The sequence below is a fragment of the Pholcus phalangioides genome, unplaced genomic scaffold (genome assembly GCF_987345545.1).
Source record: "Pholcus phalangioides strain wild (caught in Gottingen) unplaced genomic scaffold, Ppha-v1.0 ptg000001l_1, whole genome shotgun sequence".
NCBI classification, from domain to species: domain Eukaryota; kingdom Metazoa; phylum Arthropoda; class Arachnida; order Araneae; family Pholcidae; genus Pholcus; species Pholcus phalangioides.
This window is the reverse complement of record NW_028301594.1, coordinates 10,867,466-11,010,020: the sequence shown is the minus strand read 5'-3', so window position 1 is coordinate 11,010,020 and position 142,555 is coordinate 10,867,466. Positions and strand designations below refer to the sequence as shown.

The 142,555-nt window shown below is 36.8% G+C and overlaps 7 protein-coding genes across 8 annotated transcripts; 2 read left to right on the top strand and 5 right to left on the bottom strand.

Annotated features, from left to right (window-relative positions):
• The first annotated feature begins 2,496 nt into the window (after positions 1 to 2,496).
• LOC149089861 (zinc finger protein 341-like) lies at positions 2,497 to 16,498 on the top strand. Its single transcript, XM_089252600.1, has 9 exons — positions 2,497 to 2,712; positions 5,698 to 5,790; positions 7,059 to 7,267; positions 8,506 to 9,144; positions 10,442 to 10,606; positions 10,731 to 10,859; positions 11,265 to 11,381; positions 14,658 to 14,857; positions 15,383 to 16,498. Exons 2-9 carry the CDS (start codon positions 5,718 to 5,720, stop codon positions 16,380 to 16,382), a joined length of 2,532 nt encoding a protein of 843 aa, XP_089108726.1. The 5' UTR covers positions 2,497 to 2,712; positions 5,698 to 5,717; the 3' UTR covers positions 16,383 to 16,498.
• A 4,923-nt stretch (positions 16,499 to 21,421) lies between these two features.
• LOC149089860 (protein phosphatase 1 regulatory subunit 3C-like) lies at positions 21,422 to 27,275 on the bottom strand. The gene is made up of 2 exons (XM_089252507.1): positions 26,837 to 27,275; positions 21,422 to 24,707 (listed from the first exon to the last, which is right to left on the bottom strand). Exons 1-2 carry the CDS (start codon positions 27,186 to 27,188, stop codon positions 23,983 to 23,985), a joined length of 1,077 nt encoding a protein of 358 aa, XP_089108633.1. The 5' UTR covers positions 27,189 to 27,275; the 3' UTR covers positions 21,422 to 23,982.
• A 14,545-nt stretch (positions 27,276 to 41,820) lies between these two features.
• LOC149089859 (uncharacterized) lies at positions 41,821 to 67,344 on the bottom strand. Its single transcript, XM_089252409.1, has 2 exons — positions 66,708 to 67,344; positions 41,821 to 47,502 (listed from the first exon to the last, which is right to left on the bottom strand). The coding sequence occupies exons 1-2, from the start codon at positions 67,090 to 67,092 to the stop codon at positions 46,436 to 46,438; spliced, it is 1,452 nt and encodes a 483-aa protein (XP_089108535.1). The 5' UTR covers positions 67,093 to 67,344; the 3' UTR covers positions 41,821 to 46,435.
• A 12,358-nt stretch (positions 67,345 to 79,702) lies between these two features.
• On the bottom strand, positions 79,703 to 87,026 carry bcn92 (LYR motif-containing protein bcn92). Its single transcript, XM_089252363.1, has 3 exons — positions 86,918 to 87,026; positions 85,342 to 85,462; positions 79,703 to 80,148 (listed from the first exon to the last, which is right to left on the bottom strand). The coding sequence occupies exons 1-3, from the start codon at positions 86,998 to 87,000 to the stop codon at positions 80,062 to 80,064; spliced, it is 291 nt and encodes a 96-aa protein (XP_089108489.1). The 5' UTR covers positions 87,001 to 87,026; the 3' UTR covers positions 79,703 to 80,061.
• Positions 87,027 to 96,103: 9,077 nt separating this feature from the next.
• LOC149089857 (F-box/LRR-repeat protein 6-like) lies at positions 96,104 to 99,501 on the bottom strand. The gene is made up of 2 exons (XM_089234864.1): positions 98,416 to 99,501; positions 96,104 to 96,160 (listed from the first exon to the last, which is right to left on the bottom strand). The coding sequence occupies exons 1-2, from the start codon at positions 99,499 to 99,501 to the stop codon at positions 96,104 to 96,106; spliced, it is 1,143 nt and encodes a 380-aa protein (XP_089090990.1).
• A 2,817-nt stretch (positions 99,502 to 102,318) lies between these two features.
• On the bottom strand, positions 102,319 to 116,399 carry LOC149089856 (uncharacterized). 2 transcript variants are annotated; one of them, XM_089252183.1, is made up of 3 exons: positions 116,127 to 116,398; positions 106,595 to 106,671; positions 102,319 to 104,024 (listed from the first exon to the last, which is right to left on the bottom strand). In XM_089252183.1, the coding sequence occupies exon 3, from the start codon at positions 104,017 to 104,019 to the stop codon at positions 103,360 to 103,362; it is 660 nt and encodes a 219-aa protein (XP_089108309.1). In that variant the 5' UTR covers positions 104,020 to 104,024; positions 106,595 to 106,671; positions 116,127 to 116,398; the 3' UTR covers positions 102,319 to 103,359. The 2 variants fall into 2 exon arrangements, with proteins under 2 accessions (XP_089108309.1, XP_089108381.1); XM_089252255.1 differs by lacking the exon at positions 106,595 to 106,671 and having other exon boundaries at positions 116,127 to 116,399.
• Positions 116,400 to 133,601: 17,202 nt separating this feature from the next.
• On the top strand, positions 133,602 to 137,556 carry LOC149089855 (uncharacterized). Its single transcript, XM_089235469.1, has 2 exons — positions 133,602 to 133,681; positions 135,493 to 137,556. Exon 2 carries the CDS (start codon positions 135,504 to 135,506, stop codon positions 136,401 to 136,403), a length of 900 nt encoding a protein of 299 aa, XP_089091595.1. The 5' UTR covers positions 133,602 to 133,681; positions 135,493 to 135,503; the 3' UTR covers positions 136,404 to 137,556.
• Positions 137,557 to 142,555: the final 4,999 nt, after the last annotated feature.

Below are 142,555 nucleotides of genomic sequence, written 5' to 3'. Positions count from 1 at the left end.
TCAGTAAACCCCATATCAATTCGTATTTAGAATCAATTTAATATAATAAATATGACTGTTCGTAGAATTGAAATTTTGGAAAATTGTCTGGAAACTGATGAACATAAGTTTTGGAAACCAAAGTTTCGTGATGCCTTTTTGATCACTAATTTTAAACGTGGCTCATTTTTGACTATCATGTAAAGATTTTTCGCAAAAAGTGATTTTGGAACCACAGAAGAAAATCTATAAAATATGTATTATTCTAACCTTTTAAATACTAAATTGACTTTTCAAAGAATTTTTTACATAATCTTTGTATTATCATATTTTTTATTATGTAGCTTTCAATATAAAAGTAGCACAGCGAAAAGAACAAAAATGGAAGGAACAAAAGCAGTTTAATAATTAAGAATTTCCTTGTTTCTAAAAGTATTTACTGAGATATTTGAAGTCAAATACGGAGGAAAGTTGGGGGGGGGGGAAGCAGCAAAAAAAGCTAACGGACAACGCTTCTTTCCCAAGTTTTCTGCGATTTTTGAATTCAGATATCTCTGCGAATATTACATTTGGAAACGTGGAAATTTCTTCGTTGGCATCAGAAGAGACAGGGCAACAACTTTCTGATATGGTTTTTGAGCACAGGTTGTCCGTATAAAAAGTTTTTTTTTTAAATTTTAATAACTATATACAATCCCTTGAAACATGAATGACGTAGCTGAAATTCCTGACTTCGCACATTTATATTCCGCAAGAATGACTTTAATATCTGTCACCGTTTTCTTGCTATTCCCATTTTGAAAACCGTCAGGCGATTGTGGGACACCGTATATTCAAGTAATGCAAGCACATTCAAATCACACGAGTGCACAAACCACTGGCGAGTCCCGTCTAGAATTTTAATCGATCCACGAAACAATTTTGTAAAAGTATTTCTTTATTTCAAAATAAACTTTTGGGCGTGCAGTTGAAGATAATATATATAGATCAGAGGCGGATTTAACAGTGGGAGCACTGCGTGCGCCCGTGACCCCGGCATCTAAAGGGCCCCAAACTCCACACTTTTTTCTAATTTCAGGAGCCCAATATTTTCTTTTGCGAACGGGGCCTAGACCAACTTTAATCCGCCACTGGTATAGATGTTATGTAATGCATTATATTTATTTTGTTGCTAGACTATGACCAAGTACGCACTTTCATATTGGAATGTATGCACCATACATTCGAATTAAATTTATCAGCGTTTTTCATCGATGTGTAGACGCCTACAGGCCGGATGTTGAGCAACCCTCCCGTTATATGGCAATCATTATAGATCGGAATAGCATAAGAGTTCAGGACAGAAAAGTAAAATTCATGCGCAACTATATACGGTACCACTTTTTTGTTTTTTGTTTGTTTATGATTTATTAGTAATGACATAGAAGGGGGAGGGAGAAGTTGGACTGAAACGGGAGGGGATGGCAAAAACATAAATACGGCTCTGCCCGAGGCTGAGATCTTTTTCTGGATCCCAGACCAAACTTTCATGGGGCCCCCCCTTTATGATGCATTTATAGCGTGAAAAACTAGAAATGATGAAAATCATGCCAGAGCCCTGTCAGCTCCACCCTTGTGAGGGGGATCATGACTATATATATACCATCGACGCAATAAACTATCCCCAAAAAAACTGCGCCGATTTTTTTCCACACAACCAAGTACAAAATAATCTATTGACATCTCAATTACTGATGTGAATATATTCGCCCTTGACTTACTGTAGTTTCGCGCGAGAGATGTACGGCTTTGATTCATATAATTTCATAGTGTGAAATATATTTCCTCGATGACGGGCTTACTGCTATCTAGTTTTCAAGGATGATGCTAGACGAGGATGATGACTGTATTTTTTAAAAGATAAACATTAAATTCCAGCAGCTGTTCCATGATCGGTTTCATTTTTGATAGATGGCAGCAAAGGGAACAGTGTTTAGATGTTAATTTAATATTGAAGAACTGACTGAAAAGGAATTGATGTGCTGAGCTTTAATAATGCTGTCACTTCAAATTTCAGCAGCATGAGCTCAATGGTCACTAAAGCCAGGTTTTCCTATGAGCAGGTTTTCTGTGCCTCGAGCAACGTGAATTGCCTAACGCGACGCGCTGTCCACTCACCAACAAGAAAAGCAGCATGACTGTTTTCCGACAGAGCGCGATACGACTCACACGACAGCGCTTTACGTCGGGCGTGATTGACCGACCGCTCCTGGAGGAGTCAAATGCGTAGTGCGTTGCGCGTTTGAAAACACAAACGCGTATCGTCATTATGTAAAACGTTTCTGTCTACGCGAAATGATCCAGTTTGGTTCACGCGGCGCAAAAAACCTATTCCTAGGAAAACCTGGCTTAACCAAACATCCTGAACTCCCATGGCGATGTTTTAGACAACCAGCCTATGAAAAATATCAGCATTAAGATCTAGATGGCGCTACTAACTGTTTTGCTTTTGTTATTGTGGTCATAGCCGTACAGTTTGAAATGTTTACTGGTCAAGATTATTGGGATGTATGAAAAAAAACCTTAATTGATATTATATATATTTTGTGGCGTATCCAGCGAATGTTGAGCAATTAATATTGTAATTAATTGATATTATAAAGTGATTACATATATGTTTTATTTTGAGTATTTTTGCCGAGAATTCTTGCCGTAGCATGTGAATTTCTATAGATTTTTTTATTTTTGGGTTTGGTAAGTTTCAAAGGTCTTTTCAATTGAAATGCTCACTTTTAATGCTATTTGACTTTATTTCGTATTTATATTTTTCTTTCTTTGATTTAAAAAACAATATTTATTAATAATATTTGTACTTGATAAAAAAATAAAAGTTTATTTTTATGACAAGTTACATTTCTTTTCTACTTTTCAATTTTGTAAATGAATACATTCCACTGTTGTGTGTGATAACATGCCCCCGACCCCTCCACAAGCATGGGACTGCCAGGGGCCCCAGCCCAAGACATCAGCATTTTTTTGTCTTTCCATGCTAATAATTCACCATACTATTACGAGACTTGATTTATTATGTACGAATAAATACATATAGAACCTGTTTATTTTATGTTACCCATTGAAGTAACTACCCTTTGCAATCACACATTTTTTGTAATCGTACAGAGGTATAAATGAGGATTGCAAGCCTTATTTTGTCACACTCTCCAGTGCCTTTGACAATGCTCGCTGCACATCTTTGGAACCTGAGAATCATTGCCCTTTGAGCAAATTATTTTTCTGAGGGAAAAACTCACAGGGAGGGGGAGATCAAGGTGGGGGAATAAGCTGGATGTAAAAATATTGAATGCAATGTTTGAAGTAATCTGACACCAGCTGGGACCCATGAGTCCTTAAACGTCTGCATGATTCGTTGAGACGTAAGCGACCAGAGATCTTTGGAAAGCCAAGTCGTGGGTACTCCATCACAACAATGCACCTGCTCACTGGTCCTTCGTGGTGTCATATTACCTAGCAAAATATCACATTCCAATGCTTCTACAACCAGTTTATTCCCCTGATCTTGCTCCCCATGTGACTTTTTCTCAGATAAACAATTTGCTCAAAGCGCAAAGATTATCAGGTTCCAAAGTAGTGCAGCGACGAAGGCACTGAAGGGTGTGACAAAAAAACTTGCAATCTGCATTTACATCTTTGTATGAACAATCGTTCAAAATGCATAATTGCACAGGGTAGTTACTTCGAAAGAAACACCAAATAAACAGGTTCTATCAGTACTTCTTCCATAATAAAATAAGTTTTGGAACCTTTTGAATGTAGTAGTAGAAGGGCCTAGTGAAAAGTCTGGCTTGGGAGGGCCCCCGCCAAAGATCCCAGTTTCTCTCTCCCCAGGAAGTAGGGGTCCTGGATGATAAGTATGTAAAAAGATTACTTGGTTTAAATAAAGCTTTTGTGGGGTTCTTCCCACTGAGTTTAGTGCTCTTCTGCAGTAAAAAATGAAATAATTTCCTTCCCTTGGTTAGAAAAATATGATTATCCCCTTCCCCCATCGTGGAAAATGTCTTGGGTATGCCTATGTATGTAAGAGTGAGAGTGAAAACTCTGAAGGAGAGGAAAAAAACAGTCAACACTCAAACTGAAGCACATCTCCCGGTTAAAATGTGGTCTGTGGTTTTTGAACTTCAAGGCGTCAATGTGAGCCGATCTTGTATTGGAAAAAAATGTGTTTTGCAGAGAGCAGGCAGATATTCTACACCACTGCTTCTCAAAGTATGAGTTGCATCTCCTAGGGTGTTGTGGCAAGCTAGAGATATTGACTCGTAATTTGTATTTATGCTTTGAAGTGGTTCTTTTATTAGTGAAATTTCTTTCTAAACCATTCGGGGGGGGGGGGGGGGTGATGAAACCATGAATTGGGTAAGGAAGCCGTGGGCGACAAAAGTTTGAGAAACACTTCTACACGCAGGGGCATTGAAGTATTTCAAATCTGTGGGTGCTCGTCTTGAGCTTTATGTAGGAGATTTTGATTTTCCAATCAGTTCTGGGGTTGCTTGGGCTTGTGCTACAAATTACAGTAGGTGCTCAAGCACTTACAGCACCACGGCTTTGATGCCACTGTCTACACCAGCAATTTTCAATCTGTTGCTAGTGAGCACCAGGGTGTTCCCTGAAGCACCAAGAATGCTCATGCCCGATTTCATTCTTGTGAGCACTTTACCAACATTTTGATTAAACATCCTGTAAAAATTATATTCAAGGATTACAATTATGCAAATTTTAGTTATACTTATGGCATGGGGGGGGGGGGGGGGAGCAGTCTTTGTGTTTAATTAAATGAACTTTGGCAGTGCTCTCACAACTCAAGAAAGGTTGAAAACCCCCCTAGATATGTATATTGCAGGAAAATTCAAGCATTTGTCATTTTTATTTCAAAAGTATGGAAGACAAATCGCAAAAACCGTATATTATGGAGAATTGCTAGTGACGCAGAAAGTAAGAAGCTTGTCTACCATCATGTCTGCTGGTTCAACCCCGATAGGACATGAATAAGTGTTTTCCCTACCAGACCTGAGGCATCCACTGATAGATGGCGTCTTTTCTACATTCCCTCCATGCTCAAGACAAGTACGAAAGTATACCGTGACTTTCTCTGAGGAGGAAGATTTCAGACTTAACTTGATTAATAATTAATTGCTATATGGCAATATGATCAGAGTTGGTGTGCGGCAAAATAGTATTATAACATGAGCCAAGCATAACTCTTCAACATAAATATGTTAGGGCCACGCATATCCACACATACCCAGCATGTCTCTGCATATAGCAATTCATTAGAAATTTTGCAACGGAATGTGTACGCAAGGTGCATGTACGGTGAAGTAGTAGTAGTAAGGGTTAAAATGGGGTCAATCCGCCTTTTGTAGCAATTTCAAATAAGTCTAAGTTTGATTTAATTGAGTTTGAGGTTTATTAATTTATTCAACTAATCAATCACACATTGATTGTATAAGAGATCCACAATTATAATCAATATAAGAGGGGGGGGGAGGTGAATCGTAGAGGGTATACATATAGTGAATGGGGGGGGGGGTGGGGGTTGATAGTTGACCTATGCTACCAGTTACAAACCTTTTCACTGTATTATTCAAGTTATTAGGAGATCTTCAATTTTTCTATTGCATTATATACAAACTTATTTTTCAATTTTTTTTATTTCTTTCTCAGATGCATTATCTGTTAATGCAATGGATGATCATACCGTTCTTGCAGTTCACCCTTTGCTGGATTCTCAAATGTTTGCTCAAGTTGATTCTGCAGGTAAAGTTATTGCCCTTATTTTTTTCCAAGCATCAATTCGTTAAGATAAATCTACTAGTTATCAAACGCTAAAGTACAAAATCATCTCACTAAAAGTAGAGTACATTAGTACTTCTATTGCTAAAAATACTTCTTGGGTACAAGGATTCCCCATCTTCAATGAAGGGAGTATAATCTTTATTGTGGCTAAAATTCCATAATTGAGGTCTGGGCCACAACTAGGGGAGAACAGGCGGGTCTGGTGCCCTGCATGCTGGACTAGAGGGGGCATCAAATTCATCTTTCAACTGCTCCTCCTTTCTTATGTGGGGGACAAAGTGCATTCTGGCCCTGAGCAAAGTTATCACTAAATTATTCTGATTGCACCAAGGTTCTGACCATTCAGTGATCCAAATTTTCCACCCAACATCTTCAACATTATATAAATAGATGACCACCAAAAAATGTTTAATAACATTCAAATACCCCAAAATATCAAAAAAAGGTAACACTGAAAATCAATCAACTCCAACCAAATTCTTTGTGTCGATCACTATTGAAAACTGTTGATTGATTGTCAATCACTATTTTAGCAGTACATTTTCAGCTGGTACGAGACCTATTTCTATTTAAAACTGCAGTGTTTTTCCATCAGACCAGAGGAGGGGCCCTCTCTATAGTGAATTTATAGAGTGACAAAAAAAAACGATATCAGTTGTCCCTGGCCCCAGGACTGGAGTTTTGTCATCCTAAACCCTTTGTGGGGGAAGCATGGATTAGAGATTATTCATCTATGAAAAAAATTCATAAAATTAACGAGCCAAGGATGCATATTTAAGTAATAAGAATGATAATGCTAGAGGGATAAGATGCTGAAGCAAAAAAAAAGGAAATGAAAATCCCACTAAAAACATAAGGGTAGTATGTCGGCTTGACATTCCAATCGGCAATAAAAAATTTTGAAAGGGTCAAAGTGTTGAAGTAAACTTTTGGCTACAAAAGAAAACACACCATTTCAGCTTCAACCTTGCTGACGGAAGCATAGCCATTGTTACAATTCATGATAGGAGAGAACAAAATGAAACACAGAGTGCTTTGCTGTAGCATTGCCATTTTTCAATATTTTGAATCATCTTGAATGTCCAATTAGCAATGTACTGAGAATTACATTAGTTTGAATTCTCCTTCCTTATTTTAGGAGCAAAATAGTTCTGAATTGGTCTTACTCTTAATTTTTTTTTAAATCGAGTAATTAATATTTGATATGTAAATATCGAATATTTTTTCAGTTGCGAGTATGGATCCAACAGATGAAGATGATTTGTTTCAGTGTGGACGATGCAAGAAACAGTTCACATCGATTATTTCTTTCATCAGCCATAAGAAAGAGATTTGCAGACCAGTGAAATGCACAAATCAAAATGATGGCTCGATACCAGTTTCTTCTCTTCAATCACCTGTTATTCAACATAACACAGTTCTTGTTGGCAAAATCCAGGTAATATATGGAATCCTAAAGTTTTCTAACTTGCAATAATTTTAAAAAGGAACAAAGCAAATGCTTTATGAAGTTCTATCATTTTTTTTTATTTTATTTAATAATTCTAAACAGCACACATAAATACATGAATACAAATATACAAAATAAAATAAAGACAACAGAACAAAAGACAAAACATACACTATGCAGCTCTTAGGGACCCATTTGGTCCGTCCTAGAGCAATTTTTTACATTGTTTCGATAGAAGAAAGCTCAAATTCGATGGCTAATCTTTTAGAGATGCTTCCTGAAATATATTTCAGATTTGATTATACAGTGAAAATCCTATATAATATGATATCCTCTATAACAATAATTACCTGTATAAGAATATTATTTTCTGGTCCTTATGCACTTTTCATAATGTTAATATATTCCATTATCTAATGATAATTCTTTTATAATGATAAATTTTTCTGGTCCCTTGAGTTCCTTATATAAATTATAAATGTTTCATTGTATTTTTCCTTAACATAGATAGACCTCATACATATTCTTACATTATAATGGATGCCATTTATAATGTACATTAAAAAACATTGTAATAATAATAAAGAGGTGTTTTTTTATTGGAACAGCATTTCCAAGCAAGCAATTAAACATCAATCGTTGTGTTGTTTTGCATAAACAAGATGCACTGCAATACTCATACTGCTCGTCAGCCAGAAAAATTAAGATTAATGTAATATATACATACATATCTTTTTCAATTCAATCTATGTTAAAGGCTAGTTTTATTTGGTAGCTATAAAAAATGTGTTTATTATATAGCTACTCTACTTTCATTAATGTAAACTTTGTTGTATGACACCCTTATAAGAATTATTTGTCATGAACCGGACTTTCATTAAAATGAACAACCATTAGCCCTATTAGTCCATTATAATGAGGTTCTACTGTATTATTGAATTACTGTATTCTTAATTTTGCAAAAAAAAAAAAATTCTGATGAGTTGGCAAACTGTATTTGCTTAGTTGCTGCATATATGTTGTATTAGCATTGCGAATAATCACATGTAGACTTTGAATAGCAAACAGTTGCTGCTATTTTATTTTCAGTTCTTAAGAGAAAGAATGAAACCCTGTAGAACACAGGGTTTCATTCTTCCCATATCTAGCTCTAAGTTTCTTCACATTTAAATGCCACCGTTAGCAAAAATCACACTAATTTTACAATACAATATGCTTTTTCTTAGGTTCCGTCATCAAGCTTGTCAACTGCAGCATCATATGGTCAGAATGTCATTCTAACAGAGAATGATCTCCTTCCGATCACAGAGGATAAGCAGCAGAAGTCTTTCATGGATGCATCTGAAAATAAAAATGTTGAAGATACAGAACTTTCTGACAGTCTCCAAGTGCAAACATTGAATGCTGTGATGCCAGAAAATCTGGTTTCGGAGCAAAATATATCAGTTCTCCACCAAGCATATTCTGAAGTGTCTGTATCTAAAGAACTTGAACCATTGAATGGCACCATCTCTGTTCCCTTGCTTGGTAATAAATTGATATCTGGTCCATTGATTCTCGTGAGCCAGTCAGATAACATTACAAACTTTTCTAGTGTTGTCCTTAACATTGAAAGTCCCTCCGTGGTTGCTCCAGCAGCAGTTGGAGAAAGTTCAGAGCAGGTCATTGATAATTCAGTTTCACATGAAATGGTCGAGGAGGCAGAAAAAAACAAAGTTGATAGCTTTCCAGAGCAAGAACAAAATGGGAATCCAGACTTGACAGATCTAAGTACTGCTAATGTTATTGCTGAATTCCACACGAGTATGGTGAAAACAAAGAAACGTGGAAGTCAGAATGAAAATGAAGAAGAGTCAAGTCGGAAGGCAAGAATTTGTTTTTCATAAACCTAATTACAGTAGGACCAGAACCTCCCCTAATGGACACCTCCCATTCAGGGACACTTTTCTGATCCCCAGCCCCTTGGGATAGGGCTTTAATGTATTTCACTCTCCGTTAATAGACAGTAAAATCAGGCAAACCATAATTTTTTTGGAAACTTTAATTTATTAATTTTTGGTCATAAACAGAAAATTTATCATATTCAACTATGATGGTAAATATGATAAAGCGTCAGTTAGTTACTCAACTAAACATGACTATGGTTCAGGATAATGAATTCAAATGGTAATGTTGGTTTGGTTTGTTGGTACGTGTGAAGAAAGCTAGCATTACAAGACTGATAATGTTGTTATGAATATTTTTATCATCTTCACACTGATTTTAATTGCAAAATATGTGTAGTGCACGTATCATGTGTATGGGTAAAAATATTTAGTTGGTTTTATGAAAAGAATAAAGGCTATAAATTTTTCCATATTTATCAAACTTTCCAACTTTATTTGTGAAATTTAATCAAACTGTCTTTATCGAGACAATTGGTGATTGTGCATAACCAATGGTGCATCACTTTTGCAGTAATATATACATTTAAACATTAAAATGTAGAGGAACCAATTGTGATCAAAGCCAAATATTGTATAGATGTGAAAGTCGTATAAACAGGGTTACACTGTATATCGTACATTCCCATTAGCAGACAAAAAAATTTTGTTCCCACAGATGTCCATTATCAAGAAGTTCTACTGTAATGGTTTATGCAAATTTTTTTATTCATTCTGAAAAGGAAAAAAAATTTCCCTATTGTGACATAATTTGTTGTTATAGAGTCAAACATTAATAAACTATCGTCATAGTTATTTAAAGTATTTTTAAATCAAACCACATATCCTAATAATAAATATCATCTTTAGCAGTAATTTCATTTCTGTAGTGTATATAATCCTGGAATTCTATTGGAAAAATGTTATATTGTGTGTGTGTGTTTAAAAAACATGATATTACATTTTATCTTTTTTCAGCATGATATGAGGAAAAAATTTTATTAAATTGAACAAAAACTAATGGATAAAAGTTACGTTTGAAATTTTCATGTATACACTGATGGTGAAAACAGTTATTGCTTGCTTTGCTACTTATTAATCACTTGTAACTGTCTATGAAGACATTTATTTGATAGGTGAGATCTATTGGAACACAAAATCTTTTTTCTTGAAATGATTCCTATATATAGCAATGCATATAATATATATTTTTATTTCTCTCTCTCCCTTTTTTTCTCAGGGGACAAAATTGACATGCGCTTATTGCAGCAAATCATTTACAAAGAATTTCGATCTGCAGCAGCATATTCGTAGTCATACTGGCGAGAAACCTTTCCAATGTATTGTGTGTGGACGAGCTTTTGCACAAAAGTCTAATGTAAAGAAACACATGCATACTCACAAGGTAATCCACAGTTTTACTCCCATTCTCAATTGAGTGTGTGTAATGCTTTTTTCAAACAGTCAAAAGTAAATTTATTACATATGCATTTATTTTTTTAAAGAAATAAAGTATTTCCTTATTGAAGGTGTGGCCGGATGGATTATCCAATACATTACCTAAAGTGAACAGCATTATTTCAAGCAGCAATATCAGCAGAGAGCCAGATAGTGAAGGAAATGAATTATCGTCTGATGTCCCTGATAATGATAAAGAAGTGAGTACAGAAGAAAACTGTGTTGTCTCTGAAGTTCATGAATTGATTTTAAATTAATAATTAAATTTTTAAAAATTTGTAGATAAACTGATTAATTACATTATTTATGGAATAATGTTTTTGTTTCTCTTGTAAAGTTTGTTAAAAATGATTTATCTGGTTTTAAAACTAGACAGTTCACGTGTTCATTACTTATTTATTCATCTCTATGTCTGGTATATCCAGTTTCTCTGTGTAAAATTATTCATATATCATTTTTTTAATTTTTGTATAAGTTTGTTATCATAAATTAGTCCTTTAAATTTCTTACCAGCTATCATTATTTTTTAGAGAAATGTCTCATTCACTATGTATTTTATTTCTCTATTGCATTTTTGAGGGTATGAAATTTTCTTACTTACATAGGATATTAGTCAGGATGGGAAAAATTTTGACAACTCATATGCCTGCCCATATTGTTCTTATATTGGCAAGACTTACTATAATCTCAAGAGTCACATGAAGAAGCATGAGACAAAAAAAGTGATTATTTTATTTTACCAATATGCACATAGATATACGTATTTGTAATATTTTTTCTTTTCACAACGTGCTGTATTTTCAGTAAGTTTTGGGAATGTATAAAATATATATAGATATATAGACAATCTTTAATATCCTATATTGAAAAAAAAAGATTTTTAGGTATTATGTTTTCTATCAAATTTTCTATTGAAAATGTTGTTGTTTCAACTTATCTACGTGATAAACTTCACCTAGATGAACTTCTTTGAAACTTTGTTTTCTTTTTATTCTGCATATACTTTGATGATGTCTACCTCAGTGCAGATCTAGCTGTATTCTAAAAAAGTCTTCCCATAGAGAAAATGGAACAACAGCCAAAATTACCTGCTGAGTTGTTCACTTATGAATTCGGAAGACAGATGGCAGCATTTCTTTAAAAGCACATAACAAGCATTTCTCAGAAACAAACTTCATGTAGGTACAGAACACATACACGGCACATGTACTAGTTCAATTAAAGTTCCGTAGAGTAATATTTATGAGGTGCATGCTAGTACAGTGATACCTCAGCTAGCAAAGATTATTTGTTCTGGAATCATGTTCGTTAGCAGAAACGTGATTTCCTATATAGGTTTCTATGTAAAATCATTTGATTCATTCCAGAAACAAACAGCTTCAAAATAGGATAAAAGGGAATTTACAGGAAGTTTAGATTCTGAAGAGAGATCTTTTTATTTTACACTATGTACACAACCAATACTAGCTTAAGTCTACTGAAGCTGGTGTTGATACAACTCAGTCGAGTTTATAGGTGCTCTTCCCCCATCCGTTTGTGATTTGATCAGCTCATTTCTGTGACTGATACATGCAGATGGAAAAGATAAGCTCCTAGTATGTCCAGACTGTTTAGTTTGATGCTAAGAGTCTTGCACTGAAAGAATGAGGGCTCTGTAAACATTATGCTCTTTTTTTTTTCAATGCATTTTCCATTAGCGGAATCTTTCATTTTAAATGAAATTGTTCAAAATTTTTCAGAAAGAGAAGTTTAGATACACCCGGAAAAATATACTAAGGTGGACAGCTCCAGTGACAGTAATTATGATGTGCGTGATGATTGGTGCAAAAATTCATTTCATGGTGCGAGTGTTTTATGTTAGCGTATGCATCCATATCAAAGCAAATCATTACCAGAATCTGTTAGCCAAGGCAAAAAAAATCATGAAAAAAAACTTGGTTGGCCAAAAGATTTGTAAGCCAGCCTTCGGTAGCTTAGGTATCACTGTAATAGAAGTTGTTTTTTTTGCTTATTTTATACTAGCTGATACCCGGCGACGTTGCCCGCCCTGTAAAAAATTTACATATATATAGCTTATTAATTATTTCTTAATCAAAATATTTCTGCATTAAGTAAAAAAAATTACTTTCATTTTTAAATATTTTAATTAAAAACTTCAGGCAATCGCTTGTGGATACACAATATCTTTGGTTTTTCCATCTGGTGTGTAGATGTACAAATTTTTGGGATTTCCAACACGCGAACAGGCGACGAAAAGTTGTCCGTGAGAAATACAGGGCTCAAGTAGGTTGATATCTGCCACTGCTAACGACTGGCCTCGCGCTTTGTTGATTGCCATAGCAAAAGCTAAAAGAATCGGGAACTAATCGCTTGAAAATGAATGGCATTTCTTCAGTGATAATTGGGATGCGTGGAATGAAGACGTCTTCTCCTTTGGCACATAATTTCTTGAAAGCATTATAGGTACTCCGACTTTGAGGGTCAAGTTATGAGGTGGCACACCCGGTATATCCAAAGAGTTCAGAAATTCTGCAGGATACAGAACTGCCTGTGCTGAGTCTGTGACAGTGTCAACCGATTTGTAAGATGTGGAGTCTCCTGGAATAATTTTTAGAATTTTTTCGTTGATCTTGTTCACACTGTCATTTTCCGGTGCCAGAATTACTCTCTCACAGTCACTCATGGTTTTGGTGATTTTGTTGAATGTTTGGGAAGACTTTGTCTCCAAGTTCTTGAACTGAGTTTAAAAACTGGTAAAATCCATTTGGGAACGTAATCCTGGTCTACGGGAATTCTTCCATTGCCAAGTTTGATCAACTGATGTGAAAATGATAGCAGTGCCGAGTCATTTTGCAGTTGAACTCGCATGTTGGTGGATAATGATAATTTTTTAGCTTCGTGCCAGAGTGTTGATGTCCTAACGAACTCGAGGCGACCACCGATAGACAGCACCTTCACTTCAAACCCATCTCACTAATGGCAGTAAATTGCAATGTAGCGATATGGCCAGAGTTGGTGTTTGTTGAAGTAGAGTGCTGATGATTTGAGGCAAGCATTGAGTTCATCAGCTGGTGTTGAACATTTTTATTCCCTGTTTTATCGTTGTAGTTGTTGTTCTCTGTTGTTAGTGACGTCATATGTCCAGCTTCTGCAGCGAATATTATTCAAACGCCTTTTAAGCATTTTTTAAATTGAAACTATATCTCTACGATGGGCGGTTGATGAGATAAAGGCTGCATTAGCACTTACAGGACACCCTGTATACAGGCAAGCAAAAATACCCGGCGCTCTTCCCGGGGTTTCTTCAATTACTGGGAGGATTGCAAAAGTGACAAACCGTTATAAAGGAATAAACTGTTATGATGGCAGCGTTAAAGATGTGACAAACCATTGTAAAGGCATATATACACGTCTGAAACGCATTGTTGGAAACCACGGTAACCAAAGCAAACGTTCCGAAAGTGATTGTTGAGGCCCCAAAACCATTGTTGCCCGACAGTTTTTCGCCCATTTCAGGCATTTGCCCAGCTCTGACGAACTTTTAAAGTAGCCTACGGTTCAATCCCGGTCGTGTTTGGTATATATGCAAAATCTGGCGACGATCGGTCTAAAACTGTAGATTTGTATAAAGAGCATACATACATACATACTTTCACATTTATATATAAGATGTAAGGAGAAGGCCACCAATTATATTCTCTATTCTTATATTAGGGAAGACAATGAAGCTATTATTTTTTTTTATAGGATATTATAAGAATTTAAATTGCATGCTTAGAATGAAAGACTTCTATTGATAAAAAACTCATTACATGTTGTAAAGTATGAATTCAAGTGGTTCATAAAGTAAATGATAATTATCAAATTCAATGCTTTGAGTTATTGTCATTTCTTTTAATTGACTTGTAAACATAATTTTTTCCCTTCAAAATGCAAGCTTTAGTTTGTTAGTTCAGTTTAAACTATATTAATTTTTTCAATATTTTACATATCTACAGGTTTATAAATGTGTTGTCAGCACATGTAGCTGTACATTTGAAGAATTAGAACTCTTTCTTGAGCATACCAGGTCTCATGAGAGGGAAATGACGTACAGGTGTCATGAATGCAACAAAAACTTTTCATCTCTGTTTGAGCTTGGCTCTCATCAGTACACTCATAGTATATATTCAAGCAAGCTCTCTCGATCAGCAAAAAGGTAAGGATGTTATTTAGACATATATTTCAAACTCCATGTCTGAAATTAATTCCATTCTATGAATTAAGAATTATTTTATAAATAGGGGAAAGCATTTGAGTCTGAAATTTAAATGTAATGCACCATTTATTCTTATATTCACATCTATATGTGTGTGTGTGCACTGTGTCCTTTTTGTTATGGCTCTTATGACTATTTGCATAATGATTTTTTTTTCTTGGAAACAAATAAGCTCTGTTCATCACACTAGTTTTGGGCATTGTAGGTTGTTGTTCTACTATCATACATATATAAATTGATAGCATTTTCTTTGATATCGATTCAAATTCAGGCACTTTTTATTGAAATCTCAAGATTGTTTTGATGCAAATGGAAAATGTAATTTTTTTTGCATTGAATTACTTTGTAGTTCAGAAATGTAAATGGTTAAAAATTAGATTCTTTTAAAAGCTATTATAAATAATATCCATGCTGCCATTCAGAAAGACTTTCAAATTTGTGATACTTTGGTTTTTCATCTAACAGGATATTCCGATGCATGTTGTGTTTGAATAAGTATGCTACTCCAGCCGCTTTGAATCATCACATGTCAACTACGTCACACACATATTCATGTAATCATTGTGATAAGGTGTTTCCCAGTGAAAGATACTTGAGGCGGCATCTGCGCATACATTCTGATGTAGATTCATTTGTGTGTAAGTTGTGCAACAAAGGATTTCGAACTGAAAGTTATCTAAAGGTTCATATGTTGACTCACAGCACCAATAAACCTTATGCTTGCTCCATGTGTGTTGCTGCATTCAATCGTAAAGACAAACTGAAAAGACATCTTTTGATACATGAACCAGTAAAAAGGTACAAGTGCCCATTTAATAATCACAGTGGTTGCGATAGAGAATTCAATCGTCCAGATAAGCTTAAAGCTCACATTTTAACCCATTCATCAGCAAAGCCTTTCATTTGTCATAAATGTGGCCAGGTTTTCTGCCGCGTCGCCCAATTTCGAAAACATCTCAGCACTTCAGAAGAATGCAGTGAAAACTCTGAAGAATGCAATTGGTGTGGCATAAAATTTTCTAGCAATAAAGATTCTGCAAGGCACAGATGTAAGGATATGCTAGCCTTACAGAAAGTGGCTAAAAACAGTTTAAAACAGAAGTCTCGGTTACCATTTGGTACAGGAAGGCATAGTCGGAGCTTGCGCAGACATTACCAATTGAAAAAAAGTAAAAAATCAAAAGGAAAACCGATCGAGAATGACCTGGATGCTTCTGAATTAGTTGATGATATTCCTACAGCTCACATCGAAATTATATCAGCAAATACTGATCTAGTTCCTGTCAGTAGCATTAGCCATTTTTCCCTTCCCCCAAATTTCGAGACAGACAGTGCACAAAGTCAATTTGATGAAGTTTTAACCAACGTTGTGAATACACATTCAGATAGTTGCGAGGTTTCAAATTTTTGTTCCATTCCTTTAGACGAATGTACCACTCTTCAGGAAACGGTAGATGCCACATAGCTTGACACATTATGCTATGTTTAGTGATTTTTTAAATTGCTTTTTAGATTACTTTAGGTAAACCACAATTTAATCGCTGATACAACTGTATCCTTTTTTTTTTATGAATGATTAGTATGGGCTGTAAACAATGAACTGTGATAAGTATGGTTCTTTTTCATTTTAAATTAGAAACATTTTTAATACTGTAAATATTGTCTAAAGTTTGGAATTCATTCTAAATGACTAGAAAAATATATTGTAGTCTATGTACATAAACCTAGACTTATATGCCAATAGGTTTATGCTCTGATTACACAACTGCACAGAATGGCTTCTTTTTTTAATTAGTAATTACAGAACTGTAAGGAATGCTGTCAATGCATGGTAATGTTCTAGTGGCAATGATGCTTTTGGCAGGAAGGTGGACAACTGGGTAATTTGTTTGGTCCCTTATATATCTTACAATGCTACTTTTAACAAATGAGAGATATCACTGCTCAGCAAAAAAAATTTTCATGTTAAGAAAATTTTAATGGTTTTTTTTCGGGGCTACTGATACTGAATCTGCCTTTGGTTTTTTCAGATTGGCTCTAGTTTTTGAGATAAAGTGAAAATTAAATTTCAATGGTAATACCATAAGCAGTATACAAATCACATTGAAACTATGCATTATAAATAAATACAGTAAATCATTGGCAAAGATATTTTAGTGGTTTTAGAGTCATTTTGTGGTGCTGATTCCGAACCTGGCATTGGTTTTGTCAGATTAGCTCTAGTTTTTAAGATAAAGTGAAAATTAAATTTTGATGGTAATGTCTAAGTAGCATACAAATCACATTGTTCAGGGTATGCATTATCTCAAAAACTAGAGCTAATTCGGAATCAGTGCCCAAAATGATTGTAAAATCATTGAAATATCTTTCCCAATGATTAACTGTATTTATTTATACAAGATATACAGAAGACTGGATGTTGTGAAGATATTTATTATTTGAGATGTTAATTTTTTGAGGAAGGAAAAACTCATCTCTGCCTCTACCGGGAGTCGAACCCGGGTCCCTCGATTGCCGGACGAGTGCTCTGACCACTAAGCTACAGAGGAGATAGAGATTTTCCTTCGCTAGAGCGTAAATATATGCCAAACGGAACCGTGCAATGGACGGTGAAATCGATCAGCTAATAGCTCATGGTTCCGTTCGGCATATATTACGCTCTAGCGAAGGAAAATCTCTATCTCCTCTGTAGCTTAGTGGTCAGAGCACTCGTCCGGCAATCGAGGGACCCAAGTTCGACTCCCGGTAGAGGCAGAGATGAGTTTTTTCCCTTCCTTAAAAAATTAACATCTCAAATAATAAACATCTTCACAACATCCAGTCTTCTGTATATCTTGTATTAACAAGTGGAGAGCGACATTCATGTCATGTATTTATTTACATCACATGATTTCAATGTGATTTGTACATCGCTTATTGAAACTTAATTTTCACTTTATCTCAAAAACTAGAGCCAATCTGACAAAACTAGCGCCAGATTTGAAATCATCACTACAAAATCATCCTAAAATCACTGAAATATCTTTGAAAACAAGATCAGTGTTGAGAGCGGTGATTGTTTGTCTGAGCATAAAAGAACAAGAAGGAAATTACATTACAAGCATTTGTTCCTTCTCTCATCCTCTCACATCCTATTGTAAATTTATCTTTCTTTGCAATAGCTATCATTACTTAACTGACTTAACTGAAGAAGGAATTTCTTTGAATCAGTGAATAAGCAGCTAAAATTAATGATTGAATGCTAAAAATTTACAAGTTACTTTCACCATTAAATGTTTGATTTTTACTTTCAAATATGAAATGTCTTTTCAAAACATGTTATACACCAACTAGATGCACTAATATTAAAATATTATCATTGCTAATTACACTAATTATAATGATCGATCACATTACGTCAACTAGACTTGATATAGTAAATTAATTTGAATCGAGAAATTTGAAAAAAATAAAAACCAGATGAAGCACAGTTACTATTTTTCCACTGCCAGCATCACATATAAATTTATCATATTGACAGTTGAATGAGTAAATGAAACACAAAATATATGTTATTTTAATAATTTCTGTTGCATTTGTTTAGTAAAGATATAGTTTCATCACAAAGTTGGTGAAATCTTCTTTGTAAATGTTTTTGTTGTTCCATAAAATTTTTTACGAAGTAATTTTATCTGTGAACTTTTTGTTTTAAGAAACGTATCTTAGTGAAATGGTGTTCTACAAACATATTTATCATTCAGAAAGTTAATAAACATATTTGTTATTCAAAAACACATTGCTCAATGAATTGAAAATTTCCCCAAATTTTTTTCATTGGAATACATATTCTGTGGCATTAAAATTTATGGCCATAAATTTATGTCATATTAGTTTGAGGGGAAATTTGGTGACCTGAAGCATTATATTAGCATGCATACCTGATGGATTGCTTGTGGGTCAGCCATCTCATAAATAGCTCAGAGGAAATAAGGTAATCATGCTGTACAATGAAACGTCTATATAATGATACTCAAGGGACTGCAGAAACATACTGTTATAAAGGAGTTATAGATAGAATATACAGTAAAACCCCTCTTAACGGACACCTCTGGGATGCGGTACTCCCTCTTTTATAGCCAAATAATAATTTAGCCTTGCATAAATTTTGTATGCATTTCAAACGCCTGATTAATGGTCACCCTTGTTTTATGGTCAATTTTTTGTCCTGTCTGTGTCCGCAAAAGAGAGATTTTAATGTATTAACACTATGAAAAGTGCATCAGGCTGAGATAGTAAGTTAAAAACATTGTTGTATAAATAATTATTGCTGTAGAGGGGTATTGTTATGCAGGCTGTCCCAAATTGTTTGCACAGCAGATATCTCTGCAACCGTTTAACTTTAGTAACATACTTTTAATTACAAAAAGTCAAAAAATAACGTGCAGTTACTTGAAATCTTAAAATGTGACTGAAAGGTCGTAGTGTAAATATAAATTTTTAAATTAGTTTTTATACAGTCCATGTGTGCTGAAAGCTCCAATTAACAAAGTGCAGATCCCACTCTCAAAAGTCATTTGCAGAAAAAAAAAAGAATTAATATTTTTGAATGCAATATTTATTGAGATATTAAATATATAAAAGCACTGTGTTGGCAAGTTTTTATTGGCTCAAAAGTTGCCACAGGGACTATACATGAATAGAATGAACTCAACCAATTTTTATTTTTTTATTCATAATAAATACCTATTCAATTTTTTGACAATCACAAAATTTTTACAACATTGAATTTACTTTACGCTTCACAATTTGTGAACCCCACTCTCAATTATTTGTGAAAAATGCTGAAAACTTCAAAGTCAAATATTTTTATGAATATTGCATTTAGAAATACACAATTTTTTGTAAATGACTTCTCTCAGAGCAGGATTTACTTTTCACTAATTGGAAGTTTTAGCACTTAGAGTCTACATAAAAAGCTGATTTTTCTATTTTTTATGTATATAAATAAATTTGCAAAATTTATAACACTTTAGAGTAATCGCACATAATTTAAAAACTTTTTGCAAATGTTCTGAAGTCAATGGTTGCAGAGATATCTGATGTGCAAACAATTTGGGACAGCCTGTTTGAGGATTTAAGCTGTATATTCCAGAATCAGGAATTTTGCTTCAAATTTTTAAAAAAGCATCATGTTCTTCTTCGGAGCCATTCAACTGTGCCGATTGCAGAGTGGGAATTAAATTATTTCATGTATTTTTTTACAGGTCTACCTGAAATTTTTACAATATTTTACTCTGCTTGTTTACAATATAATAAACAAGGTTCTGCTCAAATTTTTATTTTGAGCAGTTACTTAATAGTTAACCTCTAACTCATCCTGTTTCTAATGCCATATGGTCCCAGAAATCTGTGTCAAGGGCGATCTTTATTGATGAGGCGTTACATAGGATATAAGGTACAAAATTTGCTCTTTAATTTAATCTTAGTACAGTTGAATCTCGTTTTAATGAACTCCAAGAGACCGGAGAAATCACTTCATTATAATGAAATTTCTTTATAAAGGAATTCCAGGTTTTAGCATTGTTTCTACGTAAACTTATCTATGGGGGATTAGAAAAATTTTCATTAAAACAATATTTTTGTTATAACTGTATTCGTTAAAATGGGATTCGACTAGTTTGTTATTGAAAAAATTTACTAAACCTAAATGAATGTGATGGAAATTCATATATGTAAATAAACTTTCTAACGTCGATATATTTGTCAGATTAATTTCACTGTCGCCAATGATTCTTATTTCATGTGAAATGATTGTAGGAACTGAAAAGCATTGAATGTAGATCATAGGTGAATAAAACGGAGATGAAGTGAAGGTGGGGGGGGGGGTGATTGCCAGTCAGTCAGCATACACATCCACTGTGATCTTCCTTTCTACCATTCAAAGAGCCTATATCCTCTTATGATTCAGATCAGTTCTGTTGGTCATACATTTTGTGAATGGCAAATATGATTATAAAATAAATTATGGAATTGGTTAAATGATCCACCATCACATTAATATGTATGGCTTTCTGCAGAGTATTGAGACTAATTTACCGCACACTAACTCCGGTCATATATCACCATACGGCAATTTCCAGCCAGGGGAGTTCAGTGGGAAATGAAGACTCCATCAGTGGTCACCCCAGGTTCTGTAGGTTAAGAACTGGCTTCTCTGACATTCTATGCCTGGATTCAAACCCATGGACCTTGATGGTAACCTTCATAGTGGAAGACGAGCATCTCACCACCAGAGTATTGAAACTGGAACAAATGTGACATCATGACTAGACAGCATTTTATTTGGATTCAACTTATTTTTCCTTCTACTTCTATACACTAACATGCACGTCTTTTTTTCTTCATATACTACCCTGGGCAGCTCTCAAGCTATCATACAACCTCCTCAGGATAGGTAACGATGTAAAAGTTTAGTTAAGTCAGTCACTCACCAGAAATAACAAGAAATCAACAAAGAATAATTTTAAATGACATAAGTAACCTGCTATATTTATTCAGTAGACTACAATAAATGACATAAAAACAAATGTTATAGGACAGGCACATGAGTACAAATTGACTAGTGTTACTTTATTTGGATAAGGCAACATTAAGGGTTTGAGCATCATGGAATATAACCCCTTGCAGAAACTCGTGAAAATTTATTGCAGATTAGTCACAAGTGACAATGCTTAAATTCAAATGTAATTCATGTAAATTTTCAAATCGCCACTGCTCACAGGTGGTGATATTTTACTTGAATCATTCAATCACACATCAGCTGTAAAAGTTATCAGATCTTATTTCTGCCAAAACTGTATTGGACCTGAACACTGGGGGCCCACAACTGGGGGGGGGGGTCCTGGTGCTCCAGGCACTGGTCCAGAGGTGATGCCAAATTTAACTTTCAACTACTCTTAACTTTCTACATTACACAGGGCGCCAAAATACATGCTTGTCCCGGCCGACGAAGTATCTAGTTGGGTACTGCCTGTACATGGTCTTTATCTGTCTTTTTTTTGCAGGCAATCTCATTCATTTAATAAAGCTCATGGCCCCATCAAAAGTAGGCAGATATGACTTGTATAATATAAATATTAAAAACAGGCTTTCTATCTGTTTCATGTATACAAATAGAGTGTCATAACAATAAATGCACGTCATTCAGTTTATTCATCAAAAAGTTTCTCAGAATCAAACGCATATTTTTGTCTACAATATTTTTGTATATAAATCGTATCCATTGATTTTAAAATGACTAGGAAAAGTAGTGTTTTTTCCGGACTGAACAAACATAGAATATGAAAGCATGTAAAAATTTTAACACTTTGTGTGGGAAATTCCGCAATCTTTTCTATAACTTAAAGCAAAATCTAATAGCAAAAGGGGAGGACTAATGGGATAACATTTATAAAATGTCGCAAAAAATGTCTTGATAAATTTGTATTCATATAGATTCAAAAGAGCAAACATTTGTTCTTCAAGCTTAATCTCATAATTTATTTAAGATAAGCCAATATAGAATTATATCTCCAAATTAATACTATATCAGCTTATCTCCTTTAAAACTAAACAAATACTGGTCAGGTCAGTGGCATAACATTACAAGTTTTTTTAGTAAAAAGAAAAATCCAGATCAGCATAAACATGAATGAAGTGAAATTCTAAACATAAATACCTTTGGGCATGATTATTAGCCTGATTGGTTTTTTAAGGATGTTACTTCTTCCATGATGGAAAAGATTTGATATTAGAGAATGTTGCGAGTTGAGTTGATCTGTTTCATAGAAATTAGACAGATAATCTCCTAATGTATGAACAATCCATAAAAAACTGTGGAAGCAATTATTTTTCTTCATTCACAAATTGTTGAAACAAAATTGTTTTGGCCTATGCAATGCACTTCTCCCCTCTTGCAAGAACAAACACCACAATCATGAATGAAATAGAGTACAAATGAATTAATATGTCATTCTCAAGAACATGATATCTAAACCTAAAGGTAATGAGTAAACTCTTGCTGATTTAATGCGAACTAGTTTGAAATCACTGCACAAGAAATGTTCAGTGAAGAAATCTTTCATGTGCCATATTTCTCCACATTAGCCAGAAAACAGCAAGAGACCAGCATGCTGGAAAATTTGTCACAGATTCCAGATAATTCTTAGATATCTGAAAACTCTAATAGATTATATTGGTAGATTTAAATTTTGGCTGCTCTCTACATTTTAGTCTAATTTTTGTTTTACTAACTAGTGAGTTCAGATAGTAATTTATGTTTGCTTTTGCTATCAGAAATTTAGATTTATTAAGAGAATGTTGGATATTATGCATATTTTTCTAGTGTAGATTAATGATAACTAAATAGTAGGTCGATGATAACTAAAGTGAAAATTAGTAAATGCTTAATTTTCATTATCAAATTCCTGAACCACTCGTTTGCTACACAGGGAAAAGCTATTTTATTCTTATTCCCTTATTTTTTCAGTATTTAACGTAAATTGATATAGGTTTTTAAATGTGCCCTGTGATTTTAATTAGACCTTGCTCTTCCCAGCATGCTGGGAATGGACCAGACTCCAACATTCAAAAATCTGGTGTCCCCCAAGCTATAACGCAGGGGAATACGGTATAGTGATTTAAGTGGGTTCAACTGTAATTTATTATAATGACAGAATTTAGCATTAAATCGGGTTCGACTGTATATAAATATGTTCTTCCTAGATTTACAAGTGCCTTGCTGTTGTTGTGGGACAATTTACCCACGAAGGAACAAAATGTGAATTAATAAATATCTAGGTATAAAAATGTGTCCATAAAGATGTGTGTATTGTTGATACTCTGGGGTTTAGAGATTTTGAATATTATCATGCAAAACGACATCTATATAAATGTATAACAATAATAACATCTACCATGAAACACTTCAATGAAGTTTGCTCTGATGATGAAGCAATCTTAAAAGTCTAAAATTTTGAATAGCTGTCGTTTTTGTGTATAAACCGCAGTGTGTAAAAAAGATATTCAGCTCATTGTTATTCGAATAATCACAGGAAATGTACCCAGCTATGACTCCCCACAGCCGGAAGCTCTTTCACTTCACATTTTATACAGTAGTTTTTGCCATCGTTATTGTCCCAAAATATATCGCCTTCAGCTGTCTTGTAACAAACAGCAAATAGTAATGAATGGCCTTTGGTGCATAAGTCTGAGGGATTACAAAAAAGTGTAAATGAAAATTTATCTGTGTCATGATCACTAGATCCTTCAAGATAGATCGCAAGTTCATCGTGATGACTAGCCCAAGCATTAGCTGTATATCTTACGAACACCGTCTTATGAAATGTCAGATTCACCACGCTCACTATACCATAAACCGTACTATCTGCAGTGCTCACACTGTGGAGGCTGACTTTGAGTTTTCTGAGACGCTCCATAAATCGAGCGCTCAAAGATGGTGCCAGAAAAGCTGGAAACAGTTGGATCTTCTTTCCTCCAGAACGGACAATTGCACCTTCAGAAATATTTTGGTAAGATGGCATGGGTATGACCTCTTGTAGATCTTTTTTCACTAAATAACGTATAGATTCCAGCTCAAGACCTAAAGCATCTGCAAATCGCACAACTTTTTTACCTTCTCGTTTAGGGGCTGGGAAGGAGATGGCCCTTTTCTTCTTCAGGATTGGATGTGCCTTCGAGGATGTAGGACTGCAAATGTTGCTTGGAACGGGGCTTTTTGCCCAAAGTCCGCCAACATTATCATAGTTTTCATCTGTTGGTAAGGAAGAATACAGAAATAAGTATTGATTAGGAAGGAAAGAAAGATATTAATAGCTAAATATTCATGAGCATATATTTTTCGAAACTTCAAATGATTCTACAAGAAGATAAGCATTTCGAACGAAGTCTTTTAAATTTATTTGTCCTACCAGCCCTCTCATGAGAAAAAAAATTTCTTAGCTCTTATTTTCTAAGCCAACACATAGGATTTTAGATTGTATCCATCTATGGCACAAACCTAAAAAACGGCCATAACTCCTTTCCCATATTAGTGATACATGTAATTTGATAACAGCTGTGATTTGACAAGCAATATAATTTTTACTGACCATAATAACTATTTTGTTCTGTATCCTGGCAATGACTGTTTTAATGCAATGAGCCCATAGGGCTGAAGTCAGATAATTCTTACCATTTTTGTTTTTGTATCTCAGCCTTAAGGCCCTGCTTGGAGGATGTGGGGGGCAGGGACCATGAGGCTCCAAATATACAGAGGCAGATTTGCAATTTTGCCGCCTGTGGGCTACACAAATTTTGCTGCCTTTCATTCTAGTCTAATTTTTTTGACCATTTATTTCTCAAACCTACTGCCCTACTACATGCACACATGCTTGCGTACTATTTTGGTTACTCCCATGCTTGCACTCTCACTAGGTCACTCTTTATGCCATTCACATGGTTGCTCACAAATCTAGGTCATTCTTTTGGTTATTCACATGTTCGCATATACTCTAGGTCACTCTTTTGGTCAGTCCCATGCTCACACACTCTCTAGGTCACTCTTTTGGCCACTAATTGACCTGGTCCCTTGCTCGATTTCTAAGTCACTCTTTATCATTCACATGCTTGCATATGTTCTGGGTTGCATTTTTGATCATTCATTAAACTGGTTCCCCTTGCTCTCTATGTCACTATTTTGATCCTTCACATGCTTGAAAATTCTCTAGGTGACTTGTTTGTTCACTCACTGACCTAGTCCCTTGCTCTCTGAACAGAGGCGGATCTATGGTTGGCTATGCAAATTTTGCCACCCTTCTCCCATTCTACTAATTTTCTCTGCCACTCATTAGTCAAATTTTCTGCCCCCCCCTAAATTTGCTGCCCTGGGCTAAAGTCCAGTGATGAGTGACCAATTAATGAAATGGGAGAAAGCGGAAAAAGCTATAAATCTGCCTCTGTCTAGAGAGCAAGGGAATCAGTGAATAACCAATTGGTCTGCAAGCACATGTACCCCATAAGAGGGTCTGCAAGCACATGTACCCCAAAGAGTGACCCACAGGGTTTGCAAGCATATGAGTGACCTAGAGAGTGCATAGGCATGAGAATGACCAAAAGTAAGAATGTTAAAGCATAAGAGTGACCAAGAAAGTGTTAAAGCATAAGAGTGACCAAGAAAGTTAAAGCATAAGAGTGACCAAGAAAGTGTTAAAGCATGAGTAACCAAGAAAGTGTTAAAGCATGAGTAACCAAGAAAGTGTTAAAGCATAATAGTGATCTAGAGTGTATGCAAGTATGTGGATGACAAAAGAGTATGCAAGCATGTGGATGACTAAAAGAGTGACCTATAGAGAGCAATGGACAAAGTCATTGGCAACCAAAAGCGTAATCTAAAGAGTGTGAAAGCATGGGAATGACCAAAAGAATAACCTGGAGGGAGTGGGAGACCAAAAGAATGACCTAGAAAATGTGTAAGCATAGGAATGACCGAAAAAACAGGCAACCACAACTAGATACTTGGTCATCCTCGGCAAGTACACATTTTGGCGCCCTTTAAGTAAGGTTGAAATTTGCGCTCCCTCTGGTTTGGCGCCCGGGGCACCAGACCCGCCTGCTCCCCCCCCCCCTAGTTGCGGCCGTGACCAAAAGAATAACCTAGACGGGGAGGGACTAAGTCAGGGAATGATCAAAAGAGTGATTCTGATACAGGAGCGTGTTTACAGAGCCCTGTTCCGGCAAATTTGAGGAGTCCAGAGAAGTGCACTAGAATAGAAAAAGGGCGGCAAGATTTGTGCATCCCCCAGGCGAAAAAATAATAAATCTCGCAAGGAGTACAAAACACTCATGAATCTAGTCATTGGAAATTACTTTGCAAAAAAAAAAAAGTAGTTAATTTGATGTTACCGAATTCGCAGGGGAACTGTCCATCGATCGGAGTCGGAGGAACGTCATCGAACTGACAGAGCCGATTGCTGAGGAGCCTGACTTTCTTCTGGACGTGGTCCCTGATGACATCCGAACAGACTTCGCAATAAGAGAGATTTCGAGGCAAATACAAGAAGAATCTGTCCTCTTCCCTGTTCCTCAAGGGGGTCGATTCGAAGATATCGGCCAGATCTTTGACCAAGTCGGCATCGTACAGGTTTTTCGGCACATCCAGGGAGAAACTGTGCTGCTTGCGGCTGCTTTGCTGCCAGCACCTTCTCTTTAGGATCGATCCTTTGAAATTTAAGGCATTGGGAGTCTTTAAGGCCATTTTCTCCGGCGCTAGGACGTCTAGCGGTCGTCCGAGCTCTTTTTGTTTATACCGCCGTGTGGTGTTGTTGTTGTCATCGACCTTTAAACTGACATTGCAATTTTGTTGCCAGAACCGTTAGCAACCTCAGTTCGCCTTCTTCGAGATGAATTCTCCTGTAGAGGGCGATAGAAACGACAAATCCTATTAATGAGATTAATTAATGGATACATACATTAATGATTAGAAGTGTTTGAAAAAAAAATCCTTCTTTTTGAAAAATCAATATCAATCATCTGCATGCAAACATTCTTTTATGAAAATATAATAGAGACAATGGGTGACCATATTTTATCGGATAAAATTGGAGCGCGAAAACGGGACATTGGTAATTTTCACCAAAATTGTCAATAGCCACTGAAAAATTTGCTAAGGGGCCATTCAATTATTATGTCAGCAAATCTTTAGCCATTTTTGACCCCCTCCCCCCGTCAGTAAAAGTCAGCAAAACTGACCTATCCCTCCCTGTCAGCAATTTTCGTCAGCACTGCCCCCTACTTCCTAACGCATATTGCTGGGATCAGAAACGTACGCGGGAGGGGGGCAAAGGGCGCTCGTGCACCTCGCCCCTCAGAAGAAGATTTTTTTTTTAAAACGGTTCCAATTTAATCAGTTTTTTAACACGGTTCCAATTAAAATTTCGAAAGAAAATACCTTTATTATAAACAATTTCTGTTAATTTCAATGCTATTTGAAGGTAAAGAACTTCAAAATTTCTCTAAGAAATTCATTACGCCTCACCCTTTAAGCCATATATGGTACACCCTCGACCCGCAGACCAAATGTGGCCCTGAAGGATGTGGCCCGCCACCTCAAACCTAATTTTGTGAAAATGAACTAAGCGGCACAATTCCAGAGTATTTAAGTGGCCCGTGGCACATTTTCAGATCACTGGAGTAGGTCTCAAAGATCCCTTTCACATTCAAAAATCACTTAAATGACCCGGGACACGGTTCCAGAACACTTAAATGACCCGGGACACGGTTCCAGAACACTTAAACGATCCGTGGCACATTTAGAGATCCCTTTAATGACATGTGGCACAGTTTTAAGAGCACTTAAGCGTCCCTCAGTGCTGTTCTACATCACTCAAATACCCCGGAACATTCTCAGATTACTAATGATCAAGTGATCCGTGACATAATTAAGGATCACTTGAGATACGTGGCACAGTTCCAGAGCACCTAAGCGGCCCGGGCACATTTCTTGAGCACTTAAAGGATCCATGAAACATTTGGAGATAACTAAAGTGGCTCTATAGGGGACTTATCAATAGGGAGAATGTTAGTTCAGGTGCCCAATAACTATCGAAAGTTTTTTTTCCGTTTTTGGGGCCCCGAATAAGATACCATTAAGAATATTTCATATCCTCATAAAGGGTGGTTGATGACGTAAGCATCATCCAAAACCCTCCCCCCTTGTCATCAAAAGTCAGCAAATCGGAAACCCCATCGACGTTGACGTAATACTCGAATGATCTCTAATTGTCTTCGAAGAAACCAATTACAGTCAACCCTCGGTTTACAAACGGCTTGGTTTGAGAAAACTTCGATTTACGAACAAGCAAGCCAAAGGTGCATACACTGATGGGGGGGGGGGGCGCATGGGAGCGATTGCTCCTCACCGTTCAGTGAAAGAATGTTGTATGATTATATTGGGGGGGGGGGGTGTTGACAGACCTCCAGCTCGGGGCCGCGTGGAAAACACACACACACACACTCATCTCACTCCCCCTTTTTCTCCCCACGATATAAAAAATTCACTCTGGTGGGGGGAGCTTGAGAAATCTGGCCTGTGGAGCCCACCAAACATGCCAATTGTGGGCCTTGTTACAGGATGTGGGGGACCATGGTGGTCCCCCACCCAGGGCCGCAACTAAATTTAGTTGCACTTGGGGGGGGGCGGACAAGAGGAGGCGCAAATTCTATTCTAAAATCGCAAATATTCGGTGATTCACACCCAGGGCCGAAACTAAATTTAGTTGCACTTGTGGGGGGGGGGGGGAGGGCGGACAAGAGGCGGCGCAAATTTTATTCTTAAACCTTCCCTTCCACATTAAAAGGGGGCATTAAAATGCAGCTCTGTTCACACACCACCTTCCCGTTCGAGGAGCCAGTATCCGCTTATGACGGAAGCCGACGAAAAGCATCTCCAGCACGCAAATCGAGGGAATTATACTTCAGAAGTCTGCGGTCGCAAAGCGATTCATTTCCCCGAAGTGTTTTACAGTTCGGAAATTAGATTTTTCACCAGAGTAAAGTTTTCGCTCCCGAATTCAGCTCCTTTTTATCCAGGTCATGGATCAGCAGGTCATTTCAAAAACTTTATAAAGATCTGAAGCAAAGAATTTTATCCCCCCCAAAAAAAAGGAAAGAAAAAAAATTTGGACACATAGAGCTCTAGCACAAAATAGTCGTCTACAGCCTTAGGACATGGTTATGAGCGAGATGTTTTAATTTTCCCTGCCATGAGGTACGAGCAGTTTGGTCGCATGTTTCGAACGATTAGCATGTTTACCATAATTTGAGAAATTTAGAAAAAATAAAAATAATAAATTTTATTTTTGGAAAGAAAATCTAAAATTTAATAACTGAAATTTTGCATACGGTTTCTTCTTCACCAAGTTACATTTGCATATCATAGAGTTCGTTTTCTCCCGATAAATTTCAACAGGAATGCCGTTTTACCGTTTGCGGAGCGGCCGTTTAGAAACGCGCTAACGCGATTGCGTTTCATGTTAGGCCATGCATTTTTTGGGTTATGAGGTTGCGTGATTTGGATAAAATGATGGATCAGGATAATTGATTAATTTCTTAAAATAATTATTTATTTACAACACGAAACATAAGACGAAATAAAAAATCTACGGAGCGACATGTTAAGCTCTTGATGGTTCGATCGCTTCTCTTGCGATTTCCCGCGCGACAATCCAATGGCGTCGGCTTTACAAGTGCCGCCATCTGTGAGATAAAATACAAATCGAATCTCACCACATGAGTTTCCCCCCAGTGAAGGAACATGGTGAGAGAACGATAAATGAGATACAAAATGAAAATGTGATACAAAAAATTATTCATAAGATGCAGAATAATAGATGTGCAAGACATAATACAATGATGCAGGAAATCATGTGCAATAAGTATACACTTAAAAAAAATATGATGCAAAATGTACAATTAAATGCAGAAAATTCAATAAGCTGTACAAAATATATATCGGATGCATAATATAAATGAGATGCATGAAATACAAGATGCAAAAAAATATTATGATGCACAATTCGAAACAAAATTAATTTCGGTTATCAGCCTAGGACTGAATTTGACTTTTCTGCCAGACCTAGTGACATATGGTTGTACTGGCACAGTGTCATTTTTCTTTTCTTCGAGCTTGTTTTTGTCAAGTTCCACACAGACATCGTTAAAGATAAATGCGGGTTTCACTCTGTCAAGTGAAACACAGGTCTTTCTCCCATTTACATTTAAAGTGATATTTTTTTCATTACGAGAAATCACTTCATGGGGTCCAGTATATGGTTGTGTCAAAGGTGGTGTGATCTTGTCAATTCGAAGAAACACATGTGAGCAAGTTTGCAGTTGAGGATGCACATAAATTTTGGATTGACCATGAGGTGATGTTTTGCATGGTTTGATACTATTCATACGCTCTCTGAGCTGTTGTACGTATGTGTATGTTGATGAGAGCTGACCGGGTGTATCCGTGCAGAGATCTGCAGGTAATCTCAAAGATGTACCAAAAACTAACTCGGCACTAGAGGCTTTGATATCTGGCTTGACGGCTGCCCTGAGACCAAGTAAGATGGCTGGCAATGTGACGGTCCACTTTGGATTCTCATGTGCCTTCAATGAGCTTTTTAAGACACGGTGGAACCGTTCGACCATGCCATTGGCCTGTGGATGGTAAGCAGTGGTACGAATCCTGCTAGTGCCAAGCAGGTTGATCAGTTCTCTGAAGAGTGATGATTCGAACTGCCGTCCTTGATCGGTTGTTATGGTTGATGGGCATCCATAACGGCAAATCCAACCATTCGAACAAGGCACGACAAACTGTGTCTGCTGTGATGTCTGCTACAGGTATGACTTCCGGCCATCTGGTGTAGCGATCAATTACTGTTAAGCAGTACGTCTTTCCTTCTGAAGGAGGCAGAGGTCCAACCAGATCGATATGAATATGAGAAAATCTTGCATCGGGTGTTGCAAAGGTGCCTAAAGGTGTTTTGGTATGCTTATGAACCTTTGAGCGTTGGCACTCATTGCAACACTTTACCCAATCTTTGATGTTCCTTCTCATGTTAGGCCAAACGTATCTTGCAGATATTAGCTGAGTAGATGATGTTACACCTGCATGAGCAAGATTGTGGAAATGATGAAAAATAGTCTTGCGGAAGCTCGCTGGAACAAATGGTCTTGGTGAGCCTGTAGACACATCACACACCAGTTCTGTTGCGGTAAATGGACTTGGCATTGACTTGAAAGTCAGTGAATTAGAGTTGTCTTGCTGTAACTGTTTTAATTCAGGATCCTCTCGTTGAGCAGTTGCAAAAAGGTCAAAATCCAGGAATGGTGATTTGGAAATCGAGTTGATTTCTATTCTTGAAAGAGCGTCAGCTACCACATTATCTGCACCTTTAGTATGACGAACATCAGTGCTGAATTGCGAGATGAAGTCGAGGTGTCGCCATTGACGTGGGCTGCATTTATCAGGATTTTGCTTGAAGGCGAAGACGAGAGGTTTCTGATCGGTGAAAATTATGAACTCACGGCCGTCTAGCATGTGCCGGAATCTTTTGACAGCAGTGTACATTGCTAACAGTTCTCGGTCGTAAGTGGAGAACTTCTGTTGACTCTTTGTCAGTTTCATGGACAGGAATGCAATGGGTTCCCATCCTTTTCCATTTGATTGCATTAGCGAACCACCGACTGCTAAATCACTGGCGTCAACCCATAGACTTAGCTTGGCACCAGGAATTGGATGGTGAAGTAATGTTGCACCCGCTAAAGCTTGCTTCGCATCGATGAATGCTTGCTCGGCTGGATCAGTCCACTGAAGGATATCAGCTGGCTTGGTTTGAGTAGCTCTTTTGGATTTCTTTTTGTTTTTTATTCCCTCCAAAAACTTGTGTAGAGGTGTTAAGATGTGTGCAGCTCTGGGCACAAAACGACGATAAAAGTTGAAGAGACCAAGAAAACGTCGTAATTGAGTGATGGTGTTTGGCTTAGGAAAGTTCAGGATGCAATCAACACGATCTGTTAAAGGCTCGATGCCAGATCCAGAAACTTGGTAACCCAAAAATTCAATTGATGAAACACCAAATACACATTTAGAGGGCTTGATGCTGAGGCCATATATTTGCAGACGTTCGAATAACAACCTTAGATGTTCGATGTGCTCTTCTGGTGATTTCGAGGCTACCAGTATGTCATCAACAAAGGCATATACAAATGGAAGTCCACGAGTGACCTCGTCAATAAACCTTTGGAATGTGGCTGCAGCGTTGCAAAGGCCAAATTGCATTCGAGTGCTCTCGAATAACCCAAACGGTGTGATAATAGCACTTTTATGGACATCTTCCGGATGTATAGGAATCTGATGATAGGCCCTAATGAGATCTATATGGGAAAAGATTTTACTACCATGCAATTCAGATGTAAAGTCCAGAACAATTGGAACACTGTACCGGTCTTTCACAGTCTGTGCATTTAAAGCTCGGTAATCACCAACTGGACGCCATTCATCACTGTCCTTTTTCGGGACCAAGTGCAGAGGTGATGCATAGCAGCTGTTAGATGGTCGTAAATGGCCGAGGTCAAGCATCTGCTGAAATTCTTGCTTCACGATTTTCAATCGATCAGGAGCTAGACGTCTTGGTTTGGCATGCACAGGTGGACCAACAGTCTCAATATGATGCACGACAGAGTGTTTCACAGGTTGTCCTGGTTGTGGTGGTTTGATGATGTCGGGAAACTTGCTGAGAAGGCTGTGGTAGATGGTGTCACCTTCGATGAGTTTGATTGAGTGAACTTCTGCAATGTGAAGATCACAGTCAGTATTGAGTTTTGTTGTCCTATCCAGCAAACATCGTCGTCGGAGATCCGGAACAAGATCAAAGTTGAACAGAAAGTCTGCCCCAATGATGGGTGTGGAAACATTAGCCAGTAGGAAAGTCCAAGTGAAATTACGACGGAGATTGAAATCTAATGTCACCCTCTTTTGACCATAAACACTAATGGATGAAGCATTAGCAGCAGAGAGCTTCATAGTGGCGTCGTTGTGATGGTGATGCCGGAAGGATAGAAACATCGGATCCAGTGTCAATCAGGAATCGAATTTTGGAATTTCTGTCCATGGTAAAAAGGCGACGAGATGCCTGTGGCAAGGAGCATGTCGCGATTACTCCTCGCCCGCCCCGTTTTTTTGAAACTTGCACTCGCACTTTTTGGCGTTGTTGCCGAATTTGTTGTGATACCAGCAGTTTTCCGATCGTGGATGCGGACTGCGCGCACGTGAGGTACGTTGGCGAGAGTTGCTACGCGAACGCAGGACGTTTTTCAACTCGCGGCGTAACTGAGCCACTTCGTCCCGAAGTTGCGCGACGGAATCCGGCTGTTGCGGTTTCTCAACTGCGTCAACATGATGAGGGTTCACTTCATGAATTTTGTCGGCGAGTTGAGCAGCTTTCTCGAGAACGAGTGGAGTGACAGCAGCGAGAATGGACTGAGTTGATGCCGGTAGGTGTTGGAGAAAAAGCTCCATCAGCAATTCGTCGGAGACAGAATGCGATTCCGCTCGTCGTCGCAATTCGCGGAGAATGTCGGATGGTTTCCGATCTCCCAATGACCCGCATGTTAAGAGCTTTCGAAGTTGAGTGGACGACGACTCGCTCGACCGTTTAATCAGTTCCGATTTCAGCCTTTCATACGGATCCGTGGCGGGCGGATTAACGAGAATGTCCCGGACAAGAGCCGCACTTTCCGGAGGCAGATTCGCGACAACATAGTTGTACTTTGTGACAGATTCGGTTATCGGTTTCGGAACAGCGAGAGCGAAAGTGCTTTCACACATGATAAACCACAGCGCTGGATCATGGTGGTTAAAAAGTGGTACCTGAACGGCACTTACTTCCATGATAAAAATCCAGGAAAAGTGATGTCAAGTTCCGGAAAGCGAAAGTTCACTCACGGGAAACGCCAGTAGATTGCCTCGTGCTGCAGTGAAGAAACTGGAACTTGTTTGAAGTCCGCTGTCACCATGCTTTTGGGTTATGAGGTTGCGTGATTTGGATAAAATGATGGATCAGGATAATTGATTAATTTCTTAAAATAATTATTTATTTACAACACGAAACATAAGACGAAATAAAAAATCTACGGAGCGACATGTTAAGCTCTTGATGGTTCGATCGCTTCTCTTGCGATTTCCCGCGCGACAATCCAATGGCGTCGGCTTTACAAGTGCCGCCATCTGTGAGATAAAATACAAATCGAATCTCACCACACATTCCTTGATGAAAATTGTGTGTACCACTACCTCTTAAAGTTCCCCCCCCCACCCTTTCTGAATCACCCTGTATAGCTCAGAACACGCTAACTTTATAAGTAATAGACAACCCCTGTCAATGGGACCTTAAAAAATCATCGGATTAAACCAGTGGTTTTCAAAGCGTGCGTTGCAGTGCCCGGTGCTTTGAAGCGGTTTTTGGTTAAGGTGCGTCTACACGTGCGTGCTATGCGTTGTCTGAGTTTTTTGCTGGGATTTCTCATCCATGTTTGCGGCTGTCATGAAATATTTCATCGCCACCCAAGCAATGTGCATTAGATGTACGCCAAACTTGGGTAACTTGGGAGAACCCGCCAACGATACATTCAACAAAGGGACTCGCGTTGCCTCTGATTTTGTATAGCCAAGGATGCGGTCGGAACTGGCTTGTGCGTGTATAACTAACAAATATAGAATTAATTAGTACTAAGGGGAGGGAGAGAGTAGAAAAAAAAGATGGAAGGCAAGAGCACGGCGAATTTGCAAAACAAAACTGCGGTGAATAAGGGTCAGAGGGAGCTGAGCTGATGTAAACGCACCCGTTTAAGGCCCGTCTACATATTCTATTTTTTCTCATTAACCGTGGGGTATTTAATAAAAATACATACTCTTCTTTTCTTCCTCCGCCCACGCACAAAACGGTTTGCGCAATCGCAGCGCCAGAAATCTGATGAACCAATCGTCGACGAGTAGTTCCAAGTTTGACGTTCGTCTAGTGCGTGTTGCTTTTCTCGCAATGAAATAGTTCGTGACAGCCGTACGAACTGATGAAAATATCAGCAAGGACAACAAATAGCACGCCTATGTGGACACGACTTAGCCTGGCGCGTTGCTTGCTATCAATATTCGCACGCTCAACAAGTTACACGAGCAGTGTGCACATGCATACATAACAAGCATTACACAGAAACAAACTTCACGTCAGGTTCACTACAGTATACATATACCAATTCGTTAGAAGCTCCGCAGAGGAATGTGGACGAGGTGCATGTGTGGTTTAGTAGTAGTAGTATGCACGCGCTCTTAGACTATTCTGCGAAGCCACGAATATGAGTCGACTACGGCAAGGGAGCGAAGGACGATAAAAGTTTGAGAATGACTGGAAAATTATTGGTTCTCACAATATATCAAACTTTATTTTAAAAGTGACATTAAAACTCAATATAGCATTCCGACCAAACCACGGAGGGTATTATAAATTACTACATAATACCTCCATGGATCAAACAGATCAAGTTTAATGAGTGTATTCAATGATTGGAGGAAGACATTGATTTCAGAGATCACAAGCACAAAGAAAACACCAGTATATGAAACGAAACATTTATTTTTTCAAAAAAGTGTACACATACAACTTTTAATCGTTCATATACATATGTATACATATATTTTCCGTATAGTTTCCATATATACTGTATATACGCATACAATATTATTTTAAACTTTGATAAGCATTAACATATCATAGATTTCGACGAATAAATTCATACCGAGAGAAGAAAAATAATTATTTCACTCGAAAAAAAAAATATCCGATTCATTTTCACATTCAATGACTAACATAGTGTTTTGGTTATCTATATAATTTACACGATATCATTACCGTATCAATGACTATGTATAAAATTAATACACACCGTTATGGGAAGGAATACAATGTATGTGCTGTTGGAGCACCACTATATTTCAGTGTTTTATGTAAAACAGATTACATTACAACCATCTTTCAGGCACGATATTTGACTAGAAAGGCGAATATAATAACATTTAGAATAAATTATAAGTTTCAATCAATATATATATAAAAGAAAATAAAACATATATATATATATTTACATGTGATATAATCATACCTTTATATTTCAGGTACGGTATTTTGGTCTTGAAGCTTTAGTGATAAAATCCATAGTAATATATTTCGTAGTTTAATAAATTCGATAAATCATTGAGAAACATCGGTTTCATGCGTCTCGTATGCGATAAGGTTTTCTGTCGTTCACCTCGATCCATTATTTAATTAAAAAAATATATAAAATGTTAATTTTTCTTTTTCTTACAGAAGACATTAAAATTTTCATTTGAAAAATCGTTGGAATTTTGTATATAAAAACATTTCTTGGAATTTATTTTTGAATAAGTTACAGGACAAATGTCAAAATGATTGTTCCGATTGCAAATGACGTTTTTGTGAAGATTAATGTGCTCAAAAATTAAGAAAGAAATTTCACAAAAAAAGTGAAGAGATGACAAATATTTGAGATGAATATTTAGATTTAAAATAGTAACTATGATAATTCTAAATAATCTATTATCACAATCGAATTTTTAAATTACTAAATATTTTTAAATTAATTTTAAAATAATGCGCATCTTTGATTTCAGTAAAGAATAAAAATTCAAGTTTGATTTAATGAGAAAACTGGAAAAGTCGGGACGGAAAAAATTACATGAAAATACGGAGAATGTGGACACCCTGACTAAATCCCCAATAAAGCAATCGTTTCTGGATACAGTACTTCGTCTCACGCCTTTAGAACCCCTGTAGGAGATAATGAAAAAAAAGTCAGTGTGGAAAATATCAATGGAAAAACGGCTTTTAATCTGACACATTCCTAATCGTTAGATCGGTTGTTATATTATACTTGACAAGGTGGTGTTCTGTACAAGTGGTTAACCCAAAATTTTCAGATATTTGACATTTCTTTGAGAAAGAAGTCACAAGACCGTGTGTTTGTGTCTTTCATGCTTCCACCAGTGATTTCGATAGTCGTCGAGAAGTTTCTAAATGGTCCGTGGGGGGTCTGTGTTTTAGAATAATGAAAAATTCGAACAATGGAGTGACTATGGGTGCAGCGCTGACTCCTCGAGTGTAGTGGTAAATGACGCACCTTGGATGGAGTACAAGAACCGAGGATGCGTATTAACCATTTAGGTAGCATTGACGAGATATCTAGTCTCTTCGAGACTTTTATTTTAGCTTTGACAAGCCCAGATGTTTTGTAAAGCTAGTTTTTCTCAATGGAACACTTTTCCTTATACCCTTAGTTTTCACCTGCTGAAAATCGGAAGAAATCCTACTTTATTAAAAAAAAAAAGATGTGGCATATTGAAGGGGTTAATGATTTCTGCTGCACCAATTAAAGGGTTAAGAACGCTCAGAAATCAGGCCAAGGACATTTTTTAAAATGTCTCCAATGGGAGAAGACATTTATAAAGTATGTGAATAAAACTTTGAAGTTCCTTCTGTATTACGATTTCTTTTCTTTATGTTAATGTTTGCAATGAAGTTATAGCCATTTGTAATTGGGGGTAATCATTTTGACTTGCGCCCTGTATTAATATATTTTTCTAAAACACTTGACAGTATTTTGTTCCAGAACACTATCAACATTTTAAAATTATTTTTTGAAATACATTTGAACTTTCTTCACCCATGAAAGACTTAATTATTTTGGACTCGATGATTTTCCGAAAATAGTTAATTTGCTAAAAATTTCAACATTTTAATAATTTTTCTCTCTCATCTCATATTTACAATTTCTCGATACAAAAGAACGATGCTAACGGAAGCATTTCGAAAGTTAAACAAAACCACCCTTCCAAATTATACTGCGATTGAGCAAGTAATATATATCGAATGTAAAGCACAGACAGGGTGTATAAGATGGACTATGTGTCACCACAAGGTTACGCATAATCTCAGAATGCGAATGCAAAAGAATGGAATAGGTAGGCAAGCGCCAGGAGAAAATTCGCGTCACATATTTTGGCAAACGATCGAAGGTTGGCAACTAAAGTTGGATGACATTTCTTTCGTGGTCGGTAATCTATAAATTTTTTTTTTTTTGACGCTCAGCCAATGAAAGGAAAAAAAAACGGCGGCAACAAGTCTTAAGACAGTAATACAATCAAAATAAAAAACAGATTTAATATGCGGCTACTTCTAAATATTTTCAATTAACATACTGCATATGCATTTTTTTTTTTTTACCAGGGTCGTCTTAATGAGTTCGAGCAAGGGCGGCTCGCGACAAATTTACATCCGTGCGAGGCGCAATTTCGGTACCTCTCTGGCGTATAAGCCGTAACCTTTAAAACGATATCGAAAACTTGCAACTGTGTTCTCAGCTATATGAAATGCATAAAAAATTAGTTTTTTCTCTCCGAATCATTCCACCTAACACGTTGTAAACCATTCATAATTTGAACTTTACGGACGAAACTTTTTTCTAAATTTTTCCCCTTCACCTCTGATTTGGAACAACCTCCTAAATCGGCGCCCCGTGCGGTCGCACAACCTTAAAGCCACCCTCAACTTTGAGGACCCAAAAATAGTTTTTTTTTTGGGACTCATCGAAACAATTCATAACCCAAAAAATCTCGAGTATACTTTCGATGCTCATCATAAGAACCATGTATTATTGCGACCATTCCATTAAGACGACCGATAAGGTAATTTCCAAATGTTTTTCCTTCGCATTCCATGTTATTTTTCGAGATCCGGAAATTTCGCACCCGTCATTTCACCTGCCCTGAACGTAAGAGTGCCCAAGTGAGTAATTGTTTGAGTAATCAAGTGATTGAGTGAGTAACCACGTGAGTGTTTGTATGATTGAGTGAATGACCATATGAATGATCAAGTTAGTCACCGTATGACTGGTTAAGTGAATGGTCTTATGGATCATACGTGTGACCGACCATATGGTCATGCACTTAGTTATTCCACTCATACGGTCACTCACATGATCAGGGCAGGCGGAATGTCAGGGGCGAAATTTCCGTAAACCGTTATTTTTCATTCAATATATAATGACCTCCAAAAGACTACTAAATCCAATACAACGTCCAAATTTCATCTCTGCTCGCCTTCGCGCCCCCTCCCCCCACCCCAAAGATTTGAACAAAAAGTGTTTAACCTTGACCTTTGATATTAAAGGATTCGATATAATCTGCTTGTAATGGCTACGATTGATAAATAGCCTACCTTAGTATGACTGACCCTCTCATTTGCTCGAGTTCGGGTTTTGTCTTCGGAATCTGAATCGAGTGGAAAGGATATGAAAAGTTGTGACGACGACGACATATCGCCTTTTATTCTACATGGCTGTCTAAAATACGCGCAACGCGACACCCGTCGAACTTAGTGTACGTAAACGCTGTAGACATGAATTTAATACATACAATTTTATTATTTCCCAACCCGATACATTTTGATTGCAATCGCTTACACTGTTTGTAAAAAATTAATATTTTATTCCGATAATATACTGAGAAATTGAATTTTCTGTGGATGTTATGCCGAAACTAATATTTGGAAAATGTGATTTGTCTCTGTTTATATATTTTTTTTTCCGTTCACAAATACGAAATTCTCTCAAGCTATTTTTTTCCTTTAAACTTTCAACATAACGTTCGTTTTCCGTGAAACGATGGTGGCGGTATAACGAGCGTAGGGTGTAATAAGAATTTTCAGTAATTTACTGTCACTTGTTTGATTCTGCGGCCCGGACCTCGATAAGACGCCCCTGGTAATGATCGCTATGGCTCATAATACGACATCACTAGTTTTTCATTCAAAGATTCGAACACAAAACATGTTTAAAGAAACGACGTAATTTCCACTTGAACGCAATTTTCACAATGGACGACGCACTTACCCTTTCACTCATTTCTTTATATAGCTAAATTTACATCTGCTAATTCACAGATCTCTCGTAATATAATCACGTTACCGTCTATACATATGTACTGTGTATTATTGCGTATACAATCGATTTCTATAGGCACTTTTGAGCTTGATCCACAGAGAACTTCTCTTTTTCCTTAAACCATCATAAATTCACATGCGGTCGTCACGCAAGGTTATAAGCAGCCACGGCTATTATCGTAATGGAACTTATCAGAAGATTGATATAAAATGTAGATATAATACTCTTCCATTATAACCACTTGGCGCCTTTTTGTCTAGCGAATTTTTCTCGAATTCATGCCACCTGTTAAATACAGTATCCGTCGCTTACAAGAATCACGTTTGGTTCAGCCATTTTGATTCTTATAAAGGGTCGATTCTCATACCCGGAAATTTTTTTGCTGTTACCACAGGAGTACATGGAGGAAAGAATAACAGGTGGTGACATCAGGAACGAAAATTGAAGCCGTTGTGGCAACCCTTTGGGCTGACAAGTAAGCCCAAACAAACCGCTCTTTTCCCTATACATAACATGTGTTTTGACGGATCGAATTCTTTTAAAATATTAATAACTAAATAAATTTAAGCACCATGACCATTTAATGCGTCTTCAGGTAATCTACATGATCCAATAAAGGGGAAAAATAAAATCTTATCCTTATATAAGGGGTTGTTATATTTTTAATTTATTTAAGGGGAAGATCATTTTTCACTCTCGACTCGTCATAAGTTTTTAGTTCAGTGCTTCAATTTATTTTAAAAATTTGATGCATCACATTAATGTCTATGGGAATATGATTAATTAAAATAATATGAAGTTGCAATAAAATGCAATTTCATAATTTTTTTCTTTTAACCGTTTATCATTATGATAGATCCGGGATATTTCGAAAGTGTTTCAGACCCGTGGGCGCTCGTCTTAATCTTTACATGAGGAATTTTGATTTCGGAATCAATTCTGAGGAGCTCGAGCACCTTCTGACAGGGCCGTAGCTAGGATTTTTGCCACCCGAGGCAAACATGATTCAGCCGTCCGGGGCAAACAGCATTTTGCCGCCCCCGTGCCTCAAAGTACTGGAAGTGTTCGAACGTCGTCCGCCACTGTGTATTTATGGTTTTGCTGCCTGTAGGCTGTACGAATTTCGCCACCCTTCTTCCGTTCCACTCTCATATTCTTGAATACGTATTACTGGAAATATATGCCGCCCATCCGAACTTTCCGCTATGTAGATGTATTGAGAAAAAAATATTAAAAAATAAACTTTTTTTACGAGCCGCGATAAGTCATCGCTTTGGCCTATAGTATTTAGAAAAATAATCTGGGCTGTTTTTTTTTCTCTTTATTTTGTACCTATTACTTTGCTTTTAAAGAGGTATGTGTACGAACGAAAATTTGACAAAAAGTTTCGAATTGAATTTGAAATCTAAAATTATGTCTGTGTTCGAGTTTTTGCCTGGAATGGAGAAATATTTTAATATAAACAGCTGAAAGGCATTATATATGCTAATGTTTTGCATATATAATGTTTTTCGCAAAAAAACAAAGTCAGATTTTTTCAAACACCGCTTGTTCAAGTGTCTTTAAACATTGTCTTTCTCTCAGCACTGAGGTGTTACTTACTTGGCATAATTTTTTTAAAATTAAAATGCCGAGAAGAAATTTTGTGGCACAAGATATGGGTAAATTTTGGTTATTTTTGTAAAAGGTTCCATGTTGTTGAAGTTAATATTCGAAAACAAAGAACAACTGAAATTATAAAAGCTCTCGTTCAATTGTATAAATATATCCAAAGAATTTGAGGGGAAAAAATCGAGTTCCTAAAGTGAATAGTAAATTTTTAAATGATTTTTAAAAACGGGGATGTTTCTAGGAAAGCATGGGATGCCACGTTTTGTTTGGGCTTACTTGGCCCCTGTAATAGAGCGATCACTGGCTTCATCTGGCAACCCAGATTCCCCCATGCTTTCTCAACGGAGGCACTGGTCGCGTCACCTCCTGTTATTCTTTCCTCTATGACAGGAGTACGCAAGGGATGGGGGAGGGGGGCTTCGGCGAGATTATGTTTTTAAGGTAAAAACCTTAATTTCTTATTGAATGTTTTTAATTTCTATTAAGTTATTCTAAGCATCTATAACCCACCGTTGTCAATGTAGACTGACTAAAATGTTCAACATCAACAATAACTGTACCAGAGATGGATGATTTTTTCTCAACTAAGATACATGAAATCAATAGACTTTCTGGATATTGTACCGAGGTGAACAGGAAAAAGTGTCATTACTCTCCACCGTCGAACCCAAGACCTCTTGCTTACCGGGCAAACGCACCGACCATTACACCATTGAGACACGATCTTTTTTTCCTTAAAAACTCTCACAGTAGCGTGACTTGCTGAGTAGAGTTGGTCCTGGGTAAAACCTTAAACTGCCTCGGTAAGCTATAACCGTTAAGCGGCACTTGACCATTAAGAATAGGGTTCAGCAGAGAACGGAGCGTCAGTCATTTGGCGTGCAAGAGGAAAGTTAGTGTGTCAGCTTTCAAGACGGTCACGGTCAGGTGTGTCACTTCAAGAACATCCAAGACCACGTCGAATTTCCCTCCACGTTTGGTTAGAGCGAAATCTCCTGCCTCATAGACTGGAATAATTTGGACAGGTACATTCATTCCCTAATAAACGTCCAGCAGGAGTTGGAGGGGCAGCTGTCACCTGTTGGCTTCAGCGGCTCGGGTTATGCACTGGCTTGGACACTTTCACTAGGAACACTTTTGGAATTCCTCCAACAATGCTGCCGATGGTTGGTTCCATACTCATACTAGAATAGCAGGTCCACGTTCTTTTCATCAACCTCAGTCTTCATAAACAAAGGGTATGGCTTCTGGGATGTCGTCTACCCGGATCGTGGGGATTGCAAGCGCTTCCATGACTGTTCTCGCTGTTGTATCGTAATCCTAGAGTTCAGTCTGATCAAGTCTACACTTCCAACCACGCACTTCAAGATCGTTAGATATTCCTGAACCTGGTGATTGTGTAGGTGCCACTAGTCTCCTGTTGCCGTGGATCCGACCTGAGTGTCGGTTGTTTCTTGGGTGTTCTGCGCCACCCATTCAGGTTGCCACTTGTCCGCTTAAACAAGCGCAATGTATCTTGTATTTTATGCAATAAAGATAAATCTTTTATAACTGTACTACTATAACTGCGCAACTGTCATGGGGCACCCCCACTCTCTCTCAAGGGTGGGGGGGGGGGGGTGGCTGATTCTTACAACCAGTGATTCTTATAAGCGGTGTGGCTACTGTATTTTCTTTAACTCTTTATTTGGCAGTATTGCTCTCAAGCACAACGAGAGTCTTATATTTTTCAAATAAGGGCATTTTACATTTTGAGCTTCTTTCGGCATTGATACGCTTCTAAGCAACTCCTAAAAAGACCCGTTTCTCAAACTTCATTTTCCATCACCCTCTTCATCAGAAATTTTTTGTCATCGTCCCCCCCCCCCCCCCCCCCTAACTCAAGTGAGCCCATAGGATCCCATGTTAAGTCTGTAGCTTCTATCATCGCCTTGGACCATTGTCCACTTTGGGAAACACTGTCCTGAACATTCGATTTTTACTTGTAAGCTGTTTATGAAGTTTCTATAATTACCAGCAGAATGACTAGAGGGTACAAGTCTCCTATTTCTTGACAAGCCAAGCAAGAACGATTTTCGCTCCTTACGTTTGGGAGGTAATACTGTGTGTAGAATGGAGACATATTGTTGTGCATTCTTCAATATTTATAGAAAAGTTGGCAAACAACAAATGATATTTGTATACTATTCAAAATCTACGTAAACTATATAGGCTAAATACAGTGTGTTCCACCGAAGTGCAACATCCCATATTTCTTTATGTATTATCCAGGATGTGGGGGCCATGACTATTGTCCGAGAGCATAAAACTTTAGAGGTTTCCAAACTTTATTACAACATCCCATATTTTTTCAAGTATCGGCAATTTTTTTTGTCATATAAAGGCATTCGGGGTACCTCATTTGCTTAATATAAGCCCTCAAAGCGTTCCCCCTCCGGATATTTCAATGCTTGCTAACTAAAAAAAGGGTTAATGCAATTTCCATAATTTGTTTTGGAACGAAACAAACCAAAATGCATCAATTTGATGTCGAAAATGCGTGCTATGGTTATAACGGAAGAATACCTATATGCGTACAAGTATTGCACATAACATTTTTTGGGTATTATCCCCTCAAAAAAAGCCTTATATATTTTCTATACAAGTACCAGCATCGGAATATTCCAGATTTGAGTATTCCATACACAAAAATACACAAATGTCAACCTAAAATACACATTATTCTTTACACTGTTAGGTGCTTGAAAAATACCAAATACAATTTATACATTTTATAATCGATACAGTAATAAATACCAGTATATGGGTTTGGCTAAAAATTTACTATCGTCAAAAAAAACCAACAAACTACCTAAAATCAGATGAGACTGAGTTAATTGACTATAATTATGGCTTCTAGAGGTATGGGTGAGCTGACAGAGCTCTAGTTTCAACCTTATATTTTTGTACTATAGATTTACTAGGGAATTAATATAAGGGATCGACTACTACTTACACGCACCTCGTAAAAATTCCTCTGGGAAATTTCTAACGAATTGGTTCAGGCAGGAATATGATGTAATAAAGCCCTAACACGAATTTATGTTGTCAGAGTTATTCTTGTTCCGTGTTATACTGGTGCCGCCATCTGTCTTCTATATTTTGAAGTTAACAGATTAACTACAAGTCCTATGTGGGGGGTTCTTAGAACTACGTATACTAAACTTATCTGCAACTATAGTATAATTAATAATAATAATATTGATCTATATCTTCAAATGTAGATAAAAATACAGAAAAATTAATGTAGCACCTAGGAGAATCTGCATAGTATCATGTTGATCTGCCTACATGGCATTCTCAATTCTTATTACACACTTCTTTTTGGATTCATTTGAATACTCAAAATTATATATCTGTATAATCTGAATATATATAATTTTTTTCGTTAAAATCTTTCTTTCGATATCGCATTAAAATAGTTTTGATAATTCATTGAATACCTAAAAATTATTATTAAAATATAAAAACATGTATAATATCAGGAATTACTTTACATCTTATCTCTGCATCAAGATTGTATTTCTTATCACACGTTTCCGGCATCCTTAATTATACTCTGATATTCAAGAGGACCTATCAACTTTATCCATACATATATACACACACAATACACATACGTTATTTTTTATGGGAATGGAAATAGGAACCCACGAAAAGGAATCACGTGACGATTGTGTGCAGGTGGTTTCTGAAATGCCACTTCAATGATGACCATCCTTTTTGAGAGATTCTGGTCGTCGACTTCAACGCAGGGCTTCGCAGAGCTTTTTTTTCTTAAAGGATGTGTCGTGGAGTCTTCGGAATACATGGGGGGGGGGGCGGGGTCTATAATACTGATGTCAACTTTTTGGGGGGGGGGAGGGGAGAAGGAAGCGCTGTCAGGGATAGAAAAGACGAGTTGTGGTGGCAAGCATTCTAGTAACATTAAAAACGTAATCAGTACCAATCTACTTCTCGGTGCTATTCGGGGGATTATATAACACATTTTTTCATCCAAATCATTGCACACGAAATAAAGCAGAACGTAAACCCCCTTCAGAATAATGATCCAAATAATCCACAGCAACAAGACTGCAAGAACAAGAAAAAAAATCAATTTCGTGTACTCAAAATTGCACATAAGCTCACTCCCTCTTTTCCCTGCTCGGATAATTGTAATATATCTCGAAGCTATTCCTAAGAATAACAGCTGTTGCACTTTCAGGAGCGAGTTTGTGCCAGGATGGTTCGAGTTTGAATTTCGTAGGTCCCGCAGCGCTGGTGAATTTATATATTTTCCCTCATTTCTGCTCACATGAAGTGGTGAAGCCATCGTTGACCCGGAACAGATGTATCTATGCTGTTGCTTTTGTTCTGAACCTTGAGGGCGTAATTGTCTCCGCCGTTGTTGTCCCAGAATTCCTGTCCATTCGCGACGTACTTCAGGGCGAAGACCAACCTCTGACCCGCGAAGAGATGAGGCAAGTGCAAAATGAACGAGAACTTATCGGAAAACCCGTCGCAAGAGTGCTGTACGTAGTCGGTCTCCAAGTCCGTGAAAACGGCCCACTCGGTCGTCGAATATCTGACAAATACTTTCTTCTCGAAACCGAGATTTAGGACTCTCACGACAGCGGTGAGTCGCAGGTCGCTCACCACGATGTTCTCGAGAGCCACCTTGTTCTGCCTCACCCGGTCCAAGAAAAACATGTCAGCCGCCGGCTGCTGGAACTGCGGCACCAATTGATAACTCGCTCCGGACTGACCAGGCAGAGTGTTCCAAGACAGCGGAGCCGGAGGCGTCACTTTGAGGTCGGCGAAAGCGGACTGAGGAACGTGGGGCATATCTTCGTCCTCGACGAAGTGTCTGACGGCCTCCAGGTCTAGTCCTAAAGCGTCTGCGAAGCGAACGATTTTCTTGCGGTTCGGGGTACCGGGAGGCGTCTTGCCCGTTTTCAAGGATGTGCTGCGAACCAACCTCGGGCATGCTTCAGGAGATAGAAGGTTCGATTCTGGTCTCGGTGCGGATTCCTCTTCCTCCTGGGGCACAACAGTCGAAGCTACGCTGGTTTCGTCGGCGGGTTCCTCCGAATAGTGAATGAAAGTCGGCAGGCCGTTCACCTGCTGAAGAGATTCGAATTGTCGGAGTCGAGAACATAGTTCGTCGGCTAGCGTTATGCCTTTCTCGATGTCGAGCAACTCGTCGGTAGGACTAGCTAATTCGGATACGGTGTCTGTGCTGTTCGAAGCGGTGCTGCTGTTGCTGCGCTCTTCGGTCTCCACTGTCAGAGCCGGCGAATCTGACGGCAATGATTCCGAGCCGAATGATTCCGAAGGAGATTCTGGCATCCATACCCTTGAGGCACCTTTGCTGTCGGCTACACCAAGATGAAAAAAAAAAAAGTTCATAAAACTAGACATTGCATAGATTCATCACATTGAAATCAGTGAATTATAAAATAATATGTAAAGAATTCAGTCACGAACTCATTAACAAATCAATATTTCCAGCTCACCGCGATGTTCCAAGCAAAAGTTAGCGACGCACACTTTGAGGAAACACTGGACTATACTAATCATAATCGAATATGCGTGTCTTACATTCAAGTATAAGCGGATACAGGCTCCACGGGGGGAATCAAGAATGTTCACCTTCACCCTACCACCTATAACACAATTTTTTCACCTCCTGTAAAGACGGACATCAAAAACTGAGTTACTTTTTGTTTCCTATAGGATTTTTCTTCTTTTGAATGGCGAAATCTGTTTCTATCAATAACGGACCTAAGCACGTTATTTCTGGCTTTAAAAAAAATCAATATCATTGATATATCATCAGCAAATAATTTAATGGAAGTTGCGCAACGAAAAGTCTTTCGTTTTTTATAAACTCACTAAAGGTTGCCCGTCTTTTTGACGTGAAGCCATTCAAATAATATTCTTTGATCTACTGTGTATTATAAGAACCTAGTATTTACTATGTGTATTATTGAACCTAGTATTTACTATGTGTATTATTGAACCTAGTATTTACTATGTGTATTATTGAACCTAGTATATAAACATTATTATAAGAACCTAGTATATAAACATTATTATAAGAACCTAGTATATAAACATTATTATAAGAACCTAGTATATTAACATTATTATAAGAACCTAGTATATAAACATTATTATAAGAACCTAGTAAAATTTTAAGAAAAAACTGATTAGAACAGATTGGAAAATGCCCCCACAGCACCAAGACCCCCCAGGTAAACCAGGTATAGGGTTAACATTCCAGCACCGGATGGCAATACGGCCCGTTCTGCAGCTAATGAATTCCTGTACAGGGTGGGCAGAAAGTCCGTAGAAACATAAAAAATTCATAAAAACCGGAAAAATAACCGAAATAAACGGTTTGTAGGGTTAGCATGGCTAAGGCACGGGAATTTTTTTAAGACGGGAAAAAAAATAACTCAGAAAATAGCCGATAGTTGGCGCTGACGTACACAAGTCCAAGAAAAGATACGCAAATAACGAACAGAATGCTTCCAAATCGTTTATTACAGCAGTATGTGTTCCACGTGACCACCACCACAGGGGAAAACACATTGCAGGCGAGTCACAAATCCAGCAACGGCAGCATGTCCACATACACGGTGAACTGATTGTGGATTAGGAGCGCAAGTTCTTATAACCGTCTCATTTGCATATTTCCACCGAAATCACTCGCACCAGCTCCACCTATAAGCTATTTGAGTTTTTACCTGTCAAAAAAATTCCCCTGACCTAGCGATGCTAACCCTGCAAACACTTTATTTCGGTTATTTTTCTGGTTTTTAGTAATTTTTAAAGTTTCCACGGACTTTTTGCCCACCCTGTATGAAATTGAAGATATAATCAAACGTGATTGTCAAACCAAATATTTTACAGCATGCAGTGTATATGAAAGTAATATCGTATTTGTCAATATACAGTGACATCTCAGCTAACAAAGATGATCCGTTCTGGAATCACGTTCGTTCCGAACGGTGAACTGATTGTGAATTAGGAGCGCAAGTTCTTAAAACCAAAACGTGGTTTCACATAGATTTATATGGAAAATCGTTTGATTCATTCTAGGGGAAATTTGAAGATATGTTCTTTTTAAGAACCGAGAAACGTTATAAAGAAACAAACGGACGGATGGCTTAAATGAACAGCTTCAAATATGAGATCATTTTGTTTTCCAATGCATTTTCTGTTAGCTAAGTCTCAATTTATATGAGAAATGGTTCAAAAACTTTCAGAAAACGAAGCGAAGGCACAACACATCAGAAGTAAGATTTCGAGGTGGACATGAAATAATCGGGCTCGAGTGGCGGTAATTGTCTGAGATGATGATTGGTGCAAAAATTCAGATCACGACGTGGCTGTTTCATTTGTGCGTGCATCCGTATTGACGAAAATGTTCGTTAGCCAAGGCAAGAAAATCACGAAAAAAAATCTTCGTTAGCCGAAAAATTCGTAGTCGAGGTATCACTGTAGCTACTTGTCAAAACAATATTGCTCGGCAGTTTTCCCTCAAACTTTTGTCACCCGCGGATTCCTTGCTTAATTTATGGTTCATCTGTGGATTTTCAGAATAGTTTAGTGCAGGGCTTCTCAAACTGTGAGCCTTGAACCTTTGTCAGAGGCACCGCGGAGCGCTTTCCTTGACAAGGGGGGGGGAAAGCCGCGAATAAGCGTTGATTAGGTAGTGGGGTACCCAGGGTGAAAAAAATTGAGAATCCCTGGTTTAGTAGATATTTTAACATATAGAAAACTACTTCAAAGCATAAATGGGCACACAAATCAATATCTTCAGCGCCACGAAGCACACTTTGAGAAACACTGTTCGACAGACGTTTGTGTGACAAAATCGATTAGTTAAGTGTCAAGAATAGATATTACAGGATTATATGTCACATCGATCACGTTTTTATGTTAACATATACTGTGGTCACGAACTAAAATATTCATAAATTCCCATACACTCTTTTTAAGATTCAATCAACAGCAATTACCGGAGATAACGGGCGCAGAGATCAACATTTATTACTGTTTTGCGGAAAAGGACCATAAATCTACAGAAGCAACATATGACTAGAGAATTTCCAGACACATACCGTGTTTCTTACTACGTATGTGCATGCATCTATGAACATAAATGGGTTACTAGCAGAGCTTTCAAAATGTCTCGCCGGCGCGACGACTGGAAAACTCTTGAAATTGCATTTCATTATTTTGAAATGGACGTCCTTTCTCGTGTAGTAGCAAATTACACAACCAATCCGTGGCTTTAGGGTCGCAAAACTAATACGACATCTTAATAGACTTTCATAGATTTAGCAGAGAGAAATATGGTGATCTATTTCCCCCGGCGTTTTCCTTGGAAGTTCAGTACACGGCTACTGATTTGTTAATTTATTCATGGATGCTGTCTACTTTTATGGTTTCAATTTCTCAATGTAGATAATTATAATATATTTTTAGCTCTTACATAGTTTTTATATGTTAGCGTGAGCGATCCGAAAACCTAACAGTAGACGAGTGAAAACCATACGTGAATTCGCGCATTATGAAAACGTGCAAACCGAATTACAGCTTACCTTGGCTATAAATGTTTCTCAACCTAACCACATGATGGACTCTAACCGAAGTCAAGAGAACGAGATTATATTCCGAAAACATTCTAAAACCTATTGCTGTTTGCTTCACTGCGTAAAAAAAAAAAAAAAAATTGTACGATCCTATCGCAATTCTAGAACTGGACTGAAGTATTTAGTAATAAATTTCGCATTATAAAACCTTTATGAAAATATCTCGTGATCAGTAACGAAATAGTGCATTTTAAACGACTCTCTGCACATATAAATTAGGAAAAAAAGTTAGTGATCATCTTCATAGTTTGAAAAATAAAGGAGAAGCACTGAAATTCGCGAACACTAAATAGGCCTATTCACCTAGACTGTTACGTGCACGTGCACACTTCCGAAAGAACTCTGTAATAGTACAAAGTACGAAAGAGCGGAGATGAAGTTCGGAAAGAAAATTCATATGCTTCTGCGGGGGAATCGAACCACCAACCTCCTCGCAGTAAGAGTAGCTTTATGGTAGAACACGCACTCGCCCAGACTGCGAGAGGTTGGTGGTTCGATTCCCCGCTGAGGCATGCTAATTCAGCACCTTTCCTGGCCTTCCGAACCGTGAGGGTGTATATGTACTTAAAAACAATTTTGAAGGCTCGCGGTGTTTGATGATAAAAAAACGTCATCTTAAAGAAATTAACTGTCAACAGTATTGTATACAATGGTGTACGAAAGGAAAGGGGGATATTCAACACTCCTTCGAGCAGATATTAGTGTTTTTTGCTGTATAAAACTAACCTCTTCCCCCCCCCCCTCCCCCACCTCCAGAAGACAAAAACCCCTAATATCCCACAGAGGAAATCTTTTATAGTAAAACATCAACTAATTAAGTACCATTACCATTATTACACATCAATTATTTTAAGGTGAAGAGGGTGGTCAACGTTCAAACAACAACAACTGGGCATTTTAAACGAGAAAAAAAACAGGAGAAAAAATAACGCTCAAGATTTTTGGCATAAAACGATCGTTTGTGACGAAATAATCATTTTACTATTTTTGTCATAAAACGATCATTTGTGACGAAATAATCATTGTCACAAACGATCATTTGACTATTTTTGTTCCCAAGAGGCACGAAGTGCATTTGCGGATTGGTAATAGTAAGTAATGAAATTGAGGATTTACGAAAACACGCAGAGTTCACCGATAGGAAAATTCACCGACAAACAGTTCGTCATCAGTGACTGATTGAGTGACAGAGAGAGTTCGTGAATGAGCTGGTGAGTGACCTTATAAATGAGCGAATAACTTTATGAATGACTGACCGTATGAGTGATCGAGTGGGTGAGTTACTGAGTGAGCAAGTAACCGTATGAGTTAGTCGGTGAGAGAGAGATTGAAACAGCCAGTGACCGTATGAGGGAGCCGGTGAATGGGTGAGTGACCGAGTAAGCGATTGAGTAAGTGACACGCTCACTCGCTCACTAACTCCCCGAGCGGACTCACTCGACCATTCACACACTAACTCACTATGCCTTTTATCGATAAATTGTTTGTCGCGGAATTTTCCTTTCGGTGAATTGTTATCGGTGAATTTTCCGCACACGAAATCGGGAGCGCTCCGTAGACGAATGACTAGAAGCATCAAGGGCAAGACACAAGAATTTGGATTAAGAACAAAAGGAGAAACTTTGCTATTAAATTACAGGAAACTGTCACTTACTAATGGTAATTTCTGTCAATCCGTCCTCTCGACATCCAATTAAAAAGTTTGCAGACGCCATAGTAATAATATTATTTACTCTCTCTCGAGAGTAATGAGTATTGCACGAGACAAACTGATGGCCGAGCGCGTGAGTCGCAAACACGGAAAAATGCATCACGAATGATTGAAGCCTGAAAACTACTCGAGAAACCACAAGTCGGAGATAACACACACACACACACACACTAAAAAAAAAAAAAAAATCACGACGGAAGAGACAAGGACGTTCTGATTTCATGAGGACTTTCTAAAATTATCGATTCTTATCGTCAAATATTTCCATATTTTTTTTTTATATTATCGACGAGTGATTTTGGAACCCTGCATCATGATCTATGCACCTGTTATCTTTGGTTAATAACTCGTAATCTAAGGTCTGTGTAATAGGTCATGTAATTTTATTCATGACATTCTCTTTCCCTTCAAATATTCTCGTGATCCAGAAAAAATATTTACATTTTATAATTATGATATTATAGTTTATATTATAATTGTTATTTTATTTATTCTTTGATATTAGACTAAAGAACCATAATCTATCTTTGCACAAATTAAGCACGATATGCAAACTTACAGGAGTGAGTGGGTCTGGTCGAGCGCTGGTGTGTAAGAACCAGTGTTGAGTTAAACGCAGCAAAGACAGTATTCACGTGGTTCACAAATAAGACTATTCTACCGTCGAATGTTTGCGTTTTGGTGCAGGGCACACCTATTTACCCTGTCGCCCACACAAAATATCTTGGTATTGTTGTGGATAAGAGGTCCAGTTTCTTCCGGCAATGTGGTGAAGCCATTCTCAAGGCAACGGTAGCCTCGGTCATGCTCAGCAAAATATGCCACAAGCATTCCAATACGTAACAGACTTGTACTTTATAAGATGATCATCAGACCAGTGTTGCTTTACGCTGCCCCTATTTGGTTATTTGCTCGACGCTACCACTTAATTTCTCTGGGGAGATTCCAAAATAAACTACTAAGACGATATACTGGACTATATTAGTTCGTCAGAAATATTAATATCAGAAAAGACTCCGGTGTGTTGAATATCACCGCGTATACTAAGTTGTTTAAAAGAATCTTTGATAAACTGTCCGAATTTCAACATATTGTAGAGATATCCTCTTATGATAAGATAGATGATTGGAACGAAGTATAGATTCTCCACACCAAAGAACATTCTGCACATGCTCAGGCCTGTAATTCCGGGCCTGTAAATATCTTACACTGAGGATATTGGAAATGGATTAGCGCTCGACCAGACCCACTCACTCCTGTAAGTTTGCATATCGTGCTTAATTTGTGCAAAGATAGATTATGGTTATTTAGTCTAATATCAAAGAATAAACAAAATAACAATTATAATATAAACTATAATATCATAATTATAAAATGTAAATATTTTTTCTGGATCACGAGAATATTTGAAGGGAAAGAGAATGTCATGAATAAAATTACATGACCTATTAAACAGTGTTTTCTAAGTCGAACTGATTTTGCATGTCAACTATATTACTCTTTGAAAAATAAAAAAAAATGTGCATAGTACTATATAATGTTATGGTGGTTTTACCACCATATTGATCCTGATTAGATTCCTTTTTCAAAAGAAAAAAAAATTAAATGCTTTATGAAAATGTGACCTGTCTTTGGCTTTCTTTTCGGTATTGATGATGCAGATGCACTTTTGATCCTGGTTAGTGTAAAATATGAGACTGTACATACATTTAATCGCATTAAATCACATTTTATTCATGTTCCCCTGATCTGTTTGATCAGTGTGATTATTATATATTTTTCTTGAAAAAGAAAGGAGCCCTTTTGGGGTGTTAGGTGAACTTAATGTCTATAATTGTCATGGCAAAGCGCACTACTGCTATGGGAATCGGTAGAGTAATGATGAGGGGGGTTTGATGGGTTAATACTACTACCCATTGGAACCCCGGTTCCCCAATTATGGTTTACGATATGAAATCTACTGACTGACACGTGGAGAAAATATCATGTTTCTCCAGCTGTACGTTTCACTTTCAGAAGTACAAAGTTTGTTTCAAAACATTAGAACGTCTCAGGAATTTACGAGCGCAGTTCATGAAATGCTCATTAGAAAGTCCAAATAATTTGGGTTGTAATTTGCACGCCCATTTTCTAAGAGGGTCTTCTCGATCATATCGGGGGCAAAAAAAAAATTGCATAAAGTAGGTTGTAAGCGCATCCTAAAATGCCAAAAATTATTACTTCCCTCTTTGTTTAAAAAAATTAGGATATCTGGATACGGATCATTAACATGAATATTTTCATACAAATGTATATTAACTTGATCGAATAAGTTTTGTCTTTCCTGGTTATGTATACAGAGTATCCTGTAAGTGCTCTAACGCATCTTTTATCTCATCAATCGTCCGTTTTAGATGTACGATTCCAATTTAAAAAATGCTCAGGCGTTCAGAAATTACCCTGTACTAGTTTTGAAAGTGAAATAGTGTGTCGCAAAATAAACCTAAATTTTTATACCGTCCCCTTGTCCTCTAACTTCCAATTTGGAAGTTGTTGACCTGTCTCTTGAGGACAACAGAAAAATTCCATGTTTCTAAGTGCAATATTCACCAAGACATTCGAATTCAAAAATGGGAGAAAATTACGGAACAGCAGCAAAAACTAATGGACAACGCTTTTTCCCTCATTTATGTTGTGCTTTTCCAACTTTTCTCCGACTTTTAAATTCGAATATCTCGGCGAATATTGCACTTATTAACTTAAAAATTTTTTTTGGCTTCAGGAGATTCAGGGAAACAACTTTCTAATTAGAAGTCAGAGGACAAGGGGACCATGAAAAAATTTAGATTTTTTTTATTTTGCTACTCTCTCAAACCCGGTGCAGAGTAATTTTTGAACGCCTTTTGAGCATTTTTTAAATTCAAACTATACCTCTACGACGGACGGTTGATGAAATAAACACTGCATTAGCACTTACAAAACACCCTGTATAAACCTACATTGTATTACACACACAATCAACTGATGGTTTTCAAATGGGATGGCAAGAAAATGGTGACAGGTATCAGAGTCATTCTTGCGGAATGTAAACGTGTGAAGACAGGAATTTAGATATGTTATTCAGATTACAAGGGGATGTTTAGTTATTAAAAAAAAACTTTTTATACGGCCACCCCGTACCCAAAAACCCAATAAGGAAGCTGTTGCACTATCTCTCCTAATCCCAACAGAAAAAAATTTCACGTTTCCAAGTGCAATATTCACTGCGATATTTGAAAACGGAGGAAATTGGGGGGAAAAACAGTGTTAAATGCAGAAAACCCGTTTCACCCGCATTTAACGCTGTTTTTTCCAAAATTTCCTCCATTTTTCGAAATCGAATATCTCGGTGAATATTGCACTTGGGAACATGGAATTTTTTTTCGTTGGAATCAGAAGAGACAGGGCAACATCTTTCTAATTAGAAGTTAGAGAACAGCAGGACCGTATAGAAAATTATATTTTGTATCTCGATACATTTAACGGCCGCTAGTAAAATAAATGACATATCTGAGATGGACATGTTATTTGGATATTTTTTCTAATTGAAAGTGTGCTTCTATAACCAACGGTTCAAAAGATAAAGGGTGTCTAAGCACTTAACTTCACACCCTACATACTGATACATGCCAATGTTCCGGGCTATCGACTAACGACTTACACTACCTTAATTGTAGTAGATTAGTTGTGCATAATTGGATCATTTGTACAGACCTGAAAATGGTTAACATCCTAATTGGCCAACAGAAAAGATTCACAAAATTTCTATGCTTTCTTTTCATGTGGGGCAGCCGAGCTCGAGACAAACACTGGGCGCAGAATAAGCCACTCATTCTGGGCAATCCAAGAGATGATCGTTTTTTCCCACTTCACCTCAAACTTGGATTGATGAAGCAGTTAAGGCATTGAATATTGATAGTGAATGTTTCCGATGTATAGTTTCTTCTTTTCTTTTAAGAACATCAAAGTAGGGTTGTTCGATGCACCTCAAATTCGTGGCCTTGTGCATGATCCTGAATTTGTCACGAAGATGAATGAAGTCAACGTGGCCGTCTTTTAAGGGTATTTATACAAAATTTTCTTGGTCACAGAGGCAGATAACTATGAGATTCTGATTACTAGAATGTTGTTGGCCTTTCGTAAGCTCGGGTGCAACACGAATAAGCCACTGCATACATTTGCATAATATTTGTAATGAGCATCTTTTTCTCAGCCACCTCGTTGGGCATTTTGCCTGTTGTGGCGTTGTATTTGTATGAACGTGAAGCTTCATTTCCTGTTTAGTCACCTTGATCAATTCTCCAAGAATCTTGGAGCTGTAAGTGATGAACACAGGGAGAGCACTTTCATCAGCTTTTCAAGACGATGGAAGAGCGCTACCAAGGCCGCTATGATAAGAATAGGATGGCGGACTACTGTTGGAGCATCCGAGATTGCCCTCATAAAGTCCACAAACGCAAGAATTATAATCGCAAATTCTTGACTGCAAAGTGACAGAAAAAATAAATTCAGAAAAAACTCAAAAAATGTTATTTTGAAAAAAACCTACAGCTTACAAGGAAAAACTAAATTCAGATTTGAAATCAGCATTACTCGAATTAGATAAGATCAAGTGCTTGTTATAAATGCAACAAAAATTTTGTTCCCCAATGTAATTAAAGGAAACAGTTATTTTTCAACAATTCTAGATAATACAGCTTTTTTAGCGAAATGATCAGACAGTAACGGATTTTCTGATTCTAGATCTCAGATCTTAATCGGGGTCCTTGGAAAAATTGGGGGTGTAGGTAAGTTTTGACGAGAGAACAATTAACTCTGTTATTATCATACATTGCCTGGCTAAAAACAAGACAAAAAAAAAACACACTTACATTTTGTTGGACCTTTTCTACTGCAAGCATTCATCATGGCTCTATGAAATTATGTACTTATTTTTAGACAGATTTGAATTAACGTCTTACTAAAATTCTTATTGGATTCAAGCAAGCGTCTAGCAAGTTCCAAGGACCCTAGATCGGATTTAAATAGACTAATCGAGATAAGACTGTTTTGAAACAGGGCACCGCAAGCCTCAAAAATTTGTTTCTAAAACGTAAGCACAGTGGCAGATACGCCTAGACATACGGTGAATGTAATGATTAGGGCTCAGATTTTTATGCCCTAAAGATGAAACGTCGTTGAATAGGTTAAAAAACCGATGAATTTACCGATCAGCAACGACGTTTCATCTTTAGGGGCCTGAAAATCCAAGCCCTAGTAATGATAAAATGAATTAAAAATGAAAAAATTATACACTTCCAACAAGTGTATCGCGGCACTGCCAGGAGGTATTTAAAATTCTAAATGGTGCAGTAAACATACAGCTGAAAAGTTTTTAATCCTTGTCTTCGATATGCCGTAATTTAACGTGTATAAGGAACCCCCGACTTTTTAGGCTTAAAATTTAGAAAAAAGTTGTAAAAGATAAATCTATAATACTATCAATGTATGAGTATTGCTAATAAATGGAATAGAGAGCTTGCCGCCGGGGGGTAGTAAATTCTGACACAATTGACACGTTTAAAAAGAAAGACGATAAACATGCTGGGGTTAATCGAGAAGCTATCCATACTAAGAATAAGCCAACCATAAATATTTTTATGGGCACTGCATTGTATAATATATCATGTAGCCTATATTTTTCTAGTAAGAAGTATGCCTATAGGATCAACGGCTCACTAGTAAAAAAGCGACAAGTTTAATTATGGAATCAATCTTTTTCTGAATTCGAAACTTCAACTTTTTTGTGTAAAATATGTAGATTTTTTTCTTTCGCATAAACATCAATCTTAGTTTTAAATAAAGTATGCAATTCAATCGTTTCATGTTGGTTTCGGTTTGATTTCTGTTATTCAGCTGTAAAAAAACTGGAATCGGGTCTATGCCCATCATGAAAAAAACAAGATAATGGAATCTAATCTAAATACTCTCGCGCCCGTATATTAATTATTTAGGTAAGTGTTTCGCGGTTTCCTTCACGCGTCGCTCGAAAAACAACGGCGGTTCTTCGAACTTGAGAAAAATACCTTCCGATTAAAGTTACTATTAATTACTACTAATTCCCAATTGCTGTTACATACGAGGGTTCCTCCCTCGAAGTGTATCTTCTTGAAACATATCTTGACCCGCCGCAGATACTTCATCTGTGCCGCTTGAAGCGAGTGCCACCATGCGCCACTATTCTCCCACTCTTGTTTTACCGTTATCAATTATTATACATCTATTAAAACTTTGTTACTTCTACGAGGGAACTGCGCCCATCATAGCATGTAATGACCAATATGAATCCGCTTTTTCCAGGATAGGGGTCTTACATAACAAACTTCTCTTAAGGAAGAATGATGAAGTAGCGAACAAACACTTTCCGATCCAGCGTCGATGGTTTGTTCCTTTTATGCATATATAAGGTCGAATCAAATTCCAACTTTTACTGTTGACGCTGATTGATGTTTTTCGCTTTGGACACTTTTGCTCTGATTTTACGTTTAGATGTGCATTGTCTTTCCATAATTCATTGGAGAAAACTATTTCCTATTGCCATTATTTTTGGATCAATTAGACCTTTTTGACTAAGCTGTTAAGAGATGCTAAGATTAGTGAATGTGCGTATGACTTGGGAGAATCCAGTTAGCGAACTGTCCAACTTCGGGGCTTCGGCAGTAACACATATACAGTACTACCCCAAAGGGAACGGGGAAAAGGTATATATTTCAAACATTGTTTCTCTCTTTGTTATCACAACATGAACAATAGCTGACTCTGCCCAGTGGCTGTAGATCCACAGACTGAAAGGATGGAAAACATGCTTGAAGATGAAACCAAAAAAAAAATTATTCGGGCACGTAACTGCAAAAATGAGGGTTTTAAGGAGGCGAAACATCTCGTATTGCCGAAACATATTTCTATAATATATAATCGTATAATATTCCCATTATATATACAGAGTGATTCCACAATTTCCCTTGCCTCTTTTACTGGCAAACCGTTCATCCTAGAGCATACATCCAATTTGAAAAGTATCCAAACAACATGGACTGAACTGTCATTCATGTTGCAAGGGGATATAGTTATTAAAATTAAAAAGTTAACTTTTTATGCGGACACCCTATTCTAAAAAAAATCCAGTTATAAAGTTGTTGCCCGGTCTCTCCCGAGTACAACAAAAAATTTCCACGTTCCTCAGTGCAATATCGGTTGAGACAATTGAATTCGAAAATCGGAGAAAAGTTGAGAAAGAACAGCATATAAACTAACGGACAACACTTTCTTTCCCCTCTCTCATTTATGCTGTTCTTTCCCAAAACGTTCCTCTAATTTTGGAATACTATATCTTAACGAATATCGCACTTGGAAACGTTAAGTTTTTTCCCGACCTCAGGAGAGACAGGACAAAAATTTTCTAATTGGGTTTTTGAGGATAGGGTATCCGTATAAAAAGTTTACATTTTTATTTCAATAACTATATGACCCCTTGCAATAGGGATGACGTATCCGAGTCCTACACATTATTTGGATAATATGACATGAATGTCGCTCTCCACTTGTTAATACAAGATATACAATATTGTATATCTTGTATTTGGATAATATTATAGTTTTATGATTTCATTTTTAATTGGGTTGCTGTATTTTAGAAATACTTATATGACATCCACATCTGTTACAGGCATCTTTTTCTCAGCCACCTAGTAGGGCATTGTGCCTGTTGTGGCAATGTATTTGTATATAAGAAACTCCCTCCTATTTTTGTGCAAAAACGGATTCTTTATACACGTTAAAATACGGTAAGTTCTATTTGATGACAATATTGATTTTATGAGGTTTGAATTTGAGGATTTATTTACCCGAATATCAAAAGGCATTGACCCTCTGATACCCTTTTTATTTGGTTTTTTTCAATAATGAAGCCTTTTTAATCGCACTTCTGCTAATCATTGTTTGATCTAGTTTTTCTGCCCCCCCCCTTTTTTTACTCTGGCGGATGTCGCTCAAAACTAACAAAACCAAAGTCCGTCCGATTCCTAGACATAACGGAAAACTCGATATAATTTCCACTCGTGAATGAGGAAGAAAATCGAAACCACTACATACATTTGAAACCTTCGTGTTTTTTGTTTTAAATTCTAAAATGTGTTTTAAAAAAAAAATAAATGTTGTTCTGAAACAAAAATTCTTCTGAATTCCACACGTGTTTTACTTTTATTTCGTTGTTTATACATGAATAATGTTTATGATATAAATGAGCGAACGATAGTTTAAGCTCTTATGGAAGAGGCGTTAAAATTCGGGGAAAGCTGTTCAGATATTACAGGAAACACAATATAAATAGTGTTTGATATACAGGGTGGACGAAAAGCCCTGGAAGCATTTTAAAAATTTATAAAAAAAATCAACTGACGTAAAAAGTGTTTGTGGGTAGGTTCTAGGCTATGATAAGTATTCCAGCTTGGCTAAGAATCGCAAGCTTGCATTAAAATACTTATCATGGCCTAAAGCAGTACCCAACCGTTATTCCCAGCAGCATTCCCCAACCATTCCGAATTCAGGGACCCCTGCGGTTGAAGTCAGTGCTCCGCGGACCCCCCCCCCCACCCCGTAATGTCAGAAGGTCAATTTTGACAAACCTCCCCATAAAATGCAAAATGTATTTTTTTATTATTATAATTTTCATGTCATAAAAATTGAATAAATTACAATTTCACTGTTCAAAATGCATTCATTCATTCATTGCAATGGTAGATAATGAAAACGATTCCACTGACCCTTTACAAAGTACTACTACTCAACCGTACATGTACCTCGTACACATTCCTCTACGGAATTTCTAACGAATCGGTACATGCCGAAATGTGCATGTACGTGTTTTGAACCCACCGTGAAGTTTGTTTCTACGTAATGCTTTTTATGTGTAGTGTTGCCATTTGCTATCAATTTTTATAACTATGAGTGGAATGTAACGATTGAATAATTGTGTGTGTGTGCCATTGTAGGTACAGTTTTATTCAGTCGTTACAGAATTAAGGAGAAAGCTCGAAAAGCCACAGAGGTCCTTTACTAAACGAATAGCTACTTTATCTCACACCCACTCGAGTCATATATATAACCATACATAGGGTGACCATACGTTCCGTATTTCCCGGGACAGTCCCGGTTTTTTCTGGCTGTACGGACATTTTTGCAAAAATGTCCCGTTTTTTTCACGTATTTTTTACGAAGACTACTTTTTATTCATTTTATAATCAAATCAATGATTAAAATTATCTTCCCAACTCAGAAATTACATTACGATAATTAGCATTGCAAATAATTTTCATCTCAGATTTTTGTCTTGTTTTTTTAATTCACTGCAATTTGAAGAGGCGCTTCATTTCCTACGATTGGCGACTGATTTCAACATGAGTTGGCAATTTCGCTCACTTCTGGCGATGATTAGCACCGTCCCGTATTTCGAAGCCTAATTTCCCGTATTTTGTCGAGTAAGTATGGTCAGCCAAGCGATACGGAAATTTCCAACCTGTGGAGTTTTAAAATGAAGGCGCTATCTATCGGTGATAGTTCCAACCTCTGTAGGTAAAGAACTTGTTTCTGATGTTCTATGACCGGATTCGAACCCGTGAACCTTAACGGTAACCTTCATATTAGAGAATCTTACTACTGCACCACTCGGGCGCACCGAATGAATAGCTGGCATGGTTTAGCTATCATCGGGAGAACCTTCCTTTGAGATCATGGACAGACGAGCTATGGAAGCATCACTTCCAAATAAGAATACCAACGGACAGAAGAGACTTTTTCAAACCGAGCACAACTCAGATCCATGCCATCTATGGGCAATTTACCGCCTAGTAAGTTGCGCCGGAAGTGTAAGAGTGTGCACTTAACAGTGAGTGGGTATCTATCGAGTGTTGTGTCTGATTTTTCAGTGCTGCCATCTCTATTTCAGAAGTGAAAAGTGTAATGTTTGAATTACAATTGTATTGTTTGTAGGCTTGTTGCTCTGTGGCGAGACTTTTTAAAGGGAAGATCTCGCATTCATGCCTTGAAGTTGGGAACCACAGAAAACCAACTTCCGCCTTCCACCACTGTGACAACAGTGGGGTTCGGCCAGAAGAGACTGCTTCTTTCCACGGGATACAGCTGCCGTGCGGTGTGAATCTGGAACAGTCTGCCATCAGAATGTGTATACACCTTTTACGTCTTTTTTAAGATTTGCTTCCGCTCTTGAAGATTTCGACCAGCCTTCATATGCAAAGTGCTTTCGAGGGTGTGAAAAAATCCTTTGTTTTTAGAAATTAAAAATATATATATTTTTCGAAATTGAAATCGGATTTTTTTGATTAAAATTAACTGACTGTTTATTAATCATAACAGATCTTGTTAATCATTACGAATGCGTATTTCCATATCACCTATAACTGCTTTTTTCTTTTCATAGCTCAAATTTAATTAATCATTAATGCATAAATTACAAACGAACTATAAGCAAAAAAATACGAACACCAAAAATCTGTGTTTATATAACATGAAAGGTCATTGAACTCAAATTAACTTCATGGATTAAGTTCCATGTAAAGTACTCATTATAAATTATTTATTTATAATGAGTTTTTATAGATAAAATTGTTTTCATTCATGACCTCTCCCCCCCCCCCCCCATTAAAGTGAATGAGTGGTGGCAACCACACATATGGTGCAGACATCTCGATTCACTCGATGCATAACCAAAGGGCCATTCAGCATCAACTAAATAAAACAAATTCTATTGACAAGCCCAATGATATTCATGTTCGTACAGCATCTAGCAATCAGGGCATAGAATTCAAGGCTTTATACAAAAAATTATTCCTAATCAATCAGGGAGCAATAGTGCCACGTTGTAATGCTTTAAAAATACTTACTGCAGTTTAGCTAAGTTCAACTCCCTAAATTTTTCTGCAATTTTTTCCATGCACAAAATCTATAAATAGAGCAGTTTTCTTTCTCTGCACTGTATCTAGGGATCAAGTTCAAGTCTATATTTATGAATGTTTCTTTGACCGTCTATTGAATTTTTTGACGTTTTTCCTGAGTCGTGTGTTCACGACTGTATAAAATCCAAGCACAAACACGCTAATAACACGATGTACCAATGTAAACAAACCACGAGATAGTTTAAGTAAATAATGATATTTTTCCTCAACCGAAATAGAAAACAAATACGATCGATAATCGAAAAATAAACTTTTACAACGCAAAATCCGTACGACGCATTTCTGCGAGAAGTCAGATGAGATGTCAAAATACCAGTATGATTCATATTTTTTTAGGAACTGAAAAATTCAATTTTTATCATTTTAATTTTCTTGAATCATCAGTCAACATGTTGTAATTTTTTTTTCATCTCGTACCCCCAAAAATGCTCTCCCGCACCACCGGTTGGGAACCACTGATTTAAATCGGCGTACCCTGGTGCTTTCCCTACAGACTATTTTTTTTATCATCATATAATTTTTATTTATTCATGCGTTGTTTCAAATAGGAAAACGAAAAGAAACGAAAGCATAAATCTACTCGTTCGAGTGTTCTACCCTTATTTGAAGAGAAGTGGTTCATTGTGAGCAGCAGTGGCGTCGGAGCCGGGGGTGCTGTGGGTGCTTAAGCACCCACGGTAATTTGTGGCATGGATCCGAGCACCCCCAGAATTGATTCAGAAATGAAGATTTCCGATATAGAACTAAAGATGAGCACCCACAGTTTCGAAACACTTCCGACGCCCTTGGTAAGCAGACATAATATAACCAAATCTTAATCTTATGTCTATGACTGTGAATGCCTATTGGACGACGTCCTTCGTGGGGGTTAATAATTTTTCCTCTCGATCAGGATTTCGAGAAACCCCACCCTCGAGAAAAGGAGGAATGTCACATACAGGTGTTTATCAGAACATCTCAATGTATTTCCGCTATCACAAGCTAATTACATCATCTTTAAACAATTGTCTCAAGCGCGGATGTAGGAGGGGAGAGGGGTACGTTAATTTATTATTGGGGGAAGCTCAGCCACCCTCACAAAATTTATTGGGCTGAAATAGCCTCAGCCCTCAGGTTCCGGCAACTACGAGACCCAATAAGTATGCAGAACTCTGCATATCGATGATTTCCATAGTTTCTGTAAAGATCAGGGGTAGCTGCACACGGTGGTTTTGTGCTACCTCCGACAAGGTGAAAGTACCGTGTATTAAATTAAATTTATGATCCTTATTTGATCTGTCGGTTCCAACAGCAGATTTCCCCAACAGAAGATCAACTGCTTAAACACTACTTATTGGTGACGAAAACAATTTAATAATAAATTCAAATAATTAAATATTGGTGCTGCTTATACGCCGGAGTGGCACCCCTGGTGCGGCAAGCGACGATGCAGCTGACCATCATGATGGCCTACGAACAGAAATAAATTAGCCACCACTGGTATAGATACCATTTCTGTGGTTTTTTATTTTTAAATGTCAAACGGATTATCATAATTTTTTATGTTGATCAAAAACAGCATCGGTGTTAAAATTGAATCTGGATTTTAACAACCGATGTAAGAGATTTGCGATTACTTCTATCGCAAATCTCTATTATCTGAGTAATTATACATATTACATCTACCGTCATCAAGATCCGTGGAATTGGCCCGGGTCCAAGATCTAAAGAAAACAATGTGATATTCTTAACGTGTGCGTGATTTTTTCCCTCACGTAAAGTTACAAATAAATATAACTTTGAACTACACACAGGAAAATATATAGGGAATATTTTTATAGTAAAACACTAACTAAACTCGACCACTTTTTTTTTTATGCGGGAAAAATGCACAGGAGGATAAAATTTATGAAAATCTCAGAATTTTCTAAGGCATCCGACTATCCCTTGCTTGGCACTTTTCTATAAAATAAGGTACTGGAGTGAACTTTTCGATAGAAAGTGTCTGAATGGTGAAAACGATAAATTTTGGATTACCTATGCCATTTTCTATGAGAAGTTATTTTTTGTCAAATTTTAAGCAAGATTCACGCATTATTCGAAACAAGATTGAAAACAATTCTACGAATAAAATGTCTTATTTTCACTGTACATTCAACTAATAGTGAAGCGGTTATCAATGGATGGTGTGCTCATAAGTTACATCCGAATCTGTTGATGTAGGTGCTAATTTTTTGAAATTTTTTTATCATATATATATATAGTGCATAAAATACTGTAATTAGACAAATACAAGTGATAGACATGAGATTTTAGTTTATAACCTTATCAATATAAAGCAGAATATCATGTTAAAATTTTGTGATGATACAATCAATAGATTTTTAGAAATCGTGGTTTAAACTCGCGTGCATTCTTCGTAAAACACGTACAAAGTTTTTCTCCACAGATTACCGTATTTTAACGTGCATGAAGAAATCCCTGGTTTTTTGTGCTCAAAATTTAGAAACAGAGTTTCATCAAATACATTTTTTATTCATCATAGAAACCATTACATTCCTCATCACTCATCTGATTAACCACAATCAACTGCACCAGTGGTTCTCAACATTTGAAAACCTGCGACTCGGTTGAACTCTTATTTTTTTTTTGAGTGGAAGAGCCGATCACATACACGAATAATGGGTAATAACTAATAAGAGAGGAAAAATGAAACGACGAATCACTAACGGCCCAGTTTGACTGATGCCAGGGACGGTACCGGGCTGCGGCCCAGGGGTTGAGAAACACCGAGCTACATCAACTAATTCATTATCATTAGTCATTCATCGTAAATTGCAAGGAATTGAGTAGTAATGTGTTCATATATACTATACTAAATGTATAAGAGGACTCCTCCTTTTTTTGAGGACTCAATTGTCGGTAAAAAGGGGTTCTTTAAACACGTTAAAATGCGGTACTTGATTGAAAACTTAACACTTAAGTGGATGTAAGTTCGATTCTAAGCGTCATATAAACAAAACAAAGCCTGTTTTGGGACCACAAATAAATGGACCTTTCATAAAAAGTAAAAAAAATAATAGGTTTTTTTCCACAATGACGTTTTAAACGTAGCCGGATACCTTAGCACTTCTTGAAAGTCCAAGATTCAGCATAATAAATTTTAAACGGTTCCCCCACATAAAATCACCAGGACTTACCGCAATGAAGTTCGCCGTTCTCACGGACACGAGACGCCTCTGAACGACTCGGCGGTGACATCTCGTCAGAAGGTGTCACGACCACGTCGATTACCCCACCGGGGTCTAACGACAACGGGTCTTCGTCATCATCGTCCAAGCTGGACATATGCAGCAGCAGCTTTTCGCCAACTCTCGGGGGTGGCCGATCGACGACGGATATGGCTGGAGAATAAAATCCCAACGACGGCGAGACACTGCGACTGCCACCGTCGGACGACGAGAAAGACGACCGGGGACTCCAGAGATTCGCCTGCCACTGCCGAGCCAGGGACTCGGCACGTTGCCGGCAGCTAGCCAGATTTAAACTGCACGAGAAGATCCAAGGATCACCAGACATTGGCATTGCTCTTCTCTCGCGGCAGTCTAATTATAGCGGGCACATCATTCACGAGATGCTGGTCCCTTCATCCAAGAAAACTTTTGTTTTTTTGGTTACTTCTCAAAAGACGGAACACCCCCGATATAAACACACGCACTTCAACACACTCGCTGGGTGATCTCTCTCTTTCGGGGATGATGGAGATTCAAAGGGATGCACGGGAGCGAGGATGAAACGGTGTTGTTGCTGCTGCCGCCGCTGCTCACTTCGGCCCATGATCGTGACCGACAAATGTCCTTGAGTGGCTGGTCGCGGACGCCATCTAGCGGCAACCTGGCTTGCGAATCGAACATTTCGCTCGCTCAAGTGGAGATGACAATAACGTGGTTATAGTAATTTAGCAAATTAAAAGAGAGCCGACTGCGTCCAAGTCTCTTGTTATTACGAGCCTCTTTGGCTGTCCACGAGTCAAGAGAGAGAGAGAGAGAGACTTTACAGCACGATTCGCTGTCACTTCCTTGACTAACGACCCATAAAAAAAAATGATATATTCTTCCCAGTTATTTTTTTTTTTACTCTATGAATGGTTAAAAAATCATCGAAAATTCCCAATCCTTTTTCTGAAAGGAAAGACAGTTGATATTTTGATGATGCAATTAAATAATGATGTGAAACTCTAATAACCGGGAATTTAATTCTTAAGGTGGTGTCATGACAGCCAAACTTCCATAATGTCGATTTGAGAAAATTACTTTAAAAAAATACTTCATTTAACCCCTTAGGGTCCGTTCAAGTATTACGTAAGCAAATTTTTAGCCATTTTTGACCCCCCCTTGTCAGCAAAATTTCGTCATCAGCTCTGCCCCTCTGAATCCAACACATATTTTCATAAAGGTTGGTTGATGACGTAAGCATTATCCAAACTCCCCTCCCCCCTTGTCATCAAAAGTCAGCAAATCGGAAATCCCCCCACCCCCCATCGATGACGAAGTAATACTTGAACGGCCCCTTAACTGTGGAATATGCTTCGGAAAAATGCATAAAAAATAGAAGTATTTTTTTCCCCCTGTTTAATTTCGTGCACTATATCAATAATAGTAATTAAAAAAAAAACCCAGTATAAATCATTGGCTTTAAAGTTGAAAAGAGAAAGCAAATTTTCTCGTCTCACACACACAAACAAATCGTCCAATCATAAACAGAACTTTTCAGCTATACAAGGAACAAACTTTGAACGTGTTTTTCTTAGATGGAATTTCTGAAATTCTTGCAGCTTATCCGTAGATTTGTGGAAAAAAAAAACCCAACTACACCAAAAAATTCCAAAATTTTGTAAAAGTGTTTATTCAACCATATGTTAGTGAAATGAACCTCGGATTTAGCAATTGACCAAAGGGAACTATTTTTAAAAAAAAATGAATGTTTTTTATTGTAATTTTTGAAATTACCTTTTTATCTGCCGAATTAAGATTTCAATTGATTTTTTTCAGCTTTTCCCTTTGTTATATATATTTCCTCTTCTCTCTCTGATCCTTTAGTATAGAAATCTTCCATAAAATTAATGAATTTTTTTTTTCTGCACGTTTTCTGGATGTGCCCATGTCTATAATAGAAGCATTAAAATTTAAAAAAAAAATTAAATTTTATTCTCTTCCTTAAAAAAAAGGGTGATTTGAAAAAAAATAATTAAATTTATGGCATTGGGAGTGCTGAAATGAATGAAAATAAGTTTGGGATCTCACACGTTCGAGAAAAAAAACAAAAACCAAGTGCTTTCATGAAAGAAAAATATTTTTTTCTAATTAATAAAACTGATGTTTCTCCAGTTGGGAACATTGGCTGTTAGAAGGTTGTTTTTAAATTTTAATAATAAATTTTAAAATTTAATTATTAAAATAAAAATTAACGGCCTGATACGAAATTTTTTGCATTTGATTTGCGTCAAAATGGAGTATTTTTCGAAGTCATTTCGTAAAAATTCACTTTAGGGGATCGTGATCTCACTGAAATTGATTGGCTTAAGCAGTGGCGTATTTACAGGGAGTGGGGGGGGGGGGTTTCTTGGTGGGCTATGGCCCAGGCCGGCAAGTTCGGAGGGCCTTCAAATTTGAAGAATGAGTGGTTGAGATAGTAAAATTGGAGGACAGCAAAATTTTTATAGCCCAGAATACATCCACCCCTGCCAAAAGAGCGAGGGACTTGGTCAGTGAATGACCTAGAACGTGTGCAAACACATGTAAAGGGCCAAAAGAGTGATCTAGAGCGTGTGAGCGCTAAAAAGTGACCCAGAAGCGGGGAGGGGGGGGGGACTAGGCCTGTTAGCGACAAAGAGACTTAGAGAGTGTGTGAGCATGGAACTGAGACCGAAAATACGACCTCGAGCGTGTGCAAGCACGTGAGTGACTACAACAGTGTGCAAGCATGCGAATGCTAAAAAGAGTACGTAGAGACTTTTTTTTTCCTTCAAACCGAGCACAACTCAGGTCTATCACCATTTATGGGCGATTTACTACCTAGTGAATTAAGCTGGAGGTGTAACTGTGTGTACCTAACAGTCTGAGTGCATATTTAGAGTTGCGTTTGGTTTTTCAGTGCTGCCATCTATATTTCAGAACGGAAGTGAGTGATGTGTTATGATTGAATTACATTTGTGCTGTTTGTAGGTCTGTTGCGAGACTTGACGTAGAGACTGTGTGAGCATGGGGAGCTAAGACGTTGAATGCCCCAAAAGAGTGACTTAGAGGAGGGGCGTACGCAGGATCGACCTTTGGAGGGGGGCACAAAAGTTGTCTTCCGCCTGCAGAGATAAAATTAAATTTTAAATGTTTTTGTAAAAGTTGAAATATTTAGGAGAAAAATGTCTTTATATGCTGTTTGAATTAATTTTAAAATGTTTCTTGAAAGCTAGTACCTAAAGATTTCTCTGGGAGATTCCGTAAAGAAACGTTATCGTGGAGAACCATGGATTTCAATCTTAAGGCGCCTATAAAGGAAGAGCGCGGACTAATCTCCCACCTTTGAGCAAAAAAGTTTCGCCACTCTAAGTTAGGGCTCCTTGAAACACTAGGCTTACTCATCCGCCATCTCTAAACACAAGTGTGACGTTAGTATTATCGTCTGGGCTGTTCCCTATCCTACTTTTTTTAACGATTATACGTAACTTGGAGCGGTAAAATAAGTATTTTGCTCTAAGATTTAGGACGACGAGTCCACCTTCTTTTCTAGGTGCCTTATTCTAAGCCTGGGGTTGCTAACTAGAGGTGCGGGAAAGCATTTTTGCGGGTGCAAGATGGGGGAAAAATTTAATTGTTCTTGACTGATTATTTGAGAAGATTACAATGGTGAGAGAAAAATCGAACTTTTTAATTCTTTAAAAAAAGGTAAAGATCATAGTTGCATCTCGACATTTCATTTTCATCACTTTCGCTCGCAGAAATGTGCCACGTGAGAAATTCAAATATTTCCAGTTTGAAGGGACTTGACCCACTTAACGATCAGGAACAAGATGTCTCGTCTAAACGCAAACGGAAAAAATCCACTTTATCTCTCCCCCCCACCCTCCTTTTCCCATCATCCCGAAACCTCATTGTAACCCTATGTGTGAACGGAAGTTTTTTCCTTTTTTCTATACTCCTGTTCCCCCCCCCCCCCCATATAAATCATTATATAATCTAAATCTTTCTACTATACAGGGAGATTATTTTCCTCGCCGCATTTTAATGGAGAACCTAGAGGCATACTTTCAAATAGAAAAAGTATCCAAATAACGTGTAGCACTCAGATACGTCATTCATGTTGCAAAGGGTTGTATAGATATCAAAATAAAAAATTAACTTTTAATGCGGACACTCTGTGCTTAAAAACGAAATTGGAAAATTGTTGCCAAAAAAACATCATGACGTAATCTGAGTACTACACGTTATTTGGATACTTTTTCTTACTAGAAGTATGCCTCGAGGATCAACGGTTCGCCAGTAAAATGCGGTGTGCGCGTTAGCTCTATTCACCCTATATAAATTATTGAAATGATGATTTGTTGTTATCTGTTTGTGTATCATGAGTAATGATAGAGGAAACAAAAATTTATAGGAGTGAAAAGTGCTCGATTCTGGTTGCTAATCTACAACGTATACGGCCGTTCTCCGACTTACGAACGTTCCGAGAGCATCGTCCGTAAGTCAAAATCATGCCGATTTAGCGTCAATTTGGCATCGTAAACAGAAAGGAGTGAGGCATTTCTGGTGAAAATGCTTTTACTTAATATCGCCAATTCATCCTATAATTCGACAAAAGTGTCAAATCTTTCGGTTAGTACCTCGGAAATTCCGGAGAGTGGCTGTATTTCTTTACTGTAACTTACTATTTTTAAAAGAAATTAATATATTTAGGCGAGGATAATTAATGAAATCAAAGCTACTCATATGGCCTGCACTATACACATTATTACAGGGATGTCATAAAATAACTTTGCCGATACACGAGCCCCTAGCGGCCACAAAAATCAACGAATGAGAATGAATTTCGAGATATAGCCTAGGTGTTTCAGAGTATGCGCTCATAATGAAGAGGAGAAACAAAATCCTAGTTCTCGTGGTTGGGAACAAATAATGACAATAAATGGTCAAACGTGGACCACGCTGTGTCAATATGTTGAAGGCACCTGGCGTGAACGCAAACACAACTGACTGTTCATTATTTAATGTTACGAAATATGTTTGAGATTTTTTAAATTTATTTATACATATTTTGTCATTTGCGCTAATAAATGAATAAGAAACTTAGCGTTTTATGGTCATCTAATTATTATATTCTGAATACTACGCTTGTTACTTGCAAGGAGTCTCGTCTGGTAATTAATTAAATTTGGCAAATGTTTGCCTAAAATTTTAAATAACGAGATAACCGAGATAGACATCCTTAGAAAAATAAAATAAGTCGAGTGGAAACGCTATACAAATTTTTGTGGAAAGGTTTTTTTTTTAATAAATACAGAGCGCGCCAAAGACAGACAGACACCCTATCAATTAAGTTCTTGCTGTAAAAAAAAAAGAAAAAAAAATAGTCACGTGAGTCAATTTCATATCTAGCAATCGAATTCGGAGAACAAAGGTTAAATATTAGAACGAAAGTAAATGTCACGACATAAAGCGATTATAATAACTCGGCTCTCTATCTCTCTCTCAACAGGCTCCATCTTTTATCTATTCCTCGAAGAAATCATCAGCGCATAAATTATTCAGACTTGAATCAGAAGTTTTTTAAACCAGGCAAGGACATTGACTTGGATTGACGATCCTTTCATATCTCACAGGTTATAATAATAGTCAGCTATATTAAAATTTATATATTTTTTATATTTTAGGAGGGCGATTTCATTTCTCTATCTTAAATCAAGAGATAATAGCGAGGAATTCTTAAAAATCGAAGGTACATTAGAGAAGTTTTCCCAAGTATGTATTAAGCTAATAACTAGTCGAATTTTTTTTTAATCTAAAATTTAGGAAAGAGTCATCAATCAAATAAAAGGATCCTTCGAAAGTATTAGGAGTATCGACCAGTGCGTTTTGGTTCGTTATTTGACCATAAGAGGATGCGAAAATGGACATCCATCAACAGCTGCTGATTCATCCTCCCCATGTTCAATATAAAAGAACATTTTTACCCCTAAAGAAAAAGCAATCGCCCTCCCTTGAGTGCTTTTTTCTTTAGCTACGAATAAAAACGACAAACGTTGGGATGGGAAAATAGATCTTTCGGCTGCGGAGGGAACAAATGTTATTCGATCGTTTCTATCCTCAATGTGAGTCACGTATTCGGGATGGATGATTCGATTCATTTTTCAAAATATCGCATTCTATCAGTGTGATCCCAAAACTTTTTCGGTTTACTACGCCCAAGTCGGGTACAACAGTTACAGTGCCGTTAGACTAGTTGAACAAACAATAAATAAAACTCACAAATAATAATAGGGAATAAGTGTATGGTATAAGCCGCTGTGGTGGTCGAGTGGTTATAGTGACGGACTCGCGATGCGAGGATCCGGGTTCGAACCCCACAGTGGTGGTCGGCTGAAGTTGGTTTTCTGTGGTTCCCAACTTCAAGGCGCAAATGCGAGCCGATCTCCCCGTTAAAAAGTCTCGCCACAGAGAGCAACAGTCCTACAACGAAAAATCATTCAATCATAACACTTCACTCATAGTTTGAAAAACTGGTGGCAGATGGCACTGGTGGCAGATGGCAGCACTACACATCACAAGCATTACAGAGAAACAAAAAAAAACTTCACGTCAGGTTTCACCACACGTACACGCACATTCCCGCATGTACCGATTAGTTGGGGGTTCCGTGGGGGGTTGTGGGCGGGGTGCATGTGTGGTGTAGCAATAGTAAGTAGGGTAAAAAAGGGCTCGGGGATCCATGATGTTCTTAAGTCAGCCACCTCGTTGGGCAATTTGCCTGTTGTGTTGTTGTATTTGTAATGTAATTTCGTCGCGATGCCCTGACGCGCAGTTTGGGAGCAACTGCTCTATCCCAATAAAGGAACTGCATGCACGGGGTACGAGAAACTTCCTCTTTTTATGGTATGAATAATTTTTTTTAATGCTTCATACAGTGAAAACGGACGTTCTCTGTTAGCGGACATCCAGGGTCAACGGCCACTTTTCTGAATCCCGCGGATAGTACTCTATAGACAGACCGTAGAATATTTAATTAGATCTAAAATTTAGCGGCTTTATGAATTGGAGGAAATTTTCAGACTGACACTAGTCCGCGGACCAGCGGTTGAAGAGCATTGATCAAATATGGAGCTTTAATATGCAGTTCAGTATTTCACTCCTCATTTGATGACGGTCCGCGATGGGAACGAAATTTTTTAGCCCTATGGGCTTAAGCTATCGAGATACCTTAACACCTAATTGTGTTACGTAGACCTTTATCGACTTTCAAAATCATTATCATGGTTGAGTGCAGGCACCTTGTTTCATTACGAAAGAAAAGAAAAAATTCATTTCGATTTCATGAGTGCAGCGCCAGCCCCCCACAAAACGCAGTGCCTGGAGCTGCAATTTATGGGGACTCCCGGTTTAAATACTGTAAATCCACTGACTAACCCGACATCATTGATCATAGATGTTGGTAGGTTCCTGATACATTAACTTTGCCTAAAACCCGCTCAATTCAAAGTAAAGCATCATATGCTTTAGACCAAAGGTGCTCAAACTTTAAGAGAGTGCGGGCCGCTGCATTAGTATGAAAACCTGTCGCGAGCCACTTCAGTGATCTAGAATAGCACCGCGGGTAACTCAAGTATTCTGCAAATATGTTGCGGGTCCTTTAAGTGATCTGGAAACGTGCCGTAGGTCACTCATGTGGTCTGTAAATATGCTGCAGGTCACTACGATCTGTAAAAAAATACGCCACGAATCCCTTAAGTGATCCGGGAATGTGCTGCGGGTCACTCGAGTAATTTAGAAATGTGCCGGAGGTTATGTATGTGACCGTAAATATGCCACTTAGTTTATTGTTAAAAAAAAAGGGTTGCCTCGGGCTACAACAGATTACTTCAAGGGCCACATGTGGCCCGTGGCCTTAGATAGTATGACGATAAATGAATTATGGGAAATACAAGTATCAAATAAATAAACATGGAGATAAAAATTAGAGATCGCTTTATTTTCTCCATAATTTTAGTGCATAATTGAGTTACTACTATTGCGATAAAGTAAAAACAGTATTTGCAACGTTCACTTGTTTTCTATCATAACTTGGGCAATTATGATCATTTTGGACAGGTGAGATCTATTGTTTGTGTGTGCATGTATTTCTCTATAGACAGTTAGTGTTATATAGACGGTCATTTTCCGCCAGAACACAACAAATACAATAATATTTATTGAAAGAATGGACACGTGCTTTACGAGTAAATATATAAGCTTCTAATGATGATTACCATTCTATCGATCGCAGGAAAGGTTTATTAGTTTTAGTAGAAGTAAAGGTCGATTCCAGCTTCCATAATGAATGCTACAAACGTAATAGTAATATACTACATTTGTCTGGCTGAAAAAAAACTGGACGTGATCAGCGAATGATTGCTAGAGGGCGCTCCTCCTGCCTACGACTTTCTACCACTTCACCTACTTTTTATCGATCCTAGAAATATATTCGGTTTTGGGATCACACTTCTTTTTTTCCTTCTAACATATTTCTATTTTGTTTATATCTCATTATTCTTGGGACCCCACATCCTGAAGAAGTGGGGCCCATAAGTTTGAACTTTCCACGGACTTCATATATTGATTTGCTAATAAATGCATAGAATAAAAAAATATCTCCGGATTCTCAGGCGATCAAATTGGATTATCCCGGCAATTCTCAAATCTTTTCACCCCTGCTAATAATACAAGTTTTTGAAGGAACGGGGGAGGTGGTCACCTATACCACCCTCCCCCTGCGTTCCATTATCCACTGTTCCTTTGCAGGGACAGTCATATATCCGAGGCTACCTTGTCCTTAGTCATATACCCACGTACCTAGCGATCATTTAATCATAACTGTGAATGTCTTACCTTAGCTTGCATTTATCCACTATTCTCTTGCCCTAATGGCCATATATCCGCGGGTCTCTTATCCTAGCCCACATTTATCACAGGCTCCCTACCTTGCTAGAATATTCATACACCTCCATTCACTTTTCCTCGCCCTCATTTAATCCGGTTGCTTTCCCGTGTCCTCATTTACCTACGGGCCTTGCCCCATGATCCCCCCATCTTGCAGCAGGGCCTCTAGGATGGGATCCTTGTAGATCCCCGGGCCCGAGTATTTATGGGGGGCTCTTCTGTAGTGAATTTATAGTGTATGAAATATACTAAGCATCCCGGGCTGAACCCGTCAGCCCCACACTTGTGGGGAGGGCATGTTTTACCCTATTGGTCATATACCCGCGACGCTCTCAAAACAGTAACAAATGTGCACGAATAGTGAAAGGGGAGTTGAATTCTAACTTGTTTCTAAACTGTCTTGAATTCTAGATTGCTTCTAAATCGTCTCGAATTCCAGCCTGCTTCTAAGTTGTCTTGAATTATAAATTCATCCTTGTGGGTGCCATGACCATCGCTCACTTCCTGAGAATGAAGACGAGGGACAAATAGTTTGAACACGATTACGAGCAACTTGGCGACTTACTCTTTTTTCCCGATATTTCTGTTCGGATTTGGCCGTAAAATACGCATAAGTGTAATAACGTCAGGAAAGAGACTGCGTATAGTTCTAGAAATATTTAGAAGCCAGAAACCATTTTCCTAAACGCAACAGCTCTTCAATTATAACAAGAAAGGAAAAAAAAAAAGATATTTTTGGAATATCACAATGTCACCGGTGGTGCTTGGCCAAGAAAAGTCGTTACTTTAAAAATAATAGTGTCTGAAGCTTTTCTTTGAAGTGCAGTGTTTATTTATAAACGTAATCGCACCACAGGAAGAAAATCACAAAGGGAGTCAGTTCCAATTCAAAACTAGTCCAAATGCTTCTCTTCAACAACTCAAAGCCCAAACAACAAACAGCAACTACAATAATTCACATCGGGCAGGAAAATTATACACACGTAAGCGAAAATATACATAATGACTATACACGGCCGCGGGATAGAATTTAAGAAGAAATGAGAGGCATCTTCTTATCTTATCGTCACGGTCCCTACATCCTGTATCAGGGTCCCTAGCCTAGACTGAAATCTTTGCCGGGTCCCCCCAAGATAGATTTCTTTTTTTGAAGGGCCTCTAATGTGAAAAAAAGAAAGAAAAATCGCTCCAGCCTAGAGCTTTGTCAGCCCCTAATAATCTTGTGGGAGGGTCATGATTACCATATTTATAATAATTCAGCTTTGTAACGATTGATTCAGGCGCGGATCCAAGGCAGTGTGTTTAGAGGGGCGGTTTATTGTGTAGGTTCGTTAGAGCACATAATTTACGAGACGGACCAATTTTTTTCATATTTTTCGTGGCTTTTTATGAAGGAGCGATCGACACACTCCACTTTGAATCCGTGCGTGATACAATACTCCTCTAAACGGGCTTTCGAAGATAGAAAATTAGCATGTGATAGCCTCTATTATCAAGCACACCCGCTTTGCTCCAATTAGGATCTTAATGAACGACTCCAGATTTTTTCCGTGGTCATTTTATGCGCTCTTGGTAGCTAATACGCCATATTTAGTTTTAGGCCGGTCGTCCACTGGAAGCTACCACGAGTGAAAACACGCGACGTAACAAGGTAAATGTAAAATGGGGCTTCAAAGATTACCATTTACTCAGGGCCCGAACTACTGAGGAACAGGCCCTGCCTGTAGCATTTTAATAGGTAGGCGGGCGAGGTCAAACCTAAATTATTGAAGACTTTCATCAATTCTGAAATTATTTCTCAATGAAATTATTTCATCAATTCCGATTTTTATTAATTCTGAAATTACTCCTTACACCAGTTCTGGATTTTGTTTAATTCTGAAACCATTCCCTCAATCGATTCTAAAATAATTTATCATAATTTCTTATTTTTATGAAGCCGAGAAACCATTGTTGCTGGACAGCTTTTTGACTATTTTAGACTTTTGTCTTGCTCTGAAAACTTTTCAAGTTGTTCGTTGTTTCAAGCCCAAACAACGTTCATGTCAAGCCCTGTTTGATGTATATATACAAACTTTATCAAATTTAGATCTAAAATTGCAGATTTTTACTTAGAACACACACACAAGGAAACCAATCTTACATACATATTTCTTTTTTAAATCAAATGTGAATGAGAGCAACATCCAAGAACATTTTAAAGAGCAATTATAAAGTAATCCACTCATAGTTTTGACTGCATTCCATGATATAATGACATATACAGTATAATAACAATCTTAAAAAAAAAAGAAGTTTAACAAATTTTCATAATGTTGGATTGTGCTTAGACAGTACTTTTTTTCAGACTGAGTTGAGAGACTCAAAGAATTTTTGTCATTCAGTTAATTTTGAAAATGTTCATTTTTTTTTTTTTTTTTGTGAGGTGGCTCTGAAAGTCTTAAAGCAAATGAATGAATGGACTGGTTTGCTTACATTTACAAGGAAATTAATAGAAGTGAGAGTCCATTACCTACAAAGTTTTTTCACGAAATGGTTATTTTTTATTAAGGAACGAATTGGATTGTCAAGAAAAACATGTGATGTTTTGAGATGACACTATTTTCAGTTTGTGTTCAACTCAATAGTTATCATGAACAGGGCCCTTACAGCTGCAACGAATAGATATCTCGTCTGACTTGACCTACTTTTTAGAGAGTTCAGCAAATCCTGAAATATCTATATATAATCCTGGGTTCTTTAAAACACCTCTCTCATTCTCATTTTAGGAATCCTAGTTGCTGCATTAAAGTTGTTTTTACAGTCAAACATGTTTTCCACACACCCCCCCCCCCCCAATCTGCCAGTACATAGAGTCAGCGTTTGTTCAAAGTCTGATAACGAAAGGAGAAATAGAGAATGGTTTGCTTTTTTCGTTCAAGGTAGCATATGATTATGAATACAACAAAGTAACAGAAAACGATGTTTTTTGTCTTCCTAGTTTTATTATAATTATTACTTCAGTGTTGGGGAAAAGCATTTATCAGCTCATGCAATAGGAAAAAAAATATTTTTCTTGAAAATATGTAGAAATTTCTAGAAGGTTTGGTGATTTTCACTGTGGCAGTTACAACACTGATCATGAGAATGTTAAAAACTGCTTAAGGGGTTAAGAGCATCATAGGCTCTCAACCTGGGTGCAGCTATCTGCCTACCAGTTCACACTCTTAATCTTGAAAATTGTCACCAAATCTCATCATCATGAGGGCCTTTGAGCCTTGCGCAGGTGGGCCCATGCATTAAGATAGCAATGATCATCTTATGATCATAATATTATTCATTATTACATATTATTATTCCCAATATATGAATGAGAGTCTACAAGACTCTTATGAAACCACAACACACTCTATTATCATCAAGCATATCTCATATGCTTTGGAACCACCCCAAAGGATATAAAATAAGTTCTCTCAATGGCCAAGATGGCTGGAACTATTTCTAACGTGATTTGAGATGAAATACCTTTTGGTAGACAAAATGAAGAGACAAAACAATTTTTATTGTATCCATAGGCTTTGCATTATACAAATGAGACGACACCAATAAGGTTTTCCTAAAACGAAGAATTCTAAATAAATATGGGTATTCTTAGAAATAAAATTTTGACTTTTATGGAAAGTTTGGCAGAAGGTGACGAGTAGGGCTTGAATTTTTATAACCTAAAAAAATCTCTAATAGAATTTCACAAATCATTTGTGAAAACAGGATGATTATTTGATCACACAATGAAAAAAAGTGTATTCATAAATATGAAGCTATGTTTTTTTTTTGAAACTCTCGCTGAAATTTTATGTTTGTGATATACATGTAAAAACTACTGCATTGATGTATGTTAGTTAGTTCTGTAATTGAGAGCTAAAACATTTTTGACTGTTACCTTCATTCATATTTAAGTTAATTGAAAAATACTCAGTGTCCCTAACAAAGAGACACCCTATATCAAAAAACAAAATTTGAAAATGACAAGCATGTATATCAATAATATGGAATGAATTTAATCAAAAAACTTTGCAAACTTGAAGAAAAAAAAAAGTTTCATGTCATCTGAACTACCAAACATCAGAGATGAGTACATAACATAATTTAAGATAGAAAGCAAACACATTTTAATTGCTGTGTGTGTGTGGGGGCTCCCAGTGGAAGACAAAGCAGTGCTCTTTGGAGCGCAGCCACATTTGTTTGTGCCCAAAAGTCCATTGTGTCGAATGGAAAAGTTGACAGGAAACTAAAATTGCACTTGCTGAAACATTGCTGCAACAATGCAACTTATAAAACGGTCATTACCTCACTATACTTAATAAGCGTTCATTACTAGTTCCACATCTCAACTTTATCCACTCTGCAGCGTTTGTTTAGCTTCTTTGTGCAACCCCTCAATCACTGTGTCTGGACTACGATACAACTGGCCTATGACAACCTGAAAAAAAATTCAAATTTCAGTTCAATAATATTGTAGATTTTTTTTAACCTTTACTTACATTGATCTAGGATTTTGCCACCTTGATTGATTTTGATATTATCTGAAATTGTGAGAGATAATTTGAAATAAGTATTGTCTTAATATATTAATGGGCAGATAAACCATTCTGACCAGTCTGTGTTTTGCTGAGCTACCATATAATGATTTACGAGACAACCAAATGAAACAGCTACTTACAAGAATCCATTTCAGGTTGCTAATGTATCAAAGAGAGTCTATCCAAGCCTCACGAATTTTGAATATTGGAAAACTGCGATGATGTGGCTGTAACCAGTTTGTGCACGAGTAGACAAAAAAAAAAGAAAGAAAGAAAGAAAGGAAAAAAGGGGCATATTCATTTATTGTTTCCCGACAAACTTGAGAATATATTGTTATACCTTCAAGAAATGTTTGGACTAGTAGATGAATGAGGGGTACACACATAATGATCAGGCTCCCGCTTCGATGATAGAGCACCAGTAGATCATCGGTCTCTGTGTAATCACGTGGGCATCGTGCTGGACTCGCATCAAGAGGTTAGACCCCTGTTGGTGGCACAGTAGTGGTCGGTTAAAATTGATTTCCCTACTTCGAGGTGTAAATGCAAGCTCAGACATGCCAACTTTTGGAATCCGGAGATTCTCCTGAGAGGGGGTAACCCCCCCCCCCACCACCACCACTCATAGACCAAATCAAAAAAAAAATTCACAAAAACTTACAAAAAAAAAAAATTCCATCTATTAAGGAAAAGTTCCAACCCCCCCCCCCCAGGCACGTTCTACATTGTCCCTGACCCAAATATAATTCAATGTCAGTCTTTTCATGTAGAACAGAGAAATCACATCTACATACCGTTCATAAAACATAAGTGTTTCCTTTACTTACATCAGTGATTGATAATCTTGGGTATACAAACTCTTAAAAGGAGTTTTATATTTTCTTTCAGACGACATATTTAATCAGAGGAAACAGTTAAAAAACCTCAAAATACAAAGCTGCTGACGAAAAAAACTTATTGTGTTTACAGCATGGCTGTTAATGGAATACAATAATGATTATACAGGAATTTCGGCAACCAAGGTTATCCCCCTGATAAATGATTGCCGATAAATGCTAAGTAAACAAAGTCATGTCTTTGCCAGTTGCTTAAATGCGATCACCAATACTTTTTTTACGGCTGCTTGACGGAAATGACCACAGCTGCCTCCTATGAGTGTTTTCCCTAACGGTGACGGTAGTAATTGACATCACAATAACGTGAAAGCTCATGGAAAATCTAATTTTCTGCCAAAATCCGCAGAGCAGGGGAAAGGGTTGAAAATTCGGAGAGTTGGCAGGTTTGCAAGCTGATCTCCCATTCCCACAGAGAGCAGGCAGACATTCAATATACTTAAGCAACATGAAAATTCCAGCATTTACCATCTCCAACTCAATGCATGGAAGACAGATGGCAGCACCATTAGAACACAAACATGCATAATTCTGACAACATAAATATGTTAGGACTATGCTCATATACACAATTCTTTCTCAACATGTATTAATTCGTTAGAAATTCTGCAGAGGAATAGGTATGAGTCGCATGTGCCCTGCAGTATGATTAACCATGAGTGAAGATAGATGGCCCTGATGGGGAGCAATGTTGCTCCAGCCCCAATGATGAGCTGGCTGATCTAGATAGTTACATATATGTGTAAATACATCATCAGCTCCACCAAGGCCATAGCAAGTGGGGGGACTTAAGGGTCTGATCCCCCGAAATGGGAGGAAAAAGATGGCAAATCCATTGTTCTCTCACTTGGTTCCTCTCCTCCAAATGAAATTTCTGGTAACGGGCCTGATCTCCGCCTATGCGATAGACTTACATCATTAGGGCAAAGGCTTGATAAATACTGGCTGGATGAAAATGGTTTTTTCACTTCAATGTATGCTTTTGAACTAATTCACATTGAGAGAGAGAAATGAGATAGTTTAACTGGAGATCAAGACCTAAAAGCCTGAAATGAGTCATAAGCATCAAGCACTCTTGGGTGCTTCAGTGAGGTGTAGTGTATGTGTACTTCAATGAACATGGAGGTGTTTATGAGCAGGTTTAAGATACTTGCTCTGCAAGGTAATACCATAACTGCCAACCTTCGAGAATAACAATTAGAGAGGTTTTTGAGTAGATACAAATCATGCACATAAAAAAGATATGAAAGGGTTCTTTAGAAAACAATATAGGGATTTTTCATTAACAAAAGTAAAACTAGGGAATTTTCCCCTTTGCAAAAACATGACATCGTGCAAGTCATTGTTGATTTTAGCATCACATCACCAATCATCGCCAACCAGTAGATTAAATTACCTGTCTCATTACTACTTTCTCACTAACTCACACCAACAAAAACATCCCTATTGGGCCCAAAACAGGACATATGGTAAAAGCATATACAAGTCATCTCACCCATTTCAAATATTGAAAAGCCGCATTGGTGCTGAGGTTTGGCAAATTTTGTCTTTTCCATAAGAAAATGCATTTTGTTTTGTGATTTCATGCAATAGCGATAATTTACGCCATTTTTGTGATGTCATTTCAGGGATTAAACACCAAGGAAAATTTTTTCCCCCCTCAAAAGCAGGGATTTTTTATAATCACATTTAAAATTCGGGAGATATAAATTTTGGGGAGTCCAGGAGATGGAGAAAAAATTTTGGAGCCTCAGAAACTCCAGGGGACTTGGCACACAGCTATGCAATAGTTCAAGTATTTGGCTTTAGGAGCTAATAATTGCATACATGATTTTCAATTAATTTTGTTCATCATGCATCTCTGCAGAGAGCAGGCACACCTTAAACACTTAAAATACTTACTTAACATGAAAATTGATGCATCTGCCACTTTAATAAATTTTATATTCACCATTGTCTTCAATATTAAAGCCTGTTGGCAGTGCCAGTATAATACAAAATAAGCACTACACTGACAACATAAATGCATTAGTGCTACACAAAAACACACATATAACATCTATAACTGCAGAAATAAAGGAACTTCGGTACACTGGAAGAGATAAAAAAAATATTTATACCTATGTAGTAGAACTTTGGTTAACGAGCAAAAGTTTGTAACAAAAACTTTGATTTGGTTAGTGAGCGATAATTCATATAATGAGCCAACAAAAAAAATAAAAATAAAATTAAAATAAATAAATAAATAAATTAGCATAATGTTTATTTAGTTCCCCTTTATCACAACTGAGTCAACGGTATTAGCTTTTGCCATTACATGTAGAATTGTACAAGTGATATTTTCTCCAACAGTATCCAGTAAACATGTCTTACGTGAAAAATGAACACGTGCCAGAGTGATCGTTCATGATACGAAACTAGATGTAACATTGTAACCAAGTGTATTTGCACTTAAATTTTTTTTTTAAATTGCGCTTGGAGAAGACTGGCGCTTGGGTATTATTGAACAAGATTTTGAACCAACTGTGTCATCGAGAAGAATCATGGAACTGGAGGTGAATGAGAACGACATTCGAAAACTAGTGGAGAAACATGACCAAGAGTTAACCACAGACAAATTGATGGATCTCCACAACAGCAAGAGCTTATGGGCAGAAAAATCGTCTGTGGAGAAGAGAGAAATGAGGAGGTCCTCACTGCGAATGCGATTACAGAGATGTTAAGAATGTGGGAATCTGTGCAAAAGAATCACACAAATAAAGTTGTAGCGACAGTGATTTCCCATTTCAGAGAAATCCTAAAAAAAGAGACAAAATCAAGTGTCACTGGAAAGGTTCTTTTCCAAAGTCACACAAAAAGAATAACTTGCAGACAACAGTGAGTCCGCAAATTGTCCTAAATGGTAGTCCTCCTCTCTCATCATTCAGAGTAAGCTCATTTGTAAACATTATTGCATTGCACGTTTACAGTGGAACCTCAGTTAACAGACACTTTTCTGATCCCTGGTCCCATGGAATAGGACTTTGATGCATTTCACTACCCATTAGTGGACACGCTTTATAACGGACAGTAAAATCAAGCATACTCTAATTTTTTTCGAAACTCTAATATATTAAATCTTGGTCGTAAATCGAGAACTTGTCATATTCAACTACTTGGGATTATGTTTAATCCCAAGCTTATGTTGGTAAAAATGATAAATTGTCAATTAATTACTTAATTAACTGAACATAACTGTGGTTCAGGATGGTGAATTTGAATGGCAGTGTGTGTTGGTTTTGTTTGTTGATATCTGTGAAGAAAGCTTACATTGGAAGACTGATAATGTTGTTATGAGTGTCTCTCTTTAACTTCTTCACTTATCTTAATTTCATTTAATTTTTATTACAAAATATGTGTAGTGCATGCTTCATGGCGGGTAAGATTATAAATTTTTCTATATTTACCAGTTTCCAACTTAATTTGGGAATTATGATAATCACAGTACAAATAAAGTGAAATTTATTCTAACTTTCTTTATTGAGATGATGTGATTAACCACTGCATATCACTTTCACAGCAACACAAAAGCATTTTAACATTAAAATGTACATAAACCAATTGCAACCGAAGCCAAATGTTGTATAAATATGAAAGTCGTATAAATGAGGTTCCGTTGTAAAGTATATTGTACCTTCCCATTAATGGACACTGTGTTAGTAGACAAAATTTTTGGTCCCTTGGGTGTCTGTTATATAAAGGGTTTACTGTATTTATGGCATTATCGTATTTTTTATTATGATATTAATTGTATTGTATCATTCATGATATTGTTTCAATATTAATTAAATGCCACTAATAAAATTTAATTCATCAAAAAAAATTTTATTAGTGATATTTATGTGAATGAATTATCAAAGCTTCCATTATGTCCTATTGCGCAGTTTGATTCTATATACGAACGATTCAAATAAAAAGCACATTCACAGAACAAATTAAGCTTGTTGACCAAAGTTCCACTGTGCATCAGTGTTGTACAAAAAAGGAGTATGCAAAGTGCATTCCATATCACCACCATCTTTAACCTCTACTATACAATGGCATCATGGGGACCTCGGTTCCTTGTTTGACCAAAGGATCCTTAAAGTGCCAATTAAAAAACATTGCTGCACACAGTAATTTTTATAGGTTTTGATAAGTAAAAATGAAGAAATTTTCTACCTGTCTTTTCATTATCTCCAAGTTCTCTTTTGCGTACAAGATTAGATCACTCACTTTCTCTGGATCTGTTTCACTTTTATGCTCTCTGAAGCCATCACGAATTCTTCGATTTGCATATGCACTGGGGCAAAAAAAAAAAGAAAAAAGAAAAAATTATCCATATTATGCTTGAAAGACAATATATAGTCAAAGGGGCGCGGTAGCCCGGTCGATAAGATACTCGCCTAAAGTACCAAAGGATGTTTAGAGGTGTTGCGAGTTCGATACCTGGTTCGTCCCTGTCAGAAAACTTTCCTGACACAGGGATACAACAAAAACGGCGACTTGACCGCAGCAAAAAATTGCTACCGCAGGGGGCCCCTATCAAGGGGTTAGCGTACCAACCTCTCGATGAGTATAAGAAACAAGCCTGCCGTTCGGAATCTGCAATAAATTGTAGGTCCCGGTCTAATTAGCCCTTGTGTGCAGAAAATGACAGTGGTGCGACAAAAATGATATATAGTCAAACTGTATCCCAAACTTTTAAAAAGGGGGGGGGGGGCAACTGAAAACTGGTTAGCTATATCCAACCTAATAAAAAAAAAACCATGGAACGTGACTGAAGCACATTTTATTTAAAATACTCCTAGAGACTCATAATAAATACGTTCAACCACAATAACAGGCAAAATTCCCAACTGAATGAAAACAATGAAAAATAGATGCAGTAACAGCTCGGACAAGTCTATCAACATTACCGGGTGAAAGGTGTAAGGCGGAATGAATCTCTGGTCATGTCATGTGGTGGGAATGCGCTGAACAGCCGTTCGCTGTGGCATGGTTTTTGTTATATTTGTTACTGGAAAAAACTTTGCATGCGCTAAAGCAGGGACATAACTAAGATTGTTTGTCCAAGGGATAACATGATTTTTCCTCTTTGCCACAGTAAAACTCGTTGATTTTAATGATTGGTTTAAACTCTCTCTGTGGCAAGACTTCTTAATGAAGAGATAAGGTCACATTCGCACCTCGTGGGAACCACAGAAAACCAACTTCAGCCCACCACCACTGTGGCAACAGTAGAGTCAAACCTGAGTCCTCGCAATGGGAGTCTCTAACCGTATCCACCAGTGCCCACTGTATATCCAGTTGTCATGACTTGGCAAGAAGAGTTGAGAGTGACATCTTCAATACAGCTAGTTTAGACAAGGTTGTTCCTCATAAGTTCGGGAAAATATGAATTTTCGGGGCCCCAATATATATTGCTCTTTGGGGGGTATGGACTCATGTCTACAACAGTCATTCTCAATACTTGATACTTCCGTCATAATTATATAACACATTTGATTCAAATTTACCCAAAGCTTTCGGATGAATTAAATTGAACTGACTATACAAATAAACACTTTAGGATTTGAACAAGAAATCTTGATTTTGGGTATTTTAGTCACAATTTCCAATCTACTTATACTGATCAACCAGTCAAAAGGAAAGTAATTAAATACTATTCATAATAGCACTAAATAATTAGAGCAATTAGCTTTTTAATTTTTAATAACTTTAAAGATTTCTTAATACTTTACAAAGGAAATTATACCGATATATGTAACTGGGAAACTTCCTAGCTTCAATCAAGAGTTGTTTATACAGCCTTAGATTTTCAAGCCTGCGCGCCGCCATGCTCCCGATTGTTTACATTCTTCTCGTTGCCACACCAGTTGACATAAATTTTTTCAAAATTAAAGTTTTTTTTTGAGATGCTTTCTGAAAATCGATGTTGTGCTTTTCTTTTCCAAAATAGGTTTTGAATAATGTATTTTTTAAATAAAATAAATTTTTTATATAGATATATACTAAATTTTTATATACCGAAACTCGGTTTACGACTTAATACGTTCCTAAAGTCCGTTCGTAAGCCCGATTGTTCGCAAACCGAAACAAATTTTTCGATGAGAATCAACGTAAAATGAATTAATCCGTTCTTGGCACCCCGAAGTTTTCTAGTGCGAATTTCTGCAGCAGCTCCAGTGCACAAGGGCGTAGCGAGGAGGGCCTCCCCGAAATGTGAGAAAATGACCGAAAAAAGGGAAAAAGATGGCCAAATCCATTGTTCTGTCACTTTGGTCCCCCTCCGAAAGAAATTTCTGGCTACGCCCCTGCCAGTGCATAATGAGTGGCTGATGAAAATCATTGAAATACATAGTTACAGAAAAATATGACCGCAGTATGAAAGAGACGAAATAATGGGCATGTCGATGCTTGGGCATGTCTGGTTTCAATAATACAGTCGTCGATTCCCGTTTAACGAATGCTGTTATAGCGAAAATCTCGTTTTAACGAAAATTTTTCATTAAATCCCCCCACATAAGTTTACATAGGAACAACGTGAAAACCCGGAATTCCGTTATATCGAAATTCCGTTCCCTGTCTCTTGGAATTCGTTATAACGGGATTCGACTGTATCATCTAGTGTCGAAGCCACAATATCCCCCAAGGCAAATTTGTAGTTCTCTAAAATATTTGCTGCTAAGCTTTGTCAATGCAATATGCGATTTATGATATGCAATTCGCAGTGTTAAAATAATGTTTTGAAACGTCATCGAGAGTGGCAATGATAGCAAATGCAACACGCAGTTTGCGATATGCAATTCGGAATATTAAAATGATGTTTTGAGAAGGCATCGAGAGTGTTCGATGCCTTCGAAAAATTATTGTAGAATAGTTGTTTGGAAAAATTCCCGATGTAGAGCTTTTGAAATGACCTGCTGATCCAGGATCAGAGTGGATAATGAGTCATATTTGGGGGCGAGAACATTATTCAGATGAAATCAAATTCATCAACCAACTCTTCTATCAAATTAAAAAAAGAAAGAAAAAAAGCCATGTGACCCCAGATTTTTCCGAAATATTCTTCCCTCAAGATTAAGGTATCCGACTACGTTGAAAACGTCATTTTTGAAGAAAATATCGATTTTTCTTTTCAAGTCTTTTATGAAAGTCCCATTCTTTGCGATTTCAAAACAGGTCTTGTTTTGTTTATATGACGCTTAGAACTGGAGTTACGCCCACTTTTGTGTAGTGATGTGTGTCCTTTTAACAACCGGAAGTGGGTATTTAAAGGACCGGAAGTGCTATAAATCCAGAGTTTTACCTATTGTTTTCAGTCTATTTTGATCAAAACCAGCAAAATTAATTTTAGAGTTATTTATTTTATTCTTCTGAAGAGAATAAATATTTCACTACAAATATTTTTTAGCAGCTGGCAACACTTTACCAACTTGAACTGGTTGTTTACATCTTTGTTTACATTTTTCGTGACCACATTATACGGGAATCTGCTCATTCTTTATAGCAATATCTTACATTTTTCACGTTTTTTTAATTTATTTATATTATTTAAAAGCTTTATTCGTGTTTTTTGGCGATGGCAAGAGCCAGAACTCGTGTTCTAAAGCGTAAATTTGCTGGAAATCAGTACAGCTCGAGCTCGTCAACAGCAAGAAAAAAAACTTCTCCAAGTGTGCCTTTGGAAACCGGAGTGGAAACTGCTAGTGCTTCAAAACTTAAAAATGTTTGTGAATTTCCAAAAAATGTGAATGCTGAAAAGTTGCAAGGGTTTAGAATTATTGACATTGAAGTGTTGCTATCGGTCATTTCTGTGCTATTGTGTCCAACATGCTTGTCCAATAATCTGTCTCTTATAGAAGATTCCAGGTTTGGTCTCAACTCAAATTTTTCTATTTCCTGTAAAACCTGCCAATTTTCAAAAGGTTTTTCAAGCACACCAAAGCAAAACAAAAATAATGAGATAAATACACGCTTTATATACGGTCTCAGACTAATTGGAAAAGGCTTGTCAGCAGCAAAGGTTTTATGTTCCACATTGAATTTACCTTCGTTCCTTTCAAAACGAGCATTCAGATATCAAGAGAAAAAGATTCTGCAATGCAGTAACAAAAGTGGCCATTAATTCCATGAAGAATGCAGCAGCAGAGATAAGTCATTGCGAAACAGCGACGACAAATGATGTCAAAGATTGTGGTGTGTCTGTTGATGGAACGTGGCAGCGGCGGGGCTATTCGTCATTGAATGGGATAGTAAGCGTTATATCTGTCAAAACTGGTAAAATTTTGGACGTGGAAATCATGTCACAGTTTTGCAGAATTTGTAAGAATCCTAACTCTAGAAAACATGAGCATATTTGTTCAAATCATAAAGGATCATCTGGCAACATGGAAGTAGTTGGGACGTATAGAATATTCGAGCGTTCTGAACATCTCAGGGGATTGCACTACAATCAGTACTTTGGAGATGGTGACTCAAAAGCTTACGAAAATGTAAAGCATATTTATGGTCAAAATTCAGTAGAAAAGTTTGAATGTATTGGTCACATACAGAAAAGAGTTGGTTCTCATTTACGTAAACTGAAGGCCACCACAAAAGGTCTCGGTGGAAAAGGCAAACTCACAGATGATTTCATAAATAAATTGCAGAACTATTATGGCATCGCCATCAGAAGTAATGCAGGAAATTTTCAAAAGATGCAAAGTGCAACTATTGCAGCATTCGCTCACTGCTGTTCATCCAGAAAGAAGCCGATGCATGGACAGTGTCCGAAAGGCCCAAAAAGCTGGTGCAAGTACCAAAAGGCTCTTTCTTTAGGAAAAAAGTTCACGCAAAGTGGAAATGGTCTTCCAGAGAACATTGTAAATATTATAAAGCCTACATATTTGAAACTTTGTAGTAAAAAACTATTGAGTAAATGCTTACATGGCTTAACTCAAAATGCAAATGAGAGTTTCAATAACGTCATTTGGATGATAATACCAAAAAATGTGTTTGTTGAGTTACAAACCCTTCAGTTAGGAGCATATGTTGCTGTAATTAAATTCAATGATGGTTTTAGAGGACTTTGCCAAGTTATGGATAAGTTGAATATAAGCAAATGCTCTTTTACAGCAGAAAAATTCATTGATTTTGACTTTGAACGTATCAGAGAGTCCAAACGACATTCACTGCCTTCCACGAAAATGGCTAGAAAAAAACTTCGAGGTGCTCGAAAGAATAAAAATCGTACCGCTGAAATGAAACAAGGTGTGATGTACAAAAGTGGTGGATTTTAGTACTTCAAACATTCCCCTACCTCAAGTAATTTAAGAATGAAAACTTTAAACGCGTTTTACAGAAAATGATATTTTTGACATTTTACTTGAGTTTGTGACATGATTTCTGAAAATCAACTCACTGTATCATTACGAAATTTTAATATGATATTGTATTATATATTGTTGAGGTTATGAACCAAAATCTAAGGTCTATCACATATACTTTTTGAATTACTGTGTTTTATAGACGAAATATTGGATGAAATTTCGAAAAATTCACATGTACATTAACGTATTTGAGTGTAACTTATGAGCATATCACACAATACTTTAGATTTTGGTTCATAACCTGTAATATCACTAGCTAAATGCACTGTGAAAATCACAAAACATTTCATTCAAAAAATTTTTTGCAATCATGTTTCGAATATTATGTGAATTTTGCCTAAAATTTGACATAAAAATGAATTTTTCATAGAAAATAACATAGGGAGACCTAAATTTGTTACTGTTTCCATCATTTCAAGACACTTTCAATCAAAAAATGTTATCAAAGTTCACTTCTCAACCATTTTATAGAAAAGTGCTCTCGAACGTAGTCGGATACCTTAAATTCTTTTTGTGGTCCTACAAATCTTCAATCATTACACTTCATTCATAGTTCAAAAAAATATATAGCAGTACTATAACAAGCATTACACAGAAAAAAACCTTCACGTTAGGTTCACAACACGGACACGCACCAATTCGTTAGAAGTTCGCAAAGGAATATAGTGGAAGTGCATGTGTGGTTTAGTAGCAGTCCCTTTTGTGTGTTCATAAATGAAGACTAGCTCGTAAGCCGAATCATTTTTCATTGTTTGTAAACTGAATTGTTCATAACAGGTATACTGTATTTGAAAATCTGTGTTAGACACACATAGAGACGATGAGAAATACAGAAAAAACAGGGAATTGCAGAAAAAAAAAATTACCTTGCAGATTTTTTCGTGTAGATAAAACATATATATATATATATATGTATGTACAAATATGTATACTCTCTTAAATTTCTTCAGTGACCTCTCTGAGAAGTGGTGTTTTTTCATTACCATTCAAAAAGATTAATTTTGTGGTGTTTTTCATTACCATTCAAAAAGATTAATTTATTTCGATGACACAGACATGCCTCACTGTCCATAAAACCCTATCACCAAGCATTTCATTGATGAAATCTGACAGCATGAGCATGATCCCTCCCACATCCTCAAGCCGAGCCACTAGGCTGAGATATTTTGTCAATAGTCAATTTATACTGTCAAAAAACAAAATTAATAAGATTTGTCTTGGGCCCAAGCACTGCCACCCCCACATACTGCAGCTGGGCACACAGACTAGGATCTTTAGCAGGTCCTCATCCGATTTTTCATTAGCCTCATTGTAGTAAATTTATAGAACGGAAGACAAGAAAATGAAGAAAAAATCATAGCAGGTCTTCGGGCTAGAGTTCTGTCAGCTTCACCCTTGTGGATTAGTAGATTAGTGAAAACAGAAATATCTTATTCAGTTCATAAACTCAGATGAAGACACAGAAGATTGACATTAGCCAATTATAAAAAATTTTGGTTATTTATTACATTTTATAACTATGTTTCCTCATATACATTTTATTTTACAGTTTCTCTCGTACCAAAAAATTTTGTTTCAGCTCCTCTATGAAACTATACACATATTTGCTAGTGTTTAGATAATTTCAACTCTGGTACAAATGTTAGTTGACACATTTGACTACAACCTTGATAAAATGTATACTCCTCGAAGAACGAGAATGACTTACATATGCATGTCACATGACATAAAACAATTTTTTTTAATGTAAAAAGTGGTCTAAAGGACCATTTTTGCAATAGTGCTTCATGCAATTCTCATTTGCCATCTTACACTATTTTTGAATCTTTTTAAAGTTGGCTTGTAGTACTAAGAAGAACAAAACTAGCACATGGCAGAAACAAATTGGTGACAAAAACTTTGCCCTAAGACTAATAACCTCAGGGAATTTTTTCTCCCTATAGAATTCTCCCTTTCCAAAGGAAGTTCAAAAGTCCATTCAGTTGTATTGGAGGATTACACACTCATACTTAAAAAATCACTAACAAAGTACTTTTATATCCTGTACATCAAAATGTTTCGATAATATTAATATTTATGAATATCTTGAGTAGGGCTATTCGAGTAAACAAATTTTTATCACGTTTACACTGCAGAAAATTTGTTTCGTATATGTTGGTACAACAATTATAAAAAATTAAATACTCCAAGCCCTGTCATTTTTGGGTCGGAGAGCAATCACCCCCCCCCCCCGGTGTTAGAAAGTACACTAGAAATGGTATATAAATCGCGAAAAATGGTGAAAATCGCAAAAAACCGCTTGCGAGCTCAGGGTCCAGAGGAAAAGAAAGGTGGATGTCAGTTGATCGCTGAATGCGTTTGTGGGTTCGCGCACCATTTCTGATGAAGCAGCGTCGTGAAACGCATGTATTGGGGTAAGATCACGCATTGCGGACAATGTATTACATTGTCGCCACTGCAGCAGACATCCAAAGCATACCAGGTATCTTCGAGCGTATCTAGGAATCGTCAGCAGTCGCCACTTCCAACAAATCTCATGGTAATTAATCAAATAAATCTTTTTGTAGTTACTACTGTACTTTTTGTCGTTCCAGCGTGACGTCGAAACCTGCATGATTTTTTCACGATTTTCACCCTCTAAACGTGATTTGTGACACCATGTTTCATTGCAATTTTTGTTCCTCTTGATGTCTACTAACAACCCTCTGCGTGTGTCAGTCCATTAACAGAACCCCCTGTATATCTATACATACACTGAGTAGGGGCCTATATGTTCTTTGCCCCCCCCAAGAAAAAGTTGAAATGACAGTCCTGTGTGAATACTCCAAAATGTCTAAATCAATTTCTTTGATATAACAGAAATGTTAACATAAGAAAGGGGGAATTTTTTTTTTTTACAGATATCAGTTTAAATGATACCACAGTATTAGAAAAAATCTATACCATAACTCATTAAAATCTATATGTTTCTTTTTTCCAAAATATGTAATAAAACTAAAAAATAAAAATAAATTACAAAGAAAATTTTCAATAATCGAGATGATTGCCAAAAATGGAAGCATTTTCAAAAGTGCCAAGGAAAACATGGATTTAAATTTCATGTAATCACATAAAAGTGAAATTTTGGCTTATAAACAGAGATAGACTTTGAAGGAAACAATGATGATGAAATACATATAAATTACATCAGTCCCAGCCATTGACACTGGGAAAGGAATAGATTGCTCCCCCATAAGCCCATTTCGGAAATATGGACAATGTTGTGATTGGAAAGTGTCACATAAAATATACAGATGTACAAAATGTACAGATACACTCTCCACTTGCTTATGCAAGATTTATAAAAAAACGATGTTATGTAGAGATGCTGATTTTTGGAAAGAAAAATTCACTTGCTGCTCAGGGGAATTGGACTCACATTCCCTAGCATTCCAAATAAATGCTACTAATATGCTATAGAAGCAGATGGAATATTTCTTCCTTAGAGCATGTAAGGAAGACTACTCCATCTGTTTCTTTTGTGTATTGGTAGTACACTTGTCCGAAATGCTATCCTATAGATAGTGGGTTTGATTCCCAGTGCAGGAAAGTGAATTTTTCTTTCCAAAATCAGCATCTGTAGAAATTATCCAGTTTTCTGTAAATCTTGCATTAAAATAACCAAGCCTTTCTCTTTTCTTCTCTCTTATGAGATAAAAATACTGAATTTCATACATAGACATTTTGAAGTAAAAATTACGAACATCAGGTCAGGAGAAAAGAAAAATGTTGTGAAGTATAAATTATTTCCATTGTAAAAAAATAAAAAATAATAATGAAAAAAGAAAAGGAAAATAGACATTCTGCCAATTCATCCCTCCTTCACCCATTATAAAACTTCAGAAATGGTGCTGATAGGGCCATCCATGGAAGGGGGGGGGGTGTATCGCCCTGGTAGCCAAAAATTCACAGCTTCAAAATTACGGGGAGAGGTTAAAAGTATGCTTGCTGTGGGTGACAGAGTAAATTTTTGTACCTAGTTGTGACTACTACCACTACTCCACCAAACACCAACTCTGGCCATATTGCAATTTACTGCCATTAGTGAGATGGGTTGGAAGTGAAGGCGCTGTCTATCGGTGGTCACCTTGAGTTCGTTAGGGAAAATATCTTATCTATATCCTCCCTTGGGTTCGAACCCGGGACCCAGACAACAACCTTCACGATGGTAGACGAGCATCTTACCACCATGCCACTCGGCACTACCTAGTTGTGACTGACATTCATTCCGATTATGAAATATTGCAAAGATATTTTTTACGTCTGACAACAAATTACAAGTACTACATATGATACATGGCAAACCAGGATACATCTTGAACATCTTAATTTTTATCATTGTTGGCAATACGCACTGGGTTTGAAAGAATTCGACCCGTTATTTTCAAGATGAAAGCAATGAGCAACAATATTCATTAGGACAAAAAAATAATTATGGCAATTACTTTATGTCAGCAGTTGTTTCATATAAAATGTTGGAATCGATGGAATTTTGTGAAGAAATTATTTAAATGAAAATATCACTATTTAAGTATTTATATTTCACATAAAAAAATGAATGAATGAATTCATTTAGGCATAAAAGAGATGAAAACATCACAGACCAGTAATAATGCATTAATACAAGACTTTGTAAAAAACACGATATGAATAAACAATTTCACAACACTTAGGAAAACATAATAAAACACCTCAGGGGTAGTACATTCAAGTTGGGCAGCTAGATATTGGCTAGAACCTAGAAAAAAGTAGGCCTATGTTACAGTTTGGATCTAGTTTTCAGAATGTCACAAAAGTGTGACAATATACAATTTTTGAAATGAAAAGTACATAACTTACAGACTGCTGGCAAATAGTATGTGTGTGATGTCTGCAGCAGTTTCTCAACTGCTGGGCCATGGCCCAGTACCGGGTCCTAACACTGATCACACCGGGCCGTGAGCGTGATTCACAGTTTCAATTTTCTCATTAATTTCTTGTTAGTTGTGTACGATCGGGCCTTTCACTTACACAAAAGAGAATAACCGGGCCGCAGACTTCCAAAGTTTGAGAATCATGGGTCTATAGTAACCAATATTTAACATGAAAAAACCCAACTATTATACATATGCCAGATTACCATACAACAGTGAATGACAAATTGAGACACTAACTAAATATTTTAGGAGCCAGGCATATTTCTTTTGCCCGAACAAGTAATCACACCCTACAAAAATTAAGGTGCTAATATCAATATTTCAGTCACCAAGGTGACCTGACGACTGAACTTGTGAAGTCCTTCCATAAAATACAATACAAAAAGTAAAATGCTGTCACTGAACATGAGGACATCCCAGGCACTAGGTCACCATGGTGACTAAAAAACTGGCAAGCACATCGGTACCTAAAATTTTATGTGTGACTATAAGTCAGGAAATCAGGGTCTGACGACACCATAAAAATTTAGAAAATTATGTCAGCACTATATGCAGAGATAGACATGAAAGCTGGGGGCCACAATGATGATGGCGAATAAAAAATATATTCACAAATCAGTCAACTTGTCCATGACCAGTGTATCTACAAGCACAGAAAGGGGTCATCAAGTCCTAGAAAAGTAATGAAAAAACCACTCCAATTTTAACGTTTTTCTCAAAAACGACCCGAGGAGTGTACCAACTGAAATGGTCCTAGTAAAGATATATCAACCTAAATTAATTAATTGCATTTCCTTCTTTTTAAAGGGCATTTGACATGCAATAAACACATCAATAAAAAAAGATCAGTTGTGGCTTAGGTGGGAAATGATTTTCCAACCTTTTTCCAAGGCATGCCACAATCAAGATTATTTTCGAGAGATGCACGTGCCTCTTCACGAATTTTAACACACACACAGGCCATATATTCCATTTTCACGGGTCACTCTATTCCTGCAAAATATTGTTCACTGTTGTCACTATTTTTTGAGTTGCAAATAGTTTTCTTTGATGGGGGGGGGGGGAGGAGTAAACAAAATCCGAATTTCTTGGTTGCAAGATCAAGCTGCAGTAATGTTTCAGCGACAGATTTTGTTTTGAGAATGCAACTCGTGCTCTAGCAAAACAAAGACAAATTAGAAATCTGTTGTCCCCATAAAATTGATGAAAATATAAAAAATTGACACTATTCATTCGAATATTCAGTTTGACCAAATAACACTTAGGCATTCAACTGAATATCTGTATAAGTCTAAGCACAAGAAACTAATTTAAAAAATTATATTAATTGGAATTTTTCCCATCAATTAGAAATTTACTGATTATATTTTATTGTGTGGTATGCACCCATTTTTGTGAAAGAGGTTATGTCATGATGAATGTCCAGGATAAGGAAAACCTTGAACTGAAAATAGAATCCTACTGCAATAAGGTGAAAGTGAGTATGAATTATATACGCAAGTTCACTAACTGAAGGATGTAGGCCTACTTAGACAAGAAACGTATTGAGCTACTGAAAGAGGCAAAGAACATCTAAAGAGAAAAGATATGAAAATAAGTTGTAAATTTTATGATGCATCAATAGTTATCTTAATCGGAAGTAAAACTGTGACAAGTGTTGTAAATATTAAAATACAGTATATCGTTAAATTTGATTGTCAGTATCATGGCAATGAAAAATCTTTCAATTACCAATTTTTCTACATTTAAATAATAAATTACATTATTAAAATTCAATATCAATCATTTGAAATTACCAATAATTTTATTTGTAATTAATAACACACATTTCATTTATAATTGTGATGAATTTTAAGAAAATTGATATTCACAGCCACCGAATATTCAGTATTCGACCAAAACATTAACTGAATATTCAGTATTTGGCCAAGTCACTATTCATCCGGCGTGTGCAGGCAAGTTGGCTACCCCCCCTGCTGCAGACTCTGAAATGTCTTATAAGCAAAAAAGCATTTCAAGGTAAACTGATTTTTTGGGAACTTCCAGGAAATAATGCTTCATTACGAAAAATAGCACTCCAGTGACTTGGACAAGAACCGGACAAATCCAAGGTGCCAGGATGGCTAAAAAATGGGATTGGCACCTAAAATTTCATTTGTGCAGTTACTAAATTGCAAGCTGAGAGCTGCACAAAATGCTTGGAATTTATAGCAGTATATTTGCCAACATTAAAGAGGGTCACTATGTCCTGAAAAAGTCAAAAGAAGCATTAATTTGTACCTTTTTCATTGGGTAAAAATTTTTTTGCGCCTAAATTTTTTTGGAATTCATCCAGCCCTGACTTCAAACCACTTTGATTTTCAACTCCTCATATGCATTCTGACAACGCAATCACAAAAGCCTAGAATTAAAGCACATAAAATTGCGGGGGAAAAAAAAATATATATTTGGGGCAAGGGGACAAAGAAGTTTGGAAGCGTAGCCCAATACATTAATTCCCAATCATGTAAAAATAATACATCTAACAGTACATAGCATTTTTCATTTTAATTGCACTAAATACTTATGAATATCTGGAATGAAATCAGGAAAAATAAATGGGAATATTTCTCTTGACAGGGATAAAAACATTTCATATAAATCAAACTTCTTTTTTAAAAATAGAATTTTCTCTTATAATTAATTTATAAAAAAGTGTTTTTGAATTGCAATAACTGAAAACAGGAAAGGGAGGGCGATATCTAAAAAATTGGTTCGCCTAAAAAGATAACCTTTTTCACTTCCGTAAGATACCCTTGAATATTTTGTTTCCAACGAATGTTTTGTTTCCAGACCGAAAACTCTTTCAACCTAGAACACTTTTCTAATACAGTTTTAAGAACAAAATGACATATATTCGAGTAAAACAGACATCTCAACTCGATAACCTCAACGAGAGGCTTTGGATTCTGATGCATAAGAGCGATCAGAGAGTCCCTGATCGATTCCGAGCTTATATCAATCAGCCGAAGTTCCCTCAAAGTGCCTTTCCAGTTGGACACAATTAGATGTAAATCAGGATCACAAGCTGCCACGTTAGACAGCGAGAGTCTCTGGAGTTTTCTGGACGGGATCTCCAGAATGCTTTGGCACGTGACGCCGGAGCAATAACTGAGACTCAAGTTCCTCAGGTTCTGCGAGTTCCCCAGGATCAACTTCAACTTGAGAGTCTTGTAGCACCTACATGCCTCGAAGGTTTCCAAATAGGCAAAACCTACCATTTCACAAGCACTTTGGTAAATTATCTGGCAAAGATTTAACTTTATCACCCGCAACTTCGGGCAACCCTGTTGGAATTTCATCATAGGGAACTTACAGTGAACATCGTTCAGGCATACACTGTTCAAACAGAATTCTTCCAGGTGGGGGCAATATTCAGCGATGCTGTTCAGCATGTGTTCGTCACCGGATATATCTATGTTTCCCAGGGATATCGTTTTCAAGTGGTTACCACAGGCATTATACACAGATGTCAACGTATTGGAGTGCATCTTGCCCCTGAGGCGCCCATATTCGAAAGACCTCTCACATACGCAGTCCAGCTCCAAGGAGGTCAGGTGAGGAAACCTTATCCTGAGGAGAGATAGAAGGATCCTACTGCGCCTGATACGGCTGAGCCTAATCGCTTTCAGGTTGTGGCAGTTGAGGATCAGATTCAGCAGCTGAGCGTCGTCGTCCATATTCCAGGTGATCGGCCACTCGTTACCGCCGCTGACCTCTAGTCTCCGAGTGTGCGTGAGGAAACCTTTCTCGCAGAAATTCACCAGGTCGTTGAGTTTCAACGTGGATCCTCTGATCGAGCTCCAAAGTTGTGGCATCGAGCCCAGGTTGCGCCATTTCTTGCACACTGGGGCGACGTTGAGGAGAAACTTCTTGTGTCCTTCGGACTGCAGGTAGAACGAGAAGATGTGGACCAGGACCTCCTCGGGAAGCCTGTCGAAAGGCGACTGCGGGATGATCAGGACACGCGCCATCACGATACGACTTCCCTGATGGATGTCTGGTTAAGCACTGAAATTACGCGACATGACTCGTTATCGTCTTGTATACGCAGTGTTAGCACGTCCGCAAGGCGAATTTACAAATATCAAAACCCATCTGCTTGACCAAAACACACTTTTTGGCGTTGCCAAACTACAATTTCACAATATTTACAGACATTCAATTCTATCTTAGTTATAAATATAAATAGGGTGACCATACGTCCCGTATTTCCCGGGACAGTCCCGGTATTTTCTGTATTTTTGGTCGTCCCGACTTTTTCGCAAAAGTTTCCCGGTTTTTCCCGTATTTTACACGACGCTTACTTGAATTTTTATTCTTTATTGAAGTCAAAGATTGAAATTATTTTTCAACTAATAAACTATATTATGATAATTATAACTATAAATGAGAATATTTATCTCCCACATTTGTCTCGGTGAACGTTTTTTTCGTGAAATTCATTTTAATCCACTGCAATTTGCAGTAACGTTTCATTTCCCGCCATTGTGATTTTACCGTAATTTTAACAATATTTGGCAACTTTGCTTGGTTTTGGCGTCATTTTTGGCGATAATTGGCGATGTCCCGTATTTTCCCGTATTTGGAATCTCAATGTCCCGTATTTCTCTCGAGGAAATATGGTCAGCCTAGTTATACATGAGCTTATATCTTATAGCTATATGCTGACCAAACTATCAGTCATCAGTTACGTGACCATATAAACTATAATTTACGGGACTTTCTCATCGGAATTTTTGGACAAAATTATACGTCTTCTTTATTCCATTTCATTCATCATTCGAAATCAGAGTTTTTTTTTTTTGTTCAATCATGGCCCTTATTCCGTTAAAAATTTAAATTAATTAATTTAATTTTTTCAATGGTTTTTATCCATTGAAAAAATTAAATTAATTAATTTAAATTTAAGAACCAAAAAAAAAAAAAATACAGCTATTACTGCTGCCATGCCTGCTACTACTGCCTTGAAAATATGAAACCTCAAGGAGAAGAAACAAAAAAAAATGTTTTATTGAAATATGGAATGGGTATTGCCATCTATTGATTAAAATATGAACAACGAACAAAGAGGATAAGTTGATGGTAAGTTAATGGTTTAAATTTGTTTTAATAGATGGCAGCACAAGTTGTATAATCGGATCTGAATGGTTTCGGTTTGAGAACATGTAAAGAAATTAAAGATATATTGGTAAAATCGGAATGACCTCAAAATTTGTTGGTTTCTGTATATTTTAGATATTTATTTTTTGAAATACACCGAATTATAATAAATAACACATTTTACTGTGTATGATTCTGTAAATTATATGTGTTGAATAAACAGGGGCCCCTTATATTCAATACATTTCTCTCTAATCTATACCTGTGGGACCGTGCGTGAGGGACCTATTTTTGGTGCTCGCGACCACGTTTTTTTGATTGACACAGCTGTTTTTGTCCTTGCAATTCAGATTCGGCATCCTTCCTAGAGCGGTGCCCCGTGAGGCCTCACGGGCCACACGGATGCAAGGCGGAATGAATTTTGGAAAGTGAAGTCATAGTTCTCGCTGCGAGGGGTGTTGGCTTTATTAGAGATCGCACGGGGTGCCGCTATCAAAAGGGTGCAAAAAATGGGGAAAAGGGGGGGGGAAATATTTGCAAAATTTTTTTTATGATAAATTGTTTTGTGTGCAAAACAAACTATTGCCGTCATGCAGGGAATGATACTCAAACAAAACTGTGACTTTTGATGCATTTCATTCCGCTGAAAACTCGAGGTGGTTGTTTTACTGGTGCGAATTAGGGGAGCCGAAACGATGTCTCACGTCGGGAAGGGGTGGGTGGATAAACCACTGTCTCCTCGCAAGGGGTTTGTAATTCATTTTAATCCCGATTTATTAATTTTAATCCTGTACTCAGTCGCTCAGGTACTTGATCGTCCCAACAAACTTCGAAGGGTGGGATCAAGCCAACATTCTTCTACAGTGGATATTTTCCTCGCATGAGAGTCGATTTTCACGTTGAAAAGTCTCCCCCAAAGAGAACAACAGGCCTACAACGGCACAAATATTCAATCATTACACTTCATTCATAATTTGAAATATAGATGGCTGCACTAAAAATTCACACACAACACTAGATACGCAATCAGACTGTTAGGTACACACACTGACACTTCCGGTACACCTCAATCTGTAGTAAATTACCCAAGGCGATAGACCGAAATTGTGCTCGGTTTGAAAGAAGGAAAGTACATCTTATATCTTTAGAATGCTGTTGGATGAGCACCTTTTTTTTTCGAATAATAATTGAATGTACAATGCAACGCACGCTTTTTTAATCCCGTGCATACGGAACGTCAGGTAATAGCGTGCGTGTACACACATTTACGCTATTACCTGACGTTCCGTATGCACGGGATTAAAAAAGCCTTAATGTGCCTTCCCTCAATGTTTTCTTCGTGTCGACAGACTTTTGGATATCACTGTATTCGGGTGTACTTGAAAAACTCATGGATAACTTTAAATAAAACATATGTAATTCAATGCGATCAACATTATGCTTATAGTCTTCCAAATCCTTGAGTGGGGTCCCTACGCCATAATTTTTGTAGGTCTTGGCCACGATCCCTGAGACCGCGGACCTGTGCCCTTTCAGTGCCCGATTTAGGATACCACGCCTGTTTCCAGTCATTATTTTTTTATTATTATTGTAAACGAAAAAAAAATTTAGTGTGGTAATTATTATTTTTTAATTAATTTCAAAAGCAGCCAAATGGAACAAAAAGATTGAATGGGAAAATTCTTAAATCAAATCAAATCATATCAAATTTATTCATTTTCAACATAATTACGTTATTCCACCATATGTAATATTCGTAATATTATATTTGGGCACGAGGCCCCCAGGCCATGTCCAGATAGGCGTAAGCGTTAGGATGGCGCAAGTTCTGCTGGATTTCTGATATAGCGGTCCCACTTTTTCTTCATTATTTCACCCGAATGGACTTTTTTTCGGAGCTCTGTGTGACCCCCCCCCTCCTGATTCCCTGCAATGCCATCTTTTATTGCATTTCACCATGACCCCTCTAGAATATTCCAGGGCCAAAAAATGCCCCCCCCCCCCATTGAGAACTACTTCTTTAGATCACGGGTATTCACCTGTTAGCATGAGCTTTTTCTCCACATTTGAATGGGTTTTACAGCTCTCCGTGACTTCCTTAACCACCTGTCGTGGCTCCCTTCGAATATCCCAGGATAGATAATGGCCAAGGGGTGAGAACAACTGGTTAATACATAGTTTCCCAAACTTCTTGTTCCTTCGCCCCCTTCATCAGTAATTTTTTTCCCACTCATCGTCCCCAACTCAAGTGAACCCATAGGATCCTGTGTTAAATCCGTAGCTTCTATCGCCCCCTGAATCATTCCATCGCCCATCAGGGGGCAATATTGCTACTTTGGGAAACACTGGGTAAATACTTTATCACACACCAATATATCATATATCGCCATATGGCGATTTCTAACTAGTCGAGTTGGGTGGGAAATGAGAAGGCGCCATCTATATCGGCGGTCGCCCCAGGATCGATAGGTAAAGAACTTTTTCCGATGTTCTTTTGGCTGGATTCGCCGTATGGACCTTAACGGCAACCTTTACAGTGGAAGACGAGCATCTTACCACTGCGCCACTCGGGCGATGACGCTGTTTACTGGCACTCTTGGGTGACAAAGTGTATATGCTGTTTCACATTGTTTTAAATCAGTCAACGAATTCAACAATAGTTTAATTTTCGATAAATGGTAAATTCAAATCTCATGCTTCACAAATAACATGAAATTCATGTCGGTTTCTCAAATTTGTGTCCGTAAATGATTCTTCACTGTCCTTTTCCGTAAATGATTCTTCACTGTCCTTTTCCGTCTCTTGAGTTCATTACTCGTCACGTACGGACGTTCCGCGCTGATTCCGGCAGAATAATCCCCGTACACTGGTTCGTACAAACTGAAAAGTCCACCCTTTTGCGTCTTGAAATTAATTAAGTCCAAGTTAGTCCCGACGGGCCTGGAGACGGGTCCTTCAAGACGCTTGTGTCCACCGGGAAGCTTCTCCGTCATCTTGATGAACCGTGGCGCTTCTCCAGGATTCGTCGACGGCACCTGGGCGTAATAGAACTTTCTCCAGCGACCGGGCTTGTGCTGACCGGCGTCACTGGCGTAGCGCACGAAGTCCTTGTTGTTGTAGAAGAAAGCTTTGTTGAATGGCAGCGTGGCAAGCGCGGCTCCATTCTTGGCCCATATCTTCATCATCTGTACTGCTATGTCCCAGCCTCCCCATAGCCTTATCAAGTTCTCGGGTTCGGTCAGTATCTGGACCAGAAGCCTTCCGTAGGACAGACCCGTCGTGTTCTGTTCCGTTATTATCGGGCCGTCGATAGTTTGGCACGGTATCAGTAGAAGCAGCGAAGTGACTAGCCATTGCAGTAACAGTCTCCTCTCACGCATCAATCTCATCGTACCTGCAATTAAGAAGTCGTATATGTAAAGAGGAATAAAAAGTCAGAGTTCATTGAAAAGTACAGGGTGTCCCACAAAGAACTCCCTGATATTAAAATGAAACAACTCAGAAACGGTGAATGATAGAAGAATAAAAAACAAGTGGTATGTTTATATATTGAAAGCTGTAAAAAAATCTGCTACAGAAGTTTCAAAGTTAGTTATAAATATTATTTACAGGTGTCACTAAACACTGAAGTCGCAGTATGAAGTCCGAGAAATGTGGGCTATAAACTGTTCTTTGCAAGTAGTCTCTCTCTCTCTCATTAAAGTCACATCACAATCAATTAAAAATGTGCAAGCTCAGAGATGGCGCAAATGATCATTACTGAACGCACAGCAGTTTGCAGTTTTGGAGCAATTTGTAGTCTAGGCTGGAGGATCGACGAGGTCCTCCGTGATTCATGCAAGATGGGGGGGGGGGGGTTCAACTACACCACGCCACAACGGTTTTCACCTTTCTTTCTTGAGGGGTCACTGCATTGAACTATTCCACATTCATTGGTACAAGCATGGATTGCCTCCATACTCACCCTATCTGCGTCTACTTTCTGTGGGGCAAATTGAATGACACCGTTTTCTGGAACAATCCTACAACACTGGGCGAGCTTCAAGATTCAATTCGTGAGGTATGTGTGTCTATTTCCGTTGAGAGATACTGCAGATGCTGACTGAAAATTCTTCGTTTGCGCCTTCTCTGTGTTGCGAAAAGTGCACATTTTGAATCGATTGTGATGTGATTGCAACGACTGCTTGCATAGGACATTTTATAAGCCTGTTTCTGTGGCTCAGTTCTGTGTCACCTGTCAGCAATATTTCTAATTTTGAAACTTCCGTGTACCTGATTTTTACAAATAAACATACCACTTCTTTTAATCTTCTGTCGATCATCGTTTCCGAGTTATTTCACATAAAATCAGGGAGTCCTTTGTGGAACACTCTGTATTTAAATATATTGAGAAAAATGATAAACGTCGATACATCCATCATTCGCATGACTGACCTGGGACATTTAGGACTGCCTAAATGCTTCTGATTGGACCAGAACACAATGCCTCTGTCGAAATTATATGGTGGGAAAAACTTGAATATAGAATCTTCTAAAGATAAAACTTCATAGGATTCAATTCATCAATCATATTCAGTGAAAAAGCATCAACTTGTCGTAAAATTGCGCTTCATTTTGTCCTTATTGTACGTGCGATTGCCACATCCATTTTTTACTTTGGATTATGAGCGTAAAAAAAGAATCGGCATTTCTACGTTAATGCACGCTTCATATATTCTAAGTTCTATTTCTCTCTCTCCGTTCTATCTGATTGATGCGATTCTTATCATATTTTTAGTTCACCATTGTTGATTTTGTATTCACAGAAAAAGACACAGCTATTTTTAGTTTATAAGACAATCAATGCATCATGGCTCTTTCAACTAAAATACGTTCTCTATTTCTGGGGTGAGAGTTCTTTGGGTAGAAATTTTCGGATATGTCCCGGTGCTCCGGGACGACACTTGTCTGTTCGATATTTTAAATTTTAGTGGGGGAAGGATTGTGAAAATTTTCTGCTGCTTTTAGACTTTAAAAATCTTACTATGAATTCAAAATATTTTTAATTCACCAACAAAGGTTATTTTCTTGATCAACTCGCGCACAAATTTAAGTTCATAAAATTACTGATGGAATCAGGGGTCTTCTTAAACGAGTTCGGGAAGCCCAAGGCCATTTTCTGGCTCTCACCGAGATTCGATTTTACCATATTTTGCGCTCTGAAAATGCAGAACTAGTGCAAAAAATAATTTTTTCAGAATTACAGCGAAAGTAATTCCGGATTTTCTGAAAAATGCACCATTTGAGCGGAAAATAATTTCAGAATTTCTGAAAATGCAGAATTAAGGCAAAAAAAAAAAAAAAAAAAAAAAAAAAAAACAGAATTACTGAATATTCAGAATAAGTACAAAAAATATTTTCAGAATTTCTTTAGATATTCTAATTTTTTTTACTAAAATATTTTACATTTATCCTCTCTCTTGTAGGGGCGAGGGAGCAGAGGGCCCACCTGCTCACGCCTATATCTAAATTGTTTACCTTCATGGCCTTCGTAAATGGGAATATAAATTTTATTTTGAACGGGAAATCGATATTATTCATCAGCATGACTATGAATTTCGAGCCTGTTGATATTTAAGGAATCTATGCTGATTTTCACACTTGAAACGTTTCTTAGTTACGTTTAGTTCTGTTGTGGTGGGTTGGTAAGATGCGGAGATACAGATGGGAAGGGTTCAGGGTACATGGGTTCAAACCCACCAACCTACAGAAAAATACACTTTGTTCCGCGGGGGGGGGGGGGTTGTAGTAGTAGTAGGTAGGGCCTCCAAAGGATGGCTCGGGGATCCATGATGTTCTTAAGTCAGCCGCCTCGTTGGGCAATTTGCCTGTTGTGGCGTTGTATTTGTATTGTATTGTATTGTATTGTCATGAATATGCATATCACCCTAACGAAAGAGGCGTGTTACCAGGATAAGAACTCACCCCACTTCAAATCTCTCACACCTGGCTCATCTCTTGACACTGGAGAATAGTGTTACATATACTTCTATAACATGTTTCTGAAACGACACATAATTATACGATTATCCATCACATATAAATCTGTTCAAAACTGCAGATTTACCCCCAAAATCTGAAATAGAACTTCAAGTTAAAAGGAAATACTAGTATCGGTCACACCGACATTGTGAAAAGAATGTTGTGTCAGGTGAACTTGGTGTTCATCTCTATGGAAAATTATGGATTGACGAAATTTCTTCGTGTGGACAAGAACCAACTGGGAACAAATAATTGACCAAAATTGGCTTCTCGATAATTCCATTGACTGTGGTTTGAATTCAACCGAAGCAAGGGTACACAACACTTCGCGGGCCAGATATACAATAGGTCTAGCGCTCGGGGGGTATCTATCGTGGCTTGTGTATAGATACTTTTTTAGAAACAAATTTTGCTGTTCAGATGGAACCCCCTTGGCAACCCGAAGGCCAGAGGTTGTGCTTTTGACAATAATTTCAAGTGCAACCTGCTTTGCACCATCCTCGATACATAGGTCTATTGAAAATATCATTTTTTTTATAATCTGTGGGATATACTGGGTAGCAGATTGAAAAATAATACTAAACCATACATGTACTTCATCTATATTTCTCTGCGGAACTTCTAACGATTCACACATTGATGCATGTTGCAATGTGCGTGAAAATGTTGTGAATTTAACGTGAAGTTTGTTTCTCTGTGTAACGCTTGTTATATGTAGCGCTGCCACCTACCATCAATTTTTCTAATTATGAGTGAATTGTAATGATTGAATAATTGTATCTTTGTAGGCCTGTTGCTTTCTGTGGCGAAGGTTGAAAAATACTGCGCGGCTAACACTATACACTGTTTGTTAAAATTTGCTAAGTCCTTTCCATTCACCCTGCTGTAGTAAAACATAAGAACTACAACTACTACTATTTACTTCTTAACCGTACATGCACCTCATGCACATTCCACTGTGGAATTTCTAACGAACCATCACATGTTTGTTCTTGAGTGTATGTAAGGCCCCTAACGTATTTATGTTGTCAGAGTTGAGCTTGTTTTGTGCCCATAGGTATACAACCTATGTTATTTTTCATCCGATATAACGACCCACAAAGATCATTAAAGTCAATACAACGTCCGAACTCAGCTCTACCCCCACTTCCGCCTCTTTTTTGCAAGAAATGTGCAAAACCGTGTTTTTATTTTGCCAAAATTATGTTTGACCTTGACATTGTATAGCTCGGTACATAAGTGCGTGCATGTAAAGAATAATATTAAAAAAAAACAACTTTTATTATTACTTTCTAACCACTCTGCAATTGCTCCTGTTATAACAAAATGAATAAAATATAATTTTTTATTCAGTAAAAATAAGAATTCATTATAACGTACGTTTTTCGTGCAACGAGGAGTTCGTTATAACTAGGGCCTCAGATTTTTAAGACCAAAAAAATCTTGAAAATATGCAAGCATTTATGACCAAAGAAACATAGAAATATGACCTTATACTTTATAAAAAATGTTATTATAATTTTCCCATTACTTCACTTCCCCTTTTTTGTGTTCTTGTCTTATTAAGTCAATAAAATAAACAAGAACTCATCAATTTACCTTTGTAATTAAAATTCTCTCACCTTTAGTACGTTCTAGAATCGGAATTTTGAGATGCAGTTTCAAATGTTAAAAAAAAACTGCTATTGCTTTAATATTTTGAGAAACTACTTTGCAGAGGGTTTTAAAAATTTGAAAAAATTGCCAATAGGAGTAATATTTGAACAAAGGCTTGTCAGAATCTAGTTTAAGATATCTAGTTTTTGCAATTTCGTTGGTTTCTCAAGCAGTGAATTGCAAGGTTGCTGCACATTAAATCAGTTTTGGGCTTGAAATTTAACATATTTAACAAAATACGATAAAGTACCACTGTTGAACCTTCTTTCTGAACCGAGGACAACTCCGGTCTGTCGTCACTGGGCACCAAATGTGTGTATGACTGCAGCTAAATTACTACACATGAATATACCTAACCGTCTGCGTGCGTATCTAGTGTTGAGTGTAAAGTTAGTAGTGCCTCTACATTTCGAATTGTGAGTAAAGTGTGATGCTTGAATAGTTGTACCGTTGCAGAAGGGCCGCAAAAAGGAAAGGGTGGGAGGGGGAAGGTCTGGTGCCCAGGGCGTTGACTCGACCAGAGGAAGTCGAATTTGCTTTTTGTTCGTTTAGGAGGAACTCCAAAATGGGAACTTGCCCCGGACGACAGTGTCAATTTTTGTTGTGTTTAGGCCCGAGAAAAATGCATTGAACGTGAAGATTTTAATTTTCCGATTGAATAAGATCAGTTTCCCCTTCAAAACCATAGCAAGAGGATCCTCCGAGAACAAAGAAGTGGTTGCTGGAAATGCAAACGCTTCTTTTTTTTCCCAGAAAAAAAGGGGAAAAAGAAAGACAAGAATCCATAGCGTATAAGTGCATACATACTATATCTCTGTGAAGAAAATTCCTACAGATTAAAATTTTCATTGATAAAATGACAAAATAAAAAAAAATATCTATTGCTTGAAAATTCCAAAAATATGACCGATCGTTCAGAAATGCATTTAAAAAATGACCTATAGCTACAAAATGTCCTCCAAATGTCCGGTACATCTGACCTCTAAATATGTATTTATAAATATTATATTTATAATATTTATTAATATCTATATTATAAATATATATTGAACGATCAATATATCGATCGTTCAGAAATGCATTTAAAAAATGACCTATAGCTCAAAAATGTCCAAAATATGACTTTTCATAGAAAAATACGACATGTCCTAAAAATCCGAGCCCTAGTTATAACGAACGTCGACTGTTTTTCTTTAGTTATGAATAGCACCAACACCTCATTTCATTCCCGACCTTCGTGACCCATGCCGTAAGTTTAATGTGGGGGGAACACGCATTTTACCTATCCCATTAATGGGTTTTAATATTTTAGCTGACTCTGTACCTGCACAAATACTGGTACCTCCAAGTCTATGAGCTACAATTATATGTACATCTCTGTAGAATTTTTTGATTAACGCCATGATTTTTGTTATGATGTGTCCTACGTTGAGGTTCGGTGTCCCTTTTTAAGAGCCTCAAATAGTAGCATTCGGCATTCGAGTTCCTAAAAGGCCTCAGATGTTGTTGTTCCTTTGTTTTTGAACTTATTATTCGGGGTCTGACCTTCAAGAAGACCGATAAAGGCTTCAATTGTAACGCATGTCAAGACCTTAATCTTGCTTGTTTATTTCCCTGGTGTTTGTATACCCGTTTGGAGTAAATTCGATCAGTCCACGCTGCGCAACACACAGAAAAGAAGTCAGGTTTTACAAAGTAAGCATGCTCGAGATCTTATTAGAATCAACTAGACAAACACATAGCAGCAGCAAAACTGACCTCTAAAAATGACCACAGAGAATACAAGAAACTTATTCAAATCCCTTTATTAGAATCATATATTGACTTAGTCTTAAAGAGATAGATTTGCTACTCAATTAGTAAATTACAAAGAGGATTATGATTTATTACATATTGCAACACAACAGAACTTTGTGTCACCTGGTCATTGCTATTATAATCTGTATGACTGAAAGAGACCACGCGTGAAACAATGTACACGTTTGTTTCAAAAAATTAGAACACCCTAGAAATTCGGCAGTAAAATTCATGCAATGCTCAAGTTTTAAAGCCTGTTTTTCTCTTCAAGTGAAATTTAAATCTCAGTTTCAAAAAAAATTTTTTTGAGCGTATCTGTGGTAAAAAAATAGCATAAAGTAGATTAAATGCAACTGAAAATGTCGAAAATGTTTTTCCCATTTGTGCCACAAAGAGTGGAATATTTTAAATATGCGTAATATGTATGTTAATTTAAACCACCACTTTTCTAAAAATTTCATCTAAAAAAATTTATTTATTTCAACGCCGCCCCGCTGACAAACAACGTGTGTATTACTGTTCATGAATATTTTCAGGCTTTTCAGTAAACATGCTCGAGATCTTATTAGAGTCAACTAGGCAAACATAACTAAGCGAATTATTGACAAAGATAGCATGGAAGGATATCTACTTGTGAGTACCAAGTATCTAAAAATAATAAAATTACATAAAAATAATAAAACATTAAATAGTGTTAGAATGACAGTTAAAAATTCTATGTGAGCTTAAAACGTGCTTATAAATCTCGGAATAACACAGAACGCTGGTTGTGACATCTATTACCAAAATCTTCAACTAAAACAATATCAAGTCCAGAAAAACGATTTAAAATCTAAAAAAATGTAAGTTCGCAAATGCAAAAGTGTTGTGGACAAAAATGAGATTATATGAAGTGTAAAAAATATGCGAAATTGCTACATTCTGTCTGCGTGGGAATTGCTGATTGTTCATCGAAGAATGTCTAAGGCAAAAAAGGACGCTTACTTGTGCTTTCAGTGTAAAATTAATTCAGAAACAAATGAAGTGCAACAAAAACCAGCCGGCACAGATGCAATATTGGAACAAATCGAGAAGAGTCCTGGAAAAGCTCCGACAAGAAATGAAAGGCACTTTTTTTTCATGTGGCGATTCAAAATCTATCGACAAAGCATTCGAAATAAACAAAGAAATGACAGACAACAAAATCAATTGGCTACAACTCAGCGCCAACATTATTTATTTACCAACCTTGAACGACTTCCTTTTTATATTCCCCCTAATCACCTTCTTCAATGCCTTTCTTTTTTCAGTAATTGATGACAAGTCACCTATTCCACTTTTACACTCTCTAAACACCATTTTTTTCTCAAGATAAAGATTGCACACTTTTTATACAAATACAACGCCACAACAGGCAAATTGCCCAACGAGGTGGCTGACTTAAGAACATCATGGATCCCCGAGCCCCTACCTACTACTGCTACACCACACATGCACCCCCCCCCCCCCCGCGGAACCCCCCAACGAATTGGTACATGCGGGAATGTGCGTGTACGTGTAGTGCAACCTGACGTAAAGTTTGTTTCTGTGTAATGCTTGTTATGTGTAGTGCTGTCATCTGCCCCCAGTTTTACTAACTATGAGTGAAGTGTTATGGTTGAATGATTTACCGTTGTAGGACTGTTGCTCTCTGTGGCGAGACTTTTTAACGGGGAGATCGGCTCGCATTTGCGCCTTGAAGTTGGGAACCACAGAAAACCAACTTCAGCCGACCACCACTGTGGGGTTCGAACCCGGATTCTCGCATCACGAGTCCGGCACTATAACCACTCGACCACCACAGCGGAATATTATTCTTCGCAAATAATATTGAATATGAAAAGTGCGTAATTATTATATTGCTAGCTGTAATACCCGGCGCCAAAGCGGCTCGAGGATCTTTATACAGCTTTGCCCGGCGCTGACCGGGTTTTCTTCAATTGTTGGGAGAATTGAAAAACTGACAAACCAAACCATTATAAAGACATGAACATAATAATACTGGCAGTGAACATAATAATACTGGCAGTGAACATAATAATACTGGCAGTGAACATAATAATACTGGCAGTGAACATAATAATACTGGCAGTGAACATAATAATACTGGCAGCATTAAAGAAGTGACAAACCAGTCACTTCTTTAATGCTGCGATATCTTTATGAGGAGCATTTAAGTTAAACCTCCTCCTCCTCTTGCCGTTCAAGTATTACGTAAGCAAATTTTTTGACATTTTTGACCCCCTCCGCAAATCTGAAACCCCCTCGATGCTGACGTAATACTTGAATGACCCCTACCCAGATCAAGGCCCACCGCTCTGCTTTAATGAAGAGATTTTAACAGGTGTTTGAAGAAGATCTGGGCCATGCTGGAAGCTGTGAGTGTATGAGTTGTGAACCTAACGTGAAGCCTGTTTCGGTGTAAGGCTTTTTATGTTCAGTGCTGTCATCTGCCGTCAATATTTATAGATATAAGTGAAGTGCAATGATTGAATAATTGTATCGTTATAGAGGCCTGTTGCTCTCAGTGGCGAGACTTTTCAACTGGGAGATCAGCTGGTATTCTCGCCTCGAAGTTGGGAACTATAGGAAACTAACTTCAGCCGACCAACACTGTAGCAACGGTGAGGAATTATTTTTAAGTTAGGCCGGTCCACTTTAAAAGTTTGATAAAAGTTCTTTTATAAAACTTGAAAGATGCAACCAACCATAGGCGTACGCAGAATTTTCTCGGGGGAGGGGGGTTACGTTTTTTCCTGCAAAATAACACTATAATCTCGGCTTGGGGGGGGGGGTTAGAATCCGCACCCCCCACTCCCTTGCTTACGCCAATGCAACCAAAAAGTATATCGATTACATAATAGCATCAGGTTCCCCTTACGCATAACGCCAGTCTTAACTTGAAAAAAGAATCATTAAAAATCTGTTTGAAAACGGTAAAATGAGGTACACATATTATGTGTACCTCATTTTTCGTTTCAGAGAGGAGGATAAGCAATGTTAACCGATGTTTATTCGAATACTAGTATTTTTTGGGGGGCATGGAACGAATTACACTAGTACTTTTTAATAACGGACACCCATGGGAACAATTGCTTTCCCGCTAATTGGGAGTACGATATGCAATGGTACCTTGTTTATAGGACTTTCACATTTATACGACGTTTGTCTTCGGTCGCAGTTGATTTCTGTGTATATGTGTTACTATAGTGATACGGCAGTGGTTATGCATAATCACCAACCGTCTTAATAAACAAAGTTTGATTAAATTTCACTACATTTATCACTTTTATCGGCAATTATACATAATTCCCAAATGAAATTGGAAGGTCTAATAAATATGGAAACATTTATAACCTTCCTTCTCTTTATTAAACCAATTAATTATTTTTATTCCTACATGATACATGCACTACACATACTATTTTGCAATGAAAAATTAAATTGAAATAAGTGTGAAGAAGACAAAAACATTCATAGCACCATTACCAGTCTTGTAATGTTGGCTTTCTTCACACATATCAAAAAACAAAACCAACATTACCATTCGAATTCAACACCCAGGAACATAGTTATGTTCATTAATTAAGTAATTAATTATTTACTAACACACGAGCTTGGGATTAAACATGATTTTAGTTAGATATGATAAATTCTCGGCTTATGACCAAAAATGAATAAATTGGAGTTTGGAAAAAAAAAAATTAGGAAAAAAATAGGAAAAAAAAAATTAGAGTTTGCTTAATCTTATTGCCGCTATCGAGAGTTTCTGCTATATATATAACGGGGAGTGAAATACATTAAAGCCCTATTAAACGGGACCGGGGATTAGAAAATTGTCCGTTAATGGGAGGTGTCTGTTAACGGGGAGTGTCCGTTAGGTGAAAGGATATTCATTATTTTATTGTAGGGGAAAAATTGCTATGACATGCGAGTATTTTGCAAGAACGGATTAATAAGCAGTTACATTTATATATTTTTCACTGTATTTTGCCAATTCATTCAATTTCCAACGACGGAAAACATTTCAATTCTAGATGGACCCGATGGTTGTAGATGACTTCAGACAATAATCTCGCACTTTCTATAACCATCATCAAGGAGAACAATTTGTCATGGGATAGGGATGGCATTCGGATTCAATGGAACGACTGATATTGGTTTTTTGTGAAGTCGGTAGAAATCCAAAGACTATCGGAACATTATTGGAACGAATTCCTTCCAATAAGGAGCGCAATAGTTATTGTTAGTTGTTTCAACAGTCGACGCTCCCTATTCCCACATCTGCATTCAAATACAAATACAAATACAACGCCACAACAGGCAAAATGCCCAACGAGGTGGCTGAGAAAAAGATGCCCATAAAAATATGGATGTCATATATTTCAAAAATATAGCAACCCAATTAAAAATGCAATTAACAAAAATTGTAAACAATATATACACATGATAAAATATTATACAATGCCCATAAAGAATACTTATGGTTGTCTTATAAACACCAGTGCAAGGTTAATTGATAATAAGTGAAGTGAGTTGGAATGGTCAGTATGAGTCCAAACCTAAATCTAGTGGAAAACTGTTGAGGGGGGGGGGGTTATTATCATTTCGTGTTTATTCCCAACGTCGTTAGTTTTCAAGTATTACAGCGAATTATGCGAAGTGGGTTTTCTGTGGATTCCGTTCTTCTTATACACGTCCAGGGAAGGCCAAAAGTCAAGTTTCCACCAGGAATTCTGATGTCGATATACTTTTGAATCAGGCTGTTTTTTTAATTTTTTAACATTTGTTAATTCATTTCTTGAGAAAAATTCTGCTCAACTATTGTGAAATGATTTTGATGTGCGACGGTTGATTTGTTATTCAAGAAAAACGATTGTCTGCGACAGATTGCAATTATACTTTATCATCTACAGAGATTTATACTGTGATTCTAAGATTTGACGAAACTTGAAACAAGAAATTATCCAGTCCATTTTATTCAAGCGAAAAAAAAGTGAAGTGAACTCTAAAAAAAAATAATACAAATCCACAGAAACATTTTAAGATGTTAAATTATATATTGCATTTTTTTCATTAATTATAATGACAACTGTGGTTTTTTTTGGTTTGCACTGCTTTTTTTTACTTACTTATGTACCAACATTTTACATAAGTTTTTAAAACTGAATAAGATTTTTTTTTCTTAGGGGGGAGGCACTGACAGCAACTAACTTTTCTCTTTAGGTTCGATTGACAAAAGGTTTCTGTGGTGCCACAGAGAAAGAGCCCCACGATTATTTTTGCCCCGGGCTCCGTATCTGGTAAGGGGGGGCGGGGCAGATATCACAACATAACAATTTCATTTGTTTCCAAAATTCTTCACGTTAAAATCACCCAGTATTGAAACCACATTAGATACAATTTTTGCATCTAAACCAGCTAAATTCTGTAAGAAAATGAAAATTTTTTAAAATACTCGGAGAATAGAGAGAAATAGAAAAAGAAAAGAATAATTTGGGGGATCGAGAGAAATTCTTGAAATTTTTATCTTTAGCTTGAAACTGCCAAATTTTTTTTTAGAGTACTCGGGATGACGACTTGATAACTAAATATAGAGCGATCAAAAACTAAGGAAACATAACATAAAAGAAAAGCTTAATGTCACCTATAACAGCTACAATTAATTATATTCAATATGTTTAATTTCACATAAACAAAATAAAAAATTCCAATTCAATGAATGAATAATGATAGTTAATAACATGATATAGGTTGTAGTAATAGTAGTTAAGTTATATAGTTCGAATAATCCATTAATTTTTTCTTTTCATTTTAAAAACTACTGTACATTGCATGGCTTCATTATAATGATTCCGCAGTAGTAAAAACGTGCTATCTGATTACTTTCTCTAGATGATATCGATCGTGATTCTCTGTCTGTCTATCAGGAAATATCAGTTGGCCCATAAAAATCATTAATTAATCATTCATTCATTACGGAAAAAAAAAGTTAACTACTCACGCTCCAAGCAAGGTGTTAAGGCGGCGAACTTCATTCGGGAGGTTTCAAGCCATTGTCTTCGTTGGGATTGACCACTAATAATATACCGGTCTGCGAAAATCCATCTTCCAGTAAGTTCACAATTTAGTCCAATAACCTACTACCGAACTAAAACCGAGCCCATGGAAAGAAAAAGTGCCGTTATCCAAGTCAATTTTCTATCTATCCCTCTCTTCCTCTTTTACTCCCCTTATTGTTATTTTGTTTGCATGTTTCGACGCTAGAGGTCGCTTTTATCGATTGTGACATGTCAAAGCTGCCATTGACCGATAAAAACAGTAATAAATGGAGGGAAGAAAAGGATTGAGAATAGCGAAAGGAAAATGTGAGAAAACTAGTTTTTTCCTCCCCATTCTTTTTCTTGAGTAGCGTGTATGTATAACACGAAAGCATATGGTCAAGTTGTAAAATTTGACGCACTGACATGACTTACAAAATACGGTAACGGGTAGAGAGGAAAAAATAAAAAATAATAATAAAGAAATTTTCTACGGTTTTTTGACCTTGTAAAATTAACAGCATTTCTAAGAGCTCTATCGAGGAAATGAACTATACTTTTTTTATTTTTATGGCTGGATTTTATTTATTTATTTTTAGTAGTTATGCGAGTGTCCCTGTAGTGTTGCTTTGCTTGACGCCGTTTTTCGATTCCATTCAATGAGTTTCTTTATTTTTGGTGGTTTTAATGAACTAACCTCGTTTGAGAAGTCATTGCAACTTCTTTTGACAAGACTTTTTTTATTTTAGTGTGACAGAATCAGGGTAGAGTTTAGAGTTTCTCAAAATAACAACCTTTTCAATAGAAGAGTGTCTTTCACAAATTTTTAAAGCTTTTTATTTATGTTAATAGTCAATCGATTTCAGAATATATTAGGCAAAACCTCTTTGAAAGAGATATCTGAAGTTATTGCTCATTTTGGTTCGAACAACCCACGTTTCTTCATCTTTAATAATTATTTTTTTTGCAAATTTTCAAATATTAAGAAAAAAAAGCATTATTAACACCTTACGCGCAAGATTAAATTGCATAGGTATCTATGTAATCAAATAAAAATCGATTGAAATATAGGAAACAGTTCCGTTCATAAAAGGATGCAAAAAATTGGCATTTATTTGGCTCAAACTTATTTAAAATTTAATTTATAATTGAAATTCTTAAAAATTAAACACCTTGCTTCATTTTACGAATTGAACAGTTTTCTTTATTTTGAGAATCAGTTTTTATTCGAATACGCTGATTTTATGCTCTATTTTATTATGCGCGTAAGATGTTAATAATGCATTTTATTTGCTTTATGTTTGAAAGTTTTTTTAAAAAAAAAGAGGTATTAGAGATATGTAAAATATTTTATTAACATAGCATAGCATATACAATCAAAAATATGTGTACATAATCTGCAATAAATCAATGGTTAAATGATGCTTTTAATGATATTTCCACTAAGAGCATATTCATTTAAGGCTTTTTGACCATTTTTATTTAAAGGGCGATGGGACAATGAATGAATGAACGAACGCCAGAACTTTGCCACTGGACTTATCCTGTTGCCGAGATCTCTTCCAGCCCAGCTCGTGGCAGAGTCTGGAACACTTTATTTTGTGCCAAAAGGAAAAAAAAAACATATTTTCCCCGGACAATTGGGTACTGTCTCGTTTAACAAATTTTGTGGTGATTACAGACTTAAGTTTCGTGGTAGGGTGATGGGACAGATGGTGTTCACGTATTTACATTGGATTCCATGGGTTTTTGGAAAGATGATGGAAAAAAATTTAATCGTCCAAAGGGTTAAAAGAAACGAGATTCCTTAATTTACAAAATTATATTGTATGCATTTTGATTAAGTTATGCCCTAATATATTTCACGCAGGAATTTAAATAATTTTCCAGTGGCTTAATAAATATTTTTAAGTAAAAATATTTACTAAGCCACTGGAAAATTATTTAAATTTTACACTTTAAAAATTACACTTGATCTGATGAGAAATATTTGAGCATATTATTTTTGATAATCATTAAAAAAAATATTTAAAATACCATGCTACTAATGAAATGGGCATGAAGTTTAATAGTGAAAATTAATGGTCGTCACTCGTCATTTGGTGACCAGACATTTAAGAGTGAAGACTGATATTTTTTGCTCTAGTCACCACCAGTTATTTTTATTTATAGCAATTATAGTTTCCTTCCACTTCGCGTACAAGCGTTTGGCAACAAATTTTGATGACCTGTATTTGAAATATCAGCGATAAATCTGATAAAAAAAACTGCTGACCCCTTGTTCGTATGTTAGAAATAGAAGGGGAGAAAAAGATCAGTGCAGTAGATTTCTCTTTCATCCCTCACCCCACTAAAAACACAACCACTAAAAAGAAATTAAAAAAAAAAAAACAACTTCCGTCAATAAGGTTATATTGAAGCTTCGCGATGATGAGGAAAGAGGTAAAAAAAACAGAGAGAGCTAGAATGAATTTCTTCCGTTCACGTTTGAACGAGATATCTTGTCCTCGACCATTGAGGAGTTAAAATAAGTTTCTTAGTATGTTTTTTTTTGTGGGAGAAAGAAAGAAATGTTGCTGAGAGCAGGCTTTAACAGTGGTTGAATAGAGATTCCGCAGAGCACCCCACCCTATAAAGCTACCGCCATATCCAAAAGAAATTATGACAACCAAAATGTATTTATAACCAAAAGTGTTTCACCATATCCAAAAGAAAAAGAGTCAACATTGAAATTATTGGCTTTTTCTTCTACATTTTTTGCTCACTTTCGTGAATGGCACTGGATTTAGCAGGTCTAGTCGCCACTGACGAGTAGGGAAATTTCATATTATGGTTCAATGAAGCAAAATAAATTAAAACATCATTAATATTCCAATGTTTATTGGTCGCTCAATGTGTTCGAAAAACTGGAATTAACAAAATTTTTATATATTATATATACAGCAATACAGTATATTTTGTTTCCTAAAGCTTTTTTATTAGAAAAATTTTCAAAATACAAGTACAAAAAATAATTTGAATGTTACTGAAGACAACTAATAATCATACATATAAAAAAGACCGCTTTTCTCACTTTTAAAAACTAACAAAATGAATTCTATCAACTTGAGAAGAACATTGTAAAAAATTATTTAGTAAATTTAGTAAACTTTAAAGACCTGTTTTGTATGCGATAAAAAAACACCATGTAAAAATATTTTTTCTCTAAGTCCATTCGAGTATGCCCTCTAGCAACAAAATTTTATTTTTAGTATTGTTTACTTGAAGAAAATGTAACTTGTTTTATTACACGCTATTTACACGCTTGTTATGTACTGAAAGCGAAATTCTCTCATGTTAATTTCAGGGATTAGGCACGCCTGAGTGCCGATCTTCCTATTCCTAATATAATAGTTGAAGTCAGACGAAGGAACGAAATTTCTGTTTTGAATTTGTTTGCTTGAAAACACGATCTGTGGTTATTTTATACATCTTTCCTTGATCAAAGGAATCAGCTCACTCTTGTGGTAGACGTACCTCTTGAATCTTATGGAAAAAAATTAATTCTATATAAGCCTATCTCTTTGTAATTTCGAAGGGAAAAGGTTTCGGATGTAATTTACAGATGCAGTTCAGGGGGGTTCTCAAGCAAACTGACCCCAGACTTATACCGAATAAAGACTAAAATAATGAATGTCTCTCTGGTTTCAATATTTTTTGTAAACCCATCACAGAATAGGGAAGAAATAAAATTGATAATGGTCCATAAATTCGTAAATGGTTTAAAATGTCTTAAAAATTGAAGGAGAATCGGTATATTTGAATGTGATTTGCAAAAATGTTATACTCACGAAAGAGAATTTTTTTTGGTGTGGGAAAAATATTCAAATTTCTGTTGATAGAGGACGATGTACGAAAGCAAATCACTGGAAATATGTGAATCACAGTCCTATAAAATGCAGGGGTACGATCGATCAACAGCTCACTTCTGAATTTTCTTGTTACTGGCGCTTACATAAGGTTTTCATTGTGATGTTGGCATTGATGGATAAAGCACTGTTGGTTAAGTTGTTTTACCTCTACCACGAATCACCGGGTGGAGCTTTACGAACGTTTCGAATGCAGAAGAGATTGAAGAAAGGTTCAGGTCTAATCAGTGTTATCCGAAAAAATAATTTTGAAGAGCAATTTCACTCCCCTTCAAAATTATAAGGGTATTTTTGTAAAATGAGAAGTTTTTTTTCAATGAAAAATAATATCAAAAAATTACCTGAAATTTTGGAGAATTAATTAAAGAGTATTTTCACTCCCCAACGAAATTCGGAGCAATAAAATTGAATTTCGATGTGTGAATCACGCGTCTAAATTCGTATTGGTGAACGCTGGGGCCCAACCACTCCTGCCGGACTAGTATCTAGCTCCCCCTGTCAACAAAAATTTTAACTTTTTTTTTTTTCTGTATTAAAAAAAAATAATAATAATCCCCCTTACTGAGAATAACTTTTATTGAAACCGCATTCAAATATACCTCCTCCTAACCAGAGCAGGGACTACCGCTCTGTCTCATGCATTCAAATATACCAATTTCTTCAAGTTTTATGAGTTTTTAAAGTATTTACAAATTTATGGGCCACCATGTATACCGTAGACATGTAAATATGCACAAATTTTTGTGTTGAAAAATAACAATTTATTGCTAAACATTTCTCAATTTCACTAGCCATAATATATATATATATATATATATTTTTATAGTAAAATTATATTCAAATAAATTCTCTATCTTCAATATATTTTAGGAACAACTCTAAACTATTTTCAGATACCTATTGAAAATTCCACTTTTCAAGAACCCCCTTTTTCCCGCCGCTGTTTGAAATATGCCCTGGCTTTGTCTAACCTGTCTTCAAAAGCTGATACCCTGTCTTCGTTCTTCTGTAGTCTAACATTGTTCTGCTGGAAGGCATTCATTACGCCGGATGAGAACGCAGGGGCGAGAGCATACAGTGGTGTCAGGAAAGCGCCGAGACCTATTAACACTAGCACTGGTATTGAAGACAACAACAGAACGGACACAGTGTCGACGTAACCCAGTCCTTGGATGAAGTCGAGCCTCTGCGTCGGAGAAAATGTCCGGCCTTTTATCGGAGCATTCAGCTGATTAGAAGTAGCATTCAGTGTTGACATTGATGATGGTTCTTTATCCACTGCATAGACTGTGATGAGCAGCACTGCGTGGACAACATATCGCAGAATCGAATTCAAGCTTTCTCTGTGCATCAGTAAATCTTTTGCTAAATGTAAAAACGTTGAAAAATAATATATTTCACTTCCAGCTAAAAGCGTATACATGTTCGCTGGAAGAAATACTTAACATAAATGCATCTCGTAAAACGAAAAACTCGAGATAATACATAAAATGAAACACAAACAGTGCATAATTAATGTTCATCACGATTTACAAATGTTATTACCATATTTCAACATGAGTAACCCTTTCACCCGTTTAGATGGAGCCCGAGCTAAAATAGGTGATCCTATATTGAAATGTAAGTTTTATGTAACGCAAATTGTCATAAATATTAATTATGCACTGGTTGTAATGCATTTTATGTATTATTTCGAGTTTCACGTTTTAAAGCACTACCTGTGAGTGAAATTTGAACATTTATTTTAATTAATTGAAAAAAAAACTCTAGGTAATCATAAGTATTTTAATGCAAACACAATTTTTTATGTCAATTGGTTGATAAGTTATTAGTTTTTAAAATGTGTCTGGGACTTCTCATCCACTTTGTATAAATCAAGAATTAATTTGAATATATCGGCATATAATTTGCATGCGTTTCTTCGAAAAACATTCATTTACTCATAATTTATTAGCAAAGACAAAATGCCGTGTGTATAACTGTCAAATACGTTTTTGGAATGAGGTTTTACCTTCATGGCATTTATGCGGTTTTCGGCCTGATTTCATTATTAGCCATTGTAGCTTAAGATGGGTTTTGGATACTTTCTGCTCTTTCCAACGGATGCTAGATCCTGCTCCATCCAATTATAATTTTTTTGAGGATACGGATTTGAATATAGTTAACGATGTTGTCGCTGGTGCAGATCACGATTTACGAGGAAAGGCGAATACGAAAGTATGCAATATATAAAATCTTTATAACACACGAATTGCGAATATAGGGTGGTTCCTCTCTATTTTTAATTAGGAAGGAAACCTTAAAAAAAAAGCGGTCAAAGTTTTTATTTGAAAAAAAAAAACGAGGTTCATGGCCACATTGCGCATGAAATGGTGCAAACATTTGCATGTTTTATTCAAATATTCGTTATAGAAACGGAAGATGATATAGGCATGTATCAATGTCCTCATTGGAAATGGGATGGCTTGTCTGATTTTGATACCAGTTTTTTCTCATTCCGAATTCGAATGAGTAGATTAGCGAATTCCTTATAATTATGAATATTTAAAAGAGTTAATGTTAACATTTAAAATTTATATTTATTATTTGCGTATTTTTAGTTATTATGATACGTCAGTTATGTATTTAAGGTATCCAACTATGTTTGAAATGTTATTCTGGCAGAAAATATCGATGTTTTTATTTTCATTTTTTAAGAAAGCTTCATTTTTTTGTGATTCCAAAAAATAGACTTTTTTTTGTTTATTTCACTCTTAGAACCGAAGTTACGCCCACTTTATTGTTGCGTTTTTACATCAGGTAATCTGTGAATAAAAACTTTGAACGCGCTTTACGAAGAATGCTATTTTTGGCATTTTAAGTTTGAACATGTCTAAAACTCTACTGATTTTATCATTACAAAATTTTAATATGATATTACTGTTATAGTTATGAACCAAAATCTACTGTCCATTATATGTATTTGTCTAATTGCCGTTCTTTATACACGATATGTATTAAATTATCTACGTCGACTGTACAGACCCCGTCAGACCAGACACGACCCAGGCTCTGTCCCTCCCGGGATATACTTACCCGTGTGGGTTGAATCGTGCTGGGGAGAATCGGGGGTGCCGGGCCGGGGCGCCCACCGGAGAACAACCGGAAGGCGCCCCCTCCCGACTGTACATCTGTAGTCGGCATCTTGACAATTAATAATATATTATACATATAAACTGAAGAGCCAAAAAAACTGGTATAGGCATGCGTATGCAAATAAAGAGATATGGAACCAATCAGAGTACGGCGCTGCGGTCGGCAACGCCTATATAACACAACAAGTGTCTGGCATAGTTGGTAGATCGGTTACTGCTGCTACAATGGCAGGTTATCGAGATTTAAGTGAGTTTGAACGGGGTGTTATAGTCGGCGCACGAGAGATGAGACATAGCATCTCCGAGGTGGCGATGGAATTAGGATTTTCACGTACGACCATTTCACGAGTGTACCGTGAATATCGGGAATCCGGTAAAAAATTAAATCTACGACATCGCTGCTGCCAGAAAAAGATCATGCAAGAACGGGACTAACGACGACTGACGAGAATCATTAAACGTGACAGACGTGCAAACCTTCCGCAAATTTCTGCCGATTTCAATGCTGGGCCATCAACAAGTGTCAGCGTGCGAATCATTCAACGAAACATCATCGATATGGGCTTTCGAAGCCGAATGCCCACTCATGTACCCTTGATGACTGCACGACACAAAGCTTTACGCCTCGCCTGGGCCCGACAACACCGACATTGGACTGTTGAGAACTGGAAACACGTTGCCTGGTCTGACGAGTCTCGGTTCCAATTGCTTCGAGCTGATGGACGTATACGGGTATGGAGACAACCTCATGAATCCATGGACCCTACATGTCAACAGGGGATTGTTCAAGCTGGTGGAGGCTCTGTGATGGTATGGGGCGTGTGCAGTTGGCGTGATGTGGGACCCCTGATACGTCTAGATACGACTCTGACAGGTGACAGGTACGTAAGCATCCTGTCACCCATTCATATTCATTGTGCATTCCCACGGACTTGGACAATATCAGCAGGAGAATGCGACACCCCACATGTCCAGAATTGCTACAAAGTGGCTCCAGGAACACTCTTCGGACTTTAGACACTTCCGCTGGCCACCAAAATCCCCAGACATGAACATTATTGAACATATCTGGGATGCCTTGCAACGTGCTGTTCAGAAGAGATCTCCACCCCCTCTTACTCCTACGGATTTATGGACAGCCCTGCAGGATTCATGGTGTCAATTACCTCCAGCACTACTTCAGACATTAGTCGAGTCCATGCCACGTCTTGTTGCGGCACTTCTGCGGGCTCGCGGGGCCCCTACACGATATTAGGCAGGTGAACCAGTTTTTTTGGCTCTTCAGTGTATGTCACAGTCATCATTGATGTCTGTAACAACATCGTTCCGTAGAAGAATATGTAAGATTGCAGTGGAGATATGGAAATCAATTAACGAAAAGTGGGTAGCATGAACAATTAACATCAAATAATATAATATCAAAATATTAACCATCATCAAAGAAAGTCTGACCGTATTGGAACGGATGGAAAATTATCATCATCAATATCGTATCAAAAACTTCACGTATACAGCACTATCCAAAGAAATATTGTGTCCATTCTTTTGAAACAAACGGCAAAGAGTTCACAGACACGCGACACGTTAATGAGATATTTTCTTCAATATTTTATTTGTTATTCAGGATTGAAAAGAGAAAATGAGGCTAAAGAGTACGAACGTTTAGAATAAAGAGCTATCATTAAGCTATACAATAAAGTGTATATGCCCAATGCAATTTTTTATTATTATTGCCTTTAAAAAGACAATCTAAAAAACTAGCTGGAAAAAAAAAATTATTGACGTTGAACAGTTTCACATTAACTGGGAAATTGGGGCATGAAGAGCCAACCGTTACCAATTTTCTGACGAGGAAAATGGAAGATTTTATTTCACGCGTATAGGCAATGGGGGGGGGGGGGGGAATTGTAGACATGAAGTTATATACAATAACGATGGCTTTTTAAAGAGTATCTTTCTATTTTTTTCTGTGGTAATGATGGGGATTTTCACATGTATATATACATATATATAAAGTGCTATTATTTTTTCGTTAAAATGTTAATAAGTACAAAAAGTTTCTAAAAAAGGTGAAAAATTAAATTGAATGAACTAAAATTTGGTAATGAAATATACGAGTCAGTTTGAGTTAGCATTTGAAAAATTATTTTAAGAAAAACTACATATTAATTCGCACGGATGATGAAAAAACTTACCGAAGAAAGCCTATGTATAGAGCCTCACGTGTATATATGTTACGGTCAAAGCCCGAAAACGAACAAACGACCAGTTCGCGAATTGGCCGATTTCTTTGTAAATTGACCCGGCCAATGTTCGAATTTGTCAGGATTTGGCCAGCCAGTTCGCGCAGTGGCTGGAGATCTCTGGAAAGAGTCCGAAAAGAAAAGGCATGATTCGGAGTCATCACCATTTGTCTTTTTTTTATGATAACCATGTACTATAGCAACCCATCATATCGCAGTCACGACGAGGTAATAATTTTTTTTCTTCAAAATTTGACAGAAAAAAAAACCTATATATACATATATGTTGTGTGTGTGTGTGTGTCTATATTATTATATAAATAGTTTTTTTCTCTCTCTCTTAAATTTATTTTTTCTCTCTCGTCACACACATAGAGCTAATGAAATACAGTATATAGCCATGTATCACATGTTAGCGATGAAAAAAATAGATTTGGAGCCTACCGGACCGTCTTACATCAGCACGTGGAACATTGACCAGGGATCTCCAGCCGATTCGCAAAGTGGCCGGCCAGAGCCCGGGTCAATTCTGCAAACTCTCGGCCGATTTGCGAAGTGACCGCACTTCGGGCTTTGGCAGTAACCATATATATATGTAAACCAATGGCATTGTTTTTTCGTTAAAATGTTCAAAAGAGCGGAAAGAATAGGCGAAAAAAATGACAGAATATATATAAACTAAGATTTGGTAATGAAATATAACACTTGTTATGAATTTAGCATTTGAAAAATTATTGTAAGAAATACACCATATTAATTAGCATGGATGATCAAAAAACTTACCGAAGAAAGCCTATGTATAGAGTCTCGATTTCTTATCGACCCAACGGTACGATATGCAAATATCTCACCTTGTCTGAAATTCGTGCATTTATACATATGCATGTGATCTGATGGATCGAAGAGAGAAATTCATGCGTCATTTAATGTCTTTGTCCCGTGATGTTTCATACGAAAAATTTGACCTTTTCGGAAAAGAAGTCGATATCTTTGCTTTATAGGAGGTTCAATGTCATACTGGTTCATACTTAATATAAGGCGGTGCAGGAAATAGATACGTGCGTGTCGAAGTTGGTGGAGCATATACGACTAAACTCGAAATCAATATCTTAGCATAATGCCCTCTGAGATTGACGTTTTCATACAAGTTTTTTCAACATGAGTATTTTCAGAAATATCACGAAAAATTTAATATTTATGAAATTAAATTATTTATCCTTATTTCCAGTAAATTGATGCATCAATCTGTAAGTTTAATAGCTGTACGTGTATTAAAATTGAGTAATGCATTTCAAATTCTTTAATGTGCTTACGGTGTATAAAATTGATTTCCCATCAGTCTACCCGTGAACCATACACAATAATAATTAGAATACTGCGACCTGCGATACAGTCTCCACCGTTTTTTGAATGCATACCGAGCAGGAGACACTACCTAAACATGAGATGACTTTAAAACACTTTGTTTGAACTAGACAAAATATTCAAGATGGTCGAAAAAAATTGTCTGGAAACAGTGGTTTTTAAGCTCAGAATGTTTACTTTTGTTAAAGATCAATGTGTGTTTTTGAATAAGGCAAAGATATATGTATTTGTCTTTTTACTATGGTTTGTTACTTTTTAATTGATTTTTAATGCTCTAAGTCAGTGTATCTTAAGAGAAACGATAGAAGCTTCTGGTTTACTATAAGATCCAATGGGTTGACTTGACTTGGGGTCGATGAAAAGAAAAAAATTTTGAAAGGGACGATATAGAACAAAAGGTTTGTGAAACTATGTTCTAAGTCAGGGGTCCTCAACCTTTCAGATACGGCGGGGCCAAATTGAAACTTCCTACGAAGCTCTCGGGCCACCAACTCATGTAATTTAGTAGAAATGACCAATGGGGCCAAGACTTAATAAGTACACAAATACTAATATACAAATAAGTACACAAAAAATAATATACAAATAAGTACACAAAAAATAATATACAAATAAATACACAAAAACTAATTGAAGACTTATGTATTCTGAAATTATTCCTTTCATTAATTACTAATTTTGATTAGTTCTGAAATAATTTGTTTCACTAATTATGAAAAAGTTTTTGATTAGTTACTGATTAAATTAGTTAATTCTGAGATTAATTTCAGTTTGAAATCACTTTAAATGATTCTTCAGTTATTTATCTCAGTATAAGTCTCAAATTATTTTCACTTTCTCAATATATCTTGAAATAATTTCTTTCAATAATTATGCAATTATTCCTTTATTGATTGTGAAAAATAATTTCTATCAGGAATCACGAAATTATTTCTTTCATTGATTTGTAAGTTATTTTTTTCGACCAATTCTGCAATTATTACTTTCATCAATATGAAATTATTTCTCTCATTTATTCTTAATTTTCATCAATTTGTTCAGCAATTATTTCTTTCATTTATATTCTAGAATTATTTCTTTCATTTATATTTTAGAATTATTTCTTTCATTTATATTTTAGAATTATTTCTTTCATTTATTTTAGAATTATTTCTTTCATTTATTTTAGAATTTTATTTAATCAATTCTAGAACTAATCGTTTTTCAATGTTTTTAAACATTTTCTAAAAATTATCGGCGGGCCTCTATAAGAAGCTCCTAGGGCCAAATGTGGCCCGCGGATTATGCGTTGAAGACTCCTGCTCTAAGAGAGAACCCGAGCAGCGTCGGGTATTTCTGTCGGTATAATATCAGTTTATGAATAAAATGCCCATTCATAAATATAGCATATCATATACGTATAAATGTATACCGATAAATTTACGAACTAAAAACCCATAATATTTTATTTATTAATAAAAAAAGCCTTCAATGTGATAATTTTTATGTTGAAATAAGGAACTAAGTAATAATAGCAATTTTCTCATGAATTTGCCTTAAACAGGGAAATTTGCCTTAAACATCCTTATACAGGATATTACATATCGTCCTCCTCATGCTAGAAGCACGAATGTGCAAATTTTCCCTCTTTTTTTTTATCATCTGGTTGGATACCTTATTTTGCTATCTAAGTTTTGCCTGAAACATGAATGTGTATCCCGATTGATACATGTTATAAAATATTTTAAGCAAATGATATAAAATAACCTCCATAGTATACATGGGTAGAGCAAACATTCAAACATAATTTCCCACGTACTTTTTTTTCCCAAGGACATTGCTCATTCGTGCTTCTAGCATGAGGGGAAACAATGTGGTTCGCAATTTTACCTTCATCTTCCGGGACATTCCTACATTTTCTCGTAATTTTAGCCAATTCGCCTTTTTTTTATAGTAATGTGTTTTTTCCCACATTGCCAAGCCCCCAATCTGAACTTTTATTCTTTACTGAAATGAAAGATAAAAATTATTTCCACAATTTAGCATTCACAGTATATAATATGTATCGTGAGATAATTATGACTTATGAATACAAATATTTGTCTCACGTATTTGTCATGTTAAACATTAGCGATGTTTCAGTGGTTTTAGTTATGATTGGCAATTTTGAGCACCATCGGCATAATTTTTAGAGACAATATTGGTGACTTCTCAATATCTTCTGATATTTGGTATCCCGACTTCCCGTATTTTTCTCGATGAAATACGGTCAGTCCAGTCACATTGAACTTTTTCCCCCGTGGAATTGATTTTAATAAACGATTTGCAGTAGTGCTTCATTTCCCACCGATAGCGATTTTTTGGTGTTTTAGCAATAATTTGAAACTTTGCTCAACCGCGACATTTGTGGCTACAACTGGCGATTTCCCGTTTCTTCCCCGTATTAGAGATCCTGATTTCCTATATTTTTGTCAGAGAAAATATGGTTAAACTATGTACACGAAAAAATACCTTGTAGATGGAAGAAAACAAATTAAATAAATTTAATTTTTAAAAATACTGATTTCGATTCGAAATGAAGCGTTTGTTATATTTTTGTCCATTTTAACGGAACGTAAATCTATTTCAGTCTATATGTATGCTTGTAAGTTGTCTCATCCGTTTCCATCTAATCATCGAGTAACTCGCACTATTTAATTCAATTCAGCTCAATTCAATTATCCTCTCATTATCATCATAACTGTTTTCATGCGAAGAAAACGCTTTTAATTACTCGGTTCGTCTGATATCTTATAATGTTCCGCTAGCTGTTTTTTGTTGTTGTTTTGTTTGGGTTTTCTTCGAGTGGAAAAGAAATAAAAAAATAACAACACACGTAATTGTTTCACACTTTGATGGTCATAGATAGGAAAAATACTCATCAGTAATAGAAAAGTCTCGCTCTGCTAGCAACGAATGTCTGTGTGACTTGGACTGTCACGGTATACCTAAAATATAATAATAATAATAATAATAAAGTTATATATACGTGATTCAACATGGCGTGCCCGTCTTGAAGTCAGCCATTGATAAAAAAATGTATATATTAATAAATGAAACGAATTTTATGGAGATAATCTAGCAGGAGTAGGATTGTGTATCCGATGACCACCTATCATAGCATATGGGAACCTACGAGCATTATAAGCTTAGATAATAGACAGTAGGCAATTTCCTTAGATAATCAATTGTAAATGAGAAGAGGAAAAAAAGCGAAATCACTTGAAAAGAGCTCGAAAGAACACAAATTATATGGTGGATTAGCATTGCTACACCGAGAGCAATAGTTGAAGATTCACTGTAACCTTAGAGATTCCGTGGAAGAGTTGATATGAAATCGTTTCATTCACCTACTCAATTGATTTTTTATTAAGGACAGGGATGTATAATTTTTCCGTTTCACAGACCAGAGCATCTTCATTTTTTTGGGAATTTTCAAATTTTTTTCCTCCCCATTTTTGATACTCAAAAAATGCATTAAAAACACGAATGTCCGCAATTGTTTATTCTTTCAATTTTTTTCCTTCAAATTTTCAATTCTTTTAATCATTTGTTTTGTGAAGAAATATTCACTTAGTTTTTCAGACAAGATGATGTAGGGTATATTCATCTTCACGAACAATTTTTTTCCAAATTTTATGTAATAAATCACGCTTTTCCCGGCGGCACTTTCTCCTAGTAGCCGTCTTTCCTTTCGTCATGAAAAATGTGTGTGTGTGTGTTTCCTTTCATCTTAAAAAAACCCTGAAAGTTCAACTTTAAATGTTGCTCCCTAATGAAAGCCCCAAAGTTTATAGTAACCATATTTATAACTCAAAACTTACACAATCTCTTAACTTACTGAGGTCAAAAGAAGAAAATTATACTGAGAGCAATGTAACCCTACACATCTGTGGCACAGGGTCTGAAAGGGTCAATTTTAATCAGAAATATAGTTTATTTATTAATATTTTTTTCAAAACATGGAAGATTGTTTAATTAATTTTGTGTAATGTTGGTAAAGGTTTCTTACTATTTGAATAGTGATATCGTAATTCTTAAAGACTGTCATATTTTTTTTTAAATTAGGGATTCAGTGTAGCCTATAAAGGAAGGTGGGGGGGATTATATCTTACAGCAAAATGCAGAAATTTCTTCACTGATAATAGTGCCGTAAAGAAGAAAACGAACCATATATATGTATAAAAACAAATAGCAGAAAATCACTAGATCCTGACACGTTTCTGATACACTTCAATGAAGTTTCATACTCCTATCGATAGATGTCGCCACAAATACAATTTTTGTCAAATCAAAACAATATTACTGCTGCAGTCTACTAATGTTGCAGCAGTGCTTTAGCGCTTAAATTTAATTAAGACTATTGTTTTAAAGTAATTTTTTTAACCTAGCATTAAAATGTTTTATGATTTAACAGTTGGGCCGTGGACCCCCTTGGGAACATTACAGAATGAAATTGCCATATTGTTAATAAATGCCTGTACAGAGTAATTTTACCCTACATCTCATTGTAGTGGTTCTCGAACTCTACGCATTAGACCTGTGACTTATTAATGCTTGAGATCCTTGACGGTCTAGTCATGAAATCCATGCATTGGATGAGTCGTCATTTTTTTTCTCCATAAACATACTAAACAGGAAGGGCATGTGAAAAATACTTGCCTAAAAATCCATCTTTAAGATATAGGATCCCTGCTGACAGGGTTGAAAGCCCGGAGATTAACCCTTATACAGGGTGTTCAGTTAATGGACCGACAAACTCAGAGGGTTGTTAGTAGGCATCAAGAGGAACAAAAACTGCAATGGAACATGGCGTCGCAAACCACGCCGAGAGGGTAAAAATCACGAAAAACACATGCAGGTTCCGACGTCATGCTGGAACGACAAAAAGTGCAATAATAACTACAAAAAGATTTATTTGATTAATTATCACAAGAGTTGTTGGAAGTGGTGGCCGCTGACGTCATTGCATAGTCTACAACGACGTAAAAACGATTCCCGGACGCGCTCGAAGATACCAGCAGTGCCGTCTTAACGCATGGGCCCACCCTGGCACGGCAAGGGGGGCCCTCCAGAGAAAAGGGGCCTCACAAAAATGAAATGTGGTTGGAATTTCCGAGAATTCACCACGTAGGGCCTCAGAAGAATCATTTGGCCCGGGGGCCCATGATGCTCTTAAGACGGCCCTTATACCAGGTATGCTTTTGATGTCTGCCGCAGCGACGACAATCCACACTTTGAGATCCTCCAGTGTGTGCACAGGTGTTAGATATGGTGAGCGAACACACGAACGCATTCAGCGATCAACTGACATCCACATTTCGTCTCCTCTGGACTCATAACTTGCATGTGGTTTTCGCGATTTTCACCCTCTCCACGTGGTTTGCGACAGCATGTTCCATTGCAATTTTTGTTCCTTTTGATGCCTACTAACAACCCTCTGAGTTTGTCGGTCCATTAACAGAACACCCTGTATATATTTAAAGTCACTGGATAGAGATGTATAGTAATATTACATGCTTTATGGGAATATGGCAATTTCGATCTGTAATTTTTCCAGAGTCTATGCGGCATATACACTTGTGGCTCCCAAATGGGGGTGCCTGGAGCCCCAGGGGGCCCACGGTCCAGTTGTAGAATTAAAAAGTTTTTAATGCTAGGCTGAAATTACTTGAGAAGAAAAGTCTTAATTAAATTTAAGCGTAAAAGCTCAGCTGCAGTGGTAGAATGCAGCAGTGGTATTGTTATGATTTGACAAAAATTTTATTTCTGGTGACATCTCTCGATAGGAGTATGAAACTTTGAGTTGTTTTGCACAGTCCAGTGGATTGCATTGCTATCTCATCACATTCACCAGTACTGGATAAAATGCCCTTCATTGTGCTGATGGATGGCTGTAGTTTTTGTTGCTATAAATGGGGGTTCGTGACAGATATCAATACTTCCAGGAGGGTCCACGACTAAAGTTGGGCTCCATGACAAACACCAATATTCCCTGGAGGTTCATGGCTGCAAGTGTATCTGGTGTATCTGGGGCCCGAGGATATAAATTATATATCCCATATTGTATGATTTTTTTTCCTTGAAAATATCGATTTTTCAAACAACGCACATTTCGTGCCAATCCTAAAGAAAATTATTTTGAGATGAACGAAAGATACATAATTTTTTATTACAAATTAAAAAGAAAACAAATAAATCCGACATTATTCAGAATAAAAACTCAGCAGAGCATCCAGAATATCTCCGTAACACGCGGAAGTGAACTACTTCAATCTTTAGAAATAGAGTCTCCCTAGAGAGAGCTGCTAACAATGACGATATTGTAGAAGAAGACAAAACTGGACACTTATACGGTAATTTTCCCAGGCCCTTTTTAGTCATTGTTGTTGGACAGTTAACTGCTTCCGACAACGAGCCACCATTTTACGGTTGAGTCGTACAATTCTTTAAACGGACAAATAACATAAAAAAAAAAAACGTTGATGGCTGGACGGTCGTATACTAAAGACGGAGCAAGCAAATATATAATAGTAAATGGATACAATAAAAAAAAAAAAAAAAATCCCGTGTCCACGACACCCCCGACAGGTCACGGGTATCCAAAGATAGGGTGAGGTCAAGATCACCTGACCATAGACTTAATTACTCTCTTTCTATATAAATATGCATGTGAAAAACCGCTGTCCTTGGAAATCTACGGTCCTCTAGAAATTTGGTGTTTATGTCGCGGTTTAAGGAAACTTGTCAATCGGATTTTAGAGCTGAAGCGGTGCTGCTCCTCAGTGCGAACTATTTTCTTGTCCTAAATGGGACTCGTTTCAGTTATTCGCATTATTATGTGATCCAGGTAAGAAATTTTAGTGTCATTATTATCATTATTAATGATATGATAATATTTAATTACTAAAACAAATATTTTGAGGATTTTCGACCAAAGATGAGCAAAGATTTTTTTTTCGAGCTGATAACTTTTTTTCAGTGTTAGTGATACGTACTGAAAGCCAGAACAATCTGTTTCGAATTTTTCTGTTTATATAGGGCATTATTGAAGCCATGCAAAGCCTCAAAAATCACACAAAAAATAAATGTATTGAATTAATATCACTTTCTATATCTAACTAAAGTATCTTTTTTATGATTCAAACTATAGAAAGAAAAAAAGAAATCGAATTGCAATTTTTTCAAGGTCAAAAATTGGAAATACAAACAAAACATTTTAATAAATTAACGAAATCACAGCCACACCTGCTCTGCAATAAATAAAGAGTTGGTGTCGATAATATTGTATCTGGCAGCAAATTCAAAACATAAAATGGAAAGAATATGACCTCACCGTATGTGCAAAGGCGGGCTTGAATTTTTAATCTTCAAACTAGCTGCAGTAATGAACGTTTACGGAACCCTTTGGACATATGTAAAGATATGCATTTAAGGGTAAAATACCATAAATTATCTCTGGAATCAAATATTTTACTAATATTCATTCAACAACACGTACAGTTTACAGTCGTATCCCGATTTGTTGAAAAAACTGTTACATCGGGGTTGATAAAATATACTCACAGGAACTTCTAAAAACATTTGTTCAATCTCAGTTTGTTATATCGAGGTAAAACTGTGTTTACTTCTCGATGTTTTCTAGTTAAGTAGTTAGGACTGAATATCAATTCAAGAACTGGTTATTTTCATGCAAATAAGAGTACCATACATGTTGAAAATTTCGATTTGTGAGCGACATATCTCTCAAATTTTATATATATTGAAGGAAGGATGGATGTGCCCAATTTCATTTTTTATATGTGTGTATACATTTTGTACACAAAAAATTATGTATAAAATGTGGTCTTGTGTGTTCGCCTGATTATAGGTTGCACAACATACGATATACAAAAAGATATTTTTCATGACATCATTGTATAAAAGTGAAAAAAATATTGAATGATATAAATTAATACTGTAGTAATATTATTATTAGCATTAATTTGGAAAATACAACTCAGCCTTATCTGCGATGTATGGTAAACGTGATGAATCCGGTGATTATGCATATATATAGAAATGTCCTCTCCACTTGCTAATCCAAGATTCCTCGAAAGACTGGTTTTATTGTTTTGAAGATGATGATTGCAAGGAAGAAATTTCATCTCTGCCTTCACGGGGACTCGAACCCCGGTCTCTCGTTTGCCGGACTTGGCAAACGAGGGAATCTTTCGGGGAATCTTGGATTATGTACATCACCGACCATTTGGTAATTATGCTAAATATTGCGAATTTATCGCATTTACCGGTGATTATGTATAATATCCAATAAATATAAGCATGATAAATTGTTAAATCCTTAAATTTATCAGACACTAGACATAATACCCGGCAATGCCCAGGTTTTCTTCAATTTCTGGGAGGATTGAAAATGACAAACCATTATAAAGGAATAAACTGCAATATTGGCAGCATCAAAGAAGTGACAAACCATTGTAAAGGCATATGCATGTCTGAAACGCATTGTTAGGTTACAAGTATTGCAAACGCTTACAAGTTTTTCAAGAAAAATAAATTTAGATGCTTATCCACATAATCTTAATAAATTACTTTTATTTTATTAAAAATGAATTATGACATAATTGTCACTGACATACTATAATTTTTTTTTTATTGTAGCCAACTTGGACATGTCCTCTTTGTTGCTGCTTGTGATCTGCAGCATCTCTGTCGGCTTTCACAGAGGCGTCTCAGCATTCGATTTTGACTTGGCGCCTTCCTTTGCCAATCCTGTCAACGTAACTTGGGCGTCGGCATCATCAATTAACACAAACGCAGACAGGAAGAAAGATCACTCGGATTTCTACCATCTACCATCTTCACAACCTTCAAAGAGGCGTCCGAATCCAAAGCGTTCTCCTGTACTGTCATGGGCTAATGGCAACTTCAGTTCTCCGTTGATCAATTCCAGGAACTATGATTATGACGACGACATACAAAGTGGTCGTAAGGAACACTCAAGCAGTAAAGGGCGTTACAGACCAGTGTCGGTAGGCCAATCATCTCAGACAACGTCTGGTGTGAGGAAGTTGGACTATGGCCTAGGGAACTGGAAGACCAAGAAAGACAACCACGGTATCGCCAACAAGAAGAAAGGCAACAAGTATTTCTTGGACATATTCGACGACTACATCGGTTCGGAGTCCCATCACGATAGGTACCACGATGACAAGTATCACGACGTCAGTCGTAAGTACATCCACGAACACGAAGGCTTCTTTTTTCCTGTTCCCGTTCCGTCACATCATCACGAAAAAGAGGACAATCTCTTGCCGCTCTTGCTATTGCTGTTGCTGCCGCTACTGTTATTTGCCATCATCATACCGCTGAACGCTAATCTGTTGTCTACACTGTTCTTGATCATGCAAAACAACGCATCAGCAGGAGCACTTCAGTTAGCAGGGGCACCCGGTGGACTCGGTCGTAAGAAGAGACAATTGCCTGAGGGTCAAAACCATCCTTCTTTAGATGGTGCTATAATACAGGTTTTGGCTATTCTCGACAGTGCTTTGGAAAGTTATCGCAAATAGGTTTTTTCCCCCATGACCCAATGGAATATCATGCGCAACACCATTATAAGTAAAATCAATGTATGCACCGTAATTTCCTGCGTGCAATCAGCAGATGCAAATTTCACTACTTTGAGAAAAACTCTTTCTGCCAATAAGATAAAGTCCCCCGGATTATGTGTGCTTATAAAATGAATGACCACGGGGATTCCTTTACAATATAAATATTCAGTATACAGCGATGTAAAAAACAATGAGTTGATACAAAGAGAGAGATCCTTTTTCACGATGTTTTCCTGCAATGTCTGCACTTAGTGCATCACGCTACTATGCGTGTTATAAGGAAAGGAATGTTGTATCTCTGTGGTGTATTAGTTAGCGTACTTGCCTGCAAGATTTCTGGATGAGACAACAAACTTTTCTTTTCGAAGTTAGCCTCTGCGTAACATCCAGATAGCCTCTTTCTCAAGTGGGTAAATTTTTTCTCATCCAAGCTTACGAACCCATACTTAAGAGTTCCCACTTTAAAAAAATATCATTTTTTATAAATATATATTTCTATTCCAAACTCTGAAGGAAAAGCTGCAGATGAGATGCAACTGTATATGCGTTTATACAGCTGTAAGTGCTGGCAAGGCCTTGATTTCATCAACCGTCCGTCATAAAGGCATAATTCCAGTTTAAAAAATGCTCAACAGGTGTTCAAAAATTATCATATAATAGTTTTGAGAGTGAAAATACAATGTATAACAAAATAAAAAAATCTAAATTTTTATAGTCCCCCTGTGCTCCAACTTCCAATTATAAAGATGTTGTCCTGTCTCTCCCATGAAACAAAAAGAAAATTCCACGTTTCTAAGTGGAACTAAAACACAGAATTTGTTTTGTTTTTATCAGAAGAGATAGGGCAACAACTTTTTAATTGAAAGTTAGTGCCTTGTTAGCATTTACAGGACACCCTGTACAACCCGCACTAAGAAATGTCGATGTTTTTAACGCATAATCCACCGATTACAAGCAGGAAAATACGGTGCAAGCATGTCAATCATATGAAAGCGCTTATAAGACGACTTATCAAATAGTCAGTTAATGGTGAATTTTTTTTTTGAATGTATAAATACGAGCAAATCATTATTTATTTCTTTGAAGGAGATGAGGAGAATAAACGAGCAAGTATCACGACTAAATGATCTTTATTTACTCTGTTCATGTACATATATAACATACATAAAAACAAATAAAAATATATTAATTTATTGAATTTATAAAATTTGTCTGAAACAAAGAAGACATTTATATATGTATTATTCAACAAATCAAAGACATCTACAAAAATAATGAAACAAGTGTTGCGTCATGTCACGGGTAATGAAAGCTCGTTGATTATATAATTTTCTCTTCTTTTTAAAGATGGGAATACGGGCATGCTGTGAGGGAAAAGTTCACTAATTATGCTGGTAATAAACCATGCAAAAAAATCAAAGAGTACGTGTGGTTTCAGGAAACAAAATCTGGGCAGATCAGATACGCGTACCACGTTAATACAATTGCGGTGCATATGTCCGTTCGTAAATTAATGACAACAGAAGCGACCATCCATTATTCATACTGTAATAAAAAAAATATTAAGGAAATTCGAAAAGACAGAATGGTCTAGAAAATTGAGGAAGGCAATGAAAACGAAAGCTGAATACTAATGAAGAAAAAAAATACGACTGTGATATAGTAATAGCGTAAAAAAAAGAATGTGATATGAGGCTGTTGTATATTACTCTATGGGTATGTTTTTATAGTCTATATTCAGGCAGGTAAGAACTGAAATTGTAAAATAACTAACCGAAAATATAGGAGTTTAATAATAACGGCAGTTCCTATGCGTTACAGATTCATTGTAATCCCTGCAGTGACGAAAACTTGTTGGGCTCTGAAATAAACCAGTCAAAGATTTTATAATAATTGTTTTCCTTCAAAAGCCCAATAAATTACCAATTTTGATAGATATAAAAATAGATATATTGAAAAAAAAATTCTCTTGCAGTCCTGAAATTTTTTATTAAAGGAATGTTCAAGAAATGCACGCACTGTCAAGCACACTGTAGCAGTATTCCTGCGAAATTTGTAGATTTGGGGGAAATGTTCGAAAAATATGCATGCAGTGTGTACGAATAACATATTAAACATGATTTTTCCCCCGTGTTAAAAACAGTATAATGTGTCAATATAGCATATCAACTCAACTCTCTTTCGGGTTAAAAGACAGAAGTTTAAAGAAAATTTGCAGAAATTAGAGGGAAAAAACAAAATTGTGCATTTATGTGTAAGAAACAGTGCCGTCGTAGCTGGGGGTGCAGTGAGTGCTGGAGCACCCACAGTATTTTTTACCATCGAATTCAGCACCCCCAGAATTAATTAAGAAATCAAAAAATGACTTCCGACGTCTGGTAGGTGAGTTTTGGTAAAAATTTTGTACAATTCCGAAATATTCGTGTCCTCGAGCCATATTGAATTTAATATAAGTTGTACAGGAATTTTAGATTATTCATATCAACGTAATTTCGATTACGAAACAGTATTCATTTATGTACAACTACGTATTCACATTTCCACCCGGCAGTCGAGTACTTACACTAGCCTTTGGCTGTGCAGAGCTGGGTTTGAATCCCGGTACTGGCATGGATGTCTACTATCACTAAAAAATTCCCTGGACAGATCATACGAATCACTTGGGAATACGTGAGGATCACGTTATTATGTATTTATTTTTACAGAACATTATTATGACTCTTGCAATACAATCTTGGAACATCAATACCAATGACAAAAATAGGAAACAAACATAATTACGATTGTTTGCGATACGGCGATACTAAATGGTGACCCTTGTGCAGGCGGGTCCATAACCGATGAACTGAGCAGAATTCTGTAGCGCAAAACCGGTTTTGGGGAGTGGCTACGTGAAATCGAATATTAAAATCACCCGTGCTGTGATAGTGTCACCTTAAAACCGGTTTTTGCGCTGCGGAATTCTGCGGGTGCGGACCCGGCTTTATGTAATGCTGGTTTGGGACATAAAAAAAAAAAATGTATAATACAAATTATGGCTTTCTTTGGTGATCGAATTTAATAAATACAAATTTTTATACAAAAACCCAACGCATTTGAATCAGGGCTGGCCAAATCTGCAAAAATTTACATGCCCGGTGGTCGGTCATGACTTGAAATAATACATACATGCCTGAATCAATATTTTACATATCCGGAAAATATTACTTAATATTATTACTGGATTTACTTATTTCATTGGAAAACATCAGTCTGTTACAAAAAACGCACAAAATAGCGTCATGTAGTATTCACATAATTCCTCTTCAATAAAATAATTCATATAGGGTACACAATATTTAATATAAATCATCATTTGAATCTGCCTTATTGCTACTGTGATAGTTGATATGATCAAAACAAGTCCAGATTTTCCCAATCTTACTTGTCTTACCACCATTTATCAGAATTTCTTTCCTATCAAACCCCCCCCCCCCTCCCTATTTCCCATTAGATTCAGGGCCAAATTTATGAATTTTTGGACATTGGTGCTGATCCTCATAAAATTAATGCTGCCATCAATTGGAAATCTAAGATCAGTCAATTACAATTTCTCGGGCTGTTGCTGTCTGAAAAAAAGTTGGTGAGTTACTATTAAAATCGGTTATTGGAAACGTAGCCTATTTATTGTATATTATCTATGCTTCTTCGAACAATCGACCCTCGGTTTACGAACTTACTACATGCCATTCTTTCCGGAAGACGGTTCATAAACCGAATTTTGTTCAGAAACAGAAATAGTTACCCCCCCCCCCTCACTCTAATAGGAATCAATGCAAAATTGATTAATTCGTCCCAAAAATAGAAATATTTTTAGTGCGAACTTACATAGCTGTGTTTTGCGCTGAGTAGATAACGTAAAACCGATTGAAATCATTATATTAACACTGAAAACACTTTTCTCTAGAAAAGACAACCTAACCTTTTAGGAGATAACGGGTTAATATCCCATATGAGAGCAAAGATGGGGGCCATGTCTGGTTTCATTGATACAGTAAAAGATCTCATTTACGTACCCCGATGGGGCAAAAAAATTCGTCCGTAAAAGGAAGGTGACCGTTAATCAGGAGTTGGAAAAGCATACTTCTATTTTTCAAGGGAAAATTATTATTTGGCCGTAGAAAAGGGTTGACCGCATCTTAGGGGTGTCCGTTAAGAGGGGTTTTACTGTACTTACAATGTCAACACTCAGAATATTGGTAGCAGTCTTTTTGCGGTATTACGAAATATGTGACACTTATCCAAATTTCCACAATAGATGGCGTCACTATTCAGATTAATAAAACCTTCCACAACAATAATTTTTTCCCAACTCCAAAACAAAACCACTAAAAAAAAGCAGAAACAAAAAAATTCTGGGAATTTCGACGACTATTGGCAAATGCATGTGTAGGGGGAACGCAAAATTTACTCATATCAAAGAAGAAATATATGTTTGAAAGTGGAGAAAAAGAATTTCCCAGGAAAAAAGATAAATGATTCCGGGAACATGAAAATGGGGACGAAACATAAGCGGAGATACGGGGGGGGGGGGGGCTGTGGGAGGGCAGCCCCCCCCCCCCCAGCGTCAAAGGTGGCGTCGACTGATCTAATATATATATGTATTTTGTCTTGTATATATGTATTGACATAATCATCATCGTGCCCCCCCCCCAGACTTCCATCTCGCCTATGGGACAAAAGGAGGAATTTAGGAATTTCCCGAAACATAGGAGGACACTAGGAAGATTGTTGGTAACCCTAGAAATGGGCAGTAGCGCAAACGGAAAAATTCGGAAGCTAAATGGAATCTGCAGTGGCGCCATCTAGCCGAGAAACTCGTATTCACAAAGTAAAGCGATCGATATCACGATTCTGATTTAATTTGTTTATTCCGATTAATTATGGGGCCAACTTTTGATTCTATTCTGGTCTGGTATCTTTTTTTTATCATTTTTTTGGAACAGAAATTCCTTAAATTTACTCCAAGAGTTTTTTTTTTCAACCTATAAATTGTTTGTTTTTATATTGTCATGTTATAAAAGAAAGAAAAATTTTAATTTCAACGGAAAATCTTCGTGGGGATCCTCTAGAAAAGCGCTACGCACTACAGTTTGAAAAACACTATGATAAATAACATTTATTTTCACGTAAGTTTTTTTCCCGCTGAAGATGGGGGCTTATATCATTTTAATATGCTTTAAATCAGTCATCAAGACTAGGATATGGGTGCACAAAAATTTCGGCTTCTCGGGCCGTTTAAGAAATAAATTACTTCTTCGAGGGTCAAATATAGAATGAAAAATACTGATGAATGAATGAATGAATCAATCGATTTCAATGATTTCTTTTATTGGTGTAGAGGTCTTTATGTATGTTAATCAATGTTCGTAGTTTCTAAAACATTTTTTAGTGTTCGTGTTAGACTCAGTATCACAGCTGTTATATTTTTAAATTTTGAAATGCTTAGAAAAGTGCTTCGCGGGACGGATGGAATTTCCGAGTGATCCAGATTGGACTGTGGGCAGGAGTTTGAGCACCGATTTTTTAGAACATTATCAGTGTTCCCCCGAAATAAGAAGCTATTAATTTTTTTATTTATTCATGCTATATAGAAATATCTACATAAGAGACATATTCATGTTATTTTTTGGGTTGCGATGAAAATAATCTCGAAACCATTGAAAGTTTCATTTGAACTAAATGTGGGAAATGTAAAACCAAATATATTGATGTTTCGTTGTGTTTAAAGGTGCCGCAAAAGTGAGCTGGGATAAAGCAGTGACTTTGGGAGGTATATAAAATTCTAATCTCATTCTAGAGAGTTACCGTGAGTTTGGGAATCCCTACAAAAAAATCGTAATTTCCCGCGTACAATCCGCGGATGCAAATTTCGTAATTTTGAGAAAAATATATCATTGTACGGTGTTCAGAGGCGTATATATAACTCGAATATAAAATTTTCATTCATCAATAAGGAATTTTTGAGATTGGAAAATTTTTGTTGATTTTTCTATTCACGTAAGAGTTCTACAAATATTAAAAAAAATATTTTTAATAAATTAATTTGTTTTGTTTAATTTACGTCTCTC

What these genes read in the sequence shown, in the direction of transcription:
- bcn92 (XM_089252363.1), bottom strand. Translation starts at nt 87,000, where the DNA reads ATGGCGGCGCGCAGGCTTGAAAATCTAAGGCTGTATAAACAACTCTTG. An exon ending in TTTCCCAGTTACATATATCG is followed by an intron (nt 85,463 to 86,917) that starts GTATAATTTCCT and finishes TTTTTGCCCCAG; the next exon opens with TGCATATGCAAATCGAAGAA. An exon ending in TGGAGATAATGAAAAGACAG is followed by an intron (nt 80,149 to 85,341) that starts GTAGAAAATTTC and finishes ATTTTTTTTCAG; the next exon opens with GTTGTCATAGGCCAGTTGTA.
- LOC149089860 (XM_089252507.1), bottom strand. Translation starts at nt 27,188, where the DNA reads ATGGCCTTAAAGACTCCCAATGCCTTAAATTTCAAAGGATCGATCCTA. An exon ending in ACAGTTCCCCTGCGAATTCG is followed by an intron (nt 24,708 to 26,836) that starts GTAACATCAAAT and finishes CCTTACCAACAG; the next exon opens with ATGAAAACTATGATAATGTT.
- LOC149089861 (XM_089252600.1), top strand. Translation starts at nt 5,718, where the DNA reads ATGGATGATCATACCGTTCTTGCAGTTCACCCTTTGCTGGATTCTCAA. An exon ending in TGCTCAAGTTGATTCTGCAG is followed by an intron (nt 5,791 to 7,058) that starts GTAAAGTTATTG and finishes ATATTTTTTCAG; the next exon opens with TTGCGAGTATGGATCCAACA. An exon ending in CTCTCTCGATCAGCAAAAAG is followed by an intron (nt 14,858 to 15,382) that starts GTAAGGATGTTA and finishes TTCATCTAACAG; the next exon opens with GATATTCCGATGCATGTTGT.
- LOC149089859 (XM_089252409.1), bottom strand. Translation starts at nt 67,092, where the DNA reads ATGCCAATGTCTGGTGATCCTTGGATCTTCTCGTGCAGTTTAAATCTG. An exon ending in GAACGGCGAACTTCATTGCG is followed by an intron (nt 47,503 to 66,707) that starts GTAAGTCCTGGT and finishes ATCTTGGTGTAG; the next exon opens with CCGACAGCAAAGGTGCCTCA.
- LOC149089857 (XM_089234864.1), bottom strand. Translation starts at nt 99,501, where the DNA reads ATGGCGCGTGTCCTGATCATCCCGCAGTCGCCTTTCGACAGGCTTCCC. An exon ending in ATCCAAAGCCTCTCGTTGAG is followed by an intron (nt 96,161 to 98,415) that starts GTTATCGAGTTG and finishes TTACTTTTCTAG; the next exon opens with GACTTGATGACCCCTTTCTG.
- LOC149089856 (XM_089252255.1), bottom strand. Translation starts at nt 116,160, where the DNA reads ATGAAGTTCGCCGCCTTAACACCTTGCTTGGAGC. An exon ending in CTTAACACCTTGCTTGGAGC is followed by an intron (nt 104,025 to 116,126) that starts GTGAGTAGTTAA and finishes TCTTAATTGCAG; the next exon opens with GTACGATGAGATTGATGCGT.
- LOC149089855 (XM_089235469.1), top strand. Translation starts at nt 135,504, where the DNA reads ATGTCCTCTTTGTTGCTGCTTGTGATCTGCAGCATCTCTGTCGGCTTT.